Consider the following 144,179-nt stretch of genomic DNA (forward strand, 5'->3'; position numbering starts at 1 on the left):
AAGCTGTATGTATCATGAGCTAGGATCGGAAAGTAAATCACAATAATATGTCTTATATATCTACACTGTTTGATGGTTTTATCTGTATTACTATTATTAGAACGAGTTTGTTCTGTATTTCTGTTATTTTTTATTGAGTCTGTGTGTTACATGTGTGTTTCATCTCTTTTTCCTAGCTAATTGTGTGATTGTACTAATTTCCTTTTCATTGTTCCTCTTGTTGAGCAGAATACTGTTTAAAGTATATAACACATGTCTTAGTGCTGCAAGCTTCTGGTTGTGGGGATGATTAGATGTGGAATATTTTGTTGCATCTGTAGCCGTTGGTTTTCTGAAAATGTGAAATGTATGATTGCCACGTTCTATTATTATGATTATGTGAAAAAAATTGTTGAATCTTCTTTTTCTTTTTCAAGTGTGAATTTTGTGTTCCGATGTGCTTTGTTGATTTCAGAGTGGTGTTCATCTACTTTTCATTTGGCTCATCTTCCACACAAATAATGTCATCCACGTATCAATACAATCAAGATACCTGGCTCAAGGTCGAAAGTAAACTGCGTTATGCAGTAAGGCAATTAGTGGTATTCAGGCATCAGTGTGAAACCAAAATTCTGAGATTTGTGGGCTTTTTCGACCAATGTTTGGCAAGTGTCAATTCGAGAAGTCATAGAAATCAGACTGCAATTAAAGATACAACCATACTCAACTTCCATACGAATTTGCGTTGCCTTCCAATTAGTCGTTTTATGCTAATAATGATGGGCGTTGATTTCTGCAATTTCCCTAACGGTGGTACGTATTAAAAAGCGTAAAAGCAAGCTCCGTTGTTGTCTTTAACAGCTGTTATATCTTTATGCACGTAAATCTACATAAAGCGCTAATATCACGTGTTTAATTCATTTGCTTTTGGGTTTCTATGCGTCTCGTGAGCGCGTGTGCTATGTTGCCGGATCTCTGAACAGTATTTACGCTTCATTGTTTATTGTTGCAGTGTTTGCATCAAGGCTCCTGTCGGATAGGAAACAATCGTGCTCCCATTCGTTGTTTTGTATTCGTGTGAGAAAGTGCTCCTAATATAATTAGTTGCCTTGTATGTACTTGGGTGAAACCTTGCATCATTTATGGAGTTATAAAGAGTCTTCGTGATCACTGCGTGTGCTTACTTCGAGGCCTAAAAAGACTTGGGCGCGAGCAGTTCCTTATCACAACCAATAAAGATTATTTCTGAATGTCTCGGTATTATTGAAAGTATAGTGAAGCGAATTTCGAGAGAGTATAGATAAACTTCATGTCTTGTATCACCAAAAAAGAGTTCTGGCAGGGGACGATGTTTGAATTGGCCGAGTTTACAGAGGGAGTCATAAGCACAAAAATCCACGACTCCTGTGTGGAAAAACAGTTTCTAACAGTGGCAGCCATGTTGAAAAAGTTGAAGATTGAAGCGGAAGATTTCCCTGATATGAGTGAAACAACCTTTTGGTGTGCCATTCGAAAATTGGGCTTCAGATACAAAAAGTTCAGGAAAAAACCTGTGCTGATGGAAAATAACCAAGTAGTACGAAAAAGAAGTGAGTTCTTGCGGAAATAAGACACTTGTGCAACACTGGATGTACCATTTATTACAGTGATAGAGTTGGTGTGGTGCAAATCATTCCAGAAAGTGTGTTTGGCAGGAACAAAAAACCCTTATGCACCGCAGAATGTGTACGATTATCACAGAGGAAGTGCTCAAGAGTGGAATGGCTGGAAAGGAGGAATTCAAACACCGTCCGGTTCTGGAAAAAGGATTATAATGTGCCACATTGGGTATGAAGATGGGTTCGTCCAAAACGCTGGCTTATGTTTTCTTGAGAAAAAAAGGAAGTGCAGATTATCATCATCAGAAGATCTAAACAAATTGCAAAACGATTTAGAAAAGATATCTGAATGGTGCGAAAATGGCAGTTGACCCTAAATAACGAAAAGTGTGAGGTCATCCACATGAGTGCTAAAAGGAATCCGTTAAACTTGGGCCACACGATAAATCAGTCTAATCTACAGCCCGTAAATTCAACTAAATACCTAGGTATTACAATTACGAACAACTTAAACTGGAAGTAACACATAGAAAATGTTGTGGGGAAGGCTAAACAAAGACTGCGTTTTATTGGCAGGACACTTAGAAAATGCAACAGATCTACTAAGGAGATTGCCTACACTACGCTTGTCCGTCCTCTTTCAGAATACTGCTGCGCGGTGTGGGATCTTTTCCAGATAGGACTGATGGAGTACATGGAAAAAGTTGAAGGAAGGGGAGCTCGTTTTGTATTATCGCGAAATATGGGAGTGTCACAGAAATGATACAGGATTTGGGCTGGACATCATTAAAAGAAAGGCATTTTTCATTGCGGCGGAATCTTCTCACGAAATTACAATCACCAAATTTCTCCTCCGAATGCGAAAATATTTTTTTGACACCGACCTACATAGGGAGAAACGATCACAACGATAAAATAAGAGAAATCAGAGCTCGTACGGAAAGATAAAGGTGTTCGTTCTTTCCGCGCGCTATACGAGATTGGAATAATAAGGAATTGTGAAGGTGGTTCGATGAACCATCTGCCACGCACTTAAATGTGATTTGCAGAGTATTCATGTTGATGTAGATGTAGATTCTGAAATGAATGCTAGACACTACAAAGAGTGGTTTAGGACCGTTCTCGAAAAATTACCAAACAGATCTGTGATTGTTTTAGATCAGGCTCCATACCACACAATGATAAATCCAGTATCACGAAATCCATCTATGAAATGGAGAATGAATTCTACAGGGTGTCCAGAAAAGAGCTCCCTGCTTTCAAAATTAAATATCTCGAAAGCAAAGATCGATAGAGGAATGCAGTAAACGGTATGTTTATTGTGAAAGCTGTAAGAAGTTTATACAGCAGTTTGAAATAATAGTTACAAAAGCTGCTAACAGATGGCGCTGTACGCTGTGCAGCTCATATCAGCATACATAAGTGAAATAATCGTATGAAAACAATCTTCGCAATCACATCACAAAGTTTTCAAAATGTTCACCATTGGCACTACAGAGGTGGCGCAAACGAAGAATGAAATTCGCCATCACATTTCGTAGTGTCTCAACCGAAATGGATTCACATGCCACAGAGATCGCCGATTCAAGCTCGTCCAGCGTGGCGGAATGCTTCGGGCAGACCATGTCTTTCACTGTGCCCCACAAAAAGAAGTCACAGGGAGTTAAATCCGGCGAATATGGATGCCAATCCATGCCTGCACCAGTAAATTTGGGATATTCCAAAGCAATGACTCGATTCCCGAAGTATTCCTCAAGAAAGCGAAACACTTGTTCGGTCCGATGTGGTCGGGCTCCATCTTGCATAAACCATTCAGTACCTGGTCGATCCTCTAACGCTTGCTGTGTGGCGACAAATTGTTCCAAAATTGCAACGTAACGTGCACCAGTGACCGTTTCTCGAATGAAAAAAGGGCCACTAATGCTTCTGCTGCATACTGCAGCCCACACAGTAACTTTAGGAGAATACAGGGGTTTCGCTTCACACCAAAATGGCTTTCGGAACCCCAAAATCGCCAGTTCTGCTTATTCACGTATCCATTCAGGTGGAAGTGTGCTTCATCTGAAAACCAGATGCAGCCAACACCAAATCCTTCACTATCAATCATTGTGAGCATCTGATTAGCAAAGGCAACCCTTTGTTGCACAGCTCGTACGGGTATGGCCTGGTGCGTTTGAATTTTGAATGGAAACATGTGTAGGCTCTTTCTGAGTATTTTCTGCGTGCTGGAACGCTTCAAACCAGTCTCAGATGTAATTCTACGGACAGATGACATTGGATTTCGCTGAATAATTCCAGAAACTGTGGCGATATTTTCAGGCGTAACTGCGGTTTGCTTGCGGCCAACATGCCCCACTAGATCATCAGTTACGCTGCCTGTTCGTTGAAATTTTGCGAAGAGCGTACGAATGGTTTTCGCATCCGGTCCTTTTGGAACATTAAATCGTGCTTGAAAACTTCGCCTTGTTGCCGTAGGACTCTCTTCTAACCTGTGGTACTCTAGCACCAGAAAAACGCGTTGTTCAATGGAGTACATGGTTTTAATCTCTTCCTTCGGTACGCTAACCTCCTTTCACGTTTCAGTTGTGGAACTGATCGCTCTGGGCTCCGGATCACTATTTATACTAGGCATACGTATGGCGATTACAGCGCCATCTGTTAGCAGCTTTTGTAACTATTATTTCAACCTACTGTATAAACTTCTTACAGCTTTCACAATAAACATACCGTTTACTGCATTCCTCTATCGATCTTTGTTTTCGAGATATTTAATTTTGAAATCGGGGAGACCTTTTCTGGACACACTGTATTATTGAATGGATGGAAAGAAATAGTGCAGAGCTGCCATCTAATGCCACGTCATATGAGGAATTTACTAAAGCTAGCCCACTGGAACAAGCGCAGCCGCACTTCGGAGCACACGAATACCATTTGGAAAGTATATTGCAATCAGTCGACAAGGAAATCAAACTTCTGCGGTTGCCTGCAATACACTGCGAACTGAAGGCCACTGAACTTATTTGGGAATTTGTCAAGAACTAGATAGCAAAGGAGAACAAGAATTTTAAAATAAATGATACGTTACAGTTGTATCGCTCCTCTCTGGAAAGTGTTCCCCAAAGTGTCTGGAGGAGTTCAGTGAGTCACATATACAAACTTGAAAACAGTTATGCACAAAGAGCCCACTGTCTGGAAGCGAACAATTGAGTCGTTGGGCGTGGCGTCCGTCATCACCGCAACAAGGTTATGGAGACCTGTCTTATCTCCCCCGTGCCGGACGGCCGTACAAAGCTACATCCAAGCGATGTTGGAACGTGCAGACACTCTTATTCAAGATGATGGAAAATGGAAATGCCGTGTGGCTAGGGCCTCCCGTCGGGTAGACCGTTCGCCTGGTGCAAGTCTTTCGAGCTGACGCCACTTCGGTGACTTGTGTGTCGATGGAGCTGAAATTATGATGATAAGGCCAACACAACACGCACTCCCTGAGCGCAGAACATTTCCAACACAGCCGGGAATCGAACCCGGGCCGTTAGGTATGAGATTCCGTCGCGCTGACCACTCAGCTACCAGGGGCGGACTTCAAGGTGGCCAATGGATCACAAGGAAACACTCGCTGCTCATCTGAACTTCTCTGTTAGTAGTTCTGACACACTCGTCCACCAGTTGGGGTACTCAAAGTTGCGCACCCGCTGAGTCTCTACCTAACAGAAGGCCATAAAAAGCAACGAAGGACCATCTGTGCGGAGTTACATGCGCGTTACGATGCCAGTCATGACAATTTTTTGTCGAACATCGTCACATGCGATGATTCATAGGCTCATCACTTGGAAACGGAAACAAAACGGCAATCCATCGAGTGGCCCCACACCATCTTTTCTCTGAGGAAAAAGTTCAAAGCCGCACCCTCAGCCGTTAACGACATGGCGACGGTGTTCTCGGACTCTTAAGGGGTTGTTCTGTTTGGTGTCCTCCCGCAAGGTGCAACGATCAACTCTAAAGTGTATTGTACTACCATCAGGAAATTAAAGAAACAACTGTAGCGTGTTCGTCGCCACAAAAACGCAAACGAACTTCTTCTCCATAACAATTCAAGGCCTCACAGGAGTCTGCGCACTCGAAAGGAGCTCACAAAACTTCATTGGACCGTCCTTCTTCATCCACCTTACAGTTCGGATCTCGCACTTTCCGACTTCCATCTGTTTGGCCCAATAAAGGTTGCGCTCCGCAGGAAGCCTTACGTGGATGATGCAGTAAGACGTTGGCTCCGACGTCGACAAGTAAAGTGGTACCGTGCGGGCATACGGGCCCACTTGGTAATGTGGCGTAAGTCCGTCGCATTGATCGGAGATAACCTTGAAAAATAGGGTTTTGTAGCCAAAAGAATGAGGAATAACGTGGTTTACTGGAATCCTGAATAAAACGCACATGCGTCAAAAAAAAAAAAAAAAAATTGTGTTGCAGTACTTATTGAACGCCCCTCATGTTTCATTCAAGTACGAGTCACTCCAAAAGAAATGCACACTATTTTTTTTAATCCATCTTTTATTCTACATGTTTGAAAATTTTCAGTGTGTAGATACATCCTTTACGAACAATATTTTCATTTCTTCACATAATTTCCATCCCTCTCAACTGCCTTACAGCATCTTGGAACCAGAGCCTGTATACCCGCATGGTAAAATTCTGGACCAACCTGTTGGGCCGGCCCCGGTGGCCGAGCGGTTCTAGGCGCTACAGTCTGGAACCGCGCGACCGCCACGGTCGCAGGTTCGAATCCTGCCTCGGACATGGATGTGTGTGATGTCCTTAGGTTAGTTAGGTTTAAGTAGTTCTAAGTTCTAGGGGACTGATGATCTCAGCAGTGAAGTCCCATAGTGCTCAGAGCCATTTGAACCAACATGTTGGAGCCACTGTTTGGCAGCGCACACAAGGGAGTCATCATCTTCAAACTTTGTTCCACGAAGAAAGTCTTTGAGTTTCCCAAAGAGATGACAGTCACATGGAGCCAGGTCAGTTCGCTTCATACCGTGTTTCTTGTTTCCTTGTGAGCCACTGTCAACATCCTGGAAACCCACCCGGCAAAAACCTTTTTTAACGCCAACACTTTCAGTGTTCTGCAAACACTTCTTCCCCTATCCCAACGTAGCAGTCACCAATTCGTTAACTCTCTGCACATTGTCTGGAGTGTGTGCAATACCAGGCCTGCCGCTGCGAGGAAAATCCTCAATATTGCCATGCCGGCTTTCATCACGTAACCTGCTTGCCCATCGACTAACTGTACTGCGATCGACAGCAGCATTTCCATACACCTTTTTCAACCTCTTGTGGATGTTTCCCACTGTCTCATTTCCACAGAACAGGAATTCTATGACAGCAAGTTGCTTCTGTCGAACATCAAGTGTAGCAGCTATCTTGAAGACATGCTGTGACGGCACCACTCACGGGAACAGGTTGAAGTAAGTTTGAAAATAAGCGGGAAGGATGTATCTACGCACTGTAAAACTTTCACACATGCAGAATGAAAACTGTATTTTTACAAAAATAGTGTGCATTTCTTTTGGAGTGATCCTCGTACTTCAGCTAGCTGTACAGACACAGTGGGTCTAAGTAATCAGTGTACCACGAGCAATTACCGAGCGAGGTGGCGCAGTGGTTAGCACACTGGACTCGCATTCTGGAGGACGACGGTTCAATCCCGTCTCCGGCCATCCTGATTTAGGTTTTCCGTGATTTCCCTAAATCGTTTCAGGCAAATGCCGGGATGGTTCCTTTGAAAGGGCACGGCTGATTTCCTTCCCAATCCTTCCCTAACCCGAGCTTGCACTCCGTCTCTAATGACCTCGTTGTCGACGGGACGTTAAACACTAACCACCACCACCACCACGAGCAATTAATTAACCTCGGGCGGAGATTGACAGAAGGAGGCGCTCACAAACCTATAAACAGGATGGAGCAAGCAACGATACCTTGAGACTACCGAGGTACGTTGCTTTAAATTCTCACAAAAGTGCACACACTCAACCAAAGCAACTCTGTGGCCCCATCTACATCTACATCTATACCCGGCAAGCCACCTTATGGTGAGTGGCACTGTGTACCACTGTCGCTTCTCCCCTTTTCCTCTCCCAGCCATGAAAGATTCGAGGGAAGAGCGATTGTTGGTAAGCTTCAGTATGAGCTCGAATCCTTCCAGTTTTGCGTTCATGGTCTGTGCTCGGGATATGTGTAGGAGGAAGCAATATATTGGATGGCTGTTGTAGAAACGTACGCTCTCGGGACTTTTAACAGTAAAGGACACCGGGATGCAGAGTGCCTCTCTTACAGCGCCTGTCATTGCAGTTGGCTGAGTATCTTAGAGACACTTTCACGCTTACTAACGAACCTGTAACGAAACACGCTTCTCTTCTATGGAACTTCGCAAAATCCTCTATCTATTATATCTGGTACAGATCCCAGACTGAAGAGCAATATTCAAGTATCAATCGAATGAGGCTATTGTAAGTTGCCTCTCTTGAGGGTGGACTGTGCTTCCTGACGATTCACCCACTGTATCTCAATCTGGTATCTGCCCTATCTTCGGCCGGCCGGTGTGGCCATGTGGTTCTAGGCGCTTCAGTCTACGTGCTGTCGCAGGTTAGAATCCTGCCTCGGGCATGGATGTGTGTGATGTCCTTAGGTTAGGTTAGGTTTAAGTAGTTCTAAGTTCTAGGGGACTGATGACCTCAGATATCAAGTCCCATAGTGCTCAGACCCATTTGAACCAACTATTTTGAACCCTACCTTCAGATAGTTTTGTGTGATCATTCCACTTTAAATCGTTCCGTACGCCTACTCCAAGATATTTTATGGGTGTGACTGCTTCCAGCGATTGATTCATGGTCGTGTAATCACACAATTACAGGTCTTTCTGTCTGTTTATGTGCAGTTCGTTATATTTCTTTATATCGAGGGCCAACAACCGATCTGTGAACCAAGCGTTGATCCTCTGAAGGTCTTCCTGCATTCGCTACAATATTTTATCATTGCGATTTCTCTGTATACGGCAGCTTCATCTGCGAAGAGGTTCATGGTATTTCTGGCATTATCCATTAGGTTATTTATATTTATTGGGAAAACAAAACCCTATAAACTTAGGGTCCGCAAACGGGTGGCAAGAGGAGGCATCTGCCCCTCTCCCACGCCCGCCATCTGAAATTTGGAGTACAGGGATTTCATTCATATACTGAATGGATAACCACCAGTTCTTTAGGATATATTATAATAAGTTTTTTGTGTCACCTATAAAAATTAGTTCTTGTGGCACGACATGTCTCGAAACTTATCAACTCATTTATATAAAAAAAATAACAATTTTACGAGATATGTCCACAAAATAAGTTCCGTCTGGTTATGTAAAACAAACGTGCACAGATACAGAAAAAATATTTATTGCACAAAAATCTACAACTGTTAAACTACTTTTCTACATAGCTTCTTAAATATTGTAGGCTCTTGTCATAGCGTGGCACAAGTTTTTGTATGCCTCCTTCATAGAAGGTTGCCGCCTGTGTATTCAACCATGTGGTAACATGTTCTTTCAGCTCGTTATCATCGTTGAAGTGTTGACCACCAAGGACAGATTTTAGGTGCAAGAAGAGATGAAAGTCGGTAGGAGTGAGGTCCAGGCTGTATGGAGGATGATCAAATGCGCCCCAGTGAAATTCCCGTAAGAGTTGTTTGGTCACATTTGCCGTGTGAGGTCGGGCATTATCGTGGAAAAAAACACCTTTTGACAGTAATCCTCGGCACTTGATCTGTATTGCGCGGTGCAATTTCTTGATGGTCTCGCAGTAACCATGTGCATTGATTGTTTGGCCTTGTGGTAAGAAGTCAATCAGCAAAGTGCCTTTTCTGTCCCAAGAAACTGTGCACATGACTTTTCGAGGTGTCAAAATTTGCTCAGGCTTAACCTTCATTGGGGACGAAGTGTGCCTCCATTCCATTGATTGCCGTTTTGTTTCAGGGTTGTCGTACAATAACCAAGTTTCATCTCCCTTGACTACCCGAGAAAGAAAACCATCGCCTTCTTCATTGTAGCATGTCAAAGACTCACATGCACTGCCCATCTGTTGTATTTTGTGTTGTTCAGTAAGAATTTTCTGTACCCAACGTGAGCGCAGTTTTCGAAATTTCAGTTTTCCAGTAACAATTTCATGAATTAGTGATTGTGAGATTTGCGGAACTGCTATAGCAAGGGCACTAAGTGTAAACTTACGGTTGTGCTTAATCTTCTCTTCAACTGTGTGAACCAGTTCATCAGTAACCAGAGACGAGCGTCCACTTCGTTCTTCATCGTGCACTTGATCACGTCCTTCATTGAACAGTCTGACCCATCTCCTAACCATTGAATCACTCATAGCATTTTGTCCATAAACCTCGCAGATTTGCCAATGAATTTCCTTTGGTTTAACTTTCTTTGCATTTACAAATTAATCACAGATCTGATTTCACAAGCGGCGGCATTATCAATCACGTCTGACATTATAAAGAAGCACTGCAAAGCACACGTCGGCAACAGCGATCTGAAAATGGCGTACATGTCTGCTCCTTGAGTCAGAGTAACTGCCGCGCATGCTCGGAACTGCGATCGTAGCGCTGCGGCGGATAGACATAGAAACGGAACTTACTTTGTGGACGACCCTCGTAGATTCTTATCCACCATGAAAATATTTTTGCAGACTCCCATGTCCGTAACACCCCCTTGGCTTGTATCCCGAAGTCACTTTTACATCTGACAACTTCTCTCCGTAGAGAATGACGTGTTCTGTTTGCTAGAAACACTTTAGTCCAGTCACACAGTAGGTCTAATATTCGGCACACTCGTATTTTCATCATTAAGCGGCTATACGTGACTGTACTGAACGCGTTCCAGAAGACTCAGCCTGGATGCCGCTATCCACCACTGTATGGATTCTGTGGGCGAAGAAAACGATCTGGGTTTGACACGATCGTTGTTTTTGGATCCGATACTGATTCCGACTAAGAAGATTTTCGCTCTTTAGAAATGTTACAATACACGAGCATTAAACATGTTACAGAATTCTACAACAGACAGACGTCAGTGGCAGAGGCCTTCTGTTTTGTGCTTCTATTCGACGCCGTTCTTGAAAACAGGGCTGACCTGCGTTTTTCCCAGTCACTAGCAGCACTTCCCTCCTCCAGAGACCTACGGTACATTGCTGAAAGAAGAGGAGTTAGTTCTTTCGGACACTGTGTATAGAATCTCACTGGTATCCTGCTAGGTCCACTGTTGAGCGATTTCAGTTGATTTTCTATCCTGTCACTTATTTCGATACTGTATATGTAATTTCGACGTTTTTGTGACAATTTAAAGGCGGTACTGCAGTACGTGAAAGAGTTTTACAAGACGTCAAGTATTATGACGTTCTCTCTGTCATACTCCGTTTCGATGTCATTATGGTCGTAGTGCGTCTTGACAGATGGCTGCCGTTGAAACTGAGATAACTACCGATGAAAGAGTGCGGAAGCTCCCCCTCTGAGAAACTGCTCCGTACCTAAAACCGATTCAGCTTGTTCAGATGCTTGTTGCATCTCAAAATTCTTCATCTACATTGAGTTCCAATAACACGAAGATTTTTAAAAACATGAATATACATAACGCTATCGAACCTGGTATTCAGCAATTATGAAATCATCTACGGTAGCATGGGCGTACCCAGCGAGGGGCAGGGGGGGGGGGGTGGGGGGCAGCTGTCCCACCCCCTCCCTAGAAGATATTCGAACTCGTTCGCGCAGATCCGGGAGTAATTTTTTCGTCTTCGACACGTTACTGTCGGCAGGGAAGTTTATGGAAATAATAAATTTAGCGATAAGCAATCCGCTCTGCTATTCGCAGGCGTGTTACGTCGCCAAGGAACAGCGTATTCACTTGTAGGCAGTAAGGGATCATGACTATGTGAAGTTTCTAACGAACAACATCGTTTCGCCTACCATATTTAAATGTAAAATGCTTTCCTGCTCCAAACTATTAATTTTTTAGTTACAGCTGTCGTTAACTGTAGATTAATAGCAGTTGACGCGCAGGTTATGACAAGCAGTAGATGGCGAGACATTTAGTGCAAGTGATTTATAAAATAATTTTTAGAACGTTCCACAAAACTGGCCATCACCGAAAAAACTATCGGGCACTTCAGTGAAAGCCCCATTAGGGCTGCCTGAAACCCTTGATTACTTGCATAATTTAATGAGTCCATTTTCTGGATTGTTACTAAGTGACGAAGAAAGATTATTTACCAAGCAATTATCGGCGGCTAGAGTGCTAGTGGAACGCACGTTCGGATTTTTGACGAGCAAGCTGCATTTTCTCCCAAAGAAAAAAAAAACTCCTTTAGAACACGACGACATTGTTATTCAGTGCATCTCCTTCTTTCTCAACATATTAATCGATAAAGGTAGACACAAAATCTCCCTTCAGTTGAGTTTTTACCAGGACATATTCGAAAACAGCGCTTTGAAGCATGCTTTCAGAAGCAAACAGTGGAGCTTCAAGAAGGATGAGGAGCGGAGGAGAGGTGTTCAAAACCTGTCAACTGTCATTATTGCAAATTTACCTCATGAATCGTTTATTGAATACTGTAACTACTGGGGCTATTATTTCTTTATTAAAATGATAAAATTTGTACGTAACTCAAATATGATAATATACCAAAGTTTATGCGTTTCTTGTCTGTAGTATTTTTGGTAGTTATTTATTTTAATTTTTTGTACTTATACAGTTCATTCCAAACTTGGCATATCAGACCTCTGTCGTGGCAGTGTTTGTTTTTCTGATCCCACAACACGGGATGTTGACGTACATATGGGACTTCCGATGTCCATCGCAAGAAATCGCATCCAACGATCGCACGAAACAAAACTCGGAGCTACCGTGCAGCACTGTTCTGCATCGCTCTGCTCAGCCCGCAGTCAAAACGGGCACCTCGCTATGCTACTGTTCTTATATTTAAAATGTTTATTGAAAGCAGTTTTTCACTAGTTTACTGTTTTATTTAATAAGAAATTCTGCGTGTTTTCTCGGATTGTACAAGTGCATTCTTGTATTTAAAGTGGTTATTAAAAGTAGTTTTTCACTGGTTTACTGTTTTATTTAATAAGAAGTGCTGTATGTTGTCTCGAGTCCTTGTTTCCTGATGCTAGTATGACCTGCCCCCCCCCCCCCCCTCCCTAGTTCAGATCGTGGGTACGCCCTTGTGCGGTAGCATTCACATGCATCTAGAGACTTTCCATTGCATATGTCACAACTGCGCACTTCAGCTTAGCGCAGTACTTTTGTACACATAATACGATGATCTTGGTAACTATAACTTAGGCACGGAAACGCCTCCAGATATACAGTACACTCATGTTGAGAAGAAACAGATCACCTTGAACGCCTAGAGATAGGACATTCCTATTCACAGGACATGTATGTCCTGTAGAAATGATTAGCAATGAATCATGTCGGCCCGTGGGTTCAAGGTCAACATCGATACTGCGGCGCAACACCACCTACCCGTAAAATGTGCCTGCCGCTCTCGTTGTCGCTACAAACCGAAGGTAATGGATTAGAGCAGGGGCGGGCAGGAATTCTGCACGTGTGCGCTGCACATGCACGTGTGCAGTTTACAAGTGTTCTGCGTGCACACAGGGGCAAGCTGGCCACCCGCTTCTCACCCCTCCCCACCATACCGTCTCTCCGCTTCTTCCTTTGTAATGCGTTTTGTTTCCTGGCCTGCTTTATTAAATGAAGGAATGAGGTTAGTAGGAGTGCTTGACAGAAATCATGGTTTGAAAAAGTGCCTATTACCTACGATACGTTTTATTTAATTATCACAGGTGGAGTTTACAATACGTTTAATGTCTGGAACAAAATTTCTACATACAGACAAACGCAAACAGTTACGTAACTTTTCATTACTGATGTTTGCTCTTAACCGAGACTTCGTAATTTTCATAACAGAAAAAAATCTCTCACAAAAGTATGTCAAGCCCAACATTGACTATCTTCATGGCTTCACGATGGAGACGAGGAAACTCTTGCTGTGGAAAGTCATGATAAAAATCTATTACACGTCTTGCCAAAAGGAACTTGTCTCTCAGACGAGAATTACACTGTAGATCTATTAATTCCATTTGCAAACTGAGATGAATATCATCTACAGAAACCAGATTCTCTCGAGAACTATTCAAAACTTTGGGATAAGTAAGATATATCCCCAAATCGCTTGAGAAATTCCTATTTTATTGCACTAAGAACGGCAACATACTGAAATTTATTATAATGGCGTTCAATATTAAACTTCCGGTCACCAGCGACAATACTGCCACATATTATACATTTCCAATTTTCACGTTTTTCCACAGAGAACAAATGAGTCTCCCATTCCTTTTTAAAAGATAGCAAATCTCCACTTCTCCGTTTCCTTGATTCACTCTGCATTTTCCGGTTCTTGAAATACGACGTTCACTACGTAGTGGTCGCTTCGCTTCAACGTCCGCAGCTTAGCCTGGCACTACACTGCCGCAACCTGCCGGCTGTCGGCACTGTCCCGTTCGACGATTGCACGCGAGCAGCACACGTGCAGCGCTGTGTGCTCATGAGCCGCGTGCAGCGTTTGCCAGCCCCTGGATTAGAGTGACTTGAGCAGATGTGCTGGATGCCTCGCACACGAATGCGCGAACCGTACAGTCAAGTCAGTGAGTGTGAAAGCGGGCGTATTATTGGTATGAGAGAATGTGATGCAACCATCCAGGAAATTGCTGGTTGTGTGGGACGAAGTGTTTCGGCAGTGCAACGGGTGTTTGCGGAGTGGTTCACGGAAGGCCGTAGAACACGTTGAGATGGGTCAGGTTGCACCATCAAGACTATCCCTCGAGAAGATCGAAACCTCATGCGAATGGCGTTGCAGGACAGATCTGTGTCCTCCTCGGCTCTGGCACAACAGTGAAACAGTGGAACACATCGTACATTGTCAGGAGCGACAGTCCGTGACCGTTTGTTGCGGCATGGATTACATGCGTATCGTCCACTTGTCGGCCTACCTTTAGCGAATGCACAGGAACGTGTTAGTCTTCAATGGTGTATGGAAGAACAACTATTAAGTTACTTTGAAGGAAATAGTCTCTTTTGTAATGCACAACATGGCTTTCGGTAGGGCAGGTCAACAACAACAGCTGTACTTGACTTAGTTACAAACACAAGTCAGGCTTTTGAAGACAAAGAGTCTATAGCACTAGAACTCTGTGACCTTAGTAAGGCATTTGACTGCATCCCACATAAGGCCCTGCTCAGAAAGCTAAAAACATATGGTATAGGGGATCTGTCCTGCAAACTCTTTAATCCTACCTGAGAAACAGATGACAGATTGTATCCGTGCAAGGAGCTGATTCAGGTGAGAAGAAGCTACAGCATGGTGTGCCACAGGTATCGGTAATAGGACTCCTGCTGTTCCTTATCTTCGTAAATGACAAAGGCTCCAATGTGCACACCTTGCAGTTTTCGGATGATACAACCTTGTTCTCAAAAGGAGAGAATGTTGTACAGGCAGTCCAACAAGCATAAGTCTTGTTCAATGAAGCTAAGGCCTGGTTTATCATGAACAAAATGAAAATAAATGAAGAAAAAACTCTGAGGATGATAAGCAGCCTCAGCAATACTGGAGCACTGGGTAACGCAGCAGATGTTAAACTTCTGGGCTTTCTCATTAATACCAAATTCACCTGGCAACAGCACACCAAACATGTACACTCCTGGAAATTGAAATAAGAACACCGTGAATTCATTGTCCCAGGAAGGGGAAACTTTATTGACACATTCCTGGGGTCAGATACATCACATGATCACACTGACAGAACCACAGGCACATAGACACAGGCAACAGAGCATGCACAATGTCGGCACTAGTACAGTGTATATCCACCTTTCGCAGCAATGCAGGCTGCTATTCTCCCATGGAGACGATCATAGAGATGCTGGATGTAGTCCTGTGGAACGGCTTGCCATGCCATTTCCACCTGGCGCCTCAGTTGGACCAGCGTTCGTGCTGGACGTGCAAACCGCGTGAGACGACGCTTCATCCAGTCCCAAACATGCTCAATGGGGGACAGATCCGGAGATCTTGCTGGCCAGGGTAGTTGACTTACACCTTCCAGAGCACGTTGGGTGGCACGGGATACATGCGGACGTGCATTGTCCTGTTGGAACAGCAAGTTCCCTTGCCGGTCTAGGAATGGTAGAACGATGGGTTCGATGACGGTTTGGATGTACCGCGCACTATTCAGTGTCCCCTCGACGATCACCAGTGGTGTACGGCCAGTGTAGGAGATCGCTCCCCACACCATGATGCCGGGTGTTGGCCCTGTGTGCCTCGGTCGTATGCAGTCCTGATTGTGGCGCTCACCTGCACGGCGCCAAACACGCATACGACCGTCATTGGCACCAAGGCAGAAGCGACTCTCATCGCTGAAGACGACACGTCTCCATTCGTCCCTCCATTCACGCCTGTCGCGACACCACTGGAGGCGGGCTGCACGATGTTGGGGCGTGAGCGGAAGACGGCCTAACGGTGTGCGGGACCGTAGCCCAGCTTCATGGAGACGGTTGCGAATGGTCCTCCCCAGGAGCAACAGTGTCCCTAATTTGCTGGGAAGTGGCGGTGCGGTCCCCTACGGCACTGCGTAGGATCCTACGGTCTTGGCGTGCATCCGTGCGTCGCTGCGGTCCGGTCCCAGGTCGACGGGCACGTGCACCTTCCGCCGACCACTGGCGACAACATCGATGTACTGTGGAGACCTCACGCCCCACGTGTTGAGAAATTCGGCGGTACGTCCACCCGGCCTCCCGCATGCCCACTATACGCCCTCGCTCAAAGTCCGTCAGCTGCACATACGGTTCACGTCCACGCTGTCGCGGCATGCTACCAGTGTTAAAGAATGCGATGGAGCTCCGTATGCCACGGCAAACTGGCTGACACTGACGGCGGCGGTGCACAAATGCTGCGCAGCTAGCGCCATTCGACGGCCAACACCGTGGTGTGTCCGCTGTGCCGTGCGTGTGATCATTGCTTGTACAGCCCTCTCGCAGTGTCCGGAGCAAGTATGGTGGGTCTGACACACCGGTGTCAATGTGTTCTTCTTTCCATTTTCAGGAGTGTATGTTCCAAACTTTCACGGGTCCTGTACCTCTTGAGGAAACTGAAAAGTATAGTACCAGAACAGTACCTACTAACTGTGTACTATGTAATGTTCCACAGCCACACCAGTTATGGGCTGTTGTTTTGGGGCCATTCTGCAGGCTGCAATAATGTGCTTTTACTGCAAAAGAAAGGAATGAGGATCATTACTTCAAGCAAAAAAACAGACCACTGTAAAGCAATTTTCACCAGGTTAGGAATTCTGACAGTTTACAGCCAGTATATATTGAACTGCCTCTTCCACATAAAGAGAAACTATGATATCTACAGAAAGAGAAATGAAGTTCACAAATACAGCACTCACAACAAAGACAGTATCGACATGCCAAGGTGTCGATTAGCAAAGACACAAAACGGTTTATCAATGATGGCCCTAAAATTGTTTAATGCTCTGCTTTATAGCATTCAGTCTTTACCACGGGAGCAGTTTAAAACTACTATTTTGTGTAAACTGAAAGAGCTACTCTTTTACAATACTGAAGAATTCTTCTCTAGTAATAGCATAGTGTTTACCTTAACTGCAGCTCAGTTCCATGACTCCAACAGCAACCGTTACATTTAATTTCATTATATACTTGTATCTATTTTATTGTTATGATATTATTGTAATCTACGAGGGCAGTTCAATAAGTAATGCAACACATTTTTTTTCTGAAACAGGGGTTGTTTTATTCAGCATTGAAATACACCAGGTTATTTCCCCAATCTTTTATCTACAGAACACTATTTTTCAACGTAATCTCCATTCAATGCTACGGCCTTACGCCACCTTGAAATGAGGGCCTGTATGCCTGCACGGTACTATTCCACTGGTCGATGTCGGAGCCAACGTCGTACTGCATCAATAACTTCTTCATCATCCGCGTAGTGCCTCCCACGGATTGCGTCCTTCATTGGGCCAAACATATGGAAATCCGACGGTGCGAGATCGGGGCTGTAGGGTGCATGAGGAAGAACAATCCACTGAAGTTTTGTGAGCTCCTCTCGGGTGCGAAGACTTGTGTGAGGTCTTGCGTTGTCATGAAGAAGGAGAAGTTCGTTCAGATTTTTGTGCCTACGAACACGCTGAAGTCGTTTCTTCAATTTCTGAAGAGTAGCACAATACACTTCAGAGTTGATCGTTTGACCATGGGGAAGGACATCGAACAGAATAACCCCTTCAGCGTCCCAGAAGACTGTAACCATGACTTTACCGGCTGAGGGTATGGCTTTAAACTTTTTCTTGGTAGGGAAGTGGGTGTGGCGCCACTCCATTGATTGCCGTTTTGTTTCAGGTTCGAAGTGATGAACCCATGTTTCATCGCCTGTAACAATCTTTGACAAGAAATTGTCACCTTCAGCCACATGACGAGCAAGCAATTCCGCACAGATGGTTCTCCTTTGCTCTTAATGGTGTTCGGTTAGACAACGAGGGACCCAGCGGGAACAAACCTTTGAATATCCCAACTGGTGAACAATTGTGACAGCACTACCAACAGAGATGTCAAGTTGAGCACTGAGTTGTTTGATGGTGATCCGTCGATCATCTCGAACGAGTGTGTTCGCACGCTCCGCCATTGCAGGAGTCACAGCTGTGTACGGCCGGCCCGCACGCGGGAGATCAGACAGTCTTGCTTGACCTTGCGGCGATGATGACACACGCTTTGCCCAACGACTCACCATGCTTTTGTCCACTGCCGGATCACCGTAGACATTCTGCAAGCGCCTATGAATATCTGAGATGCCCTGGTTTTTCGCCAAAAGAAACTCGATCACTGCCCGTTGTTTGCAACGCACATCCGTTACAGACGCCATTTTAACAGCTCCGTACAGCGCTGCCACCTGTCGGAAGTCAATGAAACTATACGAGACGAAGCGGGAATGTTTGAAAATATTCCACAAGAAATTTCCGGTTTTTTCAACCAAAATTGGCCGAGAAAAAAAATGTGTTGCATTACTTATTGAAGTGCCCTCGTAATTTATAACTTAAATATGTCTTGCGGTATTAAATTACTATCATAGTACAGTTATATTCACGTATTTTAATAATGTTGTATCTTAACGCTGTCCATCCAGCTGTGGCTGGTCAATGACATAGAATTGGTAATAAAGGAACGACGTCACTGAGGACAGGAATGGTATCAGCTAGTGTTAACGGGCGAATCCAGATTCTATATGTTTGAAAATGACGTCCGAAATTTGGTTCGCCATAGACAGGGGGAGCTGCATCATAGTGCCAGCATTCGCACAAGGCATACAGTGCCAACTCGAGGCCTTATGGTGTTGGGTGCTATTGGATACAGCCACAAATCTCAGTTGGTGCCTGTCCAGGGCACTGTGAACAGTGTGAGCTACGTGAATGACATCCTCGATCTGTAGCCATACTCTTTCTGCAAAACACCCCACACGCAAGTTTTCAGCAAGACAATGCACCATCTCATGTTGCTGCACGTACACGAGCCTTCTCGGCGTTACAGGATGTCAGGCTTTTTCCTTGGCCCGGCAGAATACCAGACTTGTCGCCAATCGAAAATGTGTGCCATATGGTGTAAAACGGGTGCACCGCTGTGACCCAATGCCAACCAATGCAGCGTGGATGGCTGTACCACAGGGCACCATTCCCGCATTATGCGCGTCGATGCCATCATGCATGGAACGAGTTATCAGGGTCCATGGCGGATGCAGTGCCATCTGAGCAACAGGACACATGCTGAATCGAGGTGGCTGAAATATTAATCATTTCTGCATAACATACTAATGTACATGTCCTGTGACTATGAAATTTCTGGTACTAGCCGTTCAAGGTTTTCTGTTTTTTTTTCTGAACATGAGTGTATTTAACGATTCCTCCGGCAACACGGCGTATAGCGTCTTCAACCACAAAAAAATAAATGATCATATAAATTGATCGTTGTCATTTTCTGTGCAGTACAGTATAGGAAATCACTCCGGGAGGATTTTAAAACATTCTTCACAAGTGAGCCATTTTCCTTCAATCGAAAGGCATACCATAGACTGCGTACGTTTGCATTGTCCTGCTTGACGGCGACACCCTGTAATGATTACTCAGGGCAAACGGGGAATATAAACTGTGCCGAAAGCAATCCCGATTCACTGTCGCTCCCTCTGCTCGTCCTGCCTTTACTCAGCAGTTATTCTAAACTATCCATTGTGCTTCTGCGGAAAGCAGCCGTTTCACAAATGGGTCATTGTGTTCGTAGTCTCCCGTTCTATCGTCGCAGACGAATTAGCCGTTATTCAAGTCGCCGCTCGGGGTAGCCTTGCAGTCTAGGGCGCCTTGCTATGCGGCAGTGGAAGTGTTGTTCTGTACCTTCTTGTGGTTGCAATATCTCACCGTATGCGTTACCACCCAGTCGTAGACAACATAGCAATCACTAGAGACAGAACGAGGGCGTTACAGCGTAGCGCTGACGTCGAAATCTCTAAGACAGAATCGGAAACATCTTTCCGACCCTTGTATTTTGTAAAGACGCCTCACACATACACCACACTTCTTCTCGTGAGTCTCAACCTCACAGATGCACCACACTTCTCCTCGTGAGTCTCAACGGTGCACCAGGCATTTGTGACGTTTTAAAGTAAGGAATAAGAATAATGAACGAATTGACGTTGAACCTACCAGCACCGAAACGAAAGATGGTAAACAGAAGACCGAAGGAAAAACTAAAATTTTGCTTCCGAACTTTCTTACTATGTACTTTCATACTTATTTTGTTAATCAGCAACCGAAGATCTGTGACCTTTCCTTCATCAGACATCTTAGGTAAGCGAATACTTCTACTTCGTCAGATTTTAATATAGGTCATCGAGACGTTTTCCATGTTGTTCATTTTTTTTTTTTAAATTTTGATGAACTTTCTTAAAGGTTCGTATTTACATTAGAATGTAGAACATAACAGACCTGCAGACTAAACAAAATTTGTCTCTGTAAATTGGTTCTTAAGGACGCTACACATGCACAATTTCATCGGTAGGCCGACCGACAGATTGTACATGTGAAGCCTTATTGGCCGGCCGACCGACCGAGTTTCCTTGTGGGGTGGGACTGTCGACAGGGTGTTGCCACTTGACAGGAACCCCCTCCCCCTCGCTGTATTTCACTCAAAAAAATGCATAGTGCTGTCTTGCCAACGGCCCGAGAAAACTACAGGGTGTACATAAAGTCTGGGAATACTAATTATTTGTTGCACAAGAACCAAACATTGTACAGATATCATACATATGTCATTTTGAAGAGAAACCCTGAAGCTTTTTTTTTTTTTTTCATGTATAACGCCACAGCGTAGTTCGGTAATTTGCCAATAGACGGCGCTAGTCGCTAACATGGCGAGTTAATATGCAGAGTGAGCTTTCTATGTGTTGGAATTCGACAAAAACAAGTGTGCTTCAGCTGTTCAACGGATGTTTAGAACCAAGTACGGTAAGAAACCACCAACAGGGAAGGCCATTTACCACTGACACAACAAATTCGTTATGACGGGTTGATTGTGTCTGGCAAAGAGAACAGAATGTCCCAGTGTGTGTGAAGTGAATGTGGAGCACATACGAGAGACATTCATAAGGAGTCCAAGGAAATCAGTGCGTCGTGCATCCCGTGAACTCGAAATGGCTCCATTGACAGTGTGGAAAGTCCTGCGACAGAAGCTGTCTGTGAAACCATTCAAATTGGAGCTAGTGCAGAAGCTCAATGACGACGACAAAGACAATCGTTTTGAGTTTTGTTCGCAGTTGCACCAATTGAATGAGGATGGGGATGGCATTGTTGATCGCTTAATTTTTAGCGACGAAGCCACTTTTCACACTAATGGGAAAGTGAACTGGCAAAATTGTCGTATGTGGGGTACAAAGCATCCACACGAATGCATTTAATTTGAGCGTGACTCCCCAAAGGTAAATGCGTTTTTTTTTTTTTTTTTTTTTTTTTGCCTTGTCGTGTCGAAAACTGTATGGGCCATTCTTCTTCGCCGAGAGCACTATCACCGGATATTCCTACTTGGACATGTTGCATCAATGGCTGATGCCTCAAATCCACTCGGATTCTCTGTTCATCTTTTAGCAGGATGGAGCTCCATCCCATTTTCATCGTGAAGTTCGTGGCTACACGGAGCTGCCACATCGTTGGATCGGTCTTGCTGCAGAAGGGGACAGCTGTTTCATGAAATGGCCTCTCCGATCACCGGATCTCACTCTGTGTGACTTTTTTTTTTTGGGGGGGGGGGGGCACATTAAAGATCTGGTGATGTACCGCCTCTACCACGTGATGTAGCAGAGCTCCGGGAGAGAATATGGGAAGCAACTGCCACAGTGACGATGCCATGCAGGGGCGGATATGGCAAGAATTCGATTACCGTATTGACGTCTGCCAGGTCACTCGTGGTTGGCATATCGAATGTTTGTTAAAAAAACTTTCAGAGTTTCTCTTCAAAATGCAATATGTATGACATCTGTACTATGTTTAGTTCTTGTTCAATAAGTAATTGAAAGTGTTCACAGACTTTATGTACACCCTGTACATCTGCTGGCACTGTGCAGGGAATAAACGCTGTTCAAACTTGGCTACTATCACAACGTGCGAGGTGGACGAAACTTTGATGACAGAGATCCTGGACACGGTCAAAGACTGCATTTGGTCATGGGACACGTCGTGCAACGGCAATAGAGAAGCAAATTTTCATGTGACGTACTGAGACAGGACAAGATACATATTTTATGCATAAAAGTGCCTCTACTGCCTGCATTTCGATTTTTAGGTTTCTATCTCCGATGCTTGTCGGGAATGAAATCTAAAAACCGATATAGAGACGTATTAGATTTTAGATTTATCGGAAATGAAATCAAGAAACCGAAATACCGACAGATTACATTTTAGATTTCATTTTCGACGGGTATAGGAAATAAAACTTGCAAATCGAAATACAGCCAGTCGACGGAAATTTATTTATAAAATAGACTTCCGTCATTGTTAGAAGAGTTGAAAAAATGTAGTCGATCGACGCGCTTTCTGCTGTGAAAAGCAAAGTACAGGACAATTTTTTACAGTTGTAATATTTGCTAAATGCTTCATTTCTTATGTATCTGTTACTCTATTTATTACATGAAGTGTGCGACCACCCTTTGTCGTCTTCCTGCCTCTAATTTAAAATGAGCCCTGACAAAAATATCATAATGATTCTTCTGGTATGTTACCTCAATAGCCTTTTTTCTGTGAAAATGCCTTCATAAAAGTGAAAAAGTCTGTAATATGCAATTACCAAAACATACAACACAAAACAAAGACACAAAATTAGCGTGATGTGGTTGGCCGGCCGGAGTGGCCGTGTGGTTCTAGGCGCTACAGTCTGGAGCCGAGCGACCGCTACGGTAGCAGGTTCGAATCCTGCCTCGGGCATGGATGTGTGTGATGTCCTTAGGTTAGTTAGGTTTAATTAGTTCTAAGTTCTAGGCGACTGATGACCTCAGAAGTTAAGTCGCATAGTGTTAGTCAAGTTTCAATAAAAATCACAAGGTGCGAAAACATCCGGCATTATTAAATTACAATTTTGCGTTACAATCTTAATTGAGCTATTGCTTGTGTCAAAGTAAGAATATCAGAATATATCCTATGCTGTGTCTACCCTAAGCACTAATTGTATACCTTTCTCTTCATCAAAAATTAGAATTTTAAAATGCGCTAAAACGTAAGAAAACCGTATTCAAATTTTTTTTTTTTTAAAATGTCACCTTTGGCTGCACAGGGTAGCAATAGCCATTCCCGTCGTCATTGCACGATTCATATCTTTTGCGGGCCTCCTTGCATCAGTACGTCACGTGGGCTCTTTGTTCCTAGTCTGACCATGATCGTTTCCACTAATGTTACTGGGCAGATTGCTTGAATGGAATCGTGCCTATAAAATGGTGCGTCTGTAGGGTCCTTCAGCAATTCAGTCAAAAAAGCTACTACTCATTTTTATTACAAATATCGCAGATTGCTTGAATGGAATCGTGTTTTTACACAAATTCCTGTAGCTTTAGACTAGTAGTTCCCAATCCACGGGTAACTTCACATCGGAAGTAAAATGGAAATTTCAGAGAGGTGAAAGGGTTCGATTGTGTATCGGTCACGAAGCTAAATTATTTTTAAAATGTTATTATTGTGATCACTATTCCGTGAGAGTGTAATACTAATTACAAGGTGTGTAAAGGGAATGTTTGTTTTTCTTAAATAACCTTTATTTATTTACTCATCAACTTCGTCCCCTTCAAAGTAATCACCCTCAGGTATAATAAAATTGTGTCAGCGCTTTTTCCAATCTTGGAAGCACTTCTGAAACTCACTTTTCATTATGGTGTTCAGCTCATTCAGCGATTCTGTTTTATCTCAACAATGACAGCAAAACGACATCCAGCATTGAGGTGTGAGCGGGAGTATTGTCGTGATGCAACTGCCACGACTGGTTTTGGCACAATTCTGGTCGTATTCTTCAGAGTGCTTCACAATCGGCGCATAACTTCCAGGTAGTATTCCTTATTGACCACACGACCATCGGACAGGAATTCATGATGCATTATCCAATTATAATAGAAGAAAACAGTGTGAAGAACCTTCATATGTGATCGGACTTGCTTTCGGTCTTCGCTCTTCAGGCAATGTCCATTCGGACGATTGAGCCTTGGTTTCGACGTCATACCCGTATATCCATGTTTTGTCAACTGTTGCAACGGAAACCTTTTTTAGAAGTTCTGAACCGTTGTCGACTTCATTCAGTAATTCCTGAGCGATGATTATGAAACGTCGTTTTTGGTTGAAATTCAACAATTTCAAACTTCGCTGCTACACGTTTCATTCCCAAAGCATCAGAAAACATAGCTTGGCATGAGCCAAAGCACAAGCCGGTATCATCGGCAATCTTTCTGATGGAGATTTTCCAGAACCATTTTCTTTACTTCTTCCACATTGGCGTCAGAGAGGTCGTCGTCTTCAACGTCTTCTCAATCCTCTTCAAAGCGTTCATAACAGTCGTAAATTTTTGTCTACTCATAGTAGATTCGCCAAAAGCCACAATCAACTTTTAGAATGGGTTGCTGCGCTTTACTCCATTTTTCAAGCAAAATTCAATGCAAATTTTTTCGTCTTTCTTTTTCGAAAGTAAAAATTCGCCGATCACTCGAAAACACGTATCACCTTTACGACTCTCAGCAATTAACAAAATGTTGAAAACAGCTGAAAGTGCAAACATACATAAGGAAAATGTGTACCAAGGAAAAAAAAGAAAATAACATTTGAAAAACCGATGTATACAACAACCGAAATTAAAAAATACCGCAGCTTTTTCATCATCTCCTGAGTAACCAATAATTACTTTTGTTTTTGTCAAAAAAAAAAACGAACATTAGCATTAAGAATGGAGTGGCTGTAAGAGCTTGCGAAAAAAATATACGAACATCTTCCTTATTCCTTGCATACACTATGTGATCAAAAGTATCTGGACACTCCCAAAAACATACGTTTTTCATATTACCTGCATTGTGCAGCCACCTACTGGCAGATGTATACCTAGAACTGGAAAAAGCCTTTGATTGTGTGAATGTTGACATCCTATTAGACAATCTGTGGAACATGGGCATTAGAGGCGCTGCTTATGACCTAATTAAGTGTTATATGAGCAATAGAAAACAGTTTCTTCTACTTAAAACGGAAAGTGGTGTCCACAAATCAGAGATCACTAGCATAAAATATGGCGTGCCCCAGGGCTCAGTGTTGGGCCCCCTTCTGTTCTTGATCTATGTAAATGATATTAAATATTGTACTATAAATTCCAAAATTGTTCTGTATGCCGATGACACGTCCATTGTGTGTAAAAAGGAATCATGTAATGAACTAGAGGCCGAGTGTAATAATGTGACAAAAGAAATTGTTCAGTTTTTTAATGAAAGCCACTTAAATGTAAGCACCAGTAAAACATGTTTGATGGAGTTTAACAAAAGTAGTTTGAATAATGAAATTAAATTATACATTGGCAATGAATTGGTAAAGAAAGAGTCTAGTGTAAAATTCCTTGGCGTAACAATCCAAAGCAACCTGAAATGGGACACACATATTGACTCCATAGCAACTAAGTTGTCGAAAAATATATTTGCAATCAGTACTATTAGCAAGTTCTGTATAGACACTGTAGTCCTAAAGACGGTATATCATGCTCTTTTCTCCTCTCACTTGAACTAGGGTATTGAAATTTGGGGGGCAATAACCAAAGCTAATCCTACAATTAAACTGAAACATCGGCTTAAGAAATTTTTAGTAAAACACCCTTTCTACACATTAGAAGAGTACCATATTTACATGAAGAACAACAAATGCTTTGTGAAATTATCTGAATAGAAATCAGTAAACATCTTATTGAAATTTTGTTGTAAATTAATGACGTATTCAGAAGAATGTGTCTTGTGTATTGTACAAATAACTTTAATCATTGTTGTTTCTTTGTACATGTGCAGTGTACCATTCGATGTTGAATAAAGCTATTATTATTATTATTATTATTATTATTATTGTTATTACCTGCTGCCAAGTACTCCATGTCAGCGACCTCAGTAGTCATTATACAGCAGAATGGGGCGCTCCGCTGAACTTATGGACTTCGAACGTGGTCAGGTGAGGGTGTCACTTGTGTTATACGCCTGTACGCATGATTTTGACACTCGTAACATCCCTAGGTCACTGTTTCCGATGTGATAGTGAAGTGGAAACGTGAAGGGACACGTACAGCACAAAAGCATACAGGTCGACCTCGTCTGTTGACTGACAGAGACAGCTGACAGTTGAAGAGAGTCGTAATGTGTAATAGGCAGACATCTATCCAGACAATCACATAGGAATTCCAGACTGCTTCAGGATCCACTGCAAATACTACGACATTTAGGCGGGAGGTGAGAAAACTTGGATTTCATGGTCGAGCAGCAGCTCATAAGCCACATATCACGCCAGTAAATGCCAAACGACGCCTCGCTTGGTGTGAGGAGCGTAAACATTGGACGATTGAACAGTGGAAAAACGTTGTGTGGAGTGACGAATCACGGCACACAATGTGGCGATCCGATGGCATGGTGTGGGTATGGTGAATGCCCCATGAACGTCATCTCCCACCGTGTGTAGTGCTAACAGTAAAATTCGGAGATGGTGATGTTATGGTGTGGTCGTGTTTTTATGGAGGAGGCTTGCACCCCTTGTTGTTTTGATTGGCAGTATCACAGCACAGGCCTACATTGATGTTTTAAGCACCTTCTTGCTTCCAACTGTTGAAGAACAATTGAGGGATCCCGAATGCATCTTTCAACATGATCGAGCACCTGCTCATAATGCACTGCCTGTGTCGGAGTGGTTACATGACAATAACATTCTGTAATGGACTGGCCTGCACAAAGTCCTGACCTGAATCCTACAGAACACATATGGGATGTTTTGGAACGCCGACTTCGTGCCAGGTCTCACTGACCGACATTGATACCCCTTCTCAGTGCAGCACTCCTTGAAGAATGGGCTGCCATTCTCCAACAAACCTTCCAGCTCTTGACCGAACGTATGCCTGTGAGAGTGGAAGCTGCCACCAAGGCAAAGGGTGGGCCAACACGATATTTAATTCCAGTATTACCGATGGAGGGTGCCATGAACTTGTATGTCATTTTCAGCCAGGTGTCCAGATTCTTTTGATCGCATAGTGTAGTCCGCATACTACATACTTAGTTTCAACTCATTGCCATGTGTCTATGGCAGTAAAACTGAGACATATATGTTTAAATATCTCATGGCAAAACCTTCTCCGTGTTGTGAGTAATTCTCACAATGCACCACAAATTGCTTCATTATTGACTTCATGACAGGTAACAAGCTAATTGGCAGCACAGCTCAACTGTAAATATGTAATGGCTACTACAGTGATGTAGGAGTTACATGGTATTTTTATTATTATTATTATTATTAGTGATAGCGGTCAAACATAAAGCACAGTTACTCAGTGAACATGTGTCGAGCATTAATTAATAAAGCATTTAGCGATGGCCTATCAGGGTGACTTAGAGTTCCAACTTGCCTTAGTGTTAGGAAAGAAAAAAAACATGATATGATGTGAGACAGAGTTAGATGTTTAGTAACTGCTTTAAATGTCATTTGTTTTCTACTCACTGACTTGTATTACAGCAAGATTGATTTAAGTTAATATTCATTACTCAAAATAAGCAACATATTTGTATATGAACATTCCTATAATAAGTCTTCAAGAAACTTTAGTTCCATGTGCCATTTGTACCATAGCAGCTGATCGTTGCATGGAGCCTGAGTTGGAAGCAGTGCAAGATAAAGAGAAAAACCACCCCCCCCCCCTCCCCCTCTCCATCATCATCACCTCATGGCTCCTTGCGGTATGCTTTTTTTTCCTCATTGACAAATATAACTTGAGACATCAGCATGCTACTAGATTGCTGAGATTGCTGGCCATCGTAAATAAAGGTGATATGTACAGATCACAACTTCGAAGCAAAGCTGAACTTATCTTGGGTATACTGGGCACACACACACACACACACACACACACACACACACACACACACACACACACACACACAGACAGTACATTGCTCCATGTCCTTGCTCATCGCATCACTTTGGTCACCGTGTGTCGCGTTCACTGGTGCTAGTGCCGTGGCAGATTATAGTTATGTGTATGTGTATGTGTCAACAAGATCTATCCATTTGAAGACCAAAGATGCTATTGACCTTGAGGGATAAGGCTGATAATAGGCACCTATAGGAACAGCTGCATATCCAGCTTCTGTGTTGGTTCTACTGACCCACTGCTGCCCATCTAGGAGCAATTCAAGCATATAAGCTCACCCAGTCCACAGTTACTGCTGACCTATGGAAATGGCATTCACAAATTGCCCACAAGTGTCAGTGCCATTTTGAATTGACACAAAAGCAGATGTACTAGTTCTTGGTATGGGCCTAATTTCAGTCCTTGTCCAGGGAGAAGGCTAGAATTGTTTGAAACCTACCTAAGTACTGCTCTTTGTGGCTCAGTGATAAAATACCAGACCATGCATCAAAAGGTCACAAATTTGATCCCTGGTCAGTCCCAGGATTTTTATGTATCAGTTGTTTCAGATCTGATACTGTGTCTTGATGTGAAAAATGCTTAGCTGTCCCATGTTTCGAGTAAACACGTAATTGTAGGTTATCCTAGAATTGCTGTAGGATAAGTCAGCCCACAGGTTGAAAGAAGACAAGCGTGTACCACCTGTAAGACCATGCCTAATAAAGCACCTTCAGTTGGATGGCAGCTTTAATTTTTTATTAACATTTTATTCAAACAGTGCAGCTATATACCTTTTTACACTAATGCATCTAAGAAGGCACTTGACCATGTTTGCTGTTTGTTTCTTCAGTCGCATAATTCAAATTGTGCCATGATATTTTTCTCTCTGATTTCATTTAGTACATATTGAAATTTCAATAAACACAATGAGTAAACAAAAGATGTTAAGTTTTGTTTTATAATACTTTGATTTACTTATGAATCTGATTTTAAGACATAAATTTAATTCTAAGATCTGCTGTATTGACAAACATGTGAGTCTAAGAGAAGTGAGTCTATACACTTCACCAAAGTGCTTGTAAAGCATGAAAGAGTATAAGTGTGAGTGTTGTGACTCAAAATAAATGACAACGATGAACAAAAGCATTATGTTCATAAAAACCATACTTGGCATGATGCACAGTTACTTTTTGATTTGTACTTTAACACAATGTTTCTTTTAAATATATTATTCAAAGAATTTTCTTTAACATTTTCCCTTGTTAAATACAATTTTTTAACAATAATCCCATTTGATGTCTGAAAGTCTTTGTGTATGTCTTCAGTAGAGCTTTGATCATTATGTCTGCTATCTGCTCTTCAATAGAGATTTGTAGAACTCTAAATCTTCCTTCAGAAAGTTTTTCATGAATAAAGAAATGCTTGTTGCCTGTATGTTTGCATCAGTGATGAAATTCAGGATTCTCTGCCAACTTAAGTGCTGCAGAATTGTCAATTTATAGAATTGGAATTTCACATAGTCTTTTTGTTTCTCCAAACAACTGAGTTAACTGAACAATCCCCTTGACAGCTTCATTTGTGGCAACTATTTCAGCTTCAGTTGTAGATGTTGCTACCAAGGCAAGTTGCTGACTTAGCCATGAGATCATCCCTGATGATGACTACTCCAGATTTTGATAAGTTTGTTTTTTTTAATTTTCTCCAAAATCTGTGTCACTATAGCATTCCAAAGTCATACCCTCACCTCTTGATTTGTATATGATTCCGTAGTCAGTTGTTCCTGCTACATAATGGAAAACTATTTTTACTTTTAATATGTCTTCTTTGGTGGGGTTATCAAGAGATCTTGCAGAACACTTGCACTGAAAGCTAGATCAGAGCTTCAGGTGAACATAAGATATGTTAATACTCCAACTGCTTCTCTATATGGGAAGGACTGCTTTACCTTTTCATCTTTCCCTGGATGTGAACTTCTGTAAATTTCAACATTTGATTAGAAACTGCTTTACATTCTGAAAAGTTGAAGCATTTTAAAATGCTTTGTGTATAAGCCTTTTGATGAATCTTAATATTGCCATCCTTATCATGCTCAGTTTGCAGACCTAAAAAATAGTTTGCAACTGATGTTGAGATCTTGAACTCAGTTTGTAATTCTTGAAAAAGTGGCAGCTATCAACACATCATAAACATGCAGAAGTATCAGAACTTCTTTGCCATCTTTTTTTTATTTTTTTATTTTTATTTAGTCCTTCAAATCCCATATATATAGAATATATACAAGGATATTGGACATGGTTAGGTATTTACAAGATAAAATACAGTTTGTATTGCAATCCTACGGACTAGATATTGAAGTTATTTAGCACAGTTTCATAAATACAACAAACATTACAGGCAACATAAAAAGTAGAATATTAATAATGCATCTTTATTTTTGTTGTTTGGCTTTTATATATTCTGCCAGACTGTAAAAGCAAAGATCAATTAAATATGCCTTTACTTCAGCCTTAAAACTACAGAGTTTACCTGTTGATTTAATATGTTTAGGTAGATTATTGAAAATCTTTATGCCAGTATGTAGTGTGCCTTTTTGGCACAATGATGTTCTCACTCGTTTCATATGAAGGTCAGATTTTTGCCTTGTATTGTGTGCATGTATATCTTCATTTTTTAATAAGATATCTGGGTGTCTATCGATATATTGTTTGATGAAAACTGATGTTTCGTAGATAAAAATGCAAGGAAGAGGAAGAACTGACATTTTTTTGAATATGGGTCTGTATGATTTCGTATTGTTTACCCCTTCAATAATTCTTAGTATTCTCTTTTGCATCCTGAAAAGTTTAATATTTGTTGTTGTATTGCCCCAGAAGATTATGCCATATTTAATTACAGAATGCACATAGGAGTAGTATAAATTTAACAGGCTGGCATTGCTGCAACAAGTTTTTAAGATCCGTATCATGTAACAGGTTTTGCTTAGTTTTCTTTGCAAATATTCAATGTGTACCTCCCATTTTGTGTTGTTCTGGAGCCGGAGTCCCAGAAATTTAGTGCTGTCAACACTTTCAAGAACTCTGTCCCTAAGTTCTATTTCTATGTTTGGGTGGTGTCTTCCTTTTACATTATAGAAGTTCAGTGCTATTGTTTTTTCTTTGTTTATAATTAGCTTGTTGTAGCTGAACCACTGCTCTACACTGTTCATTGTTTGGATAGCGGAGTCTTTTAGTTTTTCTTCTGTTTTACCACTAATAAGGAAGCTTGTATCGTATGCAAATTGGAGGGTAGTTTGGCAATACTTGTTGTACATAAGATCATTGACATAGAGGTGAAACAGAATGGGTCCTAATACTGATCCTTGAGGGACACCATATTTCACATTTTCATATCCTGAATAGTAGTAGCTGATTTTGTTATGGTCAGTATATTGCACTTCAACCACCTGTTTGAGACCACATGGGTATGTCTTGAGCCACTCGTTGGATTTACCTCTAATTCCTAACTGGTCAAGCTTCTGCAGTAGAGCATTATGGTCAATGGCGTCAAAAGCTTTAGATAAATCAAGACATATGCCTGTCACAAACTCACTTGCATTCAGTTGAGTATAGATTTCATTAAGAAATTCAAATATTGCATTTTCAGTTGAATAGCCTTTCCTAAAGCCATGCTGTGAAGGAGAGAGAATTTTATTTTTATTTAGGAAATCAGACAATCTCTTATAAGAAACTTTTTCTAAAATTTTTGAAAATACAGGCAGTAGGGCTATTGGTCTATAATTTGAAACACATTCTGGATTTCCTTTTTTGAACAGTGGTTTCAGCTTTGCTGTTTTTAAGCATGAAGGGAAGGTTCCTGATGCCAGTGAGCTGTTGCACAAATGTGTCAAGGGTTCAGCTAATGCAAGACAGCATTTTTTAATAATTGCATCTGGTATTCCATCAATTCCACATGAGTACCCTGTTTTCAAGGTTTTTATAACTGATAAAATTTCTTCAGAAAGTGTGGGTGAAAGGAACAAAGATGTAGACACATTTCTCACACTATTGCATGATGGAGGTGATATTTTGTTGTGTTCCTCCAGTCCACTCATCAACTGGTCACTTATGTTTGCAAAATATTTGTTGAAGGTCCCTATAATTTCTGTTGGGCAAGAAATCATTTGTCCTTCATAACATAAGTTCATATTTTTATATTGTTTGGTTTCACTTTTTGTTTGATTTTTTATAACTTCCCATATAGCTTTAGAATTGTTTTTTGAATTTGCAATGTATTTGTCATTTGCCATTGTTTTAGCTTTCCTTACAACATTTTTGAGGATCCTCTTGTAATTCTTCTGGTACAAATGAAATTCATGAGGCATGTTCTGTGTCTTTGCTATATTGTGTAATCTTCTTTTCTCTGCACAAGATATTCTAATACCTGTTGTAATCCATTTGTTCGTTTTGAAGTTAGGTTGACATTTTCGCTTTTTTAATGGAAATGCAGCTTCAAAGTATGACATGAAGATTTCCATGAATTTTTCAAACATTTTGTTAGTATTTTCACAAGTATTCACTTCATACCAAGTTTCTTCACTTAGTCTCTGTACAAAAAGGTTTATTTGTTTGTTAGCGAATTTCGTTGCTTCTTTTACAAGTTCCTCATTCTCAGTTGTTTCACTTGGGCTGTGCAAAGCAATAAACTGTGCATAGTGCTCACTGAAGCCAGTATTAAGATTTCTGGCACAGAAATTGTGATTTACATTTGTGTTTATTAATATCTGATCAATTGTTGAGCTAATTGCTGGTGTAACTCTTGTAGGAGAGTCTATGGTGGCTTTTATGTTATATGTTTCCAGTAGGGTCATCAAGCTTTGCTGGTCTTTTGAGAGTTCTTGAAAATCAATATTAAAATCTCCACATATGATCTATTTTGAATGTGCAAGCATGGGTCTGCTTGGCTTACCCTGAAATCTAGACTGAACAAAAAGTCTCTGAATTGCTTATCCCAGCATCTTGGCACTTGTTTTAAACCATGCAATCTATTCTTCAACCTGCACACTCTGTTGGTACCATCTTCACAACACATTGGTTGTGTCATATAAATGGTTTCCTCAAGTGTTTAATACCGGAAGGTCATTGATACATCAAACTATCTGAGATACATTCTTTTTGTTGCAGCAACACTCAGAATGGATCAAATTCTTGTCATTTTTGCAACTGGACTAAACCTTTGACTGTAATCTACACCTTCACATTAACTAAAGCCTTTGGCAACCAGTCAAGACTTAAATTTTTTGATCTGAGCCTCACTGTTTGTTCTCAGTCAGAACACCCATTTACACAGTATTGCCATGGCACTCCTCAATATATCTTCAAGTTCTCAGGTTTCATGTTCCATAAGATATTCCATTTCTCTGTCCATTGCTGCTTTCCATCTGATGATATCCTCTTGTCTAAGTGCATCCTCATAGGTGTCAGGAATCTCTGTTGTGATGAGGAAATTTTCTGACATCATTGCATAATTCTTGAGGTAATTTGGCCTCTTTAATGATGAATACTCTTTTAACTTCACTCATATTCTCTCTTTGTAGGTCTGTGTATGTGCTAGCTTTTTACTCCAAGCTGTCTTCTGAGAGTGTTTTTTCCTCACTCTCTGATTAATTTTCAATATAATATGAAATTGCAGATAGTTTTCCACATTCAAATGGTAATGTAACTTGTTCAATACAGCATCCTGGTTTTTCTTCAAGCTGCACATCTCTGGACAGCACAACCAAATTACTTTCTTTTATCCCAATGCTGAAGCATCTATCACCATCGTAACCAATAATAAGTTCTTTCACTGCTTTTTTGTGCATTTTCTTCATTTTTTATTTGGAATGTGTGCATAGCATGTTGAGCCAATTATCCTTAGATGTGTAATTTGAGGCTTCTTCTGTTCCCACAACTCATAGTGACTAACATCTTCTGTGTATGATTTCCCTGTTCTGTTCAAGATGTAAACTGCTGTGTTAACCAGCTCAGCCTTTCTTTGTTCTGGATAAATGACATCTGAATTTGACTATTGAAGTGGCCTGGCTATGTCAGCAAAGTCCTATTATCCCATTCACAAATGCTGTTTTGCTTAGGAGTATAGCAGCCAATCAATGTGTTAGACCATTTGAACTTAAGATAAATCTAACTTCTTTGTTATTGAACTCCTTATCATTATCACTAAGCATCTCTTTAATGAAGTAATCCAATGCCTTTGAGTGTGAGAGAAAATCTTTGAGAACTTATCCTCAACTCTCATTTTTCTGCAACAAAATAATCATAGTGTCTTTGAACAAAATGAGGTAACATTTCTTCTGGAATGACTGATCAAAAGGTCCACACAGGTCATCTGATATCAACTCAGCAGACCATGTTGACCTTTCTCTTGTTCAAAATGGTAGATGATATGCCTTCACAAATTTGCATGATTGAGAAATCTCTGCTCATTCCTTGACATCAATGTTAAATTCCTTTTTGAGTTTTGTTTTAACATGATATTTATCTTGATGACCCCATATTTCATAACACAGTTGAAGCACATCAAATTTATGATCCACTGAAAGATTCACAGTTGCATCCTTCTCTGGTATTAAGTGCTTAATGACGGCTTTTTACAGAGTGCCACCAACTTCACAATTTCCACACAGTCTCACTTCAGCAATTGCCAAAGAACAATATGCAGAACTTGACTGAAATGTTCTATTTTTGTTACAATCTTGGGCAGCTAAAACAGAAAGAAGACTAGGAAAATTTTGGTTCATACCAGGTATCAATCAGGGTCATTTCTTCAAGTGTACTTCAGACTGTTAACAGAATCTGAATTGATCCTTTCCTACTGCTTCTAGAGACTTGTGTCCAGCGGCCTCAATACAGCAGGGATTGTTGAATGCTTTGAAGCTGACAACATAATCAGGACTATTTGTCATATGTGTTGTTGCACTACTATCAATCCACCAGTTGTGCACATTCACTTATATTGAACAGATCTCCCCACAAGTGGTAAGCAGTGCTACATTTGCAATCACAATTGTGACCACATTCTTCTACTCTGTTGCAGTTTTAGCCAGTCTTCCATAAGCACTCCACTTCTTGCAATATTTGATCTGATGGCCCAGTCATTTTCAATAGTTGTGCTTTTCTTTAATTTTGAATTTGTATGTTTTTATTTATTTATTTTTGTGCACTTGATTTGGCTACTAATGCCTCTTATCCAGTTTTGTCATGACATTTTGTGAAATTTCTCTCAAACAAGCACAATTGTTTCTTCAATTCATGAAATGGTTTCTTATTATCTTTCATTAATAACATCCAGCTCAATTTAAAAGAATCAAAACTTGCAGGTGAAATACGTAAAACTTTACATGCCAGTATCAAATCAGGTACAGCATTTTCTACTTTTGCTTTAAGGCCGGTGTTCAGCTTGCTCCACAGACATGTTAACTTCACTGTGTGTGTGGAAATGTCCCCTCCCAGAGTCCAGTTAAATGCCAAGAATTCAGAATAAATCTTGAACAGCTGATCCTTTGATGATGCTTCAAAATTCTACTTCAATGCCTCCCATGCTTCATGAGCTGTTTCTTTGTCCATGACCTTCTGATGCACAGTATCTGTAACTGCAGTAAAAATAATTGACTTGGCATAACAGTATAAATCTGATTTAGCTCTGTGATCCTTTATTGCTGCATCATTAACACCTTCAGAAAGTTGGTCTGGTTTCACCATCTTGCCATCAATTACATCTAAAATTCCTTCATGATAGTCCATTAGATCTCATGTTTTTTCTCTTCCACATAGGCCAATCATATATCTAAAAACAAAGATGATGTGACTTACCAAATGAAAGTGCTGGCAGGTCAACAGACACACAAACAAACACAAACATACACACAAAATTCAAGCTTTCGCAACAAACTGTTGCCTCATCAGGAAAGAGGGAAGGAGAGGGAAAGACGAAAGGATGTGGGTTTTAAGGGAGAGGGTAAGGAGTCATTCCAATCCCGGGAGCGGAAAGACTTACCTTAGGGGGAAAAAAGGACGGGTATACACTCGCACACACACACACATATCCATCCACACATATACAGACACAAGCAGACATATTTAAAGATTTGGTCTTTATAACCATAGGCCAATCAGTTTCACTAGTCAATGTCTTGCCGTGTTTTATCCGATCCATTTGACCTTTAAAAATTAGACACACTCTAAATACTAATTTTAAAAAAAACTGTTTACCTTCTGCACACATGTGTAGCTGGAACCCATAGTCTATTGAAGTTTCAATAAACACAATGAGTTAACAAAAAGCATTGAGATTTTTTTTTCTAATAGTTTGAATTATTTATGACTGGTTTTAACACACACATTTTATTCTATAGTCTGTTCAAAATTACTTGATGGTTGAAGTCCGTCAATTGCACAATGGTGCTGCCACATTGGCCACTGGCTACCACTCAGTTACATATAACACACAAATATGGCAAGTCACTTCACAAATGCTGTTAATGTGTAACACAGAGCAATGTTGGAAGTGCCTGCTGCAAGGTATGTTGGAAATGTGAGATGCCTATCAACACCTAAACTGAAGTAATCAGTGACTGAAATGCGGCAGTTGATGTGCACTGTAGCCCTGAATTTAAACTGTTATCTTAAGCTAACCTCATGATGTGTAATGTATCTGAGAAACCGGAGGTCAATAATCTGAGGCAGAAATAAGATCATGATCATTTTGTTCACAGCTATTAAAGCTAACCTTGACAAACAAACTAAAAACAGAAAAAGTTCCGTTCCAGTGCAAAAAGCAAACTAATTTCTTGCTATCATTGGTTATCTGGAACTATCCTTTCACGAGCTGCTGCATTACTAACTAATGGGCAGTCCTTGTTGGCACTTGATTGCAGATTATAGGCAACGCAGGCAGATTCCAGATGAAAAAAGATTGATAGGTACAAAAGTAAGAGCAAATAAAAAAAGTCAATAAGATGATGAAAATGACATGGCAAAGAATTAGAAATTAAAAAAAATACATTTACACCAATTAACTGGATAAAAATGACAATCAGAACCTTTTGATCAGGTTTACAACCTTCAGCATAGCAGGTTAATATGCTAACAATCCCACTAAAGTTGAGCACAAATTATGTTGGTGTGTGTTAGGATGTAATCACCCAGTTGCAATTATGAATTGCAGGCTTCAAAAACTCAGTTTCATGCAATCTCATGCAAAGCTTATCTAAGGTAAGCTGATCTCTGTGACTGTAATAACCGTAAATGTGATTCTGAATCACATCTTGTGCAGAAGTTTCCAGTAATGTGTAGTTAGTGCTGTGTATGAAATGTGTGTATTTCATTGACATCACTATGTTTTTGTGTTGTTTGTGGTGTGATATCAGGTTTGATGAAATGTGAAATAAAAGTGCCAGATCCATTATTCAGGCAAGAATGGTAGAGAACGATTTGGAAGTGAACTAACCAAGTGTTGTGGCAGTTTGCCAACGATGAATATTTCAGGCATAATGTTGAGCACTTTGGTTGGAGAAAACCAGCTCCAATGTGTGACGCATCAAATATCAAATTTTAATCAGACTATAAAATCCACTTCATTGACAAACTTATGAGTGTAATGCGGCATGTTTTGTTGTTGCTTCAGCACAATGTATACACTTGACAAAAGGGCATGTAAAGCACAAGAGAGTATAAGTGTGAGTGTTGTAACTCAAAGTAAAAGATAAAGTTGAACAAAAATATGTGCATAGAAGCCAAACTTACTTAAACAGAATAACTCCAAGCATGATTACTTTTTGATTTAAACTTTATTTATTTAAATTTTATGGCCTTCATTGGACCACTCTAGCCAACTTTTTTTTTAAAGTGTGTTACTAAAAGAATTTACTTTAACTGTACTTCTTCACCTGTTTTCGATTTACCCATCTAATCTTTAGCATTCTTCTGCAGCACCCACTTCAAAAGCTACTGTTCTCATTTTGTCTGGACACTTTATCGTCCACATTCCAAATCCATACAAGGCTATACACCAGACAAATACGTTCAGGAAAGACTTCCTAAAACTCAATTTAAAGTTCAATGTTTACAAATTCCTCTTTTCAGGTATGCTTTTCTTCTGATTACCTGTCTGCATTTTACATCCTGTATATTTTAACAATCATCAGTTATTTTCCTGCTTAAACAGCAAACTTGTCTGCTACTTTTAGTATTTTGATTCTGAATTCACTTCCTCTAGCATAATCTGCTTTAGTTTGTCTACACTCCATCTATTTTTATTTATTTATCATATGAAGAAAACAAATACAAATACACCACATTCCTGGAAAAATGAGCATAGTTACAAGCTCGTCCAATCTTGTTATCCATTCACATAATGCATGGTGAATGCCCATTGTTGTCCTTTTGTACACTCAAAGAGCACTGTGAACAACAATATGGTGAATTGACTGTTAGGAGACACCACAGTCACAAGTTTCGAAACTAATCCATCCCTATTTGTGTAGCACATGACGTCTCCCTTACCCAGTTCACATGCAGTTCATGATCCTCCATTGATGTCATGGGAAATTGAATCCTTGTACCTGCATGAAAGGGTTCTCAACTAGATGTTTGTTGGCTACTGATAACTGCTACCAGTGATTTTCCAGAAATGACTGACACTGAAAGAGACCCCGATAAGGAATTTTACTGGTTACCATGATAGTTTCAATGATTTCAAGTGTTGGTGTTCTGATAGTGCAATATCTCAATGAATTGATAGCTAAGGATTCTATTGAAGTCACAAGGTTCTTTCTGAGAGCCACAAATTTCTGAAATTGGACCACTGTTGTGCTACTACACTCCATTAGCAATGTGATTACTTTTGTTAATGACAACTGATCTTCCAAGTCCTTTTCCATCTCTGACAGTATTAAAATGTCAGTAAACATTATAAAGTTTTGTTGGTTCTCTGTAAATAATAATTCCTTTTATAACAGTTGATACAGTCAAGTTTGTAGAGTATGCTACGCAATCTTGTTTTCAACGTAAAATTTGTATGTGTTATCACATATTTATAACATGATCAGTTTCAATTTCTCACACAGTGATCTGCAGATCTAAAAGAGACAGAAAAATATTGTACATAAAATGTTTCCAACTACTTAAAATAACTACTGTGTAAAAAGAAAATGATAGAGAACATCTCAAAATTTCGTGACAGTCAATAACTCATCACATGTAGTACAAATACACTCTTTGTCATTAACCTTACTGTGCATTGTACAATGCTAGTATTCAAAATAGGGACAAACACACTCTGCCACAGGGTGCAACAGTGTGCACAGTTCCATGAATAAACTTACTGTATAAAACAAAATTAAACAATGGAAAAGGTGGTGGAAGATTAATTGGGTTAGTAAAGTTTAGTTTGGGGTACTAAAGGAATCATAAAATCTGAAGTAATTTGAAAAAAAAATAAAAATAAAGGTACGAAAGGACAGAGACGAAACATTGCAGCACTGATGTTAGACAAACTGAATTAGGAACCAAGATACTAAATGTTAAAATGTGGTGCATTAGTATACAGAAACAAGAGAGATTTTGATGCCGACTGCCTCATGTGAAACCAAAGTCCATCTGAATAATCCATCTGCACACACATATCAGTGACTGAAGACAACAAGAAGTTAGTGTATGCCAGAAGACAGTGACTGTTCCTGGCAGCAAAGAACTCATCAACAGGGTCTTCGCAGGGTCTACCTTGCATCTTAGTTATTTAAGTTACTTCATGTTTTATGATTAACATTTAGGGAATTCTTTTATTATCCATAATTAAAATTCTGTTGCTTAATTTTGTTTTTATACAATAAATTTAATCATGTTACTGTGCAAATTGTTGTGCTCTCCGACAGGTGTGTGTTTCCATTTATTTTAAATAGTTTTAATGACACAGTATGTCTTTTTACTACATGTGATGAGCTACTCTTTGTAACAAAATTTTAATGGTATTTTTCTATCATTTTCTTGTCTTTTTGTACAGAACATATTGTAAGTAGCTAGAAATAATTTATGAACAATATATCTGCTATATATCAGCCATGAAAACCAGTCATCATTTTATAAATATACAGTCAAGGTAAGTATATTTTATAAATAATTCCTTTTCCAAATTTCTTGATCTCTATATTTTATTTCTATAAGCTTCGGAATTTTACTTCATTGTGTATAAAAAGTAAAATTATAAATAGCTGAATCATTTATGTTATGCTTTATGTTAGTAGTAGAGAACAAGGAAACTGAAATATAGCTTACTGGAACTGAATGCTATTTTAAATGCAAGAAGAGAGAAATATTAATACATTGATTGTGTCTAGCTTCCCAGTGTTTTGAGTCATGTACCATATTGTAAATATTATAGTTTTGTTACATTTAAAAACAAGAGTAAATACAAAAAAAGAAAAAGTTCTTACAAGTCCACTGTAAGCCATCCAGTGAAAATAACTAGCACAGAAAGTAGTATAGAGCGTACAGGATTTCCTTCTCTGCTTACAGAGGTTGGGAAATTAGATGACATTGTGCCAAGCATGTGAGAACTTCAGGCAATAAACTGACAGATGAAACAGGCTAGGATTTGTTTAACATTCGTACTGTGACACATTATGTCATTCCTCTGAGGTTAGCAACCTCACATCTGAGGCATATGGTTTACATTTGCATCTTCACTCTGCTTGCCACCCAACACATTGTGGTGGATGGTATTTCTGCTATCATCATTTCTCTCCTTTCTTGTTCCATTCATGAATGGTGTGCAGGAAGAACGAATGTCAGTAAGTTTCCATATGATCATGAATTTCCCTGATTTCCCCTTTCTGGTCATTTTGTAAGATTTATGTGGGAGGAAGTAATAAGTTGTCTAACTCTTCTTGGACCATATGTTCTCAGAAACAGTAAGCCTCTCCATGATGCACAAAACTTCTCTTTTAGTTTTTTGTCACTGGAGTTTAATGAACATCTCCGTAACACTTTCTCTTTTACAATCCCCTCACAGAATGTCCTACTTTTCTTTTTCCCTATATCTGCTATTAAATCTACATGGTAGGTGTCACAGACTGATAAGCCGTATTCAAGAATTGGCCAAATGATTATTTCTTTAAACCAATATGTTTCCTTAGGATTCTTCCAATGAATCTCAGCCTGGCATCTGCTTTTCATACAACTTGATTTGTGCAGTCATTTCACTTGAGGTCAGTCTGAGAAAGATTCAGATCTAGGAATAACCACTTGTCTGCATCATGTACATGATGATGAGTAGGTACTCCTACATGTGAATCTTCCTTCATATTTATGAGCAATATTTTACTTTTTCATCTTAGTCCTTGCTAGTCCCTGCTCTAATTGTTGATTCTCTACAGATCATCCTACTTTTCACTACAATTTTCTGACATCAAAAATTGTCCATAGAAAACACCATTTTTCATGAATAACCTCAAAGAGCTTCTGACATTATTTACTAGATTATTTATTTGTATGTCACAGTCTATTGCTGGATTTAAAAATGTAATGTGTATGCAGAGTTCTATACAGCAAAAACAGATATGAAACATAATGCAGTATTTTGAGACTGTTTTATTCAGAGCAGTCACTCATGTTCATATGTAGCACAATTAGAAAAATTCGCAGAGAAGCTGTTGCATAACTAATTACACCTGGTTGCGTATTGTCAAGTGGGAATTAAAACACAGAAATTAACAGTCACAGAACTTTGCACTGCAGCAAGGAGAAACCAATCAAGGTGCTCTTGGTGGCCAGTGCATGAAACCTGTTGACACCTCATTGAGCAGATCAGCTGTCCACCTAACATTTCCGTAGTCTGCAATATGTCGCTACATCACCTCCCTTGGTGAAGGCAGAGCATCATTCTCGATGTATGCTGGGAGCATCATCCAGGAATCATCTCAGGAAGTGTATGCACCACCCAGAATACATATGTCATGGCAGTTGAGCCAGATATGATTACAATTGAGGTTGTTGAAATTCTGATGTAGGATGCAACTGTTTGCATTGATCATTTTATCCTGATGTTTCTGACAAAATGAAAGCTGGCACCACTCTATTGGGACAGTGTTGTGCTTGATGTTGATGAGAATGTCTATTGTTCTTCCACTTCTGTTAAGGATACAATATGGACCAGCATATTGAGGTATCAATGAAGGTTTCACCTCATACCTGTGCAACATTACATGAGCACAGGATTACAACTTTCAATGCACAAAGGTATGTGGAGTTCCATGACATGATGTTTGATGTGGCCGGATTTGTGACATTTGTTCCCTTAAGTGAGTAATGAAATCTGATTCATTTGAGATATCAATCGTGATTGCACATGAGTCAACAAAACCAACAGGTAGCCACAGAATTTCTCCATAAACAATTTTAGCCAGTGAAGAGTCTAGGTCAGGATTGTAACTGTTATGCAAGCCAAGTAAGACTAATGATAATGCAGATGTCCAATTTGATTCATTAGTGGGGCTCTTAATGACCAGTACCAGTGTCCAACCGTACCATTACTTGCAGGGTGGTAGTTTCTTCTGTGGTGCATTGTGCCACAAAATTTATTCTGCTGGGCAAATAGTTTAGACTCAAACTCCTTGGTCTGTTGTAATGTGAAGTGGACAACCAAAACTCAGTACTCAGTGCAACAGAAAGGTAGTGGCCAGTATCATGGCTGAATGTTGTCTACTGGGATGGCCTCTGGCCATCAAGTAAAACCGTCAATCGCTGTTTTGTTGCCAAATAAATGATGATAAATCATCAGCACAACAAGAACAACACAACAACCCTTGTTGCACTGAATCTATGAATCTTTGCCATGTCTGGGCAGCATGTCCTAATCCAGACATCATGAATCAGCTTTCAAAGACGCCAAATGTATTAATATAATGTATGGTGCTGTGACATACCTCTTTTGGGGCACCTGGAAGATGTGTGATATGTTGGAACTGCCCCATTAGCTGAGCATATAGTATACTGGCTGTTGACCAGATCAGCTTGTCATCATATACCACTGCACAGTGTCAAAACCCGTTGGCAGAAAAGTTGGTGATGCTGCTGATGAGGTGTGCATTAGCATATGGCAGTAGGCGATAGTGAGCTAAAACATGGGCTTTTGATGATCAGGTCCATCACAATGCCACAGTAAAATTCCACGTAAATTCACATTGTAGATCCAGATGTAATTCCATATGTTGTGTTACATAAGTAGTGAAGGATGAGTTGTTAGCCACAGAAAGATGTAACAAGATTGCTTGCTGATACTTGTGTAACAGGGTTCACCACAAAATACATGCATCAGAACCAGTGTCCACTAAAAATTTTTGTCCTGTCTTGTAGTCTGTTATGAAGAGGTGCAGAGGCAGTGAATGACAATTGGGTTCCCCTTCTTCAGACTGTCATTTTTGATTGAAGAATGAACACAGAGATATACACTTGTGTGCCTGATCTCTGAACTTTCAGTGATATCAGCAAGTGTCAGGTTGAGTAGAGTCATCTGCTGCTGAGAAGTCTGCAGAGGAATGGCTTGTCAGTCATTTATGGAAACGCTCCCCTGCGTACTGGTCAGAGGGTAGTTCACTGATCTGTTTTCTCAATGTGTTGACCTGGGTTTTGAGGCTGTCGTGATCTGCACGCGTTCCTCTTGACGTGCTGTGGCCTGCCACCATGCTTGCAGTGCAGGAGGTCAGCACAGGTGCATCCTGAATCCTGTTTGCCAGGTCTGCTATGACATCTAGCAACATTTCTGTTTGGGAACCTATAATAGCTTTTACTTGTGCTGCCAAGTGTCTTCTCCATAATGTGTGTAATAAGTTATCTGGCACCATGTGCATATCAACCTTGATTAATAAATGACAGAGGTACTGGGATGGTTTTTTGCCTCCAATGTCCTTCTGCATCAGTACCTGTCTTGTTCTTCTTGTGAAGCGGCCTCTCTACAAATTAACTCGACCTCAAGCTTTCCATATTCCTCCATATCTGGAGGTGTGATTTTTACATTTGCTCCTTTGCTGCATAACAATAATCTAATGGGCCAATCCCAGTGTAAATTTGGTGAAATCTTTTATCACTGCAGTGCAGAGGAAACTTGCCTCTGTCTGCACGTACCATAATGCTGGGGTGTGTGGACAAAATGGCGGTAGCCCCACTGCAGGTCTGGATACTGTGGGTGTGCCATCCATCTCGCAATTTCCTGCTTCTTGGAAATTCATTATGATGCTTCTGTATTGATGACTTTATTTTCTCTAGCTGTATCATGCTGGAGTCACTGCTACCAAAGCTGTTGATTGATTTGAGAACTTAACACGTACGATGAGTTCTATACAGTGAGAACAGATATGAAACATAATGCAGCATTCTGAGACAGTGTTTTATTCAGAACAATCTTACACATTCATATGTAGAACAATTCACAGAGAATCTGTTACATACTAACACAAATGGGAATTAAAACACAGTAATTACTACCCACAGAACTTTGCACTGTAGCAAGGAGAACATGATTACAGTGCTCCTGGCAGCTAGTGCACGGACCCTGTCAACAGCTTAGCTGCCTACCTGACATCGCTGTGGTCTGCTGCATGTCACTACACATATTGTAAGTAACTCCACTATAAGACTTCCTTGGGGCACTCCCAAAGTTACTTTTACTTGGTACCCCTGTCTATTTCCTCCCATTAAGAACAATATGTTGAGTTCTATCTGTTAGGAAGTCCAGAATCTAATCACAACTTGAGTGCAATACTTGCTTAGCTCATGTTTTATCATGTGTCATAGACAGAATGAGTTCGTCCTGCAAGTATAATGAAATGCCCCCAAATAGAATCTATAATTTCCACATTGATTAATTCTCTGATGAGATAAGTCATCCCTCACCAATGACAATAACCACAACAACAACAATAACTTTTTATTCCCACTCTGTTGTAGTAGAATAATGCTTTGTCATTGCTATACCAATTAGATAGCTTTATGCTGAAGCTTATGCACTCTGGCACCAGTAGCAGTGTGAGCTTGAACTGGAATTAGTCTACTGCTGTGTACCCAGTCTGTACTTAGTCTGCTGATGTGTTCCCAGTTTCACCAGACAATATATTTGCACAGTGACTATCAGTATGTCAATCAAGAGTGTTATCTCCATACTCCTTTTTCAGTCCCTTGTTGAAATGATGTGGATTTCTTTTGTAGTGACCCTTGTACATGGAAAACTGTGTATTGGTCTACAACTCTTGTGAGCCATCACTGTGGATTCACTTGATATAAACTTTTGAAATATTTACCTTTTTCATTGGCACCCAAAGCTAAAACTGGACCACTGACAAGCATATCTGAATATTTGCTGCATCTCATTTCTGTATTTGTATCTGTTATAAGCATAATAATTATTGCTGTACAGTCATTTAATTTCCTTTGTAAACCCCCTTCCCTCCCTAACTAAATCTCTTTTACCACTACTGAAAATTAAGACTGGCAAGAACATTCTCCTAAAACCTTGTATGAATGAGTATAAATTGCTGTTAATGTGATGCAGCATAGAATGTTGAATTATAGGGGCACAGTTTTAACCACATAGCTGCTGCCATTGTGTCACTCCTGTGCTGTAATGTGGAGGCCATTATGAAACTAATTAGAAACACATTTGGGGCACCTTCTGCCTGATCACTTATCAGCTGATGTCACAATCTAGTGGGACTAATGTCTTCCCTGTCTATATATATAGGTGTTCCCCTATTGTATGACACAGTCCTAAACCAATACTTGTGATTATGTTACTGTTACTATTTATCTGTATTTTATGCATAGGAAAATCTGTGTTTGGTCAACGACCCATGGTCCAAATATCTGATGGAAAAATAAGAGGAATTTATGACTTTGCCTATTATGGAAGGCAGTTTGCAGGCTTCATTGGTATTCCTTACGCTGAACCTCCACTTGGTCAACTTCGATTCAAGGTATCAGTGAAAATTGTTTCTTTTTGTTTTATTCAAGTATATCTACATTAAACCACGTTAAGATCTACAGGTGCATTTTTTGTTCTTGTGTAACCCACACCAGAAAACTCACTTGTGTATAGACTGTCAAAGATGTCAACAGAAAAATGTTATATCAGAAGCAGAGCAGCAGTTTTAGTGTAAGACTTAGGAGAGAAAATGTACATATTTGTAAAACTTATGTATTCTTTATTGCCGTGCTGACATCAACTGCCCATCACAGACTTTCTTCAAAATATGCAGATAGTGTTATTTGTTACAGAAATTCAATACAAAACCACTTTTGTTGTATTTATTTTAAGACACAGAATGCTAACTTCCTTGTTATATTACCAGATACAACTGATATAATTAGAGGTAATATCTTCTCTGTATTATCACTAAAAAATTTTAAAAATCATATTTTTATTATTTTTACAAATTATTTACTTAAAAACACCATCACAGAATTTATGAAAATTGTGCAATACAGTGTGAACATGAATAAAACTGACAAATTGCAGGGACAGGTTCCTGACTGAAAATGGAGGAAAAAAGGTCCTATGAACATGTCTCTGGAAATGCATCGTTTCCACAATAGATGGCACTGATGAATGACAATTCCTCTGGCCACATGCCATGCGTTCCTTGTGTGTTTCAGGCTGTGTGACTGATGCAGCATACAGTAAGCAGCAGGATGGCCTGGTATTCGTGTCAGGAACAATCTGAGACGGTGTTTGTGTGCGGCCAAGCCCATGGAAATGGTCAAGAGGCAGCATGGCTATATCAAAGCAAATACCCTTACAAACACCAACCACATCACACAACATTTCAAGATCCTTTTGGGTATTTGTGTGATCATGCAAATGCACAAAAAAGGGCTTGAAATTTTTTGTAATGTGACTGGTTCCCATGAGGGTACTTATTTCGACATAGCTGTGCTGCCTCATGACTGTTTCCATCTGGTTGGTCATACACAAACATCATCTTGGTCTGTTCCAGACATGAATACCAGAGCATTCTGCATGCTTACAGTATGCTGCATCAATCACATGGCCTGCAACGCACAGGGAACAGACGGCACATGATCAGAGGAAATGTCATTCATCAGCTCTCTCTATTGTGGCAACGATGCATTTCTGGACACAAGTTCATAGTACTTTTTTCCTCCCTTCCAGTCAGGAATTGTCACTGTAGTTTGTCAGATTTATTAATGTTCACCCTGTATAGTGTTTGGTCAATGTGTTAGTAGTTACTAAAAACAAAGTGGGCAATATTTTTTAGTGTAAAGTGTTGGAAATTTTTCTAGATTCTGTTTATTTCGCATTATTTAATTTCTAGTGTAAGATATGCATGTTGGCAACACTGTTTCCCACTGTCTTTTGTTTATAACAAGCAAGTGAGAACTAGCACATGAATCATTGTGCATAGAATGTTGTGTCTGGTTTGAACTTTTTGCCAGGTAAATTGTTGGAAATCTGTCAGAGGTATTGCAGAAATATATTGGTCCATAAGTAACAGTGTTACCATCACATCCATTGTGTATCAAAAATTATGAGGTGATCAGTTTTTCCTACTGACTGATAGAAGCACAGCTCATAAGGAAGTTTATTTGGAACCAAAGATTTTCCAGTATGATTTAAAATATAGACTGCTGTATTGCAAGGTTCTGCCCACAATAGTTTGCTTGAGTTCAGCATTAAATGTGCAGCTTCAACAATTGTTCTATTTTCACATTTGGTCACATTATACTGTTCTGGTGTATAGGGTGGAGGAATCAGCAGTTCTATTCCCTTATCTATGAGCAATTTCTTAAGTCTGTTGTTGTTAAATTCTTTACCTCTCACATGTAAACTGTTTAATGACATGTCCTTTGGTTTGAGCTTCATTTAAATATTGTTTATGCACATAATAGACTTAATTTTTGTGCTTCAAAAAGAAAATTTGATTAAATTTACTGAAATTGTCTTTAAAACATATGTAATATCAAGCACCTCCAGATGACTCTGTACTCATCGGTCCATTGATAACTGTGAGGATTAATTCACAAGTAACTGTGGAACAATTTACTCTTTGTCAAAATGGTAGTCTGTGCATCTTTCCTAATGCACGACCACCACAAAATTCATCCTTACAAACATCCATATTGATGTTAAGTTTCTTCAAGATGTTCTTGATGTGTTGTTTATTTTGATGACTGAATCTTTTGTGATACATTTGTAATGTTTCAGAAGATGTCACAAGTAACTATTTCCTCTTCTAACAACACACATAGCCTGTCATGACGATGTCACCACTGGCTTTCTCCCAAATCCTAACACTTTTACAGTTAAACATTATGTTGCAACCTTTACATATGGATGATTTGGCTGAGAGCAGCAACCTTTACATATGGCTGATTTGGCTGAGAGCAAATGAACACTTGCATTAGGCACATATAAAATGTTTTCCATTCTAGCACTATACCATTGATTGTTTCATCTTATTTCAATATAGACTTTCTTGATCAAATGCGCAGATATTAGTACCTTGTTTTCCTAATGAAACTACTTCAGGAACATCAAATTCACTGTACAAAACAAAGTACTGTTTCATAGCACCAATAGCACAGTACCATTTATTCATGTCAATATAATTTCTGTTAGACAAACTCAGGGTGCATGAAGTAAATACATTGTTTCTACTCATCTTCTATTCTTGCCACATGATATTTCAATTAAGAGCATTCAGTGGACACTCCACTGCCCAATGACCTAGTTGTTTAATTTATTGCATGGAAATTTTCAATTTGCTCACATCTTCTTTTTCCATGTGTTAGAAATGACAAATGCAGTCATTTGTGTTGCATTTTGTTCACAAGATTTAGTGGTACAAAGTTTCTCAATAAGTAAGTTCAAACTATAATTTTCTGCTGGTATTGTCTCCCAGAGCTGTTTAAAATGATCATATTCCTTTCCCAGTGTAGATAAAATTCGGCCATTTAATATTCTTTCAGACAATGTATTCTTTTCATATTTTGTTAATTCATCATTTAGATCTATTACTAACTTTTGAATTGTAGCCAAATGTATGCTAATATTTTCTGCTTCATTTGATTTGACCTGAAAGAAGTTTTCAGTTAACATGCCCAAGTATTTCATGCCACTATGCTCAAATTGAGCATGAAGTTTGCCCCGTAGATCTTTAGCATTTTTGATCGTCAGCACAAGTTCAGCAACTGGTTTGCTTAGTGCACTTGATATCAGACTTTCTGCTTTCGCATCATTCTGTTACCATTCTCCATATGCTACCTTCTGTTTACCTGTACATTTCTGAGGCAACATAAAAGGTTTGCACATACTGATAACAATCCCTTTGAATTTATACGAATGGAGCACCTTAGAGATGTGCCATTTCCATTTTGACCAATCATCAGGTGCTTCAAGTTTATCAATATTCACTTTATAATCTCCATTTGTGCACATGTTCTTACCGTATGACTCATTTCAACAAAAAATTCTTCTACCAGCACACGGTGGATTGAATCAGTTTTTTTTTCTTTTTTAACTAGTTTTATTCATGATTAGTACATTTTCAGGATACAGCTTTACTTTGTAACTAAAACAAACTTCAAAGATAATATATAAAAACAAGAATATTTCAAAAAATACCCAGGAATATGCGACCACTTTACAGAGAATACCAAAACATTTTTCTTTTTATCACAACAAATAACATATTTACTCATAAAAAGTGAGTGTTAAGAAATGCATGTTGAATGGTGTATGCACAGGGTAAAATTTTGTAAGAAAATTTTATATTGAACCAGAGATGGTCAAATGTAGTATTGATTTTCCTTTAATTTTCATCTATGGTCACAAATGTTTTGTTAACAGACATGACCATCATCAGATCTGCAGCAAAAAATGGAAAAAAAACACAAATACACTCACAGATTGTCTAAAGCTTAAAAACAATCAATAGACCATAATGAAAAGTACTACTGACATATATATGCATTTGTACACTTAAGTATGAAGAGGAAAGTCCTAATGTACTGCAGCCATAGTGGCATCATCAAATGTTAAATGCAAAATCAGCACGAGGATTGTCAAATATATATAAATAACATCATATGCATGAGTCATGTTGTCAGTAGAACTACTGTCCAAAACAAGCTGCTGTATAGTAGCCACAAGATGTTTGTGTTGTAAGTTCACAAGATCTCACTAATGTAGGCATACACTAGTTTTCAATGATAAATTGAACAGTGTAAAATAAAGGGGGATACAATAGTTAAAGTCTGTAATGAGCTTATAATGTATAAAAGGCATTGCAGTAATAAAAATTGATGAAATAGAACATGACAAAAGTCAGATTGTTAAAAAGAGGAAGAGTTAAGAGACAGTAGTTGACATATGCTCAAGTGCCAATATTCTAAATAATGACATAAGTTATAAACACCGTTGATAGTGCACAGAATAATATTAAAAAAAAACTATAAAACAAATCACTAAAGAAGCCACAATGAAAGAAAACATAATGCTGCACGTAATCAGTGCCCTCTGTTAGTGCTAATGCCAGAATTACTCACAGGCGAGAAGTGGTTGGAGGAACATGACTGCCAAGGGCCCCTCGTACCCTGCAGCACTCCTTTGCAAGAAAGGAATGATTAAATTCCGTAACAGTGCATGACCAACATTATCTAGTTAATGCAGTATATGAAATGAACACTCCAATGAATTTATAAAGCTAATTGTTAATGTATAGTCAGTTTACTGTGTGCTAATTATGACCATTATTAATTTTCAAAGAGTGAAAATACAAGTTTTAAAGTTAGTGCCATACTGTTGCTTACCACAAGTCAATACCAGTTCCCAGATCCATGTCATTTTTGATTAATTATTTCGCTCAAGAAGTAATAGTCTCAGTCATAATTAAAATGTATGCTAAGCAACAGCCTTGCACAATAGCTGTATGTGAACTATACAATTTAAAGTACTAACAGAGAGCAGTGTGAAGAGCATTACCATTGCACAGATAAAGGTAAGAAATTTTATTATTTGAGGGACAGAATTCATTAAGAACAGGGACTATTATTTTCAAATTAATCAAGTTTTGTTTCACCACCAGCGCCAATTTCAAATCAATAGTGTTGCACTAGATTCAGTTTTTGGTGTTACAAAAATTCATGCCGTTTTGGTTTGGCTTAAAGTTATTGACAGTTTACATTCTTGCAATCAGAAAAGTTCAGTACAGAGCAAAGCACATAAACGGTGAGACAAAATACACGTTCACATGCCATTCCCATTCTAATAGGTGTGTTGTAGACTACTGTTAGTTATGTTACTACATACATACCTGTAAAGGAGGCAACTGTGCATCTTGCACAGGCTACTTCACAGGTTGTAGAAACCTTACATTCAGATCCCAGTACATTGATTCTTTTGCCCTTTCTTGTGGCTAGAAATAAAGATAAATTTTAAATGAAAACAATTTATGGAGTCACAGTAGAATGTAGACTTCGCCTCTTTCCCGAAGGTGCAGATTGTGTGTCCTGATACAAGGATATTTAACAAGCTGCTTGTAGCTGTAATATAATAAATTAGGAGTGTTTCAAAAGAAAATTAAAAACATATCTGATTAGTTGCCCCTTCTACCAATTACCTATCTAGATTTGAAGATTGATCTGGCAAGACATTGTAGAGTAAAACTACATTGAATATGGAGATTTTTATTATTATAACCATAATACAGCCTAGTGGTCAGCACATCTGACTGCATTGCAGAACACCTAGGTTTAGTTCCTTGTAATGTCAGGAAATTTTTCTTGAGGAGCTACTTGAGTGAAAATTAGTGGCTCCAAAGCATGGAAGGCTGACAGTGAGTGGAAGAGCAGTGTGCTGACACCATGCCCCTCCATGCCACATCTGAATGACACCCCTGGCAGAGAATGGCTGGGAATCTGGTAGTTGTAACCATCTGAATGGTGTGCTGCCCAGCAGTTTACTCCAATCTTCATTGAGAGTGGCATAAAAATTACATACAACTTACCTCAATGGCAGCTCTTTACATGGAGAGTAGTGCAAACTGCCTACTGTACCATTCAAATGACTGCAACAACAGCATGTAAATCATGATATACATCATATATTTTACACTTGCCAGACTTAAAAAGAGTTATTCCAGTGAATCTCTCTTTTACAGGTATGCTATTCTGATGCAAAAAACACAAAAATTTAAAAAAACAAAGTGTATTTCTGTATCTCAGTGATTAATGAAGATGAGAAAATGCATTGGTCTTTCTTTCTAGAGCTCTTTGTCACAATCTGTGTAGGTGAAAAGAGATTTCAAGTATCTTTAATGAGTTATTTGATATGAAAGTGTTCGGCACTACACCCTGTGTATCTGTTTAGTCATAGTTAATTTGTGACACAGAATATGATGAGTGACTGGATGAGTGAATGAAGATGTTGTTTGTGAATTACAGAGTACTGTCATTTCAGTGTTGCAGAAACAGACATTATTTTTTCAGTTTCAGGATGGGCAAAATAAAACTTATTATATCTATATTTACAGTAGGATCAACACAGGATTGACCCCTTTAATGAACATCATAGAAAATGCCATAAATGGGTACCATTCACATCAATACTGTGCAATGGTCAATTATTTTAGCTGTGAGACATGTAGAGCAGCTTTTCCTGAGGCATAGTAGCAGTACTGTTTTCAGTGTTATGCTGTAGCTCTTTCAACACAGAGGATTTTTTGAGTAACCCTGATCCTTCAGTTTCAGCCATAGGTAAAAATCACAGGGAGAGAGATCAGGCAATCAAGGTGGTCAGGAGATTGCACTGCCCCACTGATTGTCCTCTCCTTGCTAAACTCTTTATGCACTCATGAGAAGTTGTCAAGGTTGTGTGTGCTGTTGCTCCATCTTGCTGAAAATATGCATGCAGTCATTCATCTTCTGTGAGTTTATCCACATATGGATTAAAGAATTTATGGACATATTGGCAAGCATTGACAGTTATAAATATTTACTGGGCTAGTTTTGCTTTGCCCATGCTGTGTATGGTTCTGCTACAATGTCTGCCTGATTTAACTGAGAAATGATTGCAACTACTGAAATTATATTTATAACAAATAGAATACTGCAGTCATGTGGCATCAACATCATTCATTTAAGACTGTAAAATTTTAATAATTTCCATAATATGTGAAAAGGTGTGGATTATTCTGAAATATTCTGGATAGAAATGAAAAATGTAAGTAAAACACGTTTAAACATGCTTGTTCTTTTTTTTTTTTTTTCAGAACATGCTCACAGTAACTGAAAATGTTACTAACAATAATACGTCCTCTGTAAGTTGTTCATTTGAGTCTTTGAGAGTTGTGGACATTTTAACCTGTAGCATTGTTTCTTTCTCCATATTATAGTTACAGTTTATTTTTTGTCCTCTGGATCAGTTTTACAGTGATTTTAGACATGTTATGTTGCACATTTATACATAAATAAAGAAATTTCTTGGAAATTTGTCATTTGATACATGACATCCTTCTGTAGTAATGTTTACTGATAATATTTTTACTCAGTGATATATGCTAGCCTGCACTGATTTATGCAACAGTCTAGCACACATAGGGAAAGTCTACAATGTAATTGTTTTTTTGTCATACTGCTAATAATAATAAATAATACATTTAGAAGAACTGGAGACTAGTTTTTTTGTTTATCTATGTTAAACTCACTGCACAGAAATATTAGGACATTTATACATATTGCAGCACTATGTCTTAGTCTGTATGCTTTCTTCTGTATTTTCAACACTACACTTTATTTTCCTTTTCCTTCTTTCAGGAAAATATGACATTCCAACTCACATTTGTCCTATGGATTTGCCAACAAGTACTGTTTTACCTTATACCAACATCCAGAGATGAGGTGCTCCTTTTGTTTTCTTTTGAAGGTGCTCAGTTCCTTTATGCTCTTGAAGCTAGATGGTAGTCAATTATAAAATAAGCTTCTTGTAATTGTAGGGTCCCTGTCTGTCATTTTCAATCTTCTGCCACAGATGTGTTAATTTTCTCAATTCCTTGAATTTGTTTTTGCAGGATTCCTGAGGTGACAGTTTAGCTATGCATCTAATGGCTTTCTTTTGAAGTTTTAGGATTCTTTAGATATGTACATCTGCTCCACCACCCGATATTGGAATACAGTACAATATGTATGGGAAAATAAGTCCATAGTACATTTTGAGCAAGGTTTCCTAAGTCCACTGTGTAGCACATTTTTTTCATTAAAAATATGTTTGTACTTATTTTGGAACAGATCCTGTCAATGTGTTTTTCCCATATCAGAAATTTTTCCACGTCTATACCCAGAAACTTGTTCTGTTTGTTTTGGAATTTGTACACATAGTCTTCTTCCTGTTGATTAATAAGTTATTTTCTGTAAAATGCCTTTCGGTCATTTACAAGTTCGCTCTGGCTCTTTTTTCCAACTCCTTCACTAAGGCACGCCATATTGGTAAAGTTGTGCCATCGGCATACATGATCACTTTTTCATTTACAGCAGTGAACATATCATTTATATTTAATATAAAGAGCAGAGGTTGTAATATTGAACCCTGAGCTACTCCATATTTTGCCTGCAGAAAATCAGAGTAGACATTTCTCTCTGTATTTCCAGATTTATGTTTTATTTCCACAAACTGTTGTCTGTTTTCAACAAATGTTTTTATAATATCAGCAGCTTTCCTTCTTATCCCATAGCATTCCAGTTTCTGTAAAAGAGCCACTGTCAAAAGCTTTTGAAAAGTCTACATAGACACAAGATATTTTCTTTTGATGATCCAATGCCTCACTGATGTGTGTTATGAAGTTTGTTGCTGCAGTCTTGGTGGATCTACCCTTTCTAAATCTGTTGTGCCTCATTTAAGATGTTATGCTTCTTTATGAAGTTTATAAATCTATCTTTAATCACTGTTTCTATTATTTTAGGCAGAACAGGTGTAATCATTATGGGCCTATAGTTTCTGGGGTCTCCTTTATCCCCTCCTTTGAATACTGACACAACTTTACTCATCTTTAAACATTTTGGAAATACTCTTTGCTTCATTACTAAATTTATCAGTAATGCTAGATGTTTAGCAAGATATCTAGCACAGTGTTTGCTGAGATGCCATCCAGACCTGTATTTTTATTTCTAGTGCTCCAATTTTTTTGAGAATTTCCAATTCATCTGTAGGAAGGAGATATAAACCCTTCGCTACCTTTTTGGGACTCTCCATTCTTTTTGGTACTGATATGGTTTTTTGAGAAGTTTCTACACTATAGCTATATAGTGCTGGTTGAAAGTATTGAACCCTTGTTGTGAATCAGTCACTTCATTCCCTTCTCTTGTCAGTGCTATATTTATATCTTTCAAGGCACGTGATTCTTTTCTGTTTTCATTTATATAGTTCCAGATTGTTTTATACATGTTAAAAGAAGATTGTATTTCAAATTTTTGGTGGCTGGCCTTTGCTTCTCTTATCATCCTAGTGTATGCTTTCTTCTTATACTTGTAAGCCTCATGACTGACCAGACCTTTTCCTTTCTGATATGTTTCAAAGAATTCAGTCAGTTCATCTCTAGCTTTTTTACTTTCTGTGGTGAACCATTTTTTATTTGGTTTACCCCAAGTAGTTCTGCATATCATAGGATCAGCTGTATGTTATGGGTGTGTTTAAGCATACTGGAATGTCTTTCCCACAGTGCTACAGATGTGTGTACTCACACCACTTGGTGTTTTTCTGAGTGCTATGGGGAATTGGATAGGTCAGTGGTGCACTACATAGCTACTCACGTAGTATACATGGGGCCTTTTTAGGCTAGGTGGTAGTTTGATGTACTCTGATGAACACTTGCCATATGACACACATATAATGTAACCAGACTGTGCTCAGAATTATAACACTTTTACTATCATACTTTTATCAGTAAATTGTTGACATGTTCATAGCATAGTTTCTGAATTTACTACACTCTAGGAAATCTCTCCCCCTCAAATTATTCTTGAGACTGAGAGCTGGCTGAAACACAAAGTAGAAAGCTCACAGACATTTAGCAGTTCATCAAATGTATATCAGAAAGACAGATTACATGCCATAGGAGGGGGAGTGATCATTGCAGTTCACTAAAATATTGTGTCTATTGAAGTTGACAGTGATGTTATCTAATAAGGTGTAACAGATCTAGATGAAATTGAATTAATTGTTAGATTTTTTTACTGGCCACCTGATTCTGCTTGTGACAGGTTTAGAATCATTCAAAGAAAGAGTATGGTCAGTCATGCAGAAATACCCATATCATGCAATATTAGTTGGAGGTGACTTTAACCTGCTGAGTATAGACTGGGACATCTATGGATTCATTGTAGAGGGTAGAGACAGTCTCGCAAAGTACTTGTGAACACATTATCCAATCACTGTCTTGAGTAGCTAGTTAGACAGCCCACACACATGGGAAATGCATAGCTAAAAACAAGCCTGACCTTATCAATGACATCAGTTGAGGGATGGTGATTAGTGGCCATGATGTCATCATATTGATTGTGTTTAAATGGATTGTAAATAATACTCTGTAGAAGTATGTACTGTGTAAGTGGATAAAGGATGGAAAAGAAGCACCATGGTTTAGTAATGAAATTTAGAAAATGCTGAGGAAGCACTCAGTTCAGAATAGAAAGTGCAAATGACTACAGGGAAAAGTTGTAGAATTTTGTGTGGCTGTAAAAAAGTCAGTACATGAAGCATACAGCAACTACCATTTTCATACCTTAGCAAAATATCTTCCTGAGAACCCAAGAAAATTCTGATCCTACTGAAAATCATTTAGCAGGTCTGAAGTTTCTGTCCAATCATTCATTGATGAGTCTGGTGTGGCAGTTGAAGATAGCAAAAAGAAAATGAAAGTTTTAAATTTTGCATTTAATAAATCATTCACACAGTGGAATCATATAAACATACTGTCTTTTAAGCATTGTGCAGACTCCTGTATGGAGGTCATTGTAATAAGCATTTCTGACATAGAGAAACAACTGAAAGACTGAATGCAGATAAGCTGCCATGTCCGAATTGAATCCCAATTTGGTTTTACAAAGAATATCCTATGGCATTGGCTCCTTACTTAGCTTGCTTTATTGTGAATATCTCTCCCAGCACAAAGTTCCAAGTGGCTGAAAAAAATCACAGACAACTCCTGTATAAAAGAAGGCTGAAAGAAGAGGCCTTCAAAATTACAGACCAGTATCCTTAACATTGGTCTGCTGCAAAATTCTTCAAAATATTTTCAGTTCAAAGATAATAAATTTCCTTGGCACAGAAAAGCTTCTGTTCATAAATCTGCATGGTTTTAGAAAGAATAGCTCATGCGAATCTCAGTTTGCCCTTTTCCTCACATGGTATCCTGTGAACTGTGGCTATAAGGCAGGGCTGGGAAAAGACTGTTTCGTGAGCACGGGCACTTGCAGATGCCCATAAGGTCTGTCCATGGCTCTCCTCCACTCTGCCGGCCAGCAATACCCCCACCATCTACTTGCCCAGTCATGCACGTCACTGCACTGTGCGGAACCACTCGGTCCGTTTACTTCCCGTCGTTTCTATTGTCTGTGCAGACATTGCATTTGGTGTCTGTGATAAAACAGAACTAGTGGATGGAAAATAGCTGAAGAGGAGTTAAGATTGTTGAAACAAAAGTCCTTTGAACCCATACTCGTCAATTCACAGTGGGAAGAAGAGCACTTTTTCTTAGAACACAAAGCAGGCCTCAGTTTTTCATTTGCAATGCAACATTGTCTTCATGGAAGAAGTACAATGTGAAGTGACATTATCAATTGCTTCATGAGAAGGATAGAGCCAGTTTGAATAATGAAGAAAGAAAAGCCAAACTTATCAAACTGAAGCAGAAAAAGGAGAAAGACATATGTATACATGTAGATAATTATGACACTGTTTCACATTATTACTGTTATTAATAATATGTTATGTGCATTTACCATCACTTTTACCTTCACCTGTATGTATTTACAGGACAAAAACCTCATCATCCAAAATGATGGAGTGATGACAGTAAGCTATCATGTAGCCCTTAAAATAGCTAAAACAGAACAGCCCTTTGGTGATGGAGAATTTGTGGATGAATGTTTTGTTGCTGCTGCAACAGTTGTGTGCCCAGCAAGCATTGCACTAGTTGTTAGTGAAAACCATTTGGAACAGGAGAGGCCCAAAGAAAGTTTTGATGGGTTTGTAATGGTGCTACAGTCTCTTGAAGGCATTTTTGATAGTAGCTTTGAGGACTTAAATCGACTGAAATGCGATGTCAACTTTTTTGTGACTCCTTTTGCAGTTAACATTGAAAATGTGCCTTCTGAAATTCAGTTGGAACTCATTGACTTTCAGTGCAATCATGTGCTGCAGATGTTTCGCACTGCAGAAACCTTGGAAACCTGCTACAAATATTTCCCATATGAACACTTTCCATTGTTATTTAAAATAGCTGCTTGTGTGTGTAGTTTTTTCGGAACAACATACTTATGCAAAAGTGTTTTCTCCATAATGAAACTGACAAAATCGAAGCTTGGGAGCGGTCTTACTGATGTTCATCTGACTGGTGCATTGTGCATATTGACCAGTAATTTCACACCAAATATCGAGATGCTAGTTCAAAATCATTTTTCAAACATGCAGGATGATGTAACTTAATGCCTATGTCCTATTCATTCGTAGTACCCCTCCTCCTAACTACACACGTCTGCGTGAATATAACATATCATTTACAATACAAATGTGTTCGTTTCTTAATTGTTTATGTCTATATCCTATTTGTGGCCATGAAAGTAGACCATGTTAAATGGTTTGAAACTGTGTTTCATCCATACATGGCCAACCGTTGCATGGCACAGGATACATGAATTTTGGATAAGTACGATTTACACATACATCCCACACACACATGTTGTGCCACATATGGCTGGCCTCCCAATAACAATCTACTCGTGCCAAGTCCATGGACACCACATATGCATGAAACGACCTCAGATGTATGTGAGCTCCATCTGCATTATATATGCTAGCTTGTCGATACTCGGCAGCATGCGCGAAGTGCTCTCTTAGTGGTATGGTTGCCCCCTGTGTTGTGTGCATACCCAAGCAGCCAGCCACATCGCACAGCTCTGCCACTTGCACTACATGCCCTTACTACTGCTTAGCATTACCCTCGCGGCTCACAGTGCCCACAGACAACCATGCGGGCAGCTCTCATGCCCACTCCTGATATAAGGCAACAGTCAGATTCCACATGTGACACCGTGTTCCACTGCAGACTGTTAATGAAGTAATGAGTGCATGGACTAGATTCCCAGGTATGTGAGTGGCTTGAAGACTTCATAAGTAGCAGAACCCAGTGCATTGTCCTTGATGGCAAGTGTTCATCAAAGACAAGGGTATCATCAGGAGTGCTCCAGAGAAGTGTGTTAGGACCACTGTCATTTTCTGTATACATAAATGATCTGGCAGACATGGTGAGAATCTGCAGTGGTTTGCTAATGATGCTATGGTGTACTTGAAGATGTCGTAAGTGAGTCACTGTGGAAGGATACAAGATGACTTAGACAAAATTTCTAATTGGTGTGTTGAATGGTTGCTAGCTCTAATGTAGAAAAATGTAATTTAATGCAAATTAATAGGGAAAACAGGCCCACGGTGTTCAAATACAGCATTAGCAGTGTGCTGCTGGACACAGTCACATTAATTAAATATCTGGGTGTAATGTTGCAGAGCAATATGAAATGGAGTAAGCACATAAGGATTGCAGTAGGGAAGGCAGATGGTTGACTTCAGTATCAGGAGAATTTTAGAAAAGTATGGTTCATCTGTAAAGGGTACTATGTATAGGACACTAGTGCAACCAATTCTTGAGTAGTACTTGAGTGTTAGGGATCCACACCAGGTTGGATTGAAGGAAGACATCAAAGCAATTCACAGGCAGTCTGCTAGATTTGTTACCAGTAGGTTTGAATAATGCACTAGTACTATGGAGATGCTTCAGGAACTCAAATGGGAATTCCAGGAAGGGAAGGTGATGCTCTTTTCAAGGAACACTGTTGAGAAAGTTTAGAGAAGTGACTGCAGGAAAATTCTACTGCTGCTAATGCCCATTCACATAAGGACCATGATGATCAGACAGAGTAATTATGGCTCATATAGAAGCATATTGACAGTCGTTTTTTCTTCATTCTGTTTACAAGTGGAACAGGAAAGGAAAGGACTAGTAGCAGTGCAGGGTTTCCTCCACCATGCACTGTACGGTGGCTTATGATGTCTTGAGTCTTCCAGGTAACAGCATTATTGAAGCACAATATTTCACATAAATCATTATCTTCATCAGGTGTCACCTACAACTGTTCATTGAGTGGAATGGGTCTAGAACTTATACGGCCTTCCCCCTCCATGGCCAGTTTCAGGTATATCATTTGCAGTCTGCTCTCACTAGCAGCTTCCTAAGGCATTCCCTCTTTGCTCCAGTGCACCAGATTGAGTGCTGGCATTCTGTCTTTAATCCAGTACACCTGACCACGAGCAGGCATTCCATTTTCGGTCCACTGTAGTTACAGGTGTTCCCTCTGCAGTTTGCTTCCATGAAAAATGTTCTTAGGCATTTCCCTCTTTGGTCCGATGTGTCAGCTCAAGTGCTGGTGTTTTGCCTTTGGTCCATTGTACCCATACCCATGGTGGTGTTCTGGTTTCAGTCTAGTGCAGTTCTAGGTGTTCCCTGTGTGGTCTGCTCCTACTAGAAGCATCATACGACATTCCATCTTCAGTCTAGTGCACATGTTGTTCTGTCTGTGGTTCATTCCCCATGACCACACCCTCAGTTCTTCTTGTTGTAGTGTTTGCTGATGCCCCTGTTGCATTTTCAGTAACTCCAGTGCAGGATGCCAGTCTAAACTGAGTTGGAACCCAGTATGACAAGTGATGAGATTTTCCATCACCTTAATTTCTGTAGACTCTCTTATATCACTCCACCAGTATCTTGGGGCCTATTCAAGAACCCTTGTTTCATCATAGTTCATGGAATGATAGAGTTCCAGACAGTGCTTGGCAATGGCTTATTTATTTGCCTGTCTTAGTTATGTGTACCTCTGATGTTCTTTGCATTTGATGTCCACTGTCCTAGTTGTTTGGCCAACATACAGCATGCCTCACAGGCAAGTTATATTATAAGTTCTTGGTTTTTGTAGTCCCAGGTCATCTTTCTCATTTCTCAGTAGTCCTCTTATTTTGATACATGGACAGAACACACACGTTATATTATGCTTCTTGATAATCCTGCTGGTTTTGTCATAAACAGATCCCGCATAAGGCAGGTACACCACCGTCTTTGCCTCATCTTGCTCTTCCTCTAGATGGCAGAGAGGCTTGTCCTAAGGCCTTCTGAATCTGTCTGGCTGTGTATCCATTCTTGCATAACTCTGGTTTTAGATACTCTGTTTCTACTACCAAAGTGTCTGGGTCTAAGTGTGTGCCCTATGGACTAATGTCTCCATAACTCCTTTCTTCTGAACTGGGTGGTTGACAGCTGCTGGCTTGCACATATAAATTAGGTATACATCAGTGTGTAGGATCGCAATATATGCTGTAGCCAAACAGCCCATCTGCCCACTTTTTGATGAGTACATCCAGAAATGGAAACTAATCATCCTTTCTCAGTTCCATGGTGAACTTAATAATTGGCTGGTGTTCAGTAACACATTCCAGAAACTCAGGGCATGCAACTTATTCTCCAGACTTCGCTCCACCCGACTATCATCTGTTTGCATCACTGGGACACACTCGTGCCGAACAATGCTTCAGTTCATACAAAAATGCACAAAAATGGCTCGCTGACTGGTTCACTTCAAAAGAATAACTTTTTGGCATGGTATTTGTAGTCTGCCAGAGAGGTGGGAGAAATGCATAAATAGCAATGGAGATTATTTTGAATAAAATATTGTTTATCAGTTGCAAACAACAGATGTGTAATTATTGCAACCAAATTCTGGTTCCATACTTCTACTCCTGGTAGTTGTGAAAGTGTTGCTGGTGCAGGATTTTGTGCATGAACTGAGCCCTTAATTATGTCCAAAAAATATTCAGTGGGATTCATGTCAGTGACCTGGGTGGCCAGAACATTTGCTCAAATTGTCCAGGATGTTCTTCAGACCAGTTGCAAACAATTGTGGCCTTGTGACATGCCGCATTGTCATCCATAAAAATTCTATCATTGTTTGGAAACATGAAATGCAATAATGGGAGCAAGTGGTCTCCAAGTAGCTGAACATAATGATTTACATTCAATGATCAGTTCAGTTGCACCAGAGGACCCAGTCCACTGCATGTAAATACAGCCCACACCATTATGGAGTCACCACCAGCTTGCACTGTGTCTTGTTGACAACTTGGGTCCATGGCTTCTTGGGGTCTGCACCACACTTGATCCCACTTCTTACCAACTGAAATCAGGATTCATCTGACCAAGCCACAGTTTTACAGCCATCTAGGGTGCAACCGATATGGTCACAAACACAGGAGAGATGCTGAAGGCAATGTTGTGCTGTTAGTGAAGGGACTCAGTTTGGTCATCTGCTACCACAGCACATTAATGCCAAATTTTTCTGTGCTTTCATAACGTTTATGTTCATCATACATCCCACATGGGTTTATGCGGTTATATCACACAGGCTTGGTTGTGTATTAGCACTAACATATCTATGCTAATGCTGCTGCATTAAGTGAAAGCTGTCAACCACTGCATTGTTCTTGATGAGAGGCAGTGCCTGAAATTTGGTATTCTTGGCACGCCCTTGACACTGTGGATCTCAGAAAATTGAATTCTCTAATGACTTCCAAAATGGAGTGTCCCATGCATCTAGCTCCAACTACCATTCAGCATCCAAAGTCTGTTAATTCCCGTTGTGCAGCCACGTGAATCACCTGAATACAAATAACAACTCCACCAATGCACTGCCCTTTTATACCTTGTGTACACAATACTACCACCATCTGTATATGTGCATATCACTATCCATTGACTTTTCTCACCTCATTATATTGGCAGCCAGTGGAGACACAGAATATAAATTGAGATCAGTTTATACCTTTGCAAACAGATCCAATGTGTCCTTCAGTGGTGCCCTGGTGGACAGAGAGACATCAAAACTGACCATTATATCAAATTCTGTGATATGTAGTTGCTTGAGGTGGTGCAAGAAGTCCTCTGAAGTGTGGATGCAGTGAATACACTTCCCCTAATATGGTAACAGCTGTTTCTTCAATTACTTGGCTTTCAAGTACATTTATGTGCTAGTTTAAATTACATTTGGGCACAGTGGCACACCCTCTTTGTGTGCTTTTGGCAGCTGATATTGTCCCATTGGAATTGCCATTTTTGATCATAGTTGTGTGATGACCTTGTCAGGCATACCAGTTTCCTTCAAGAGATCCCTGATCTTCTTGTTCACATTGTCCATAAGGTCACATTCCAAAGTCTGTATGCAGGGGCCTCCAGAAGTTGACATACTTTCTCATCATAGTCAGACTGATGCAAAATGACTCTGGAGTTGCCTTTGTCCACAGGAAATGCCATGATGTTGCTGTCTTTCTAGAATATCTTGAGTGCAAGCTTCCCATTATTTGATATGTTCGATTTTGGAGGTTTCTTCTCCTATATATGGTAGAAATCTTGGGCTACTTGTTACAGTGCACTGATGAAACCTGAAATAGGCAAATTTCTAGGCATCATTGCGAAGTTGAGCTCCCTGCCGAGTACTTTGAAAGTGGTCTCATCAAACTGCTTGCCACTTAGGTTAATCACAGTGACAGAATGTCCTCCATCTGCTATGCTTTCTTACTCAGGCAGTCAAATTTCAGTCACTGGCATGGTGGGGAATTCTTTTTTCTGCACTCCACTAGAGATGGAGAGGCACTGCCTACCCTGTGCCAGTCTTACCCTGTTAAGCAGGCTGCCATGTATGGGTGAAGATATAAAAGCTCCCTACTTCCACATCTAGCCTATGGTGCATATCTTTAATCCTCTTTCTCATAAATGTCATGTAGACACAACATTTGATGTTGTACACCACTCTGGGATTGATGTGATGCTTAATCCTGGTGCAAACTGACACTATGTCACCATCTTGACATCTGAGTAGGGAGCTGAAAGAATTCAGCACCCTCCCTCACTTCTGTCAAATTTTGTCCAGTTTCTTGGTATTTCAGTACATCTCCTAACAGTAGAGTTTCTTGATGTAATTCTTCACACTTTCCCAGTGATATGATGACATCTTTAAATGTCATATATTCTACTGGATATCAGTGTCATTCATTCACAGTATTTTGACAACATGACTTTTTTTCTTCACCAGTTGAAACCTGAGATGGGCTTGTTGAGGGTAATTGGTCCAGTACTTATACCTACAGCCTTAAACCTCCTTGGTTGGTTCCAGGTATTCTGCCTGCAGTCTGCTCCAGCAAAGTGAACATATGGAACTACACTAGCCCTAAAATGAACTGCCAGAATGCAGTTAATCACACAGGACCCAAAAAAAATGCCAGAGCTCGACCTGGTGCACCAGACTGAAGAGGGAATGCCTAAGGCTGCTGCTAGTGGGAGCAGACTACAGACGGAATGCCTGGAACTGACCACACAGGATAAAGGCCATATATATAAGTACTGGGCCTGTTCCACTTGATGGGCAGTCACTGATTAAGATAACAAGTTGTGTTGTCAAAATATCATGCATGAATGGCACTGATACCTGGCAGGACACCTGACACCTCAAAATGTCAATAGATTATAGGGAAAGTCTGAAGAATGATATTCAGATACTTTAAGGGAAAGGGAGGCTGCTGAGTTCTCTCAGTTTCCTTCTGAGGCATATAGATGGCAAGGTAGTACCAGTTTTCACCAGGATTAAGAACCAAATCAACTCCAGAGTGGAGGACAAGACAAAACATTGGGTGAGTGAGACACTTGTGAGAGAGAGGATTCGAGATTCATGGTGTAGGCTAAATATTGTTGACAGGGAGCTTTTACACCTTCACCTGTATGTGGCAGCCTCTTTAACAGGTGAAAATTGGGACAAGGTAGACCGTCACCTGTATACGGCAGCCTCCTTAACAGGTGAAAATAGGGACAATGTAGACAGCGGCTCTAGGACTCTAGTGGAATAGACCAAGAATAATGCCTCAGCATATCAGTCTGCAAAATTTGACCTTATGAGTAAGAAAGATGGAGGAAACTCACAATGTAATTATCCTAAGTGGCAAGCAGTGTGATGACACCACTCTCAAGGTACTCAGCAGGTGTCAGAACTTCGCAACAATTCATAGAGATGTGCTCTTTCCAGGTTTCATCAGTGCAGTGGAGCAAGTAGCCCATACACTACCACCAAATGTGGCAGAAGAATTTTGCTGGGAGGCCTACAAAGTGCTCAGCAGGGTAAAGCCTCCAAAATTGAATGTCTCAAGTGATGCGATGCTTGGAATTAAGAGACTCTAGGAAGACAGCAGCATCATAGTGTTGCCAGCAGAAAAGGGAACATCACAGCCATTTTGCAAGAGGCTGATTGTAATGAGTAAGCGCATCAACTTCTGGAGTATCCTGAAAACAGACTTTTGGAATGTGATCCTATGGACAAAGTGGGCAAGACATTCAGGGCTCTCTTGAAGGAAACTGGTATGCCTGACAATGTCATCAGACAACTATGATCGAGAGCATCAGTTCTACTGAGACAAGACAGCATGCAGAAATTACATAAAGAGGGCATGCCACTGCATTCAGTTGTCAGCAGCTTTGGTTCATCAATGTACTTAACAGTTAAGTACTTGAAGAAGCTGCTGTTCATATATGTGAGGAAGTGTAATCACCATTCTGGAACAGCTGTTCCCATAAGTGGGGAAGTTTAATCACCACATCTGCAACTCAGAGGACTTCTTGCAGCATATAGAGCAACTAGCAACTGCATATCACAGAATCTGATACACAGTAATAGTCAGTTTTGATGTTGCTCACCTGTTCACTAAAATGCCACTGAGAATCTCATTGGAACTGATTGCAGAGAAATTCAGTGATGTTCTATTAGACTTGACTATATTGACCTGAACTTAGTTTCTGGATGGGCTCAAGATTATGAGCAGGCAGAAGGTGCAGCCATAAGCAGCCCTCTTTCTCCACTGGTTGCCAATATGTTCTTGGAGAGTTTTGAAAAGAAGGCATTAGTGATGGCTAGATTCAAACCAACATGCTTCTTAAGGTATGTGAATGTCACCTTTGGGATGTGACCTCATGGTAGTGAGTGGCTCAGTGAGTTTCTGGAACATCTTAATGCACACATCCCAAATATTACATACTCCATGGAACTGGAAAAGGATGGCCAGTTGTCTTTCCTGAATGTACTGGCCAAAAGGAAAGCAGATGGTTTATTTGATCACAGTCTTGTATTATAATTCTACACACACTGATTCTCAGGAAGCATAATATCAAATGGTGTTCTGTTCATCTATGAAAATAAGAGGATTACTTGAAAATGTGAAAGATGACCTGGGACTATGAAAACCAGGAATTTATAATATACTTCACCTAGGTGACAGGTTGTACATTGGCCAAACAACTAGGACAGTGGCCATAAGATGCAAAGAACATTAGTGGCACATCTAACTAAGACTGGTAACTAAATCAGCCATTCCCAGGCACTGTCTGGAACTTAATAACTCCATGACCTATGTTGAAACAAGGGTTCTGGCATAGACCCCCAGATATTGGTGACAGTATTATAAGAGAGTCTATAGAGTCGTCACACTGGGTACCAACTCAGCAGAGCCTGGCTTTCTGCAATGGAGTTACTGAAAATGTAACAGGGGCAGCAGCAGAACCCCACAAAAAGAAGTACTGAGTCTGTGAACAAGTACTGAGTCTGTGAACATGCGCATTGGACACTAGACAGAGCACCAGGCATGCTGGACTGAAGAAGGAATGTCAAAAGATACTTCTACAGGGAGCATTTGTTTTTACATGTTTATTAGTAGGCTCAATGTTTGCTCCCATTGTGTGAGCAAGTTATCGTTGTATTTGATAGTTAATTTTTTTCTGTGTGTAATTATTTGTGTCATAGCTGTAGTCCAAAAACTCAGTTTGACTTTTGTCATTGTTTTATTTTTTTCCAGTTTAGTAACACACCATATTACTTTTGCTTTATTCTTGGTATGGCAGTCTAAACTGTTGCATTGGTTTTGATTTTTTTTACAACATTAGGGATAAAAGTGCTGTTGGAAAGTGTTTAACAAATAATTTAAATTTTTGTGTATGAAGTGCATTCTGTGTTCTTTTTTAAGTTTTCTCTAAATATTTTGAATGTGTGACTAATTGGAATACCCACTCAGTATATTTAATTTTCAACATTTGATCAGTCTGTTCATATAAACCATTTGCTATTAGTTTCATATTTGAATGACAAAAGGTAGTTTGGTCCACAAATTATGCTGTTGCATTATGACATCCAATGGGTTCTTGGAACTTTAATATAGGAAATAACCCAAATTATGACACACCAACAACGTTAGATGTCCTTGACCACAATTATCTGACTGAAAGTCAACAGTATAGTGTCCATTAGTCTCCAGTTGAGTCTGCATAACCTTATGTCAACTGTTTAATGAAGCTTAAGACATTTCCTATTTGTGGCATGTAAGTTGTGAAGAGTACTTAAGTTGTGTATTTCCAGACTGACTAACGTCACACAGCATTCTGAGAGCTGTCTCCAGAATGAGATTTTCACTCTGCAGTGGAGTGTGCGCTGATATGAAACTTCCTGGCAGATTAAAACTGTGTACCGGACCGAGACTCGAACTCGGGTCCTTTGCCTTTCGCGGGCAAGTGCTCTTCCAACTGAACTTCCCCAAGCGCGACTCATGCCCTGTCCTTGGAAGAGCACTTGCCCGTGAAAGGCAAAGGACCTGAGTTCGAGTCTCGGTCTGGCACACAGTTTTAATCTGCCAGGAAGTTTCATTGTGAGAGCTGTTCATCACAATGTTCAATTATCTAGCAAGCCGAGTACTTAACTCCAATTTTTGCGCTAATAATGACTGCTCCTTGTTGACTATTTGCATGTGTTTATCTAGAAGTGTGTATCTGTTTCCAAAGATTCCTAAATGATGTTCTTAAAATGGTAATTGTGTTAATGTTGCAATTACTCTGTCATCTCCTTCTATCAGTGATAGAAGTTAAACCTCTTTATTTATGCTATGAACTTCCAAAAAGACTCTAAATCACAGTTGGGAAGGCTGAGACCAACACTTGACTTTAAAATACCAGTTACCTGATAATCACCATTATGGCTTTTCCTTCTCATGACTGACACCTAGCAACATCTCCTTATCTGTTTACCCTTCCCTTTGTATTGTCCCCAAAACACTGAAGCTACCCAAGGTAGCTAGATGGAGCACATGATCAAGATACACAATTAATGTATATAAAAAATCTCTAATGTTCTTTTATTCTTGAAGGAACCTGTACCGGTGAAACCATGGCAAGGCATATGGGATGCATCACGGTTGAAGATTAACTGTCTACAGCTTGATGATGATAGGCAGAAAGTTGTTGGAGAAGAAGACTGCTTATATCTTAATGTTTTTACATCTCAGGTAAACATTTCAGTTGACTAGGAACCAATAAGTTTTATTTGTTAATGTAGAGCATATCATTGCTAATCTGACATAAAATCAAAGCCTATAGCAGGAAACCAAACATCCCTTTACCGATGGAATGTTGTGTTTGTTGTGTATGTGGCTTAGTTGCCAACCTGAAGCTTTCTTTGAACACTACAGCACTTTACTAAACCCTGCAAGATAGCGTTGAAATGACAACAAGTTCATTCAGGAAAATGTAACATCGCATCAAGCTCAACTCAATAAATTTCATACAGAGTACAGCAAGAAGTAAAATTCACATTGGTAGCAATAAGATATATTGGAACTGATGAAGGATCAAATGATTCATAGTCTTGTCCTTAACCACTGAGCAGCAAGTTACACATATACCCTTCATGCTAAAACAGTTTGTTAGTTTGAATTTACATTTAGTTTGCTGTATTTGATTCTAACAAGGCACTGGATTCATGAAATCAAATTTCTTTATTAAATATAATTTTCATTATGTATTTTCATCAAATTTCTTTGTTAAAGATAATTTTCATTACGTATTTTCATCTGTTTTCCATATTTTCACCATGAATTTTGGAACTGAAGATAATTAGATAGCAAAGCATTCATCCGAAATGATGTGCAAAATTACCTCTTTTGTCCAGTTATGACCACAGGTTTATCTCATTTCTCAGATAGAACCAACCACTTTGACACTCAGCATTCTAACAGGCTGACAGATATTTACAAAACTGTACCAGCAGAGAATAATGTCAAGATGAATCCACTAGGTCTCAAGTTTTAGACCTTCCTTGTAGTCATTTAAAACTTAACTTTACAAATACACTGCTGTCCATAAAAACTGAAACACGACAAAGTGTAGCAAATAACAGCATTTTATTTATACTGTGTTAGTAATGTAGTAGGAAGAGCACATGATTATACAGTAAAACTACATTTTTTATGTTCCTACAGTTTATGTTTTTCCTACATTTTATATTCTCTTTTTTGGCTCCAAAAGAAGTCCTGTTCTCTCAAAACAATGCTTTCCCACCATTATAAATTCTGTGCTGCAACATTTCTCATGTTTTAAGTTTTCTTTGATGTTATCATGACCTTTAACTTTGATTTTCATATAGATTTCTGCCAAAAGTGCACCATATTCCTGCTCAAAGTTAGTCTTGGAACAAAGCAGAAAATGGAGACTGCACACATTGTTACTGATCACATAACAAAGAGCTAACAAAGGAAGCAAAATTTTCATTGTCGCTGTGTTGTGCCACAGCCACCTGTATTATGGATTTGCAGTGTTTGGAAGGGTAGGAAAGTATGCTGAGTCACTGCCTTAATGATCTTATTATAGTGACTCTAGTAGTAACTTTTCTTCTGCTCATAACATTGTATTACAACAGCTTTACTATAATTTCATAGTCATTTATGCAAATAAACACCATTTCTGAAGATAGTCATCTATATAACGGGGTTTCATGAGTCATTGTTACTTCCGCATGACATACGCTAATCCGTACTAGGCTTGCTGTCTTAGGTTCATACGACATGATGTTAGATGGAAACATTCCTCCTTGATGTGGTCCATAACATGGAAACAATTTCCGTCCTTTTTCTCACCCAGGATGTCCCTGAACCAAGTAACATTCTTGTCAGCAACAAGCTATAAATTTTGTACCTGTGGTTCTCTGTTTGTGAAGACTACCAACATCAGTGTTTTAACCAGTATTTTGTTAAAAGTTTTATTTACTGCAATTTCATAATCATTATCAATAATAAGTGTCACATTAGAACATGAATATCTTTTTAATGTGGTTTCATGAAAGACTTTTGCTTACATGTTTTATTTACACCATTCAACAGGATTGGAATGAAGTGGGAAACCTGCGCATGCATTTGTGTATGTCAGCACTCACCTACTTCCTTTGTGATTGTCGCTTTGTACACTGTGGAGGAAACCAAAACAATTATTTCAGATTTTTTTAAATAGACAAAATTTAAATAGACAATTTTTTAAATAGACAGAATTACATATTATGAATAATATAAAGAGAATGGGAATAATAGTAATTTATTCATTTTTGCTTGTTGTGTTTCCTATGCTTTCCCACATTACACTTTCCTGCATTTTACACGTTTTTGGGACAGTCTGTGGAGAAGTATAGAAAGGGAATTTTACTGTGTATAGGTGATTTAGAGGTATACAAGATGGAAAGTTTATGACACAGGTATGCCACCTTTGGCAGTGATAGAAGTTGTATTGTTAGCTGGGTGTCGAGTCAGAATGAGCTCTGATGACAGATATGGGTATGTTGTTCCATATCGCTTCATCTCTGTGTCAGAGTTCATCAGTCATAGCAACTGGCAAGTGATGGTGTGCCACTCTGTTGGCGACCTTTGATCAGATATTTGTGTTGGGTGAGAGATCTGGAAAATGTGGAGGCCGATGGCAACAGCCAAAGACCCTCTGTATCGAGGTTCAGGACAGAACAGACAACATGTAGCCTTGCGTTACCTTATTGAAAGATAACATCATGGAGACCTCAAAGATTGGGCACAGCTACTGCCTTAACATGTCAAAAATGTAAGGCCTATTGTCCAAATTACCAGCTGCGAGAATCAGGGGTGATCATGTTGTGTACCCAGTGGCATGCCATACCATCATGCCAGGTGATGTACCCATATGGCAATGAGAAATGCAATCGGGATACATAGCTGTACTAAGAACCAAGACTCACCTGAAAAGATGACATTCTACCACCCCTGTTGTAGCATAGCTGTTATCTGTACAAGTATGCCCTCAGTGGTTGTGCTTCTGGCTGAAAAGTTGGTGATAGGGACAATATACTACTGTTATTCATTTCATAATGATTGACCCCTGATTTTGAGCTCATATTCTAATTACAATGCATTACAAACATTGATTTGTTGTACCTTTCCAGAACCATGTAAATATCTACTTTCCTTTAATGTATAAATATTACATCTTAGTTGAAATAGGGGCGACATATGTGGTAATATTCAAGAGAAACCATAATTTCTATAGCTTTTTTGGTGAGTGTCAACTCTAAGAATGCATAAAAATCAGGCTGAAATTAATAGAAAAATTTCCTTTGCACAGTTTAATGATAAAGCGTTGATCTGTTCAGGTGGATTTTCATTATTTTGTGATTACCGGTGTCATCGCTATAGTGTCAAATACAAGATGCTGTGATTTAGCTCACCATTTTAGCTATTGTGATGGAGAAGGTACTATTGTGAAGCTTGAACTTTTTTTGGGTGCATTATACACCTTTCCTAATGAATATTCCTCATGTTTGTTAATTAAGCATCTGTAAAGCAATTGTATCAATAGCTGCAGTATATGTGAGTCTGTGGTGGAGTGTAGTTTTCACACCAGTGCACTTCCACTGTTCTAATGTGCCATAAGCACCTATTCAGCAGTAAAGAACAACAACTTCCTAGTCACATTCCAGTACTGTATTGCCATGTTAAGTTTTTGTCACAAGCAGAGAGAAATAATATGGGAAATTGCAAATAAATGCTTGATATGCAAGCAGCTCACAATAAATGAACATTTGGATAGCACACTTCAGCATTAGATGGAAAACTTGATTAGCTTGAATAGATTTTGCATTAAGGAATGATGTCTGAAATAAAACCTATCGTAATTGCTTTTGCTGCTGGCTGAGGTCTCGCTGCTGCCATTGCACTCATATACTCGAATTAGATATGGTTCTATTGGTTTGTCAAGACAGTGGGTTCTTTGTGCATAACTGTTTACAAGTTTGTTTACATGACTTACTGAATTCTTCCAGATATGTTGGGTAACACTCTCGAGAGTGGAGAGACACAACTGTAAAGTATTATTTGTTTTAAAATTCTTCTTCTACTTTACTACATTGTTCTTGACAAATGACCAAATAAGTTCAATGGCGTTCAGTGTGTGGTGAGCTACAGGCAAACACAGAAGTTTAATTTCCTTGTTCACTGATTGCAATATACTTTCCAAAAGGTATTCCTGTGCCCTGAAGTACAGTTGCTCATGATCTTGTAGGCCAGCTTTAATAAATTCCTCATATGGTTCAGCATTAGATGGAAGCTCTACATTATTGCTTTCCATCCATTCAATAATAGAATCCTTCTTCCATTTCATAGATGGATTTTGTGATACTGGATTTATACCATATCATATGGAGCTTGATCTAAAACAATCGCAAATTTGTTTAATAATTTTTTGAGAACACTCCTAAACCAAATAATAATACTCTGCACCTCCTTTTTGCCCAATAAAACATAATCCAGCATTTTGCATGAATCCATCTTTGTTCCAGATTTGGCATGTTACAGTCCTTTTTCCAGAACTGGACCATGTTTGAATTCCTTCTTTCTAGCCATTCCACTCGTGAACACTTCCTCTGCAATAATTGTGTACATTTTGTTGTGTATAAGTGATTTTTTGTTCCTGTCAACCAAACTTTCTGGAATGATTTGCCCCAGACCATTTCTCATCGTTGTAATAAATAGTTCATCCAGTGTTGCATAGGTGTCTTATTTCCTGCAAGAGCTCATCTCTTTTTCTTGCTACTTGGCTGTTTTCCATCACCATAGGTTTTTTGTTAAACTTTTTGTATCTGAAGCCCAATTTTCGAAAAGTGTCCTAAATTGTTGTTTCACTCATATCTGGAAAATCCTCTACTTCAGTCTTCAACTTTTACCATGGCTGCCACTGCTGGAAACTGCTTTTTTTTGCATAGAAGTCATTGGTTTTTCTTTTTATGACTCCCTGTGTAAACTTGTCCAGTACAAACTTCTGTCACATGCCAGAACTCGTTTTTGGTGATGCAAGACATGAAGCTTCTCTACATTTTTCTCCTAATTGCGGTCTGAATTTTATGACTTCTCAAATTTGACACTGACCAAAAAATGATAGAAAAAGCACGCTTCCTTTTAAATATTATCAAATACACTGCCTCCTTTCCAAATAAAATATTCATACACCAAATAAAATTAGACATTTCCACAACTCCAGCAGGGTATAACACATTGATTTTCATCATACAATGTGATCAGAATATGAGCTCAAAGTCAGAGGTCAGTCATTATGAAATGGGTAATAATTATTTTGCCCACATGAGAAGTTTGCAGTTAAAACATCTTACTTCAACTCAGATGTTGACTAAAGTACTGTTTAGCACTAGTCTGGTGTCTCATCTGTTTAAATTACACACAGATGAACGGCTATCCATATACTGCACTAATATCCTGAATATTGTTGGAGTGCAGTAACCTAACATAAACATAACTAGCCACTAAAGCTCATATGTGGCAAACATGTATAGGAACACTGTCATAGACTTGTACTCTTAAAACCCTGTCCTTTAAGTCTAATGGTCATAGTGATACAAAGATGATGTGTACAACGAATAACTATTGGAAGTAAACACTGCTCCTATTCTAATCATATTGTTGCAATATTTTCAGAAGAGCAACATAGTTCATAAAATTAATTGCAAGTTCACTGTCATTCATTAACAAACAGCCACTGAATCACTAATTAAACTCATTACATTTTCAGTGTTGTACTTTGCTCTACGTTGTCTGCAACATGTTATCCCACATTTTCAGATACAGATTGTACTCATTTCATAACTTACTGCAGACTGACTTAAAATGGCTTTCAACAAGATTTTTATATAGACTTACAATAATTAGACCTGACTTCAGCTGTTGTTCTTTCATAGATTTTTACAAATTTTAATTAAAGCTGTATATATCTGAGTAACTCAATAGTAGAGGGCAAGTTGTGTTTAAATAGGACTTTTAGATACAGTGATAATCGTTATTGCATTATGCTGGTTAGGTTGCCAAAATATGGGATTATGTTTCAGTAACAATGTTTTCACTACCCCAGAATTAAATAGGTGCACATATTTTCATCAGTGAGTGTATAAATGTTTTACTAATTTCTTGCTTTATCAGGAAATTGGCAATTGGGTATAAAAATTAATGATCTTTTTTTAATTAGTGTGAGTGTTAGGCAAAGTAGCTGGTTCATTAACTCCTGATAACCAAAAGAATGTAATACATAATAAACTTGTGTTGGTTAAGCCCTGGCTAAATCTTTGGAATTTTAGATACTGTGCATATGTTCATAAAATAACATTATTTAAGATATTGGGAGGAGGAAAATGTCACAACTGATGGAAAGGATGTACCTGCTTTGTTACAATGCATCCCGTGTTGTCGTTGACCACACCACTGTTATTGCTATTCTCTCTGCTGCAGCACCAGGAAAGCCACAAGAATGGTAGCAATACTGACAGATCACATGGAGCCTTTGAGAACCTGCATGGTGAGCCCAACAATTCCATATTTGCATGATAGTCAGGGCATCCCAACCAATGCCAGCAGCAGTATTGGGGAATGATAAACCACAGTCTTTACATCCCACAATCCTGCCACTATCAAACTTTGATGTATACTGGCAGATGATTCTACTTCTTAAATGAGGCATAACATGATCTTCCCACAAACAAACAACATTCAAATGCAATTTCTGAGTGAGAAGCCATTATGTAAACTTTTGCCAGACACAGAATGTTGATGGTGTTATTTCTACCTACTTTGTGCAGCAGGAATGCAAATCATTTTAATTTCTAAGCTTACTGTATACTTTTGTCAACCTGGATGTTTGTTGCATGCCACCTTTGTGGTCATTGAATACATCCACAAAAATAATCCTGTGAAATATGATATTGCCATCTCCGTAGTGCTGAAGTTTTTTTAATGGTCAACAGTATACTTTACTGTTTGATGTGTGTGCAAAAGACTCCTAAAGCCCACTGAACATGGTCTCAGCAAATAAATAAAAGCAGAATTTCTCACTTTACTAATGTATAACATATAATGTAAACTATTATTTGAGTAATGATGTATACTTTTGTTTTAAGCTTTTTATATGTATACATATATATAGAAGTAATTTAATGCTGATGCATTCATGAGAAAACTGTGTGCTTGACTAGGATCCAAATCTGAAGTACTATACAAATTCCATTATCTGCAGCTTCTTTGACTTCATGCCAACTCAGCTACTAAATATCTGATATCATATCACTGTGGCAGTCTTCTTGGTGATACTATTGTAATCAAGGGTCACAGTGTATGTGCACTAGTGTGGTTTCTTAAATGACTTTCCCCTCAACATTAATTCACACTCAGTTTTATTTGTGGATGATACTTCTGCCCTTGTTGAAAGCAGTGACTTGGAACAAATTCCCTCAACTGTCACAAATCTATTGAATAGCTTAGAAATCTAGTACTAACTAAATGGATTTGTCAAAGTAGGTATGATGACTTAAATGAATACACTAAGATTCCACTTGTAGAGATAAACACTTTAATGATCAGCTTGATATCATTATACATAAACACACAGTCACTCCAATTCAAAAGTTTGCAAAGGACTGAAGGCCCATGTGCTATCTGTCACCAACCCCAAAGATGGCAGTCCAAAGATAGGTCACTCAACTGATTGCGTGCTGCATAAACTGAATTTTGGAAAAACACATTTACTGTTGTTTAAAACTAAAACTTCTGAGGCAAGTTAAACCCACAGTACTCATAGAAACCAAGAACTGAAAAAAGCAGGCTGTTTTAAGTTTTTAGGAATGCCTCTGGACCAAAATTGATCCAGGACTTCACATATAAAGTAATTAGCAAATAAATCAAGCAGTCTGGCCTGTGCAATGAAGATTCTGTCATATTCAACTAGCACGGAGGCAAGAAAAGTAGTTTACCACAGCTTATTTGAGTTGGTTGTAAGGTATGGCCTTATTTTTTGGGGTAACACAAGCAAAATGATTGTTGTTGTTGTGGTCTTCAGTCCTGAGACTGGTTTGATGCAGCTCTCCATGCTACTCTATCCTGTGCAAGCAGCTTCATTTCCCAGTGCCTACTGCAGCCTACATCCTTCTGAATCTGCTTAGTGTATTCATCTCTTGGTCTCCCTCTACGATTTTTACCGTCCACGCTGCCCTCCAATACTAAATGGGTGATCCATTGATGCCTCAGAACATGTCCTACCAACCGATCCCTTCTTCTGGTCAAGTTGTGCCACAAACTTCTCTTCTCCCCAATCCTATTCAGTACCTCCTCATTAGTTATGTGATCTACCCATCTAACCTTCAGCATTCTTCTGTAGCACCACATTAGCTTCTATTCTCTTCTTGTCCAAACTATTTATCGTCCATGTTTCACTTCCATACATGGCTACACACCATACAAATACTTTCAGAAATGACTTCCTGACACTTAAATCTATACTCGATATTAACAAATTTCTCTTCTTCAGAAATGCTATCCTTGCCATTGTCAGTCTACATTTTATATCCTCTCTACTTCGACCATCATCAGTTATTTTTCTCCCCAAATAGCAAAACTCCTTTACTACTTTAGGTGTCTCATTTCCTAATCTAATTCCCTCAGCATCACTTGACTTAATTCAACTACATTCCATTATCCTCGTTTTGCTTTTGTTGATGTTCATCTTATATCCTCCTTTCAAGACACTGTGCATTCTGTTCAACTGCTCATCCAAGTCCTTTGCTGTCTCTGACAGAATTACAATGTCATCGGCAACCCTCAAAGTTTTTATTTCTTCTCCACAGATTTTAATACCTACTCCGAATTTTTCTTTTTTTCCTTTACTGCTTGCTCGATATATAGAGGGAATAACATCGGGGAAAGGCTACAACCCTGTCTCACTCCATTCCCAACCACTGCTTCCCTTTCATGCCCCTCAACTCTTGTAACTGCCATCTAGTTTCTGTACAAATTGTAAATAGCCTTTCGCTCCCTGTATTTTACCCCTGCCACCTTTAGAATTTGAAAGAGAGTATTCCAGTAAACATAGTCAAAAGCTTTCTCTAAGTCTACAAATGCTAGAAATGTAGGTTAGCCTTTCCTTAATTTTTCTTCTAAGATAAGTTGTAAGGTCAGTATTGCCTCAAGTGTTCCACCATTTCTATGGAATCCAAACTGATCTTCCCCGAGGTCAGCTTCTACCAGATTTTCCATTTGTCTGTAAAGAATTCGCGTTAGTATTTTGCAGCCGTGACTTATTAAACTGATAGTTTGGTAATTTTCACATCTGTCAACACCTGCTTTCTTTGGGATTGGAATTATTATGTTCTTCTTGAAGTCTGAGGGTATTTCGCCTGTCTCATACATCTTGCTCACCATATGGTATAGTTTTGTTAGGACTGGCTCTCCCAAGGCCATCAGTAGTTCTAATGGAATGTTGTCTACTCCCGGGGCCTTGTTTTGACTCAGGTCTTTCAGTGCTCTGTCAAACTCTTCATGCAGTATTGTATCTCCCATTTCATCTTCATCTACATCCTCTTCCATTTCCATAATATTGTCCTCAAGTACATCACACTTGTATAGACCCTCTATATAGTCCTTCCACATTTCTGCTTTCCCATCTTTGCTTAGAACTGGGTTTCCATCTGAGCTCTTGACATTCATACAAGTGGCTCTCTTTTCTCCACAGGTGTCTTTAATTTTCCTGTAGGCAGTATCTGTCTTACCCCTAGTGAGATAAGCCTCTAAATCCTTACATTTGTCCTCTAGCCATCCCTGCTTAGCCATTCTGCACTTCCTGTCGATCTCATTTTTGAGACATGTTTATTTCTTTTTGCCTGCTTCATTTAGTGCATTTTTATATTTTCTCCTTTCATCAATTAAATTCAATATTTCTTCTGTTACCCAAGGATTTCTACTAGCCCTCATCTTTTTACCTACTTGATCCTCTGCTGCCTTCATTACTTCATCCCTCAGAGCTACCCATTCTTCTTCTACTGTATTTCTTTCCCCTATTCCTGTCAATTGTTCCCTTATGCTCTCCCTGAAACTCTGTACAACCTCTGGTTTAGTTAGTTTATCCAGGTCCCATCTTCTTAAATTCCCACCTTTTTGCAGTTTCTTCAGTTTTAATCTACAGTTCATAACCAATAGATTGTGGTCAGAGTCCACATCTGCCCCTGGAAATTTCTTACAATTTAAAATCTGGTTCCTAAATCTCTGTCTTACCATTATATAATCTATCTGATACCTTCTAGTATTTCCAGGATTCTTCCATGTACACAACCTTCTTTTATGATTCTTGAACCAAGTGTTAGCTATGATTGCTCTGTGCAAAATTCTACCAGATGGCTTCCTCTTTCATTTCTTACCCCCAATCCATATTCACCTACTATGTTTCCTTCTCTCCCTTTTCCTACTCTCGAATTCCAGTCACCCATGACTATTAAATTTTCATCTCCCTTCACTACCTGAATAATTTCATTTATCTCATCACACATTTCATCAATTTTTCATCATCTGCAGAGCTAGTTGGCATATAAACTTGTACTACTGTAGTAGGCATGGGCTTCATGTCTATCTTGGCCACAATAATGCATTCATTATGCTGTTTGTAATAGCTTAACCACACTCCTATTTTTTTATTCATTATTAAACCAACTCCTGCATTACCCCTATTCGATTTTGTATTTATAACCCCGTATTCACTTGACCAAAAGTCTTGTTCCTCCTGCCACCGAACTTCACTAATGCTCACTATACCTAACTTTAACCTATCCATTTCCCTTTTTAAATTTTCTAACCTACCTGTCCGATTAAGGGATCTGACATTCCACGCTCTGATCTGTAGAACGCCAGTTTTCTTTCTCCTGATAATGTCGACCTCTTGAGTAGTCCCAACCTGGAGATCCAAATGGGGGACTATTTTACCTCCAGAATATTTTACCCAAGAGGACACCATCATCATTTAACCATACAGTAAAGCTGCATGCCCTCGGGAAAAATTACAGCTGTAGTTTCCCCTTGCTTTCAGCCGTTCGCAGTACCAGCACAGCAAGGCTGTTTTGATTAGAGTTACAAGGCCAGATCAGTCAATCCTCCAGACTGTTGACCCTGCAACTACTGAAAAGGCTGCTGCCCCTCTTCAGGAACCACACATTTGTCTGGCTTCTCAACAAATACCCCTCCATTGTGGTTGCACCTATGGTACGGCCATCTGTATCACTGAGGCATGCAAGCCTCCCCACCAACAGCAACTTGTTCATAGATAATGATTTTAAACATTAATGTAGCACTAGGAACAAGGGGAATATCATGTTTCCCACTCATAGATTAATGCTGTATGTACAAACCCCAGAACATATGGACATGAAAATTTACAATATTCTAAAAAATAAACAAATCCACAGCATGTAGCTAGGGTAACTGAAACAAGAGGTACAAAAGTTGTTAGCACAGGAATGCAATAGTTCCTTGGAAGAATTTTGGATTGATAATATGAAAATCTGAACAAGAAAGCAAATGGTTGTTAATTAAACTTAGCAGTTTTGTCAGATAAATGACTGTAATAATTATGTTTTTTATATTAGTACTATTGTTATGTGTTGTTTCTGTAATGCATTGAAATTGTAATTGCAGTGTTCACAAGTCCCCTGTACATTAAATCAATGATTTAACTTTGTATGTCATGAGACAGTAAAAATTCAGATTCTGATTCATTAGGAAACATTTGAGAGAATATTTCCAGTGGTTATGCATTTCTGCCCCCTCCCCCCCCCCCCCCCCCCCCTTTAGAAGAGTAGTCAGTGCAGCTGACTGCAATGCTGCAAACATTGGTTTGATTCACTGCTGGGTTAGATACATCTGCTTGGGAATCGGCTATTGTGTTGTACTCATAATCATTTCGTCACCATTGATGCGCAAGTTGCCGAAGTAGTGTCAAATAGAAAGACTTGCAGCAGGTGGCTGAATGGCCCCAGATGGGGCCTCCTGGCCAAAAATGGCATTCCATCATTTTGTTTCATGATTCTCTTGTATAGCATTTTTCTTTTATGATCTGAACATAACTAATCAATATGCTTTATTCATTCCCAGATAAATCATTTACTTATACTATACATTTTATATCTAAATCTCTGAAGGTCCTTGCATCTAAAAACAAGATGACAGTGGCTGCTACAGTATGACATGCAAACCTTGTTTGTAATATTTCTGTGGGAAACAATCCATAGGTGTACATTGACAACTTTAGGTATGGTAGATTAGTACAGCCTGACAGAAAATAAACATACAAGACCTCACAATTAATCTCTAGTTAAGTTGGCATGAACTTATTAATACTCTCTACAATTAGCTGCTGAAAATAAATATATTTCCCACTGAAGGCCTGTTAATAAATTTGCATGGGTTTATTTTTTTTACATTAAGTAACTCTCCTTTTTGTTTTACAGTTGGCTATTCAAATGAATATATTATATTTGTTGTGCCGTCTGAAGCAGTAAAATTGAGAAAAATTTGTATTTCATATTATAAGTTAGTAAAAAAATTATCTTTTCTTGTTTCAGCTGCCATCAGTAAATTCTATACATCCAAAATTGGATGTAGTTATCTTTTTCCACCCAGGTGCATTCATGTTTGGAGGTGGTGACTGGTATGGACCACACTACATAATGGACCGCAGTGTAGTGTTGGTGACAGTAAATTACAGGCTTAATGTACTTGGCAAGTATGATATAATAATAACAGTAATAATAAAACCTTTTCAAAATACAGAATAATAATTTATATTTAATGAAATGTAAATGAAGTGCCTCTAAAAACAAATCAGCTGAAAGTTTACTGGATTTTGTTCGATAAAACAAGCATCCCTATTGAGAGGGACAGGGATAGAGACAGGGACGAGAGGGCTCATGCGACCGAACTGGCAGATAGTCTGAGAGGGGAACAGCCACCACCCACTTGCTTGTATAAACAATGAATGATAGTATGTACCTAAAACGTTCCAAGGGATCCACAAAGTCAAGTTGTATGTGACAGAACCATCCTTTCGGTAGTCTGAATTGTCCTAGAGAGAGTTGAGCATGACAACCAACCTTGCTGTGCTGTCAAGGTGAGCGGATGTGTGTCCAAGAGCAACAGGTATTTTTTACTCCAGCCCAGATGAAACATTCTGTCATGAGGCATGCAGTAGCCTTAATTCCTGGGTGTGCCAGGTCTCAAATGTCCAAAAAACCTTATCTTAGAGGGAGGCCATGACCAAGGAGCGGAGAATGCCTGTAGAGGTATTGCACAGCACTGGACCTGAAGAACCAGGAAGACATTGGGATTCCACTGCCAATGGAAAGTGGTGCCTTGTTGCAAATTTTGAATGTGCAAGCCTTCTGTGCCCAGCCACACTAATACATCCAAGTCCAAGGTAGAAGATGTGGCATGCTCACATGGCATGTAATGGCATGTAATCTGTGACAATATTCTCCCCCCTCCCCCCCGATGTAATGGACATTTGTGTTTCATTGACTAATGAAGTCCATAAGATGGAAACATCAGTAGGGAATATCATTGGCAGGGTTCCAGAGTGCATCTTTGAGCAATTTGTGAGTGGTGTAGATTTTGATTTCCCGTCCTTCAATGTCCTCACAGAAATATCACACAGCCTCATAGATCATGAGACATTCCCCATTGAACCCTGACCAGTTGTGTTGGGAAGGGGAGAGTTGCTTTGAGAAAAAATGGAGAGGTTGGTTGTATTGCCAACATGCTTCTGAAGAATGGTACCAGTCAATGATTCACTTGTGTTGGTCATGACAGAGATGTAAGCATCAGTATGTGGATGCCTGAGTGTAATGGCATTCGTGAGGGCACTCTTGAGAGCATTGAATGTGTGGATCATTTTGTTGAACCATTTCACTTTGCACACCCCAGAAGTGTTCTTGCCTGCCTAGGCATCCATCAATGAGACTTGGAGAGAAGCAGCTTGAGGTATATGGGACCGTAAAAAATTTAGCATTCTGAGGAATCATTGCAGAATGCAGTAGGTCTCTGATGATGATTGATAAATGCAACACAGTCTGATGTCAGATGGTTTCCCTCAGTGGAGATGGTGTGACCAAGGAAGTTAACACTACTGTGCCACAATCATGATTTGTTGTGGTCAATCTCCATACCATGGTTGGGGAGGCCTTTAAAGACATGCATTAAGTGTTGCTTGTTTTCGGCAATGGTGGACTAGATGAGAATGTCATCAAGATAGGCATAGCAAGAAGGTATGGAAAAAGGTACAGAGTCAGTAAATCATTGCCACAGCCGAGCAGCTTTCTTGAGATCACATGGTATAAAGGAGCATTCAAACAAGCCTAATGGCATAATGATAGCTGTTTATGGTATGTCATCTTTGTATATAGGGATCTGATGTATTGTGTGCTACTTCGTACACAATGGTAAGGAGAGTTGGGCTTCAGGGTGGTGCAGCAACTGTCATGGTAGGAAAACTGGACAGGAGCAGAAATGATTAGTGAACATGTAAACACTGTAAATAGAAGTTTTACTTAACTTGTAGCTTTTTACAAGCCTTGGATAGAAACTTTACAAAAGAACACAGTAATAAACTGAAGCTACTACAAGAAGCAAACTGAAGAGTGTCATGCAGAGTGATGCTCCCACTACAAATTCACAAGCAAACTGTCAACTTGGTAAATAAGACAGAAGGATGTGACTGAGACTGGGCCGTGTTGCTGCCGCCAGTCATCCTATATCACAGTAGCAGAGGGCACTCATAGTTGGAGCCACTGAAAGTGTGGCTGAGCAGGTGAGCATCATTGGATCCACATGGACCCTTACAACCACTACCAGTATCTGCTGGAAATGTGCATTTCTGTTACCAACTGTGAGATGCCAGTGAGGGTGGTATCAATCTATGATACTAAATGATGATACATTTTGTCACTGACAATCGCACTAAAAATCCTGTGCCAATGAATGGTTGAGCAAAGTCTTGAATGTGAGGTATAGGTTAGTAGTACGTAACTGTATGAGAGTTGAGCCTGTGATAGTCTATGCATGACCAGCACAATCTTTCCTAGGAACTAGGTGAACGGATGACAATCAGTTGCTATTCGAGGGACACATGATTCCAGCATTCTTTCACATGATGAAGCTTTTTAGAATTTAGGTGTTGGGCCTTGTAATGGGCCAGACAGTCTTCTGTAATTGATAACCTATCACAGATATCATTTGTGATTGCAGTTTGAGTATGTGGGGGGACCAAGCATATTTACACGAGATGGAAGTGCCTGATCACACAAAACATTGATAGTTTGTGTGTCTCTGACCTGAGTTGTATGAAGCATGGTTGGGAGAGAGGGAGCGGTGGGCATGGAAACATGAAACAGCATCGAAACAATGAGGTTGTTGATCATGCGAAGAGCAACTGTCATGTTGGCTGACAGACTGGACACCATCTGATGTAGGATGTTGTTGAAACAGAGGATGTCAATCTCATAGCATTGAGTCGCAAGCTCAGCTAGTGAGTTGACAAGGTTAGCTGTCTAACAGGAGCATTCAGAGGTAGTACAAAGAAGAGGATTGTACTGAACCAGAGGTGGGGGGTGCAGACGGGGCGTGGGAGGAAGGAGCCAGAAAAGTATGTGCTGGTTGCATATGGAGTAAGGTGACCAAATGCAGGTTGGGAGAGAGAGACCAAAATGTTTATGGAATTTGATCTCAAGAACCAGGCTTTCCACATTAGCAAAATGGAAGAACTAAAGGAATTGAAGCTCCTACCTAAACTAGAGCTGGAGGTCAGCATCATTATGGACAGTAATGTCAAAGTTTTTGGCAGCATGAAGAACTAACGTCATAGGGAGAAGTCTCAAGGGAGTGCAGGAGGAGGAATGACACTGGCATCTGCTCCAGTGTCAACCAGAGATGTGAGGTTGCTGGTGGACTCAGTCTGCCACTGTCAGAAGCTGCCTCATAGTACCAGCACATGGGATTTGCAGGATCCAGAGTGGACTGTGATGTGTGCCTTCAGACAAGCTGCATTTCAGGTCAGCCAGGAGGATTGAGGGGGGGAGCAGCAGGTGCCAGCAGCAATCCACCAGGTAGCAAAGAGGTAGCTTGTTGAGCTGCAGCAGGTCACGCATGACCTTTACCAGCCACATACAGAGGTGACGGGCAGGAAGCAGGAGAGCTGTTACTGACTTTGGAGCAAAGGCAATGAGCCAGCTATAGAGAAAATCTGTTGGTGGTGGATGATACTATAAACGTGAGCCACCAGTTGTAGGTCAGCTGGAAGTTTGATAAGCCACGGTGCCCACAAGGTGACATCAGGCGTGTTGTCCAAACGAACATGCACTCAAATGTTCTTCCACAGCTGTGGAGGTGTTATGTCTCCAAGCTGTACCTCATGGATGATGTGATCTATCACCTCTGCAGAAGGTGCAATAGGCATTCAGTAAGAAGAACCCAATGTGATGTGTTTAGGTTGCGTAGATGGGTTAAGAAGCAAATAACTAATAACATCTGTATGATCACGGAGATGGCTGATAAGTCAAATAAAATGAACATCTTCGTTAATTATTCCATGAATGTCCAAGAAGTTGTTGACCAAGGCAAACCATGTTTTTGGGTTCTCTTTCTGCAACTGGAGCATCTGCCTACAGTAATGTGCTACCATGGAACAGGGTAGAGTAGCAGATGAGGTAGGCAGAGGATGTGGTGTGTCACCTGAGGCTTGTGTCAGAGATGATATCTCTGAGTTTCACAGCAGTAAGCACACCCTTGATAGTCAATCGACTGTTGGTAGTCACCAAAAATCATATAATTACAACTAAGTTTACTTTTATATGAGGAAAAATTATTACACTTCTTAGAAATTTATGTGAAATTAACCAAAATGCATGAAATTTCTTAGTGTTAAGACTTCTCAAAAATAAAAGTAGATCAGTAGAGCACATAATACTAGATTTAAAAAAGTTGATCTTGCTTTCTTCTTAGTATACTTCATCAAGCCAATAGGCATTAAAGAATGTTGACATATTGATGAAAATTTTCTGTCTTGCTTTCTGATAATAATAGCTTCCTAAATACAAAAATAAACACTAAATGTAAAAATAAATCTCATTAGCAGCTTGTATATTTTTCCAAAATTCAGAGCGTGAAGCCATATTCTGAAAATCTCTTTGATAGACAATTTTATGAAAAGGATAGATTTCTACACACCATCTAGAGATGCTGAGTCGCAGATGGGCACAACAAAACGACTGCTAAATGTGAGATTTTGGCAAAAAAGCCTTTTTCTGAATTATACAACACACACACACACAAACACACACACACACACACACACACACACACACACACACACACACACACACAGACTCACTCACTCACTCACACACACACACACACACACACACACACACACACACACACACACACACACACAGACTCACTCACTCACACACACACACACACACACACACACACACACACACACACACACACACATGCACACACGCATACACATACACACATTCATGCGAGCACAACTCATACACACTTGATAAGAGGTACACAGTTTATTAAAGAAATACACTTGTTAGCCACCATGTATTCAAAAACAGAAAACATAAATGTACTTCCATAAATGTTGTTTAATTCACTAAATAATAATTTTATAAATTATGAATTCTTGACGTAATGACAATATTATGAAAAGAATAGATTGCTACTCACCATATAGTGGAGATGTTGAGTTGCAGATAAGCACAACAAAAAACTGTCAAATAAGTAAGCTTTTGTCCAGAAAAACCTTCATCAGAAATGGACAACATACACACACATTCACGCAAACACTATTCACACAAATGGTTCAAATGGCTTTGAGCACTATGGGACTTAACATCTGAGGTCATCAGTCTCCTAGAACTTAGAACTACTTAAACCTAACTAACCTAAGGACATCACACACATCCATGCCCAAGGCAGGATTCGCATCTGCGACCATAGTGGTTGCACGGTTGCAGACTGAAGCACCTAGAATCGCTCGGCCACACCCGCCAGCCACTATTCACACACACACACACACACACACACACACACACACACACACACACACACATACATGACCACAGTCTGTGGCTCTCGAGGCCAAATTGTCATAACCAGTCATTTGTAAGGAAATGGACAGCAAGTTTAAAAAAGGTGAAATTTGATGTTATAACAGACATAACATGTCTTTGGTTTGAATTTATGAGTTATTTTACAAATATGAAGAGGACCTAAACTTTTATTATTTTAATGAATGTTTGACATTTAGACTGAAATATCAGTGTAAAAATGAAAGATTAGCTGTAATGTCTACTGAGAAACAAGAATTTCATTATCATCTTTATTAGTTGCGATTTGTTCAGTTACTTATTTATTCCTATATCACATGACTATGAAGAGAGTATAATGATCTACATACGTCAAAACTTTGAAAAAAAATAGCAAAGACTTTGCTCTAAAATATATCTCTCATTGTCTTAACCTACAGGAAAAAACACTTGTGTACTTTCACTCCCAAGCTACTTTACACAATAAATGCCTTGGGCAATTCAGTGATAAACAGATCTCCTATATAGATATCTTCAAGGGTCTTCAAATTCTTAAACTTACATGTCATTATGTTTTTTTCTTCAATGTTCTTCATGACAAACAATATCCGTTCCAGTCTACAGTGATACACATAACCTCAATTAGTATATACTCCATATGGATTTGGGGTAGAAACTGGAGTATTTTCATATTGCAATAAGAGCTGTTAGTTAGTCATTCACAGATTTAAGTCTGAAACAGGGAATCTCTATATGCCTTCACTAATAATAATAGTTTTTGTTGTTCACTACGGAAATACACTCCTGGAAATTGAAATAAGAACACCGTGAATTCATTGTCCCAGGAAGGGGAAACTTTATTGACACATTCCTGGGGTCAGATACATCACATGATCACACTGACAGAACCACAGGCACATAGACACAGGCAACAGAGCATGCACAATGTCGGCACTAGTACAGTGTATATCCACCTTTCGCAGCAATGCAGGCTGCTATTCTCCCATGGAGACAATCGTAGAGATGCTGGATGTAGTCCTGTGGAACGGCTTGCCATGCCATTTCCACCTGGCACCTCAATTGGACCAGCGTTCGTGCTGGACGTGCAGACCGCGTGAGACGACGCTTCATCCAGTCCCAAACATGCTCAATGGGGGACAGATCCGGAGATCTTGCTGGCCAGGGTAGTTGACTTACACCTTCTAGAGCACGTTGGGTGGCACGGGATACATGCGGACATGCATTGTCCTGTTGGAACAGCAAGTTCCCTTGCCGGTCTAGGAATGGTAGAACGATGGGTTCGATGACAGTTTGGATGTACCGTGCACTATTCAGTGTCCCCTCGACGATCACCAGTGGTGTACGGCCAGTGTAGGAGATCGCTCCCCACACCATGATGCCGGGTGTTGGCCCTGTGTGCCTCGGTCGTATGCAGTCCTGATTGTGGCGCTCACCTGCACGGCGCCAAACATGCATACGACCATCATTGGCACCAAGGCAGAAGCGACTCTCATCGCTGAAGACGACACATCTCCATTCGTCCCTCCATTCATGCCTGTCGCGACACCACTGGAGGCGGGCTGCACGATGTTGGGGCGTGAGCGGAAGACGGCGTAACGGTGTGCGAGACCGTAGCCCAGCTTCATGGAGACGGTTGCGAATGGTCCTCGCCGATACCCCAGGAGCAACAGTGTCCCTAATTTGCTGGGAAGTGGCGGTGCGGTCCCCTACGGCACTGCGTAGGATCCTACGGTCTTGGCGTGCATCCGTGCGTCGCTGCGGTCCGGTCCCAGGTCGACGGGCACGTGCACCTTCCGCCGACCACTGGCGACAACATCGATGTACTGTGGAGACCTCACGCCCCACGTGTTGAGCAATTCGGCGGTACGTCCACCCGGCCTCCCGCATGCCCACTATACGCCCTCGCTCAAAGTCCATCAACCGCACATACAGTTCACGTCCACGCTGTCGCGGCATGCTACCAGTGTTAAAGACTGCGATGGAGCTCCGTATGCCACGGCAAACTGGCTGACACTGACGGCGGCAGTGCACAAATGCTGCGCAGCTAGCGCCATTCGACGGCCAACACCGCGGTTCCTGGTGTGTCCGCTGTGCTGTGCGTGTGATCATTGCTTGTACAGCCCTCTCGCAGTGTCCGGAGCAAGTATGGTGGGTCTGACACACCGGTGTCAATGTGTTCTTTTTTCCATTTCCAGGAGTGTAGTATGGTTTCAGTTGCCTGAGACTGCAGACGTGTGTACAAGTTGCGTTTGCATGAGTGTGTGTGTGCTTGTGTCTATGAGTGTCTATTGTTGACAAAGGTCTTAATGGCTGAAAGCTGTAATTGTGTGAATCTTTTGGTTGTGCCTGTTGTGACTCAGCATCTCCGCTCTATGGTGAGTAGCAACTTTCCTTCTCTAATATTGTTACATTCCATCCTGGATGTTCCATTGTTTGAAATAGTAAATTATTTTTAAATATATTCCATAGTACATATGTTAACTTGTTACTTTTTCTGAAGTTTCTTCTTCATAGTAGTTTCTAAAAACCATGATGTGTTAATGGAGACATAATTTTCTTTAACAGGATTTTTAAGTACTTTAGATGAGGTGCTTCCTGGCAACAATGGGTTGAAAGATCAGGTACTGGCATTGAAGTGGGTTAAGAAGAATATAGCAGCATTTGGAGGAAATCCTGACAGTGTAACAATTGCAGGGACATCAGCAGGTGCATCAAGTGTGCAATATCATTTCCTGTCACCACTTTCAAAAGGTAACGAGGACAAAAATTATTTTTATTTTACTCTCACTTACAGTAAAATTTGCATATTCCATGGATCATAATTGCTATCTTTCTTTCTATGGTGATGTGGTACAATTTATTTAGATTACTGTTGTAATACATATACTTAGCAAGAAATATAGCAACATGGTGATCATTTCCATTTATTTTAAGCTACAGCACATTTTTAACACAGTCATCTATAATTCTTGCTCTCTCTCCCTCTCTCCCACACTCACCCACCCTCCCTCTCTCCCTCCCACCCTCCTCCCCCCCCCCCCCCACACACACAACACACACACACACACACACACACACACACACACACACACACATACATACACACACACACACACACACACATACACACACACACACACACACACACACACACATTACAGTTTTACACATTCAAAAATGCTTCTGTGGTGTAGAAGGAGTGGTCAAGTAGATATGATTTGAGTTTGAAGTCAATTTTTTTGTCTACAAGAAAGATTTTTGTAACTTAATACCTCACTCTAAGACAGCGATGAACTGTTTAAGTTATTTGTCTTTATACTATTACATAATGAATGCTAATATATTGATCTACTACATGATATGACTTCATATGTGCAGTCTGTTTACATACAACAATATTATTCACTGATATGGTTTTGTGTTCCATGAAAGCAATCTGAGATTCCATAAAGTCACAGTAATAAAGAACAGTTCCGTAGCAGTTATGGTAATTATTATTACATCTTTCATACAAACCACTGATAAGCATACTGCTTATGCTCACACTTATCTTGGATGGTGTGCCTTTTCTTTCTACTGGTAGAGTGGAGAGTGAGGTCACATTGGAGGTAGAATCTGTGAAGTAGATTCATACAGTATGGTCAATGTGCAGCTACGATGTGTAATGATGTTGTGATTTTTCTGTGTAGGTTGAGGCTTGATGATGTTTCATATGCCTAACAACATCAGCAATAAAAAGAGATTTCACAAATTATTATGGGTATATCGAATTTTGTTGGATTTTGCTAAGGTCTGTCATACGTAGACCCTGACAATGATGATGGAGGAAGTTATTCAGGAGCTTCAGATTTTATCTGAATTTGTCACGACAAGTTAACCAAGAACTTGTTATCCAGTACACCAGCTATTTATTCCTTTGTCAAGATTTATAATTTCATAATCCAGGTGACTTTGCTTTGAGATGCACATTAAATGTACTTAACATTTTAAATTGATATTACTATGATCATGATTTTTAATTAACTTTCTTCTATTTTGATAGCATTACTAGAATTACCACATATAACTTATTTGACCAGTTTTGTCTATTTATTATGGTTTTTGACACTCAGGTTTTGACACCCAGTCACAAGGACCAAAATAACAACTAGTATTCATATTATTCTAATAAACATAACTTTTTCTAAATCAATGTCTTTTTATGAAAATCACTATTGTGCATTTTCAACTTCTCACAGCATAATGAATAGTCCATTAAAGTTCAGGCATGCAGCCATGCAAATAAAATTTCCTCCACTGATATTTTGGCTGAGTATCGTCTGGCCATCCTCAGAGTGAGTCACAAGACTGACAACAAGATGCCGAGTGCAACCTAATTTGCTCCACCGCGGAGGTACTGCGCATGCGGGTCACAGATGATGGTCGGCGGCGGAGAAATACGTTTACACGTGCACCGCCTGTGGTGAAGGCATACAGACATTCAATTCACTTACTGATGTATGATCAGTGGCGGTAACACCATGACGACTTCTCTGCAGTTTACAAGTCTTCAAGGAAAGGATATGTGGTCTACTTAGTTCTTGTGCATACCAGAAGATTAACAAAGATACTATTAACAGGGTGACAATAACGACTGCTGCCTTGCTGAACACTACATCAACTACCAAAGGACGTCATAAGAAGTTTAAAAGTATGAGGTGCAGTACCACCAAGATTTTATGGTCTTCCTAAAGTTCACAAGATGGGTAAGGCTGAGCATCTGGAGGACTTGTCTATGAGGCCTATAATGAAAACTATTGGTTCACCAACGTATTTTCCTGCCAAATATTTAGCTTCCTTATTAAAGCCATTGGTAGAAAAATGTAGTCACCACATTTGTAATTCTATGGATTTTATTCCGAGACTTAGCAATGTCGGGCTAAGTAGTACGGATGTGCTTGTTAGTTTTGACATGGTATCAGTATACACCAATATACCTTTAAAGGACTCTTTATCTCTTATTGGCCAACATTCTGATAAGAACATTATAGCCTTATTTAAACATGTGCTTTTATCATCTTATTTTCAGTTGAATGGTGAATTTTATGAGCAAATTGATGGTGTTGCCATGGGAAGTCCCCTCTCCCCTCTGGTAGCTAATTTATTCATGAAAAACTGTGAGGACAAGGCACTGGACTCAGAAAGTTTTAAACCAACGGTCTTCTGGAGGTACGTGGATGACATATTCGTGGTATGCCCCCGTGGCATGGATGAATTACATCGATCTCTTGAGCATTTGAATTCCATCCATGCTAGCATTAAATTTACTATAGAAATAGAAAAAGACAGCTGCCTCCCTTTTTTGGATGTTGTTGTTCCCCATAAAGGTGATGGCACATTAGGACATGCCGTATATCGGAAATCAACACACACAAATCTATATCGTCATGCTGCCATCACCCTTCACAGACCAGAGGTGTCCTTAAGACCTTAGTGCATCGGGTGCACTGTATATCCAATAAAGACAATTTGCAAGAAGAGCTCACATACCTCAAGAGCATTTTTAAATGGAATGGATTTTATGCACAACAAATTCGTAGAGCATTCGATGCAAAACCTAAAATGCAGGTATGTAATGGGGAAGAAGATAGTAATTCCTTCAGATCAAGTGTGTTTTTGCCCTATGTGGGTGGTGTTCTTGAGAAACACTGTGTTAAGGTGATCTTCCGGCCCCACATGAAGATTGCAGCTCTGTGAAGGACGATTTATAGCTTCGTAAAGCTGGTGTGTATCAGATTCCTTGCGGAAATTGTGAGAAGTCGTACATAGGTCAAACAACATGCACCATTCATGAGAGGCGTGTGGAGCATCAAAAATACACACGCTTATTACAGCCAAACAAGTCAGCTGTGGCCGAACATTGCATTGATACAGGGCATTCCATGAATTACAGTGATGCGAACATTTTAACATGCACTTCTTCTTTTTGGGAATCTGTCTTCAAGGGAGCTACAGAGATTAGAGTAGCTAATAATTTAATAAATAGAGATAATGGTTTTAATTTGGACAAAGCATGGAATCGGGCTCTTGGGGTAATTAAACTGCAGAGAAGTCGTCATGGTGTCACTGCCGCTGATCATACATTGATAAGCGAATCGAAAGTCCGTACGCCTTCGCCACAGGCAGTGCATGTGTAAACGAATTTCTCTGCTGCTGACCAGCATGTGTGGCCCGCATGCGCAGTACCACCGCGGTGGAGCATATAAGGCTGCGCTTGGCACCTTGTCATCAGTCTTGTGATTCACTCTGAGGATGGCTGGACGATACGCGGCTGAAATATCAGTGGAGGAAATTTTATTTGTGCGGCTGCAAGCCCCAAATTTAATGGACTATTGCAACAATTGTGTAATGTTAACAATTAAGTGTCTTACATATCGTCTGGCTGATTATTTCATTTGTAGAATAGTGAATGTAAATAAAGGAAAAATGACAGAAATATGAGCATAATTGCATAGCACTGATGTAATACTATGAAGGAACATAAGAAATTAAAGATTAACTATGAAAAATGAAATATACAAGTGTATTATGATGCTTATTAAACAAGAGTATCATATTGTTCTTTAACAATTCTCAGTCTGTTACATTACAATGTCCATTTGATATAACAGCCTCATGGTAGCCTAATGAGGTATTTGGCTTAACAAAATGTGTTCATAGAAACAACAAAACACAGAGAAGATCCAATACTCCATTAGTGACTGAATAATGTTACTGCTTGATGATAGCGGACAGACAGCACAATGTGGACCAACACATGAGACAAAATTGCAAACATCTACCAAAACACAAGATAATGCACTTGATGATTCTTAGAAGAGACATCCAGTAGTGTGGGAGGGACAGAGAGAGAAAGCAGTAAGGGAGGGAAGGTGGGGGAGGGCGGGAGAGGGGGAGAGAGAGAGAGAGAAAAGTAATTTTCCTCTTTTCTATGTTGGGATTTAGAAGTAAGATATATGAATTAATTAATGTACCCAGAACATAAAGAAGACTTATTTTGGTGATGATTACATGACAGTTATTGGAATCCTCAGCAAACAAACGTTATTACGAATCTATCGGAAATGTGGTGGTCAACGTCAAGGTAAGTGGCTTGTTGAACTAAAGAACATTATGTGAAATGGCATTCAGAGAATGTCTTAAGATCTTGAAAGGAAAAAGATCAAGAATGTGTCCTTATTTTGGGAGCCAGATTATGAGAAGATCAGAAACGAAACTTTATAGAGGTGCTTTTTCACAAAATGAAGAAAACTGTTACAGTAGTTGAATCAACAATATTTTATTGCTGATGACTGGTTTTGGTGTTGTATAATTCCATCTTTTGGCATACACTGTAACTATGGAAACAATATGTCACAACTATGGAGAAGCAGTCATTCAACTATGAGGATGTAACATCAGACTGATCACTGGGCATTGCACATATAAAATGTAAGTGTTTCAAAAGGTAATTCCTGACACTGTTTGTCCTGGATTTAACAATTATGAAATGATTTATGTTGAAATGAATTTATTGCATCTCTTTGGTACATTTTGTCGTTAGTTTTAGCTAAATTGGTGAAACTGTTTGACAAAGAAATTCAACTCTTACCAACGTGTACCCACTTACACTTTTTGTAACAAATTCACTATACTTGCTTTGGTGCTCTCTGTAACTGGTATCTCTTCTCTAAGCCATTGTAACATGCTGAACACAGTCAGTGATGGGAGGATAGCTCCAACAATGTGGCCCACACATTATGTAATGTTCAAATTTGCCACTTTTGAAATATTAAAGGTTTAATGACAGTTAAGGTTTCACCAACTGTTTTTTGCATGAGGGTAAAGGCACGTTAATACTGCATATGGTTATAGCTCTTTTTATTCAACTTAAGTTTACTTAAAGTTGACAAAATGATTAGCAATCATTTATTGTTAACAAAGTATGTCAACATAACAGTCACAAGATTATTAATAGATCTCGTGGCAGAATAATTTCAAAAGAATAACACATTTTGTATGTCGAGCAGAAAACATCACAATTAAATATAATTGAACAGTGAAGAAGATTTGCACTAGTTAACACTGTCTCTACTGGAACAAATGAATCTTTACAGATTAGTTACACATAGATGATAAGCATTTACTTCCCAACCATAGAATGGTGATTCTGGGGAGGGGTATGCTAGTTAAAGACTGGCATAACAACATATTATGATTTTGGCAACCCATAATGTTTTGAAAATTAGCTAGGTTAGATTTAGTTACTTTTATTGAAGCATAAGACTTAGATGTTATTCAGTTTATGAAAAATGTTGACAGTTAGTAAATTATAAAAGTATACAGAACACTGTTATGTTTTTGCATTTGGAATGAAGATAATTTTATGTAATGACAAATTGTTCCAAATCTCAATTAGTGAAATAATTAATGAGAGGTATCGTCTGAATCAGAAAAAATGTAACAACAGAAGTACAGTGTTACAAATCAGAATCTTGCAAGCACTGAGGCAAGTCTGAATCAGAAAAAATGTAACAACAGAAGTACAGTGTTACAAATCAGAATCTTGCAAGCACTGAGGCAAAATAGGCAACTGAAATGATGAGGGCCTGAACTTTCAGTTTCAGTTATTTCATAAGTTAATTGGTTTCAGGTATTTTAAAGTATGTTCTCAGAAAGAGTGAAATGTCTGCTTTTTCCTTTCAGCTCAAAAAGGTTTTCCATTTGGTACTATATTAGAATTTACTGTTGGCTACAGCTTTTGATTAAGTGGTTCTCTCATAAAATTAATGGCATTATTGACATCAAGAAGGTCAGCAGAATCAACAGGGCAATGAATTTAAGTGAGACTTTGATTAAATAACACTCTGGCATATAAATGTACATTTTACACATTACTTTTGCAACTGTATTGAAAACAGAAGGAAAAATCAGAAAAGAATTTAGTATTCATAGGTGTAGAAAATGTAACAGATGGAGGTGTTCAGCATGTTATGCCTCATGATGTGCACAAGGTGCAGAGCTGGTTTCCCCCATATGCATGCATGAAATTATATCGGACTATGCAGAGTTTCTCTTCTGCCTTCCTGCCACTAGCACTGTAGAAAAATATGTGGACCAGTGACAAAACACAACTTGCTGTAGACACTGTGGAAGCAGTGCCAGTGCACAGAGTAAATTATGATTAAAATTATGCTGATTTTTTTTCAAATGCTGTTGAAGAATACAGAAATGCTGAAGAAAATAAACTGCACTGATACATACAGTTGGTCTATTCACATTCCTTCAGCTTAGAAGATACTAATAAAGAATACATTAATGTACTTTTGTAACACATTAAACTGATGTTTTGTATTTACTACATTTAATTAAGTTTTTTTGTTATTATTTTCTTTTTTTAAATATCATAATTTGTAATGTGCTTGAATATTTGGGTCAAAAACATATGGTCACCACACCATAACTGTTTACTTGGGTGTTGCAGCTGCAGTGAGAAATTGTTTGTCAGCTACACGTTTCTGTTTTATTTGTTATTTCAAGTATATGAAGCATTGTGTGTACACTTCAATCTATCTACAAGAATTATGTGCTTTGCATAGGTTTGTTTGTCAGAGGCATATCAACAAGTGGCACAACATTGTGCGCTTGGGCAAATGCAGAGGGAATGAGAGAAAAAGCATTCCGACTTGGAGCAGCAGTAGGTTGTGATACTGATTCATCTACTATGCTTATTAGATGCCTAAGGAATCGACCTGCAGGTCAACTGGTTGAGAAGGTGCTCCTATTTCAGGTACAGTAGTTGTTTGGCCTTTATATTACATTTGATTAAATATTGAGTTCTGTAGATTTCTTTTTTTAATCACGGTTCAATAGATAAATTATATAATATAGGCAAATTCTCATTTTTGTGGTAGATATGAATGTTATTCAAGTTATAGCAATATTATGAAAAGGAAAGTTGGTATCACCATATAGCGGAGATTCTGAGTCACAGACAGGCACAACAAAAAGACTGTCACAGAAATAGCTTCCAGCCAGTAAGGCCTTCGTCAAAAATAGATCACAACACACACACACACACACACACACACACACACACACACACACACACACACACACACACACATATGCAAACGCAACCCACACATTTGACTGCAGTCTCAGGCAATTAAAACCACACTGTGAGCAGCAGCACCAGTGCATGATGGGAGTGGTGACTAAATGGTGGTAAAGAGGAGTCTAGGGTAGGGAGGGGGAGGGAGGGGTAGCAGAAAAGGAGAGAAATAAAAATACCGGGTGTGATGTGATGGTGGAATGAGGGCTGTGTAGTGCTGGAATGGGAACAGGGAAGGCCCTGGAAGGGTGAGGAGAGAAGGTTGTGGTCAGGAGGGTTACAGGATTGTCAGATGTATTGCAGGGAAAATTTCCACCTGTACAATTCAGAAAAGCTGGTGTTGTTGGGGAGGATCCATATGGTACAGGCTGTGAAGTAGTCACTGAAATGAAGGATGTCATGTTTGGCAGCATGCTCAGCAACAGGATGGTCCACTTGTTTCTTGGCCTCAGTTTGTCAGTGGTCATTCATGCAGACATACAGCTTGTTGGTTGTTATGCCTACATAGAATGCAGCACAGTGATTGCAGCTTAGCTTGTAGATCACATGACTTGTTTCACACGTAGCCCTGCCTTTGATGGGATAGGTGATGTTTGTGATCTGACTGGGTATATGATGGTTGGAGGATGTGTGTGGCAGGTCTTGCATCTAGGTCTATTACAGGGGTATGAGCTGTGACATAAGGGATTGGGAGCAAGGGTTGGGTAGTATAACGACTCCATTTCTTACTAGGCTAATTACTGTTTAGCTCTACAGGGCCATTATACTGAAATGTTTCCCCACACCACCTAGTATTGTCTTTCTATTTGTGTGAGTAACTGTATGTTCACTGTTGTGGGTAAATACATACAGCGTACACAGGGCGGTGTGTGAAACTGATGGCGATTACACGCTTCCGCTGTTGTAGAAATCTGCTCCAGATGCTGCAGATACCGTGTTGAGCTGAAAGTGGTAACCAAAATACGGAGAAATATTCTTCGGGGGTCTGTTGCATAGCAATCAGATTGCTTTCAGTTCTGAGAAATGTCCAGTTACTATTGTGGATTTGAATGATCCATGAAGTGACTTCTTTTCCGAAGAAAACATCGAACTATTTCACTAGAACTGAACGCTCCCGTCGGAACTGTTCTCAACTGGTGTTTACTAGTAAATCACAATAGCAGTACATCGCTGGGTGTATAATAAGACGTACCTTCTTGAAATGAACAATATTTTATTGTTCTATTAACTGATTTCCTTCCATATGCACTTATATTTTACAATGTGAATCAAAAACTCGCAATGGCGTCGATTTTTTTACATCACAAGAATGGCTCTCCTCTACTAAAATTACTCTTAACCAGAACAAACAAAACTATATCCTAAGAATAATTATGTGAGCGCTGTCCGCCACAGAGTAATAAACAATATCTTTGTCTCTCTCTCTCGCACTGTCACAGCAAGTTACGCTGCATGATACGTCATATATGCCCCTCTTGTGGATGAACGTTTTTTGGGCAAAAACAAACACGAGCGTTCACACAACACTATATCGGTGATTGTTTATGACGCTGTATTAAAGTCCACTAGAGTATTAATGTCCACTGTATTTCTTATGATATTTTGGTATTAGTGAATGACTATCTAAATGTAAATTATAGATTTGGGTGCATATACTGCTGACAAAGCCTGTGCTGAATTCCTGATGCAGCATATATGCATAGCTTACATGCCTGCTTTTATTCATTTGTCGAGGATGGCATGAGATGTGATCAGAAACCTTTTTCATCATCACTCAAAGCTTCTGTCACTCGCCTTGGGATGTCTCAAACGGATAATCTAGCCATTCGGCCAAGCCCCACAAAGGAAAACCAAGGAAAACCTCGGGGTAGATTTACCATCCTCGTATTTCTCATTTGCAAAGAAAATTAATTGAATTACAATGGAAAATAAAAAAAATATTTACAATATGGATTTTTTTTAAATGAATTTAAACACTGTTCACAAAAGAAACACAACACTGTTAATCTTCTGTGTCTTGAGGTGAACCGTCGACGCGTTGGTTTACGTCCATCTACGATTCCCTTCTATCAGTCATCTCCGGGTAACTGATTGAATTCTATTCCCATTTCACCGTCTCCTCGTGGGTATTATGGTTTTCCGCATATGGTTAACATGAAAATAAGAGTCAGTGTAAGTTCCGTGGAAAAGGTGTTTGATCTATGCTGAGCTGAAATAGAATCTAATCTAAAGTTCTTTCTAATTCTCTGTCCTGAATTCGAAATATTCGGAAGTCGTAAGGTGTTCTTCATTTCTATCAACAACCCTAGAATGCACTATACACAAATCCAACTGGAGCTGCCGTGTCAACTTATGCTCGTCATCCTTCAGATGGACTTTAACACTTGTTGATGGGCTTACAACTGAAAGGCATTCGCTCAGTTGGTAACTTCGCGAGCAACAATTGATATAACATAATTTACATACACAGGTATGTTACAACAATAGTACAATTCTAAAGACAATGTTCATCACAAAAGATTGAAACAAAGTAATAGGCGTCCTTTTAAAACTGAGAACGGGTTACCCCTTCCGAACAGCATGACTTCAGCTCAGCGAGTAACAAAGCAAATACAAACATACATTGAGATTGTTAAATTGACATAAGAAAAAATATCTTGCCATAGACCAGATTCATTTGAGTCACTAACCCATGGTCATTATGCATTGTGAAACCTGATTGAAGTTACTATCAACTAAATAAAAATTTTTTTAAAAGAAATCATTCATACTATAGCTAAATTCTCTGCATACTGAAAAGAAAACTTATCCTTACAGTGGAAAACCTATACATAATGTCTGCATATCTCTCGTACAGTATGCCTGAAAAGAAAAACTAACTACTAAATTGCAAAAAAAAAAGAAACTATCCTAAGTATGATTCATAGGTTTAATGAAAATTCTCTAATCAATATTATTTGATAAGAATAGTATTTTCAATATTCAGAATCTTCAGTCATCATGAAATTGCTTTAACAAGTGATGAGGATACATTCCTTTCACCTTTCCATTCTTCACATCCTTCAAAACATAAGTTCCTGGATGGGGTATTTTGGTAATCACAAATGGTCCTTGATACAATAATTGCCATTTTGTGTTCTTCCTCTGTATAAGTGAAGCCTTAGGATGAGTTTTTACTAAAACTTGGTCTTTCACTTTATATGTTTTTATTTTTCCAAGTCGATTGTCAAAATATATTTTCCTTTTTCTTGCCTTGTCCATTATATTAAGTAAGGATTGTCGTACTTTATTTTGTAGGTCTATTTTGTTAATAGCTACTTTAGGAATTGGTCGAATCCAGTCATTCTGTTCCTGCTTTCCAAACATCAGTTCGAATGGGGTGTATTCTGTCGTAGTATGTGGCATATTGTTTACAATTTCCTGAAAATCATGAAGATAATCGATCCATTTGGGTTGCTGGTTGTGGCAATATGTTCTCATGAACCGGTTTAATTCACGAAAAATTCGTTCCACGGGATTCGCCGAAGGGTGGTACACTGATGTTAGAATTTGTTTTATACCACAACTGGCTAATGTTTGCCTCCAACGAAATCCAGTGAACATTGACCCATTGTCAGAAAGAATAGCTTCTGGTTTGCCTACTTTGACTATATAATCTTTGACCAGCTTCTTGGCTATGGATGCAGCAGTAGCTGATTTTAATGGATAAAGTTTGACATACTTAGTGAATATATCAAGAAAAGCTACAATATATTTGCATCCTCCCCTTGATGATGGTAGAGGACCACAGACGTCGACCGAAATGATTGACAGCGGTTTAGTGGGTATAATAGGATGTAGGAAATCTTTCACACAAAAATTTCCTGGTTTGGCTAGCTGACAAATTTTACATTTCCTTAACTGTCTGTGCACTTTCCTGCGAATGTTTGGGAAGTAGCAATATGCTTGAATCTTCCGAGCACACTTTAATACTCCAAAATGTCCCCAAGTTATGTGCGTGTGCAAAATTAAGTCATTCTCATTCTTCTCGGGAATACACACCTTCCAATTATCTGAATCAAGATGCTCTTTGAAAAATAAGACATCGTCCTCAACTTTGTACAGTCTCTTCAGATCATCGTTTCCAGGCTTTGCTAAAGTTTCCTTTATTGAATGCCAACGAGGATCTTCATTCTGTAGTTTTTCCATGTTCTTACACATGTCAAGATAATGTTTCTTATATATTCTATCAATCGTTATAAGAACATTAAATTCGGACGGATTGCCGGTGATGTTGATAGTTGACAAATCTCCATCTGGCATTCTAGACAGTGCATCAGCGATGAAATTATCCTGTCCGCTTAGGTATTTAATTTCAAATTGAAACTCTTGGAGTGAGAGCGTCCATCTTGCTAATCTTGGATGTAATAATTTACATGTTTGCAAAAAACTTAACGCTTTGTGGTCACAGTATACTGTTGTCTTTGCTCCATATAGGTAATAGTAAAATTTCTTAAATGACCAGACTACGGCCAAGGCTTCCCTTTCGGTAGTCGTATATGTTCTTTCACAAGCAGTTAAGAGTCGGCTAGCAAAAGCTATTGGACAGAAAGTTGATTTCCTATCTATAATCTTTACTTGGAAGAGGCATGAACCTATTCCAATTTCTGAAGCATCTGCCATTAAACCGAATTCTTGGCTCATATCCGGATGATATAATATTTGTGAATTGACTAAGGCATGTTTTATTGCTTCAAATGCATTCTGACATTGTTGCGTCCACACCCACGGAGTATTTTTGCGCAACAAGCTGTACAACGGTTCTGCATTAATAGAGTGGTCGTGAATGAAACGCCTGAAAAAAGAGACAACTCCGAGGAAGCCCTTTAACTGTCTTTTTGTTGTTGGAACTGCAAAGTTTTTGATTGCCTTTAATTTCTCGGAGTCCGGTAAGATGCCTTTTTCATTTATAAGATGACCCAAAAATTTGATTTTATCTCGAGCAAAATGGGACTTTTGCAGATTTGCGGTTATGCCTGCTTCCTTGAAACGTTCTAACACTCTTCTCAATAAATCAACGTGCTCCTCCCATGTGCTCGTAGCTATGAGCATGTCGTCCACAAATAAAGTTAAATTGCTTCAAAGTGCAGGTCCCAATGCATGATCTAGAGCATTTATAAAAACTCCTGAGCTCACGTTTAGCCCAAAAGGTAAAACCTTAAATTGATAGCTTCTACCTGCATGTAAAAATGCGGTGTACTTTTTTGATGGTTCGTCTAGAGCCACCTGCCAAAATGAACTTCTCAAATCAATATTTGTTAAGTATTTCATCCCCTCGAACCTTTGAATTAGCTCATCGATGTTTTCCGGGTGAGTTCGCACGGGTATGATAATCTTATTTATCTGCCGTGCGTCTAGCACGAGACGAACTTTTCCTCCCTTTTTCGAGACAACATGAAGCGGACTACAGTATGGACTCGTCGAAGGTTCGATCAGATCCCATTCAAGCATCTGGTGGATTTCCGCATCAACTGCCTTTCGTTGGTGCCACGGTACTGAATAAAAAATACGGCAGAAAACTTGGTGTGGTATCACATCTAAATGGCATGTGTATCCCTTGATTACACCAGGTCTTTCTTGAAAGACTTCATGATATTCCTGTAGAAGATCATATAATTGCTTTCTTTGATGTTGTTGCAAATATTCAGGTTCTTGTACCTTTTCATATACCATATCTTCAGGGTTTAAAACTGGTTGCAAGTAATTAATTTTGTAATACCTTACAGGTTTGCTATGTATCCACTTTATTTGCAGCTTTCGTCCATGACAATACTTTCCATGGGTACTATATTCCCTGAGAAGATTCACTTGATGTTTCTGATCCATTGTTGTAAAACTGGCACGGCCTAGAGAAAAATCGATATGCCAATTTCTCTCTCTAAATTCATCTATACCCAGGATACAGTCCTCAACCAATTTTTTTATTACAAGGAACGTGCAATTTATAGCTACATTTCCTATATCTAACTGGAGTTGAGTCTGCACTTTAACCTGAGAAGACTTATGACCAGTAGGACCTACAATTCTACAACATTGAACAGGAAAAATCGGTGGATCTGCTTTCTGAAGTATTCTTTGAAATAACTTCTCAGAAATGACATTTACTGCTGCTCCTGTATCTAAAGTAACATGCACAGTAATGCCTTCAATCGCCGCCTGAATTTTTGCAACAGGTACAGTGATATGTTCCTCTTGACAAGGCATCATATCCTGCTGAAGTTCTTCTATTAATAATCTGCCTTCATTGAACCGGAAAAATTTGACGCTCGAATTTTCGCCCCTGAAAACTTCCTCGACTGCACCGTCGGGGCTTCTGACAGTCGAGTTTAGTTTGACGATTGTCCATTATTAGTAGATGTCTGCTCCGTTACGTCGGTTATTATTGGTGGTTGATTTCTCCATTCATTTGCATTATCATTTGGTACCCAACCTGAAGTTTGTGGTTGGTTGTGATATTCATGGGTTGGTTGCTGATATCGGCGTTTTTGCTGATAATTCCCTTCTTGATAGTATCCTTTCCTCTTCTTATTATTCTTCCTCCATTTCCGTTTATATGTTTGTTCACATTGTTGGTCATGATTACACTTGTCGGGATTTTCGTTACCAAATTTCACGTTTTTCTGGAAATAATTCACCTGTGGGTTTGGTGAATTGTGTGCAAAAGGTTTGTTTCCATACTGTTTGTTGTTACTATTGTATTTGTTAGGTTGGTAACTTGGTTGGTTATAGCGCATACGAGATTCTTCGAACAGAATGTCTATTGAATCCAATGTGGCTAGAAAATCTTCCACATGTTGTTCAGGCACATGTAGAAGTTTTTCCTTAACTTCAAGTGGAAGTTTGCCCTTTAATATTCGAATGATATCCTGCGTCGGGATTGGTTCATTCCAGTATTTACTTTTATTTATATACTTCTCGAAATACTTTCTTAAAGATCCATTTTTGAAAGAAAAAGGTTGTGGGTCAAAAACTTCCTTACGTAGTCTTTCTTGTACACCTTTATTCCAGTATTTGTGCAAGAAAGCGCGTTCAAATTGGTCATAATCTTGACACCAATCAGATGCTTCTGACGCCCACATCGATCCATCTCCATGTATGAATCTTGCAACGTACATAATTTTTTGTTGCTCAGTCCACATTCGCGGCAATATCCCTTTAAATTGCTTGATAAATACCACGGGATTGATCGACTTCCTTTCGGGAATAAATATCTGGAATTGACGATATTTAAGCATTTTTTCTTCATTCATAGTCACAGGTGTATTCTGGTGGCTACTACGCGGTGAATGATAATCTCGATAATTTGTTTCTGGTTGATTACTTAAATATGCACCAATACATGGATATTGTTGCATGGATTCGGTTTCACTGGATTCATCAGGAATAATGTCTGCTTTTGATAAACTGCAAGTAGTATGTGCCCCTCTAGTATTAACTAGACCCTGCTGGCATGCTTTTAATGTATTTTCTATCTTTGCTTTCCAAGCAGGAAATTCATCTCCTATATTCTCCTTAATCTCTTTAACTTCTGCTTTAAGTTGTTCTTGTGCAGCTTCGTTGTTAACTTGCACGTTAGAAACCGTTTCTTTCAAGGTTTTGTCAACATAATTTCGCACTGTCTCGGTTTGCTCTTTCGCCCAATCTTCAATGTCCTTAGAAAATGCGATCTTATGTTCATTGAAAAGTTTCTCTATGTGTTTCTCGCCTTCGAGACTGAGAGTGTCTATCCTCCGAGTAAGCTCAATGACAGCTTGCTCGTTATCGTGCTTAATTGTATTCACGTCTTGCGCAATAGTGTTCTGTACATGAATAACTTCCTGCACTTGATGATTTAGTGTATCTTGACGACATAAGATGTCTTTGTATTTGTTTGTTAATTCCTGATACTGTTGTTCTTGTGTAACTATGAGTTGTGCCTGACTGGTAATCAAGTGACTCTGCTTTGTTTCCAAACTCTGGAATTTTTCAGTAATCTTATCATTTATTTCTTTTAGTTTATTAGATTGCTCCTGAGCCAAATTAAATTGCGCACTCTCCAATGCCTGGAATCTACGATTCATGTCGTTTGCAAACGTGGATTGGGCCGTTGCAAGATTAGATTGCGATGTTTCCAATGCTTTAATCCCTTGTGTTATGACAGTCAAACTTGACATCAGCTGGGATAACAAATCGGTATTCTCAGCAATTGGCGATTGCACTGGGCTTAATGAGGATTGTACCGACACAATTTTTGGTATAGTCATTTCGTTTTCGCACGCGTCTGTGTCAGAGATGAAATTCATGTTGTTTGTTGGTTGCTGCATATTTCTCTGGACTTCTTTCGACATATGAATGTCGGAACTAGCAACCGTTTGTGTCGACGGCATGAGCGCATTAATTATTGCTGGTTGCTCAGCCGTAATCGACATATCGCTAACTACGGCAGTATTAAATTCTGTGGCACTAGTTGACAATGCATTCACACTATTTAATTCATTTTGTGGCATTGTGATGCGTGCTTGCTTATTGGCTTTAAACATAGATCTCGTTATCACCATGTAAATGAGCAATTGACAGTTTCTCCTCTAAATAAGTCCCACAAAAGTGACTATTAAACTTTTACACACGCAAAAACGTTAATGTCCTAATGCTGTTAATGTACACTTTACAATGTGACACAAAAACAGTGCATAGATAACACATAAAATGTTGTCTTACTATATCTACTGAAATACTGGAATTCTAGTAAAAGTAATATAGCAACTCTATTTATACTTAGAAAATTTCTACATGAGGGGTCACTACAATGCATAAATGCTCAAGAAAGCTAGTAATTCAAATGTTCTGGCCTTTTTGAAGTTTCTGCTCGGCTGCTGGGACGGCGCACTCGTTCTCTTCACAAGATACTCCCGCACGTTAGCGTTAGCATGAAACATACAAAGGACCATAATGTAGTTACTCTATAAGACTAGACATATATACACACAATGAAACATTACTTACTAAATTACTAACATATTTGTATTGCAGGTTCACTATGAGTGTTGTATCAGGATCGTGTCCTGTCATGGTCGCCATTTATAACGACTCCATTTCTTACTAGGCTAATTACTGTATAGCTCTACAGGGCCATTATACTGAAATGTTTCCCCACACCACCTAGTATTGTCTTTCTATTTGTGTGAGTAACTGTATGTTCACTGTTGTGGGTAAATACATACAGCGTACACAGGGCGGTGTGTGAAACTGATGGCGATTACACGCTTCCGCTGTTGTAGAAATCTGCTCCAGATGCTGCAGATATCGTGTTGAGCTGAAAGTGGTAACCAAAATACGGAGAAATATTCTTCGGGGGTCTGTTGCATAGCAATCAGATTGCTTTCAGTTCTGAGAAATGTCCAGTTACTATTGTGGATTTGAATGATCCATGAAGTGACTTCTTTTCCGAAGAAAACATCGAACTATTTCACTAGAACTGAACGCTCCCGTCGGAACTGTTCTCAACTGGTGTTTATTAGTAAATCACAATAGCAGTACATCGCTGGGTGTATAATAAGACGTACCTTCTTGAAATGAACAATATTTTATTGTTCTATTAACTGATTTCCTTCCATATGCACTTATATTTTACAATGTGAATCAAAAACTCGCAATGGCATCGATTTTTTTACATCACAAGAATGGCTCTCCTCTACTAAAATTACTCTTAACCAGAACAAACAAAACTATATCCTAAGAATAATTATGTGAGCGCTGTCCGCCACAGAGTAATAAACAATATCTTTGTCTCTCTCTCGCACTGTCACAGCAAGTTACGCTGCATGATACGTCATATGCACCAGTGCATGATGGGAGTGGTGACTAAATGGTGGTAAAGAGGAGTCTAGGGTAGGGAGGGGGAGGGAGGGGTAGCAGAAAAGGAGAGAAATAAAAATACCGGGTGTGATGTGATGGTGGAATGAGGGCTGTGTAGTGCTGGAATGGGAACAGGGAAGGCCCTGGAAGGGTGAGGAGAGAAGGTTGTGGTCAGGAGGGTTACAGGATTGTCAGATGTATTGCAGGGAAAATTTCCACCTGTACAATTCAGAAAAGCTGGTGTTGTTGGGGAGGATCCATATGGTACAGGCTGTGAAGTAGTCACTGAAATGAAGGATGTCATGTTTGGCAGCATGCTCAGCAACAGGATGGTCCACTTGTTTCTTGGCCTCAGTTTGTCAGTGGTCATTCATGCAGACATACAGCTTGTTGGTTGTTATGCCCACATAGAATGCAGCACAGTGATTGCAGCTTAGCTTGTAGATCACATGACTTGTTTCACACGTAGCCCTGCCTTTGATGGGATAGGTGATGTTTGTGATCTGACTGGGTATATGATGGTTGGAGGATGTGTGTGGCAGGTCTTGCATCTAGGTCTATTACAGGGGTATGAGCTGTGACATAAGGGATTGGGAGCAAGGGTTGGGTAGGGATGGATGAGCATATTGTGTAAATTCTTTGGACAGTGGAATACCACTGTGGGAGGGGTGAGAAGGATGGTGGGCAGGAGATTTCTCATTTCAGGCCACGACAAGAGGTAGTCAAAACCCTGGTGGAGAATGTAATTCAGTTGCTCCACTCATGGGTGGTACTAAGTTATGAGCGGAATGCTCCTCTGTGGCCGGACGGTGGGACTTTGGGAGGTAATGGGAGTCTGGAAAGATTTGTTCTTGTACAAGGTTGGGAGGATAATTACAGTCTTTGAAGGCTTCGGTGAGACCCTCGCCATATTTAGAGAGGGACCACTTGTCACTGCTGATGCAATGACCATGGGTGGCTAGGCTGTATGGAAGGGACTTCTTGGTATGGAACGGGTGGCAGCCGTTGAATTGGAGGTATTGCTGGTGGTTAGTAGGTTTGAAATGGATGGAGGTGCTGATGTACCCATCTTTGAGGTGGAGGTCAACATCAAGGAAGGTGGGTTGTTGATTTACTCCAATCAACAAGTTAAAGCAAATGGGGGGAGGAGTTGTTGAGGTTCTATAGGAATATGGACAGGGTGTCCTTGCTGTCAATCCAGATCACAAAGATATCATCAATGAATCTGAACCAGGTGAGGGGTTTAGGATTCTGGGTGTTTAGAAAATATTTCTCTTAGATGGCTCATGAATAGGTTGGCATAGGATGATGCCATGTGAGTGCCCATAGCCGTACACATGGTTTGTTTGTAGGTGTTGCCTTCAAAGGAGAAGTAATTGTGGGTGAGGATATAGTTAGTCATTGACTATAGGAAGGAGGTTGTTGGTTTGGAATCCATCGGACATTGGGAAAGTTAGTGTTCAATAGTGGTAATGCTGTGAGCATTAGGGAAGTTATTGTAAAGGGAGGTAGCATCAATAGTGACAAGCAGAGCACTGTGTGATAAAGGGACAGGAACTGAGGAGAGTCAATGGAGGAAATGGTTGGTATCTTTTATATAGGGGGGTAAGTTATGGGCAATAGTTTGAAGATCTTGGTCTATGAGATCAGAGATTCTCTCAGTGGAGGACACTGTAACCGGCCACAATGGGGCGTCCTGGGTGGTTGCGTTTATGGACTTTAGGGAGCATGTAGAAGGTAGAAGTGCAGTGAGTGGTAAGGATGAGCAGAGAGATGGACTCTGGGGAGAGATTCTGGGATGGGCCTAAGGATTTTAGGAGTGACTGGAGATCCTGCTGGATTTCTAAATTGCGGTCACTGTGGCAAGGTTTTCGGGTGGAAGTATCTGACAGCTGGCAGAGTCCTTCTGCCAGGTAATCCTTGTGGTTCAAAACAACAGTGGTGGAGCCTTTTATTAAAGTTATAATTTATGTTTTGTGAATGGCTTTGTACCACTTGTAATCCTTTCATTGTGTAATTTGAGTAGAAAATGATTCCATATTTTTTACATCTCTTTGTATTGAGTTTTACATGGAAATATATGTAGAGTGCTGTCTACAATAATGGCACTTATTTACTTGTGAGATATGGGTCCATACTGGGTGTTTCACAATTCATGTTGCACACTTCTAGAGGTTGTAGAGTTTTACTGGGGAACCTATGTCCAGAAATGGTTCATTTCCATTTTACAAGGAAGACAAAATGTACAGATTTCAGTCCTATTTACTTTGATATTACAACAGCTGTGTGATGTGTTGACCACGAAGTTTGGTGCACACAGTATATCTGTGAGGTAACTTCTGAACTCTGTCCAACATGAGTGGTGTATGGTTAATCACTTCTGCTGCAGCCATGATCCATGCAACCAGATCTTCCTCCAACTGGACCGGGGTCTTGTAAATAAGACTCTCCATGTGGCCCTACATGAAAAAGTCTAAAGAGGCTAAATCTGGAGATTTTTGTGACTAAGCATGTGGTCTACGTTGAATGATCCACCTGTACCCGTAGACTATGTTCAGACGATGTTGAGTATGAATCGCAAAAGGTACTGCCATGTCATCATTCTGGAAGCACAATTCATGCCGAATGTCCAATGGGGCATCTTCCAAAAACTCCACCAGCACTTGTTGCAGGAATATCAAGTACATGGCACTCTTCAAATGGGAAGGAAGGATGTACAGTCCACTCACATGACCTTCGCAGATACTTGCCCAGACACTAATGCTGAAGGCATGCTGAAGTCTTCATGTACACTTGGGTTTTGGGTTCTCTTGATCCCAAATGTTGCTTTTTCAAGTGTTCAAAACATGTTCCTTTTGAAATGTGCTTTGTCGGTGAATAAAATTCCCTTTGGAAATCAAGAAAAATCTGCACAACAGAGTACAAACCAAGTACAGAAATTGACAAATAGCACACAATCCACCAGGAGCATGGTGTGTACCTTCTGAAGGTGATATGAGTGGAATTGCTGTTCATCCAGAATATGTCAGACAGATGAGTGAGACACATATGTCATGTGCAGTGGCTCGAATATTTGTCGACGGGTTTTCTTCAACCTGATGAAGTGCTTCCTCTTCCAATACAACAGTGTGCCTCCTTCTTTGAGCACCACAGTTTGTTCTATCGCTTGTAAATTTCCCACTTTCTCACAGTTGTTATTCTGCTCTGGCAAACATGGAATGGGATAGAATCATACTGCAAAGTACTTGTAGTGCAGATATTAAGCTCCTCTTCCATTGTGGCAAGCTTCACCATAATCTAACAACAAATTGATGTACTCTGTGAATGTGTACTCAGGCATCCTGTTTCTGCAGTACTAATCATCACAATGTCAACTAACACATTACCAGGAAGCTTGAAAACAAGGCAGATGAAAACAAAGGACATCACATGATCTCACATCATCATACCATTCATGAATGTGAGTAGCCTACCATAATAGGCACACTGCATATGAAACATCTAGCACATGATTGAGTAGCTCATGTTTTCCTCATAACATGGAAACAAACTGTTTCTGGACATGAATTCTTCCGCAAAACTTTATCTACTAAGTTTCCTCTTCAATCTCTAGAAGTGTGTAACATGAACTGTGGAAACACTCTTTACATCAAGCATCTTTAGTATAATATGACAGAATAGTGACAAACCACATAAAGTGAATTTTTGTCCTGGAAACATGGCGGTCATTCTACAGTTAGTGGAACTACAACAGCAGCAGACAGCATCAGTACTGCACATCCTGAAATCAGTCAGGATCAACATTGGCAGTGGCATCAACTCCAGGCATCCCAGTGGTTTCAATTTTTGATGAATACAAGAAGGCTTCACATATCTACTATATATTCTTAATAGTTCTTTTCCTGGTGAATTAAATCACCAACTTATAGCAACTGAGGTATTTTTGCTGTCAACAAATCTGCATTTGTAGCATTTAATGCAGAAACCAGAGCCATTGTGAGAACCACACATCCTTTGATTGAACAGTTCCAGTACACTGACATCTGAAAATTTTACATAAAACGTGCATGTCATAGTTGTTAAACTGGAATTCTTAAAGCATTGGGAAGGAGATATGGAACTGTATGCAGTGTGGGTTGCAGTACATATAACCCAAAGTCCACATGTTGCAAGCCTACACCAAATCTTCAGTCCGCAGCTCGTGGTCTAGTGGCTAGTGTTGTTGCCTCTGGATCACAGGGTCCTGGGTTCGATTCCCGGCCGGGTTGGGGATTTTCTCTGCCCGGGGACTGGCTGTTTGTGTTGTCTCCATCATTTCATCATCATCAGCATTCGTGAATGTGGCTAAAATTGGACTGTGTAAAGATTGGGACATTGTAAGGATGCTGATGACTGCGCACTTGAGCACTCCACAAACCAAACGTCATCATCACCAAATCTTTAGTGGGAAATATTGTGAATAATTTACCAACAGAGCTCTCTTCCCCCGCCCCCATCCTCTCTCTGTCTCTCTCTCTCTCTCTCTCTCTCTCTCTCTCTCTCTCTCTCTCTCTGTCTGTATTCTGCTAACAATTTCTTTCCAGCTTCTACCATCTCTTGTGGTCCTGTTTGCCAAATAAGTAAGTTGCTCTGTCACTTCTAGCTTCTCACTTTCAGTTCTTATTCTCAGATGTTCATACTCTTCTTCATTACAATTCACCTTCACTTTAGTCTTTTGCTTGTTTGTTCTCTTTCTATACTTATAACAGAAAATCTTTTCCAACGTGCTGAGGATCTTCACTAGATCATCTTTTGTCTCCATGACCACACAATATCATCTGTGTAATGCAGCTTGTCTGTATTCTGCCCATTAATTCTGATACCCACCTCACTAGTTTTGTGAATTTGTTCTATAACTTCCTAGATGTGAGCATTGAATATAAGCAGAGAGAGATCACATGCTTGTCTCACTGGACAAACAACTTCAATATTAAACCAAGTCAGATTCTTCCCTAGCAGATGGCTATAATCACCAAAGTCTTTGAGATTTTATAAGTAGCACAGCAAGCTTTCTCAACAGACTGTGAGGTTTTCAAACTTCTTTACCTACATCTACATTTATATCTATACTCCACAAGTCATCTTATGGTGTGAGACAGAGGGTACTTTGTGTACCACTCTCATTTCCCCTGTTCCAGTCACTTATGTTTTGAGGGAAGAATGATTGCTGGTAAGCCTCCAAGTGGGCTCAAATATCTCTGATTTTATCTTCATGGTCTTCTTATGAGATATACGTAGGAGGAAGAAATATATTAGTGACCCTTCTAGGAATGTACACTGACCCTTCTAGGAATGCATGCCCTTGAAACTTGAGCGGTAGATCATAATGTGATACACATTGCCTCTCTTGCAGCATCTCTCACTGGAGCTGGTTGAGCATTCGGTGACACTTTCGTGCTTACTAAATGAAGCTGTAACAATAAAAAAGCTGCTCTTCTTTGGATCTTCTCTATTGCTTCTATCAGTGCTGTCTGGTACAGGTCCCACACTGATGAGCAATATTCAAGTACTGGTCAAAGAAGTGTTTTGTAAGCTGCTCCCTTTGTTGAGAATTTTTCCAATGAATCTCAGTCTGGCATCTGCCTTACTTGCAATGAACTTTACGTGGTCATTCTACTTCTAATCACTCTGTATGTCTACTTCAACTTTCCTGGGGCAGATGTGGACTCTGACCACAATCTATTGGTTATGAACTGGAGATTAAAACCGAAGAAACTGCAAAAAGGTGGGAATCTAAGGAGATGGAACCTGGATAAACTGACTAAACCAAAGGTTGTACAGAGTTTCAGGGAAAGCATAAGGGAACAATTGACAAGAATGGGGGAAAGAAATACAGTAGAAGAAGAATGGGTGGCTTTGAGGGATGAAGTAGTGAAGGCAGCAGAGGATCAAGTAGGTAAAAAGACAAGGGCTAGTAGAAATCCTTGGGTGACGGAAGAAATATTGAATTTAATTGATGAAAGGAGAAAATATAAAAATGCAGTAAATGAAGCAGGCAAAAAGGAATACAAATGTCTCAAAAATGAGATCGACAGGAAGTGCAAAATGGCTAAGCAGGGATGGCTGGAGGACAAATGTAAGGATGTAGAGGCTTATCTCACTAGGGGTAAGATAGATACTGCCTACAGGAAAATTAAAGAGACCTTTGGGGAAAAGAGAACCACTTGTATGAATATCAAGAGCTCAGATGGAAACCCAGTTCTAAGCAAAGAAGGGAAAGCAGAAAGGTGGAAGGAGTATATAGAGGGTCTATACAAGGGCGATGTACTTGAGGGCAATGTTATAGAAATGGAAGAGGATGTAGATGAAAATGAAATGGGAGATATCATACTGCATGTAGAGTTTGATAGAGCACTGAGAGACCTAAGTCAAAACAAGACCCCGGGAGTAGACAACATTCCATTAGAACTACTGACAGTCATAGGAGAGCCAGTCCTGACAAAACTCTACCATCTGGTGAGCAAGATGTATGAGACAGGCGAAATACCCTCAGACTTCAAGAAGAATATAATAATTCCAATCCCAAAGAAAGCAAGTGTTGACAGATGTGAAAATTACCAAACTATCAGCTTAATAAGTCACGGCTGCAAAATACTAACGCAAATTCTTTACAGATGAATGGAAAAACTGGTAGAAGCCGACTTTGGGGAAGATCAGTTTGGATTCCATAGAAATATGGGAACATGTGAGGCAATACTGACCCTACGACTTATTTTAGAAGCTAGATTAAGAAAAGGCAAACCTACGTTTCTAGCATTTGTAGACTTAGAGAAAGCTTTTGACAATGTTGACTGGAATACTCTCTTTCAAATTCTTAAGGTGGCAGGCATAAAATACAGGGAGCGAAAGGCTATTTACAATTTGCTGAGAAACTAGATGGCAGTTATAAGAGTTGAGGGACATGAAAAGGAAGCAGTGGTTGGGAATGGAGTGAAGACAGGGTTGTAGCCTCTCCCCGACGTTGTTCAATCTGTATATTGAGCAAGCAGTAAAAGAAACAAAAGAAAAATTAGGAGTAGGTATTAAAATCCATGGCGAAGAAATAAAAACTTTAAGATTTGCTGATGACATTGTAATTCTGTCAGAGATAGCAAAGGACTTGGAAGAGCAGTGGAACGGAATGGACAGCGTCTTGAAAGGAGGATATAAGATGAACATCAACAAAAGCAAAACGAGAATAATGGAATGTAGTCGAATTAAGTCGGGTGATGCTAAGGGAATTAGATTAGGAAATGAGACAAAGTAGTAAAGGAATTTTGCTATTTGGGGAGCAAAATAACTGATGATGGTTGAAGTAGAGAGGATATAAAATGTAGACTGACAATGGCAAGGATAGCATTTCTGAAGAAGAGAAATTTGTTAACATCGAGTATAGATTTAAGTGTCAGGAAGTCGTTTCTGAAAGTATTTGTATGGAGTGTAGCCATGTATGGAAGTGAAACATGGACGATTGATAGTTTGGACAAGAAGAGAATAGAAGCTTTCGAAATGTGGTGCTACAGAAGAATGCTGAAGATAAGGTGGGTAGATCACGTAACTAATGAGGGGGTATTGAATAGGATTGGGGAGAAGAGAAGTTTGTGGCACAACTTGACTAGAAGAAGGGATCGGTTGGTAGGACACGTTTTGAGGCATCAAGGGATCACAAATTTAGCATTGGAGGGCAGCGTGGAGGGTAAAAATCTTAGAGGGAGACCAAGAGATGAATACACTAAGCAGATTCATAAGGATGAAGGTTGCAGTAAGTACTGGGAGATGAAGAAGTTTACACAGGATACAGTAGCATGGAGGGCTGCATCAAACCAGTCTCAGGACTGAAGACCGCAACTACAACAACAATAACTGCTTCCGGTGATTCTTGTAATTTGGTGATCACACAATAAAGAGTCTTTCTGTCTATATTTTCACAATACATTACATTTATTTATGTTGAAGATCAGTTGTCATTCCCTGCACCAAGCATCGATCCTCTGAAAGTCTTCCTGCATTTTGCTACAATTTTCTAGCATTGTGACTTCTCTATATACATTCATTTGCAAAAAGCCTTGTGGAACTTTCTTGTGTATCTTCCAAATCCCAAATCCATCACTTATTGGATTGGTCAATGGAATGGGGATAGAGCTGTGCTCAAGTACCCAAAAATACTTCAAAACCATATGCTACATAATTGTCACTGTTAGCAAAGTCACCCAGAGGGTTTTGTGAAGCATCTGTGACTAGTAGGCCAGCTTTATACCCAACATAGTTGACAAAATTCTAAGTAAAAAGATGAAGAAGCAAGCCAGGTGCATACTGTCCCCAATGAAAAACACAGATAAACGGGAAAAGAAATGGTGCACATTACCTTTTATAAGGAAAACATCAAACAGGATAAGTAATATTTTGAAGGCAAAGGGTTCCTCTGTGCTTTTCTGTGTCCCTCAGAGAACACAAAGTCGCTTGTTCAATTCAAAAGACAAACAACCAGCCATCACAAAAAGTGGAGTTTATGAGATCATATACCGGGAGTTTGCTACACTGGATAGAGAGGGAGGTCAATCTGCATGAGGCTCAAACTACATCATAGAAGATGGGGACTGAAGAAGCAAGTCTTACACACAGAGGAAAAGGGGGCTAAACTCAGCCAGTTAGAAATTCTAGAAATGAAAAAAAAATACAGATGTGTACTTCCCCACACCTATTATTAAATTAGCAAACCCAATTCAATTATTCACCTCTTTTAGATAATATCACATGTCCGGGACAGAAATAAAACTTTGGGCCTCAATTCATCAGTAGGTAAAAATTTCTAGGCTGACGCATAACTTTATTCCTAAGTATGTTTAGTCACTTTAGTGTAATTGGTGAATTGTATAATTTCATATGTAATTTGTCAATATCACTGAAGTAATTTTTCATTAAGAAGTTGAGGTGACTATGTTTGCTTTATCATCATGTTTATCTTTGCATTATCATCTTTGGAATCAGTAATGAACTTGTACTTGAAAATGGGTTCATAACCTGAAACCTAGGTTGTGCAGAAACATAATAAAATTGTAAAATAAGACAAAAAAGTGTTTGTTTGGTTACTCAGAGTTTTGTAACTCTCACGTATATCCCTAATGCTTTTTAAGATCTATCACTGATGTAAAGAATTTTTGCGCCCTATATGTTACTTATAAAATAGTAGTTAGTCTAATGTTGACCTAAGTATATTGCGTCAACAGTGATGATTATGTAAGATGTGATCAAAACTGTCTTACATAGACTTAAGCTTTTTGTACTAACTGTGACTGATTGCTTTACCATATGTGTTCAAAAGATCTTCTCTTTGCTTAAACGAAAATTTTAATCTCTCAGGGAGTTTCATTATACTTTTCTGAAAATTATAGAAGCCTCTAAAGTTCTGACACTGCAGTCCGTAACGCCCTACTGACAGATATAAAAGAGGTGTTTTGGAAGACACATATATTTAAAGATAATCTGAAGACTTATCACATCAGTTACCTTATAAGGATTTCCAGAATCTGGGATTCTAAAAACCTGTGCAGCACTGCATCTAATAGAATAGGCATTCATAGTTTTGTAAATACATTTTTACTTAAACACTTCCACTTTATATTTCAATACAGATATAAATTAAATATAATTTAAGTACAAGCATCTACACATGTATATACAACAAGTCACACAAACAGACTGAATCATCTCAGTTTTCATCCAAAAGAACTCATGAGCTGAAAGAGAGTCTGTGCTCGCAGTTAGATGGGGGGGGAGGGGGAGTGATGTGTTTAGTACATAAATTAACACAGTCACTTAATGTTTTGTACATAATTATAACTATGAGGAGACAGTGTTTTATGATTCTTTTGACATCATCAACTATCACTATAAATATTTCATCTATGTAACATGGCACAAATTCTCTGTTTTGATTTTACCAAAAATGTCTTTGGAAGCTTATATTATTTCTCTGTCTGTAATTATCTGTCAGTATATGCAAACATCATACTGACACCTTCTCACTTTCACTTATTTGGCTCGATTGACAAAAGGGTATCCAGAAGCGATCTGAAGGAGAGAAAGCAGGGAGTGTCTCAATTTAGTTTAACAATGAATGATGAAATTGTTTTGAGACTTCATAACAAATGGCTCAGGGCAAAGTTGCTACTATTAAACATCCATTATGTATTCAGCCTTTGTCAACACTGAGACTGAAGTATAGTTGTGCAGGATGTGACTTGGTTTTACAAAGATTTTTTCCTACAAGTTCAGCTCCCCTCCCCTGCCCTTCAGTGGCCGTGCCCTTGGCCACTGTTGTATTGTGTCAATACTGTCCATTGTGTTGCACAAGAATCCCATATCTCTTTGTTAAAACACTTCTTTGTTGGCTACTTGATAGCTGCCACGACAGAAGGCATAGGACAATATGTGAAATAATTTGAGTAACCAAAAGCGTTCAGTGTAACTGACAGCAGTCATGAAAGGCCTTACATAAGGCTTTATCATTTCTATTTTAATTTATAAATTTATTTCCTTATTTTCAATGATTATTTAAATAAATTTCCCGTCATCACAATCAACCAGAAACTATTTTTGTGTGGTGTGTGTTGAGGATATTCAAATTCAGAAGGAGCAGTGTCTCACTTGGGATGAACAGATTGTCACTCTTTCTGTCAGTGCAATGAGCACCTTGTGATGATAATACTTTTGATTTGGGTCTCTTATGTGTTTTGCACAGCCATATTGTGCAGGCCTTTATATAAATAGTGTCACTGTCTTACAAAATACTGCGTGGCTGTAAAATAAAATAATTTAGGGGTAGAAACACAATTTACATAGTGAAATATTATATATTTACTGTACATGAAAATAATTGAGCACTGCAAAAGTGAACCAGTTATTAATATTTCAGCCGTGGAATTTCAATCCATTTTCCCCATTTGCACCAGTCACTGAGAAGCCACACGAAGGTGCATTTATCACAGAGGATCCTCTTCAAGCTTTGATTGGTGGTAAACTTAGAAATCTACCATGGTTTACAGGTGTTACTACATCTGAGGGATTGTATCCTGCAGCACGTAAGTCTACAGTACTTATTTTCTGTTTTAATTTTTTGAATTTTATGTTGAGAACAGTGTCTGGACTAAAATTATTCTTAACATTGTGGATAACAATGTAAAACACACTTTAAAAGTAGAAAGTTGAGTAGAGATAAGTCAATAAACTAAATACCAGTTTTAAGTGTAGTCAACAACAGTGGAAACAATAGCATAAAACGTAACTATGCGTCAATTTACTCATCGTAGCTGGCAATCTGTTGCAGCAGAAGTCCTGGAAAACAGCAGCTACAGGTTTTTACTATAAAGTAAAAACAATATTTAATCCAGTATAGAGTTTCATCTGAATATTTATTACAATCTCAAAGTAAATAAAAGCATCTTGACAAATCTGAAATAAGTTGTAACATACTTACAATAATGAAATAAATCATGGTCAACAAGCTGCATGCTTCCTGTCCAAATACACTCAAAGTACTGATCCCCTTTGCCAACATGGCTGTAACTATTTACACTTTCTTAACAATTTCGAACAATCCTCGGCATTGTTTAGAATCTTTTTTGATTAATTAAAAATTAAAATTGACATAGAAAAACTGAAAATACATATATAAATGTAAGTTTACTCCAGAACAGCTAGTACACTACGATATTAGTACATGTCTGTTATTTTATTTGAAAATAACTTCTCGAATATGTAATTAAAATAACACATTTACATTTTTTATTAATTACTAGAGACTCCCTTCATGGGAATTGTTCCCTTCATTTACAGACCTTCTACACTTTGAAGTGAATGAGATCAAACAGTTATTTTTTCAGTTATAACTTTTTCACGACAAGTTACATATTTTGTTCACATGTGCGATCCTGAATTAGACTGGAAAATGTTTGTTTTAAGTGGGTCTTAACGGGCTGTTACGTTTCAAGCGCCACCACCAAAATGCTGTGTGGTTATATATGATGTGCTTAAAATGGGAAGATCAGTCAAAAATAACAGTTTGCAATCTGATAAGCAACTATGAGACATTCTTCACAACCTTCGATGCTGCTGACACCCTCCCGTGTTGCAACCCTTCTCTAAGTACATTGTGAGGATGCATCAACATCGAACATGATTGCACCTCTTTGGAGCATAGTGAGACTGCAATTTTTGCTCTTGTGTACAGGTTGGAACTGCTACAGGCTCTACAAAATCATTTGATGAAATTTAAATGTGATCTGAAAAAGTTAAGGGTACTTATACTTTTTCAGCACTCCTATTTTGTATCCTCTTGTGGCATCATCATGGGAGGATATGACATTGACAAATGTGTGAATAAAATGGCAAAAGGGTCGCTCTAAGATCCCCCCAGTTAGGAAAAACCCTCAGTAGCACCCTCCACCTTTATTGAAAATTTTAAAAATGTGCCTGTATAGACAGAACTTGAGACAAAAGCCTAGGCACTGGCAGACCAAACAACTTTTGACACTCTCTGATTTGGTATAGTGTACTACCAGACACAAGAGCATTAGTGTAGTGGCAAAAGGAAAATTGGAAATTTGTGGTAAGTTCCTATGGGACCAAACTACTGAGGTCATCGATCCCTAGGCTTACACACTATGTAATCTAACATACGCTAAGGATAACACATGTACCCATGCCTGAGAGAGTACTTGAACCTCTGACGGTGGGAGTCATGTGAACCATGGCAAGGTGCCTTAGACCGTGTGGCTACCCCACATGGCAGTGGCAAAAGAGCAGCAGCAGCAGCAGAGCCTGCCTGCAGGTGTCTGGTCTTGTCAGGGGTTCTGTCTGTAAGGTACATTTGTAAGGTGCTCAACATAGGCATGTGGGTGACACTGAGGGTTTTTGCAAACTGGGAAGGTCTTAGTGGGTCTTTGCCATTGTATTCACACACATGTCATTTCCCAATCCCCACACTCCCCATGATCAAGCCACAGGAGGATGAAAAAGCATAAGTATCCTGTTCTGCTTTGGACCATGTTCAAATTTCATCAAATGGTATTGAATGGTTCGTAGTGGTTCCAAACTGTACGTGAGAGCAAAAACTGTGGTTGCAGTTCTCTCCAAATGGGTCAGATCATGTTTGATGGGGATGCAGCACCACAATGTCCTTACAGAATGATTGAAATGTCCAAGAGTGATAGCAGTGACTAAGGTTGTGAAGAGCATCTTCCTGTTGCTCAACACACTGCAAACACTCATTTCTGACCATGAAATGTGTTGGAATCAATGCCACAGGGTAAAATTTCGTTTACTTGTGATCCCCTGAGGCATTTTCGTGCTGATTCTGAATGACAGTGTGCCTGGATTGTTTTTGATGGCCACCCATAAGGAAATCACAGGACTTCCGTGCTGGGCATCTTGGTTCCAACCTCCATCACAGAGGTGTCAAAAGAAGGGGTGAAATTTGGGTAAGAACAACTGTGATGGACAGAATTCTGGTGAAGTTTGATGCCAACGTGACATCATTAACACACCTTACACATCACATGGACTTCTGAGCTATGGCCTATTTTTGCATGTGTCGACATCTTGCTATCTGAAGCAACACAATGGTTGGAAACTGCAAGTATTTGAAAAAGTGATCCTTTAATTCTGTTGCGCAGTGTATTTTCAGTCAAAGTTCAGATTTTCTAGACAAAATAATAAAAAATCATTTGCAGGGTTGCCACAGGTTTTAGAAATCATGGAATTTCAAACACATCAGGGAAATTTAAAAAAACACTTGAAAAATCTCTTTTTTTTCTCAGTAGATGATATGGTTTGTTTACTGAGGTGTCATGCATCGTCATTGGCTGGGTGCAAGTGAGTACATGCACTGCTTCCCTACTCCCTCATTACTAATGCTTCTCCCCTTCCTACAACTCCCCTCAGCTTGCAGTCAGTGCTGCCACTACTTCTTGTCACCAGCCTAGCAGCTGCTGGTGGGAGGCATGAGGAGCAGTTTGTTTGGATCTGATTCTCAGAGACTGTAGTTGCAGTGGCCTTAGACAGTGGTCCTGTGTGCATGAGTTGTGTCTGAGTGATTGTGCTCTCATTTTCTGACAAAAGCTATGGCTGAAAATTTAGTTGAGAGAGGATGATTGTGTTTTCTACATGCCTGTCTGTGCCTTAGCAATCATCTAATCATCTTTATGGTGAGTTGCTACCTATCCTCATTATTACTAATTCTCAGAGTATTTGAACAAGTTAACTGTTGCACGGATTGATCACTGCAGTCTCATTTTGTCAACATGTTGTCTGTGGCTTATGAATAGCTGGCCACACAAGTGGATTTCCACAATGGACTAAAACTGCAGGCTGTTTCGGCAGGTATCTGTAATGGATCGGGCCTGTTAAATTGAAGCCTTTTGTTTCCCAATAATGTGTAGGCCATGCCCGTTGGAACTAGTCTCACCAATCTGCCCACATGCTGAGTCTGCTTGTGTGTGGTGTAATGCAGCAGATTTTCATGGCTCATCAATGGACCAAGGAGGTCGCTGCTCCTCAGCAGACCAGAGGCCATGAGTGATGGATTTCAGGAACTGCAACTGCCTCACCACAAGTATGTTGTACAGTGTGGCATTTTATAGACATGTTATTTGTTCTACTACATTTTGGCACTTCTGAAGCAGTTTATATTTTAGAAAGTTGGACGATAAGAAAAAGAAAATTATGTCACTCACTGGCGGTTTGTACCCTATGTACTCATATATTTCTCAAAAGAAAAATCACACAATACCTGTAAAATAATAGACGTAACACAGTGGGTAATAACTGACCATAACGAACATAGTAGAATCAGAATTTTATTGGCGGTCACCTACAGTGTTGGTTTACGCAATTATTCCCTGCCTTATACACTTCTTTCGACAGGCCTTCTTTTTTATGGGGTTATTTCTGCAATCAGGAAGGTATTGTAAATCTGTTCTGCGACTCCCAGGAAATGCATAGTTTTGTGACCAAATGTGTTTCGTTTTATTGAAATAAAATAACATCAGTGGTCTTAATGAAACACATATACCATTTGGCTTTCTTTCTCCATCAAAAAACAGTTTGTTACAAAAGATGTTGATGTTAGTATTTAAGATATTTTCTCACATCAGGGAACACCATCTGCTTCCAAGTTTTTTTAGATGTTTCCTCATTTTCACTATTGTTTCTTCTGCAAAGACAGATTCTCAATGTACATCTTAACTTATCCTTGAGATATCAGAATTTGTCAGGAGAAAATTCTAAAACTTGTCTGCAAGTCAGGGATATATTAGGGAATTTCACTTGGGGAAACTTGTGGCAACTGTGGTTTGGTAGATTGATTAAATTAATATTATTCTACATACCTCTGCTCTTTCATATTTGCAAAGTCATCTAATTTATGAATCTACTTCATCTCTTCTCTCAGATTTTTCATTAACTCTTTACTCTAATTACAAATACTTTACCATTGTTTCATACTGCATGATTTTATGAACATAATTTACTACCATGCATGACACAGAGATCTTGACCAATTGCCTACTCAATCTACATCATATTCATCACCAAAATTAATTACACTCACACAGTATCATAATGAAACCTTAGCACACTGCCATCTCACAATATATTCTCAGTATAAGATACTTCAAAACCTCATCAACAGCAGTAAACTCCCACCTTACAGAGACATCATGACAGTAACGTAGTACTGGGACAACCGGGAGATCCAGAAAAAATCCGGTAATTTATTCATCTGGGAGAAAACCAGGAAGAACCCAGGAGTTGTTTAGAATTCCTGGAATTTTATTTTTCAGTTAATTTTTTGTAATTTTGACTGGTAAGAACCGATACTCTAACAGGGGATATAATATTTTGGTAATACAAATACAAATGTTTTATTCCACTGTTGAGCATATGTACGGGCAATTGGTGTTGTCAGTGTTAACACAATAATAATAATATAAACTTCGATATGACAAATGTTATTAACTACGATATAATAATCCAAGATGGATACAATACATATTTGTGCAAATGTCAGTAACAACAAGAAGTTTACTAACAGGTCAATTACAAGATAAATGAACTACATAGTTCAGTTAATGACAAATAATTAATCAAACAGATAATTAACAATAAGTACATGAAACAGCAATAAAATAGTTGCACAGTGTGGCATATGTATAGTTTGCAGTTAATTTATAGTTCATTCTTGTAACGAAAGTGGGTAATTTGTCACAAACTCAAGGAACTCTTGAGCAGAGTAAATTACTTTACTTTTCATCCACCTCAAAAGACTAGTTTTAAATTTATTTACTGGCACTGTGTAGGCATTTTGAGGTAGTTTGTTGAAGTAGACAGGACCAAGATATTTGTAACTGTTATGTCCCTTTGCAAGCTTAGCATATGGCATATCTGTTGTATGTCTACTTCTTATGTTATGGTCATGAACTGTTCTCCATAAGTCAAATTTACTCACATTCTCTTTAAGGAAGACAACGCATTTGTAAATACAGAGGCCAAGCACTGTTATTATATTTAGTTTCTTAAAATAATCTTGACATGATTCATATGGGCAAAGCCTTGCTATGCACCTTATGGCTTTCTTTTCACATTTAAACACTAATTTTGAGCCTACAGAATTGCCCCTTAATAGCATTCAATAACACAGGTGCAAATGGAAGAATGCAAAATATACTTAATAATAGAAGTTCTTTACTGACACTGCTCCCCAGCTTGTACAGCAGATATATGGTACCAATTTGCCACATATCTTCCCCGTGTGGGTATCCTAGCTGAGCTTTTGATCTACATGAAATCCTTATAATTTTACTGTTTTGTTATCATCGCTGGGAGCATTCAGATTGAATACAATAGCTTCAGTTTCACTATCATTCTTCTGCAGTACATTATAATAAAACATGAACAACAGAAATAAACGAATATAAAACTTAAATTGAAAAGGAAAGGCACCATATACAACAACAAAACACAGTGCTCATAAAAGTGTCTGCCAGCAGCAAAATTTGCCAAAGGCTTTAGGAAGACTATGCAATGCTTCATAACAACAAACTGATTCCAATGAGCATGACGTCACAACTGCTTTGTTTTAGCAGTTACGAGTGGGCTCATGCGGATGCACAGTTGAGTTGTGTATGAGCAGTACCTTCTCCCACTTCTGGTTACAGAAATGTGTCTGTTGGCCGTGTAACCAGTCGCAGCAAGCAGCTAGATGCTACCTGGAAAAATTTACTGGCACGCCCAAGCTGCCAGATTCACGCATGCGCAGCAAACACGGATCTTGGAGGGGGGGGGCATCAATTTCATATTGTTGAGGGGAAAAACCTGGTTTCACAAATCGCCTAGCATCCAGCACATGTTGGCCTATCGATTTTTCATATGATTTTGAAATGCTTGGTTTTCGAACATTTTTGGAGACATTTCTAAGTTGATTTCTGAACGAATCATAAGCTGATTTTTGAATGCATGCATAGTGTACGTGAAGTCCTTACCAGGGGAATCCTCACCGCATCTAGAAATAAACTTTCCCACAGGGGACGGGGTTATACGAGCTGAGAAGTGTGAAGCCGAATGGGTGAACGCCAACCGCTGTTTGCTTATGTGGTTGATTGGGTTTGCGAATGATCAGAATTGTTATAATTACTAGCAACATCCATAGAGTCAGACTACCAGAGTGGAAATAAATGACTAACAGAAATAACAGGTAAGAAAGATTACGTATTATCTTCTTGCTATGTCCAAGAAAACGAAATTTTGACAGAAAATTTGTGGCCAGATCACTACACCACTAAGGGCCAGTAGTACATTTCCCGGCTAGCAGCCGCTTAATTTGTATTCTGGAAGCAGCATGGAAAATGCGTTGCACAAACATGTAACCATGCCTAACCGGAGAATAATCGTGGGATAACTAAACCTGTGATTCTGGCAGGGTTAGTGAAGTTAACCAGGGAATAAGTTTTGACAATGGCATGAATAGTTACAGAATTGATGATAACAAGATTGCTTGTTAGAAAGAGGAAAGAGAAGAAATGGGGACATCCCACAAATTATCGAAGAATTCAACGATTCCAAATTTAACATAAAAATTTTGTACAACCGGTACTACTTTTCAATGTCATGCTTGTGAAACTGGAGCATATGAGTGAAATGTGAAACTATTTCCTAACATTAACCTTTTGGCTTGTAGTAGATCTAATTATATTCTGTCTTGTTATAAAAATGACCATTTGTGCCAAAACAGTCTCAGTTATTTGATGTGTGTTATAATTGCTGCAATAATAGAAAGGTCTAATTTGTTTTATCTAGCAGGCAGTGACAAAATAGACGTAATCAGATAGAGAAACCACACCAGTCTTAGGTACTATCTGTACTAACAGCTTTCCCAGTATTAGACAGTGACATTTAAATTTTTCACGTAGCAAAGCATTTGGCGAACTTTCATGAGGCAATAAATTCTTTCGCAGAAAGGAATGCATGCCATGTAAAGCTGTAGCAAGATTAGAGAGAAAAAATGCTGGGAGCTAAGGATTGAATAAATGTGTACTGTCTTGCTTGCCTCTTGTCTTTACTGGTTTTATATATCCTACATTTAATTTAATGTCACACAAAACAACAATAGGCAATAAAAAGTGCAAATTTTCTGAAGAGTTCTTGTTCTCCCAATTACAAATAATCCCATCCAGTATTAAATGCTAGGTTTTGTCATTGTGTGTCATTAGTTTCAGTTTTTATTTTATTTCCACCTTTCTGCCAGTCAAGCATTAATAGCCTTGCAGAACAATAAAATTATTTTTGTCGATTTGCTAAAGAAATTTGACTTCTATTAATCTTAACGAAGTGTTTAATTCCTCACTATTGGCTATTTTGAACTGTTCACTGCATTTCAAGTGCATGTTTTCATGTTCTAGCACATATGGCATTATGCGACAATAAAGAACCAAACATGGGCTAATACAGTACTGGCACTCCAAAATAATTTACATCCTGAAAACTACACTGAAAAACTTAATATCAGGTCGAGGCCTACTTCATTGGGAATCTGGACATACGAATGCGCACTTTAAGTATGCACTTTATATGTGCACATTTTAGTATGTTCCACGAAATTCTGATGCTCTTGGAGTATCCTCTAATGTCTAGTTTCTTTTATGACATAATGTAAGATCTTTTAAAGTTTTACAGTTAACGAACATATGGACTTCCTACGTCATCGTAGCTGCGCAAGCGCGGTGGCACCTGTTATCTGGTGCTCTCTGGCAACTGCTGAAACGAACCTATTTCTAACAGGTCGCAGGAAAATATTGCGAATGGTGGTTTGGAAAGCATTACTTTCGGAGTAAATTTTTTTTTACACAAGTTGAACTATGTGCGAGAATGTATGATGAATTTCTTAAATCACAGGGCATTTGACTCTCATTTAAAAATCAACTCCTTGATGACGAGCCATTTAGGAGAATTTTGAGTCCAGAATATCAGACATTTCTGTCGTTAAAAATTTTCCTGGCACATATGTGTGATGTATCTTAAAGTATAACACTCATAAAAAAGATCAACATTATATGTGAAAGCTTAGCTTGTACTGCAGCTCATTAACCTTAGAGATCGATATTGTAAGTAAAAGCTTTGCTTTTTTGTACTAACACTATGTGTATTAATTTAATCCATTAATTTTTCCTGTTTGTGTGTTTGCACTACTTAACAGTGATCTTGCTATTGGCTGATTACATCACATGTTCTCCTAAGCTCTGAATAACCCATGGAGGTAAAAATACCTCCATGGAATAACCGCTGTCATCGTCTGGCGAGATCACGTGACATGAGCTATGACTGGCTAACAACAGCGCATCGCAATCTTGATTTCAATGCTTTGGAAAGAACGATGCAGTGTTTGGTGGAATTCGAATTTATACTTTCGTAATACGTAAATATGGAGCGTACATGTTGCTGCAAATCAAAGATCTTACCAAAATGTGTATTTTCTCTGAGTTTCATTTTCTAAAGTGCAGGAATGTGTATAAAGGCACAACCATTCACAGGATTGATAGGTTTTATGATTCTGAGGGAAAATATACTGTCACTTAACATGAAAAAAGTGTGTTTTCACCCGGGAGAAAGTGTATTTTTACCTGGGAAAAATCCAAGAATTTTTTTCCTTGTCGGCGTATGCGTCCTGTAGTTACATTAACTTTCTCACTACTTCATTACATATAACAGTTTCATCAACATCATTAGTATATTTTCAACATTACCTACTTCACGGAGATCAGGACAAAATCATAGCTGGGCAATCTTAATCAAGAAGTTAACTTTGCTAATTGTTAATCTGTTACATAAAAGTTAAGCTTTTAAAATGTTACATTGCAGGATATTTATCAGAAGTTAGAGCTAACCATTAATTATTAACTTGTAATAGTAAACTTTATATTGTAGGTGCAGTGAAATGAGCAAGTCAATCAAACATATTACTGTTGCATAAATAAAAATGTTTTGGTTGGGGAAGTTCAGGTAGAACATCAAAGGTAAATAAAGAAAATTTATTCATATAGTTTTATAATTATTTAGTTAGCAGTCTAAAATCACGGGAGAATCAAAATACAGGAGAATAATTAGTATCTGACTTAAAGTGCATGTGTCCCAACATGTACATGGGAAGTTTTCATTTGAAATTGAGGGTTGTTCAGGAGACAAAACGTCCTCATTGACAGAAAAAAGTTCTTCAGCTCCAGCATTCAAGTGTATAGGGGAATTATACTTAAAAAATAAATTTACTACAGCTTGTTCCCCAAGAAATACCTCATTGTTGAATGAGTTCTTTGATTTCATGTTCAGTCACATTTTGACTGGATTCTGGGCTGTACTTTTTATAGGCGTGTTACTATTCGGCATCGTTTCAGATTGAATGATAGATGGAAGGAAATCTTCTTCTTTGTCTTCGTCATTGCTGCTTCCACCACCACTAATTAAACTACCTGTGGCGCCATGCCTCAAAGCCACTCTACAACTTTTCCAATTAGTTCCCATACTACTTCCACTTGATTGTTGTCATTCATTTCCAGCCACATCGACCACAACTTTGGATGACAAACTGCAGCACATTGGCATTAATCATCTTCTAGTAGAGGTTCAAACCTATTTTCTGTGCCTCTTACTATGGCACTGGCTAAAACTGTGCAGTTCGCAAGACCTCTAGCCTTTATATTCTTCCATTTATATGCAGTTGCCCCAATTCTCAGCAGGAGTGATCTGATATACACTTCAGCTTCTCCTTGAATTTGATCAAGGTCACCAGCAACTGGTGCCATAACCTACAAACAAGTTTAGTAATATCATTTTACAGAATTCATAGATAAAAAGATAATATACATATATTTTAGAAAATTTACCTTCACCTACTCCATTATGGTCACATTGTGATCACTGAAAGTTTGAACCGTTAGCTAGGTCATAATTCTGTGAATAGTAGGTCACTGTGTTTCCAATATTGCATTGAGAATAACAATAGTATTGTAAGAAGAGTTCCACCTAGTTGTACTTGGCAGTATCAGTTTCCTGCCTAATTCAGTGTGAATGCTATCTGCTGCCATTGTACTTCTAAGTGCTGATTTCCAAGAGCATCTAATTTGGCATAGAATTTCTATAGGGAATTTTAAAACAAGTTATTTGTAGAGCAGAATTTGCATCTTTGCTTGTGGTCAAGTTAAATGTAAGGGCAGCACACCTCACGTGAACTGGTGAAGTATTTAAGTTTTCCAGTATATTGTCAAAGCCTATACTGAACTAGCAATGTTCAAGTATGGAATGCAGGTTTCTACTGAAATAAATTCTAAATCTCATCTTCAGAGGATTGATTTGAAAGTGTGTTGGTGTCCATACCAAATTGCACAAGTGTTTTGCAAAGTTACTTAATCTAGCACTGACGCCATTACAGTCTGATTCTTCCTTGTTTACATTGTGTACTGAGTGTTTAAGATGCCTCCGATAATCGTGAGTCCTGCCGACTGTGAAGTACGGGCTGTTATAAGATTTCTTAATGCTGAAGGCCTAAAAGTGACCAATATTCATCGTGAGATCTGTGAAGTTTACGGATAAAACATTATGAGTGATGGAATGGTGAGAAAGTGGGTGAGAGCATATAAGATGACTGCACAAATGTGCATGATGAACAACGGAGTGGGCGTCCTTCGGTGGTTAATGAAAGTTTGTTGCAGGAAGTGGACAATAAGGTGAGAGAAAACATATGCTTTACAATTTCCTCCTTGAGGGATGACTTTCCTAATGTTTCTTGTAGTGTTTTGTATGGTATTGTGACCGAGCACTTGAATTACAGAAAATTGTGGATACATTGGGTACTGAAAATGTTGACGGATGTGCACAAGACCAAATGTTTAAACAGTGCATTGCCTTTCCTTGAGCAGTACCACAGCAACGGTGATGATTTCTTAAGCCAAATTGTTATGGGTGATGAAACATGGGTGGCTTCCATCACACCATAATCAAAGCAACAGTCTATGGAAGTTGAGCAAGGGCATCGTTTTGCTTCAAGATAATGCCCGTCCACATGTGGTAAATCAGATCAAAGATCTCATCACATCTTTTCGATGGGAAACTCTAGATCATTCTCCGTTCAGCCCCGATCTTACGCCCAGTGACTAATATCTGTTCCTGCACATGAAGAAACACCTGGCCAGTCAGCATCTTCAAGACATGATGAAGTCAAAACAGTGGTGATGCAGTGGTTAACAAGTCATGCGGCAGACTTCTATGAGGAGGGTATTCAAAAACTGGCACAACTTTATGACAAGTGCCTCAATGGTGATGGAAATTATGTAGAAAAGTAGATTAAGGTACAGGCTTTCATGTAAAAATAAAATTATTGAGATATCTTAGAACATCTTTTTTTTAATTTCAAAACAGTACTTACTTAAAAAACATGCCCCATACAAGTTATACAGCATATATACATGGGTTGAAGATCAATATGTCACAACTGGTTTTCCATAAAATACAATATTTAAAATGAAATAATATGAAAACATTTCATCATAAATTACTCAGTTAAAGAAATTATGCTGCACTCTCCAAACCGGTACCACTATGATATTTTACAGTCATGAAATTCCTGAAGTAAGTAGCAAGGATTTGCAGCTAACCAACTCAATAATTTGTCTTTAAATAAATCACATGGAGCTTCTACCCATTCTAGTGGCAGTTTGTTAAACATCTTCATACACACCACTTCGTAGCTGTTCAGTGACTTGGATAATCTGTAGTAAGGTATGTCAAGATGGCTACTATTTCTGGTTCCATGAGAGTGTACATCTCTTCTACACTGGTATTCTGATAAGTTGCTCTTTATATGCAGTAGGGCAGTGTAAATATACATGTTTATAACAGTTAATATTTTTAAGTTAATAAACAATGGTTTGCAGTGGGCCAGTTTATCACTGTTTGTGATAATTCGAATTACTTTCTTCTGAAGTACCAAAATTTCCTGAAGGTGTGAGCTATTGCCTAATATTAAAAGCCCATAAGATATAATGCTTTGAAAAAAAGCAAAGTAGGTCAATCTTACATAGGCCGCAGGTACATGGTATTTAAATTCCTTAACAAATATGCCACTCTAGACAGCCTTGCACTAATGTATTTAATATGTGGCTTCCAAGTAAATTTTCTATCTGTAACAATACCTAAGAACTTAACACTATTCATGAAGTCTTCTACTGGCAGATCTCTTAAACTAAATACAATCTTTTGAGTTTTACTCTCATTAAGCAGGAACCTATTAGCTCGAAACCATACTGATGCCTGTGATATTGTGTCATTTGCCACAGTTTGGAGCATATCCATGTCTGAGTGATATTGAAAAAAGTGGTATCATCTGCATAGAGAATGGAGTTAGTATTTATGTAAGATGGTAGATCGTTTGTCATTAGGATGAATACCAGAGGTCCTAATACTGAGCCTTGTGGCACACCGCACTTAACTTCAGCTAGCTGTGATCTCTGTTTACAGACAATTTGTTTATGGTTGCTGAGGAAAGATTCAAAAATGTTGTCAACTTCACTGTTTGTGATTCCGTAATAAACTAGTTTGTTGAGGAGTGAAATATGCTCAACACAATCGAAGGCTTTGCTAAGATCACAAAATCTAACCTGAGCAAAATAAAAGTAATATCTATACTGATAAGATGATGTCGATTGGTACTTTAGGTTTTAAAGGCCTTGTGCAAGAAAGACTACAACACTGGTCATAGAAATGGAAGATAAGATTATCTTTGTTGTCAATTATTATTATTATTATTATTATTTATTTTTATTTATTTTTAATTTAAAGTAGTGACTTGTACTCATCAAATACGCATAGGTAGGTCAGTTTGAATTTCAATGAAAAAGTATCTACTTACTAAGTAAGGTGTTGGTTTGATAAAATGTGCTCATCAGTGATATATCTGCCCAATATTCTCTTCAAAATTGATCTTCTGCTGGGGTTTAAAGTTTTCGTCAACTTCTCAAGCGACTTCAATTCAGCAACACGTGAAGGAATCATATTCTTAACAAAAAATGTTGGTCCACACTAGCTTGAGACACACCAATGACAATTACAGCAATGCCAAAAGACTCTCCAATGTTTTTCTGCCATATTCTGTTACTGCTATTGGCTCCACTGTCAATATCTGAATTAGCAAGACTGATATTTCTTTTTGGCTTTCCTTGACTAGACCCTGCTATGACCATTTGATATGCTCTCCTTACGTGTTGTTTCAAATTATTATGGATTAAATTGGGAGCCCTAATTGGTCATTTTTAGGCAAGCATAGTTTACAATAAAAAAGTATTTGTTCTCCCAATCGGAACGAAATAATGGCTGACATCGAAATAAGTGTCCAAGGAATATAAAAGCAACTGAAATCACTCAACAGAGGGAAGTCCACTGGACCTGATGGGATACCAATTCGATTCTACACAGAGTACGCGAAAGAACTTGCCCCCCCTTCTAACAGCCATGTACTGCAAGTCTCTAGAGGAACGGAAGGTTCCAAATGATTGGAAAAGAGCACAGGTAGTTCCAGTTTTCAAGAAGGGTCATCGAGCAGATGCACAAAACTATAGGCCTATATCTCTGACATTGATCTGTTGTAGAATTTTAGAACATGTTTTTTGCTCGCGTATCATGTCATTTCTGGAAACCCAGAATCTACTTTGTAGGAATCAACATGGATTCCAGAAACAGCTATTGTATGAGACCCAACTTGCTTTATTTGTTCATGAGACCCATAAAATATTAGATACAGGCTCCAGGTAGATGCCATTTTCCTTGATTTCCGGAAGGCGTTTGATACAGTTCCACACTGTCGCCTGGTAAACAAAGTAAGAGCCTACGGAATATCAGACCAGCTGTGTGGCCGGATTGAAGAGTTTTTAGCAAACAGAACACAGCATGTTGTTCTCAATGGAGAGACGTCTACAGATGTTAAAGTAACCTCTGGCGTGCCACAGGCGAGTGTTATGTGACCATTGCTTTTCACAATATATATAAATGACGTAGTAGATAGTGTCGGAGAATCCATGTGGCTTTTCGCAGATGATGGTGTAGTATACAGAGAAGTCGCAGCATTAGAAAATTGCAGCAAAATGCAGGAAGATCTGCAGCAGATAGGCAGGGAGTGGCAACTGACCCTTAATGTAGACAAATGTAATGTATTGCGAATACATGGAAAGAAGGATCCTTTATTGTATGATTATATGATAGCGGAACAAACACTGGTAGCAGTTACTTCTGTAAAATATCTGGGAGTATGCGTACAGAAAAATTTGAAGTGGAATGATCATATAAGATTAATTGTTGGTAAGGCAGGTGCCAGGTTGAGATTCATTGCGAGAGTCCTTAGAAAATGTAGTCCATCAACAAAGGAGGTGGCTTACAAAACACTCATTCGACCTATACTTGAGTATTGCTCATCAGTGTGGGATCCGTACCAGGTCGGGTTGACAGAGGAGATAGAAAAGATCCAAAGAAGAGTGGTGCGTTTCGTCACAGGGTTATTTTTAAGCGTGATAGTGTTACGGAGATGTTTAACAAACTCAAGTGACAAACTCTGCAAGAGAGGCACTCTGCATAACGGTGTAGCCTGCTGTCCAGGTTTCGAGGTGGTGAATTTCTGGATGATGTATCGAATATATTGCTTTCCCCTACTTATACCTCCCGAGGAGATTACGAATGTAAAATTAGAGAGATTCGAGCGAGCACGGAGGCTTTCTGGCAGTCGTTCTTCCCGCAAACCATACGTGACTGGAACAGGAAACGGAGGTAATGACAGTGGCACATAAAGTGCCCCCTGCCACACACCACTGGGTGGCTTGCAGAGTATAAATGTAGATGTAGATGTAGATGTAGATGTAGATGTAGATGTAGATGTAGATGTAGATACAAAACTGACATAATCACGTATATCAGCCATGGATTTTCATCAGTTATAGGGGTAGAATCTGATTCCAAGACTGAGTTTCAACAGTCAGTCCAATAATGAACAACAATAAACAGCTAACACCTCATTATTCTCGCTCACACCCGATTGCTCACATCAGTTGTGCAAACCATGGCATAGCCGCACACCTGACTGGTCCAAACTTGTCAGAACATAATTTCTGTGGCCAGTGCAGTATCATTTTGATCATAAATAGTAGGTATGTAATCAGTGATTAATGGACTCAGAGAAAGTTAATGGAAATTAAAGAATCAGTTAACATTTTTTTAAATTGGCTTGAAAGTTATCAGTTACTTCGTGAATTAGTGGATTAATGGTCTTGTGCCCGGCTACGAACAAGAGCATATAATATTGGTTTCTTTCTTGTTAGATTTATTTTAAATTAATTACTCTGGCTTTTCATAAAGCTGTTTTCCTACAGTGTTTAAGAAATACTTCACGTTATATTTATAATGGTTCAAAATAGCTATTACGCATGATAAAGGCTTTCTTTCAGACCTATGCCTCCAGTACTACCTTTAATAACTTTTGTGTTCTTCCATATTCTTCTGTTAATCATTAGAATTCACCAAAATCTAGTATTCCTTGCAAATTAGGCACATTATTAGCATTGTTACATTGTTGTTTCAGAATAATTTTGTGTAATTTCCAGTCAGGTGCTGAAATATATGAATTAAATTACAAAATTTTGCATCAGAATTGAGTGTTATGTACATATTCACATTGTTCACAGCATTACTACAAACTTGTATGCAACTATTTCTAAACTGGCTACAAAAATCATTCAAGTGCTTCGACCACAAGTTAAGCTGTATTTGACTACAAAGAACCTTTCTGAAAGAAATACAGTTTTGAGAATTTCAGATATCTTTTTCCATATTAATAATCTGCAAATGATCAGTTTCAAACATTTCTCAGTAACTAATGTTGGAAGTTCATTTCTTTTGACAGTTCATCTAAGGATTCACCTTTTTTCAGCCAGAAAAACATTTATCTCTACACTGAGATCACATACTGTATTTACAACATCTTCATACAAATTGTCCACTTCACTATCAGCAACAACTTCTACATCATTAAATTAGTTACTTATGTGTTTCTTTTTGAGAGGTATTTCAAACACATCACAGGGCTAGCAAAATATATTCTAGTTCAGTCACATATTCATCTATATTTTCAGCTTTTGTCTTCAACATTCTCCATGTGAACTTTTACTTCATAACTGTCAATTGTCAATGCCCCTTTGACAAAATCTTCGAGCTCTCAGTTACTGACAATTCATGTATGATTTTATTTTCAGTATGCACTTTTCCCATGTTAATTTTGCTACATTTTTGTCTTATCTTTTCCATCAAAATTGTCATTTTTCAAAGCAATATTCATTATTTTCTTCTCAAAATTCTGAATGTCACTGGATGATGATTCCATAGACTGTTCAAGATTATTGACTGACCGATTCATAATCATGATTTATTGTTCCACATTGCAGAATTTTTCCTCTTTTGTAATTATGACTGCTCAAATAGTTCCAACAAAAGACTTATCAATTCTGAGTCACTCAATTCTAAATTCTCACACCCACCCATTTCTGCTTTCTCATATGTCTCTTTTTCAGTGATTCCTACACTTTCACGGAGTAGAAGTTGAATAAAAAGACTGAATTTAAAGAAAAACTCTTTTGTATTTCTCATCACAAATCCATATATGCTGCCGACATTGATCAAGCCAATTGCTTTATTGCTGCTCCCATCAGTATTTTCTCTGGTGTTTCTTTTGAATCATGTTTTACAGTTCCACTATATTTATTTTCCATCAGTTTTATTCCTGTAAATTTTAAAAGATTAATCTATATAGTATTAATATTATGTCTCACAGCACCATTTCTAATGTCTGACTGAATTTCAACAACCTTTAAAAATGTCTTCTTAAACCTTGGTTGGACAATGATTTGTTTTGTTTTACACTTCTCCGGTATTGTAAACCAGTGGAGCATAAAGTGTAAACATTACTGTTTGCATAAAAATGGGATAATAAATCCATTGCAGTTTCTTCTTCAAGTAGGCTTACTTGTCAAGAAGATTTTACTCTTTAGTACTGGTTGCTTTAACTTAAACAGGTTCACTTTTTGTAATTAATATTTATAATAAATGTCACAGGTGTTCTGCATATATTTATTCCTCTTTACTGTTGCCTAATATTTCCAATCACATTCTCACAAGTCATCAAAACAGACTCAACCAACAAGCATCACTTTGCACAAAGTAGCCTATGAACTACTGTTGAGAACAGAGTGGACTCCTTCTTAATGTATGCCAAAACATGTTAGGCCAGGAAGAACAGAGATGTAAAAACTCACAACACAGCAACTTACAGAGTAATGATTTTTGTATCTTGAAGAATTTATATATGATTAATTATTACTTTTACAAATGCATTCAAATTATTGAGAAGCAAAAATAATAGAAATAACAATGATGACAATGATGATATTGTGATTCTTCAGTTTCTCCCGGCGTATTTCTTGCTTGAACAGTCCACGGGTGTACTGCTGGTCCATAGTGTCCAGTGGGCACAATATTTCGGTGATCAGACATGTCGCCATCATCAGGTGCACTGATGAATTGAGCTCCTAAGGGTGGGTGTCTGTCTTAAATCCCCTCTCCGTGGTCCATGCCCGTGCATCAGCAGTTGGTAAGACGCTGGTGTCGGCGTCTGTGGTGGCGACAGTGTGATTGCCTCATCCACCCTAGTCACCCATTCGTTTCCTTTGCTGAACATCTTTTTAATTAGACTCAGTGCTGGTTCCCGTGCCCTGCTGAGGTTGTAGCCGCAATCTCGGTTGATGAGTCCATCCCTGGTACGAATTTCAAAAGCCTCTCTAATGACACTGTACCAGTATTTAGATGTCTGTGCCAGGATCCTGGTATGCTGGTAGTCCATTTCATGATTTTCGAACAAACAGTGCTCTGCGACCGCCGACTTTTTGGGGAATCCAAATTGAGTGTGCCTCTGATGTTCTCGGCAACGATCATCGACGGTGCGCACTGTCTGTCCAATATAAGTCTTTCCACATTGACAGAATCTGGTATATGCCGGTCTTCCGCAAACTGAGATCATCTTTGACACTTCCCAATAATACTCATGTTTGATTTAGTGGGCAAAAGACAGATCCTACTCAGTGTTTCCTCAATATTCATCCTATTTTCCGTGATAGTGTTCCAGTATACAGTATACAGGCAGTGGCTATCTCTTTCTCCATGACTTCTTCCATCTCCACATGCTGTACTGTGGTCTCATTGCAGTTGCTGTACTAATCTCTTTGATTCCACTGACTGTGGCTACTGTGGGACTGATGCCTTCCTCTAGCATGAATCTTCCCTGTGTACCATCCATGACAGAGAGGGCTTCTTCTTCCACTTCTTATAGTGTATCAGTGATTGGCTGATCCTATTCGCCTCACTGACTACTGTAGTCCCCATAACAACCCTTGCAAGAGGATCTGTCCACGTGCTACCAGCTGGGCCAATCAAACCAAGGAGATTTTACTTCTCCAACATTCCTTGTCCTGGCTTGCAACATCCTGTGTGTGGCCACCTAAGAGAGAGGGTCAGATTGGAGGGTTTTAATACTTCTAGGAAAAAGTTAAAATACTGTACTGACCTGATAGAACTGTGGAATCAGCAAATGATTCATGGCAGATTCCCAGATAGGCTAAAATATGAGCTAATATCATCCATGTACACAAACAGAGCTAATGCAATAAGATGTAATAATGAGCCCACTTCACTGCTTACTTTCTGTTCAAAAAGTTTCACTTCCCAAGTCCTCCCTAAATTCCAGAATTGACTAATTCTTTTGAAACTCACTTCTTCTTCTTCTTCTTCTTCTTCTCCCTTTTCATTCACTTTTACTTCTTTATTTATTATATTTTCCCATTTGTTTGAAACTTCCTTTCTCATTTTTTTCATATCCTTTTCTTCAGGTTCCAGTTTTTGGTTTGATTGATCTGCTCCAGTTTTCCTATCACAGTGGAACATCACTTAAAGAGCACCTCCCATAATGTACAATTTTCATAATGAGCAAAACAAATGGTAAAAAAAAAGACTTGCTTAATGAGCGATGTTTCGCATAATGTGCAACAATGATTTAGGCAACATCACCAGACATTCACATGCAATGGGGGAAATGTACAACAATTTGAATGCCTTTCATTTTCAGCTGTAGCATATGAACAACATCTTTAGTATGTACTGCAGTATGAGTTTAGTGCCCTTTCTGCTACCATATTAGTACAGCTTGTGATCACACTTTTTTTAAAAATTTGTGTTCACACAGTGCTTTTTGTGTGCAAATTTTAATAACCTTCATAGAAATGTCCCTGAAGATAAAGCCACAAGATGATGACCATAAGAGAAAGAAAATGATCTTAGAAATGAAACATAAAATCATTGAAAAACATGAAGGTGGTGTGAGTGTTGCTGATTTAGCACACACATACAGTCAGTCTACATCAACTATTTGCACCATCCTCAAAAACAAGGACAAGATTAAGGAGACAGACGCTTCAAAGGGAGTGACAAAGAGTATCTAAACAATTGTTTTGCTTTCTGGATGATGTTGAAGGGTTGCTCCTTATATGAATAAATGCAAAGCAATTGCAAGGTGACCCTATTAATAAGAACATCACATGTGAGGAGACGAGAATGATTTCTGCCAATCTCATTAAGAAAATGCCAGGATCATCAGTGGCCGAAGTGTTTAAGGGAAGCCGTGGGTCATTCAGTAAGTTTAAGAGAAGAACCAGATCCACAGCATTGTGAGGCATGGTGAAGCAGCCAGCTCCAACACAAAGGCAGCAGAGGACTTCATCAGCAACTTCAGGATGTTTGTAGATTCTGAGGGTTATCTGCTGCAACAGGTTTTTAATTGTACATGATGTGTCTACTCTGGAAAAAGATGTCAATGTATACTTTTATAATGGTAGAGGAGAATGCATTGACAATTCACAAACCAATGAAAGACTGTAAAGACTGTCTCAAACTGCCATTCCATGCCAATGCAAGTGGTGATTTGAAAATTAAATTGCTGCTTGTTTACCATTCAGAAACTCCATGAGCTTTTGAGAAGTGTAAAGTCCAGAAGAGCAGGTTAAATGTAAAGTGGAGGTCCAACAACAAGGCTTGGATGACACATGATCTTTTTGTGACTGGATCAATGAGATGTTTGGTCCTTTGATGAAAAAATATTTGCTTGAGAATCTGCCACTTTATGTCTCGCTTGTTATGGACAATGTTCCTGCCCATTCTCCAGGCCTACAAGACCACATCCTTGAAGAATTTCAATTCATCAAGATTCATTTTCTGCCTCCCAACACTACTCCATTATTCCCGCCTGAGGATCAGCAGATTTTTTTCTAACTTTAAGAAGCTCTACACTGAAGCACTCTTTGAGCATTGCTTTGAGTTAACTGAAGCTACCAATCTCACTCTTAGATGGTTTTTTAAATATCATTTCAACATCATTGCCTGCATCAAGATAATTGAAAAGGTGTGGGAAGGGGTTACCAAGAGAACTCTCATTTCTGCTTGGAAGAAGCTTTGGCTAGACTGCATTGTCAAATGTGACCCTGAGGCATTTGAGTCAGTATCTGTGGAGCCTGTAGTCAACAGGATTGTGTCTTTGGTCAAGAGGATGGGACTGGAAGTGGATAATGATGATATCAATGAGCTTATGGAAGATCACAGCTAATAAATATTGAGTTGCAGTGTGTTTCATTGCAGGAACCTGTGGAAAAAAGTTCTTCAGAGGAGAAGGAAGAGGCAGTAACAGCAAAGCAGCAATCTTCTGGTGCAGTAAGAGAAATGCTGAAAGCATGGGAATCAATTGCATGATACATTGAAAATCACCACCCCAATAAAGCAGTGGCTGCACGTGGTACAACTTTATTTGATGATAATGCTGTGTTGCATTTTTGCCATGTGTTGAAGCATCGGCAGAAACAAATGACTATGGATAGCTTCTGGGTAAAAAAGAATTATTTATATATCGTGAAAAATAAAACACATAATACTGAAGGTATAATTTACTTTGAACAAATGGCATGGATAAGATAAAACTTTTAATAGTTTTTCTGCATAGAATGCATTATCATATTTTGCATTAATTTATGTGAGATAAGTTGTTTTGCTTAATGAGTGTTTTGCAATACAAGTAAGATTCTGGATCAAATTATGTTGACTATGCGAGGTTCCACTGTGCCTTACATATATACTTTTGCTATAGTTACCTATCATGTTTCATAGTTATGTCCCATAGCACTCTGTTTGATCTTGTGCCCTCTGCCCAGGAATATTCTAGGAACGTCCTATCCAATCTATTAAATAAGCCTCATCTTTTGTGTACTTTTATGTCATTTTGTGGTTGTAGAAGGCCCTGATTCTAAAAATTTGTAAACTTGTGTTGTCTGTCTGCTGTCCATCTGGTAAGCAGATTTTTTTCCATCTTTCTGTGTTTGTAAAAAATACTACCATTTTGTTCTAAGACATGTACCATTATTAATAACGTTTAATCTTCATAATACAGGCTTCCTGAATGATGAGGAACAGTTACATGAATTAGACACCAAGTTCAACGAAATAGCACCATTGATAATGCATTACAATTATACAATCAAACTAAATGATTTGCCCAAGGTAAACAAAATGATACGAAGTTTCTATCTCGGTAGCAAAACTATTTCCAAAAACACAACCACAGAAGTCACACAGGTAGGTATGTTAAATGCCATGGCATGTTAGATTTAACTGTGTTTAAACATATTGTAAAATATAACTCTTTTTACTGCCCTTCATATTGCATAAATATTTTCTGAAACTTATTTGTAAGAAAGACTTCTTCAGTTTTCTTTTACCTGTCTTCTGTTTTGCATTCCGTTTCCTTCATTCCTCATTCTACCCTACAATATACTTGTTTTCTAGTTCTTGTCTATCATGCTTGTATTTTGTTTTAATATTCTGATTCTGGCCATTTCTTAAACATATCACACACTCTCAGAATATGAGCCATAACTACTGTTCTTTAATGTCTTTTTTTGAACCCCCTCCAAACTTCATCTCTCTCTCTCTCTCTCTCTCTCTCTCTCTCTCTCTCTCTCTCTCTCAATATGAGATTCTGATTGTTTTGTCTTTTGTACACATCTTCTAAGTTCCTTTCATTCTCTTATTTTTGTTATTAACTTCTGAAGAAATATTTGTTTCTGATTATTTAGCATTATCTTATTCTTTCTGTTGTGCAGTAAATTAACTGAGTTCATGGTTTCAGTGCTTATTTAATACATTGAAATAAATGGAAAGCAGCCTCTCCCTCCTGCATCCCTATCCTATGCACCTACCACTTCTCTCTCCCAGATATCAACCACCATTTACAGACCCTTCCTCCCACTCTCCACGCCCTTTCTCTCCTTGCCTATTTTACCCAACTCAATCCCTCACGTCAGTGGAGGTGAAGTACCGGCACAGTTTAATTAGCCAGCAAAATGTAAGGTAGCGTACATATGTGCATGCACACATGTGTGCATGTGTGTGTGTGTGTGTGTGTGTGTGTGTGTGTGTGTGTGTACTCTATATCTCTGAAAAAGGATTTGTTTGATTGAAAGCTGGCAAAGTTCTCAGTGTTGTTTACAATCCCCTTTCATGGGAATAGAGCTAGGGAAAAACGACTAGCTGTATGTTTCCATATGAGTCCTGATTTCTCTAACCTTTTCTTCATGGTTCTTATGCAAGATGTGTGTTAGCATTGTAAGATCCTTCTGCAGTCTGTCCCAAATGCTGGATCTCTAAACTTTCTCAACAGTGTTCTGCGAAAAGAATGATTTCTCCCCACCAGGTATCCCCACTTGAGTTCACAAATATTCATATATTGGTTAAAAACCTACTGGTAACAAATCTAATAGATCACCTCTGAATTGTCTTGATGTTTTCCTTTAATTTGATATGGTTTGGATCACAGACATTTAAGTATTACTCAGGAATGAGTAGCTCAAGTGTTCTGCACATGGTTTCATTTGCCTGCTCTACAACTGACCATTTGTGCTCATTCCATTTCTTTTCACTTTGCCTCATTACACCTAAATATTTAACTGACATGATCATGTAAAGCAGCACATCACCAACACTGTATTCAAGCATTACAAGATTGTTTTTTCTACATATCAGTACTAACTTACACTTTTCCACATTTAGGGCAAGCTGCCATTCACTGCACTAAATAGAAATTCTATCCTAGTCACCCCTATCCTCCTAAAGTCAGTCAATCAGTGATGACACTTTCCCATGCACTATAACATTGGCAGCAAACAATAGCAGATAGCTATTGCCATGCTCTATAGCATCATCAGCAGTGGCAGATAGTTTCCGACACTACACTTCAGATCGTTTATGCATATAGAATACAAAAGAGATACTATCACACTTCCATGGGATGCTTCTTATGACGCCTTTGTCTCTGATGAACACCTACCATCTGCCACCTTGGACAGTGCACTAGGTTGCATTACTTACAAAGTCTTCAATCCATTCACATATCTGAGAACCTCTTCTATACACTTGAAACTTCATTAACAGTCTGCACTGTGGCATTGAGTCAAAGGCTTTCAGCAACCTTAAGGATGCAGAACCTGTGTGTTGCCCTTCATCTTTGTGGATAGAAGTTTTTCTCTATCAAGGGAGTTGAGTTCATTCAAACTTAGAGTATGCTCAGGAATTTTGCAGCAAACCAATGTTAAGGATACTGGTCAGTAATTTTTTGGATCTGTTCTTTTACCTTTCTTACTTTTGAGAGTCACTTAAACATTTTTTTCAGCCACTTGAGACTTTCAATTTGGCGAGAGATTCATGATAAATGCAAGTCAAAACCAGGGCCAATGAAGAATGGGATGAGATTTAGCATAACTAAGTGTGAAATGATGATCACAACCAGGAAGGAAGAGACACAACTGTAATAACAGTTGGTGGGGTACAACAGAGAAAGGTTGAGAGTTTCAAGTGTCTGGGAGATGTAACACTGGAGATTGAAAGAAACAGCAGAGAAATTAAGAAGCAGGAGGGACAGTCAGAAACATTCCAGAAGAGTGTCACAAGCCTGATGTGGAACAAGGATGTCCCTCTAAACAGTAAAAGGGTTATACGTTGGGTATGCTATGTTCAAATCATGGAGACCTGTCTAACTAAAAGAAGAGAGTGAAACAAAATATAAACTAGTGAGATGAAATTTTTGATAAATAGTATTGGAGTGACAAGGATAGATAGGTTAAGAAATGAGACCATCGGAGAATTAGTGAAGGAGCAACTATTATGGGATAGGATAGAGGAGTCAAGGTTTATATGGTATGGACATGTTAAGCAAGTGGAGGAGAAGATGATACTGAGGAAGATATGCGAGATAAAAAGGAATGGGGAAAGACCAAGAGGATAACCAAGAGAGAAGTGGCTGGAAGGAGTGAAGGGCTGTGTGTGAAAGAAAGGATAAGACTGGATCAAGTTGGAGGCAAAGAGATGCTGAGAAGACAGAAGACAATGGAGAGGTTTGTGATCCCAACAGACTTGACCAGAGGCTGGAACTGTACAAGATGATGATGATGATTATGATGATGATATGGTGATGGTTATTTTCTTTGAATATAGGAACTGCCATGAAAGAGACAAAAACAACTGGAAATAAGAGATCTAATGCAATACCTAAATTAGCTTTAGATACATTTTCACAGAATTATTTCAAACCTTATTCTGTAAATAAACAGATCTGAATGCTTTTTATAGTTACCTATAGTGACAGACAGCAGTCCAACTTTCAAAAAACCCAATACCACTTTCCAACAGAAATATGCATTGGTATCTTGTTGTGGTCTTCAGTCCAGAGACTGGTTTGATGCAGCTCTCCATGCCATTCTATCCTGTGCAAGCTTCTTCATCTCCGAGTAACTACTGCAACCTACATCCTTCTGAATCTGCTTAGTGCATTCATCTCTTGGTCTCCCTCTACGATTTTTACCCTCCACACTTCCCTCCAGTGCTAAAGTGGTGATCCCTTGATGCCTCAGAATGTGTCCTACCAACCGATCTCTTCTTCTCCTCAAGTTGTGCCACAAATTCCTCTTCTCCCCAGTTCTATTCAGTACCTCCTCATTAGTTACATGATTTACCCATCTAATCTTTGGCATTCTTCTGTAGCACCACATTTAGCACATTGGTATCATACGGTGCACAAAATAAATAAAACAGATATTTTGCTCACCATAAATATATAACTGATAACATTTATATCAAATTGTACTTTAAGTATGTGTGCTTATATGTCAGCAGTAGCAATGCATGGTGGATGTTATTTGTGTAACAAATTATTTACAATACATGATGCAGCAGATGTTTGATTATACCTGGTACTTATTTCCTGTTTTATGTACATCTACTCTAGATATCCATCTGTGTCAGAATTTGATGAACTCTAGTAACACCATGCAATCTTTCAAAACTGGGAAAGAAGAGAG

The 144,179-nt window shown here is 39.1% G+C and overlaps 1 protein-coding gene across 1 annotated transcript; it reads left to right on the forward strand.

Annotated features, from left to right (window-relative positions):
- The first annotated feature begins 1,327 nt into the window (after positions 1 to 1,327).
- LOC124747236 (esterase FE4-like) lies at positions 1,328 to 96,900 on the forward strand. Its single transcript, XM_047248950.1, has 6 exons — positions 1,328 to 1,568; positions 46,227 to 46,375; positions 68,956 to 69,093; positions 81,531 to 81,687; positions 89,649 to 89,834; positions 96,701 to 96,900. Exons 1-6 carry the CDS (start codon positions 1,328 to 1,330, stop codon positions 96,898 to 96,900), a joined length of 1,071 nt encoding a protein of 356 aa, XP_047104906.1.
- The last annotated feature ends 47,279 nt before the right edge of the window (positions 96,901 to 144,179 follow it).

Source organism: Schistocerca piceifrons, chromosome 1 (genome assembly GCF_021461385.2).
Source record: "Schistocerca piceifrons isolate TAMUIC-IGC-003096 chromosome 1, iqSchPice1.1, whole genome shotgun sequence".
NCBI lineage: Eukaryota > Metazoa > Arthropoda > Insecta > Orthoptera > Acrididae > Schistocerca > Schistocerca piceifrons.

Coding starts and splice junctions, on each gene's coding strand:
- LOC124747236 (XM_047248950.1), top strand. CDS start 1,328: ATGTTTGAATTGGCCGAGTTTACAGAGGGAGTCATAAGCACAAAAATC. Junction 46,376..68,955: donor TTGGTCAACTTCGATTCAAG/GTATCAGTGAAA, acceptor TTATTCTTGAAG/GAACCTGTACCGGTGAAACC. Junction 81,688..89,648: donor TTACAGGCTTAATGTACTTG/GCAAGTATGATA, acceptor TTTCTTTAACAG/GATTTTTAAGTACTTTAGAT.